Genomic DNA, 140307 nt, shown 5'->3' with positions numbered 1-140307 from the left:
ATCAACTACGAAGAGAGCATGATGGTGCGCTTAAGTGTTAGCAAGCGAGAGAAAGGACTGCGAAGGCGAGCGAGCGCCATGAGCTCACAGCTCCATTCCCTCACACACTTCAGCGACATCAGTGCTTTGACAGGGGGCACCACTCCTCTTGATGAGGTAACTGGGGTGCTGCGGTAGCAGGAGCGGTCATGCTGCTGGTCCTAGAGTGCAGTACTATTGCTTCACTTCTCTTTGTCTCAGGACCAGAATCCTATTAAAAAGCGGAAGAAGATACCTAAGAAAGGTCGGAAGAAGAAAGGTCAGTGAACCGTTAGGCGCAAGGTGCCCATAAAAGTCTGAGTTGACATGCTGCCTCTCAGGAACTTCCCTCTCAGGTCTTGTCTGTCTCTTCCATGATAGTCATTAATTTTTTTTTTTTTTTTTTTTTTTTTTGGTGTGGGTACAAATTTTTTTGTTACAGTTATTAAGAATAGGATTACTATGACAAGGATGCTTATTAAGTGCTGATTTTAGTGATTAGTTTTAAACTGTGCTAACAAAATTTACACAATACAGTTCCTTAAAGTGTACTTCTTTTTCTCTTTATTGGTTATATTTTATTTACATATCAGATGTTATCTCCTCCCTGGTTTTCTCTCCATAAGCTCCTTATCCCATTCCATCTCCCCCTGATCTTTGAGAGTGTTCCCCCTCCCACCTCCCTGCCCTGACATTCTCCTACACTGGGGTATCAAGTCTTGGCAGGTCCAAGGGCTTCTCTTCCCACTGATACCCAACAAGGCCACACTCTGATACATGTGCAGCTGGAGCCATGGGGCCATCCATGTGTACTCTTCAGATAGTGGTTTAGTCCCTGGGAGCTCTGGTTGTTGTTGGTATTGTTGTTCTGATTGGGTGCAAACCCCGTCATTAATCTTTTTAGACTGGCTTTTTTTTTTTTTTTTTTTTTCTTTCTTTTTCTCTTTCTTTCCCAAGCTTGAAATGAGTGTCTCTCAGGGGAGTCTCTGCATTTTACTTCTATGGCCCCACAACTCATGTTTCAAGTGTCTGTGAATAGAACTATAAAAATATCACTTGAAGAGATTGCTCTCTGTGTTCATGCTCCTGTGAGTCCTAGAAGGATAGAGTACCAGCCTCAGAGTGCGCCTTCGGCCTCAGCGAGTCTCCCCAGCCCTTCTCTGGACCCGTCAGTTTTTCCAGCCCTTCTTTCCTCATGCTTGATTTCCTTCCTTTTCAGGTTTTCGGAGGCGCCGGTGATGGGCTTACACATGCACTTTTGGTCATCCTCGGATGCTTCTAACGTCACTGTGTGTAGGTGTTTGCCTTGGAAATGTGGAAGGAGCTTTACTAAATAAAATTGACTTTGTTTATGAATGAAAGACATTGTTGCTATATGTTGTATGATTGGAATTGCTGGGCGTGTGGGCTGTAGTCAGTAAAAGGATAGTGGAACGGGGAAGACGGTGCTTTGGGAGATGTAGAAGTTTGGTTTGTTGTTTTCTTTGGTGTTATATTTTTCCTAGAAATTGGGAATTGATTATTTTACAAAAATAGAGGCAGGATGGAATAATCAGCCTCCCTGGCCCTAGTCCTACCTCCCTTCTGGAGTATAGAATTCCAAAGTCACATTGGTTTTAGCTTTTGTTGATCTGTCCAGCTTGGCCACCAGGTGGCATTAGTGGCTTAGGAAACCTGTGGTTGCTTAATCTAAAAGCCAGGAGGTTGGTTCTGTCTCACTTTTCTGGAGTCACGTCTTCTAATGTTCTGCTCGTAAGAGCTGGTCTGTGGTCAGTCCTGGGAAGAACTTGTGAAGAGCAGCTGAAGCGGGAGGCAGAGAGTTGGCGTGGGCTTGGGGCATGGCTGAGACCTCAGTTTACCTGGGTCAGTGAGTCCAGCCCTTTTAAAAACTGTAGAAGAGTGTCAGCAAGTAGGACACAGAACCCCTAGTGTAACATCTAGGGAAGTGTGAACCCTACAGGGACTGGGAGACCCAAGCTGGGACCCACATCTGAGCTCTCGCTCTGTGCACACAGCACCCTCTGTTGGTGAGAGCCCCCTTAAACCTTGGGCACTGCAAGCGAACAGATTAAGTGAGAAGCTGGGTCTGTGGGTTTAACTCATTGGAGTTTTTAAAAGGACCGGATTGCGGGATAAAATAGAGAGGCGAGTCTACAGGTGTAATTCACTGGAAGTTTTAAAGACAGTCTGGATTCTTTTTTTTTTTTTTCTCCCCCTCACCTCTACTCCTGGACTGAATCTATAGTTCTACTGGTCATTCTGATTGGTGCAACAATCAGTCAACTACAACCTAGTAGAGGCTGAAACACTAGATTTAACTGTGATTATGGTCAAATTAATATCTTCCTCCTTTAGTTTTCCTCAGCTAGACACAAGCGCTTGAATTCCGGGGCTACACCTCAGTGTTAGAGCTCTTAGCTGAAGAGAGGTTGGGGGAGGGAAACTGGAGAGATGGCTTACTGAGTAATACCTGCTGTGTGAGTATGAACCTGAGTTCAGGTCCCCAACCCTCACATGAGAAGTCAGGGAGTAGGGTCTGGCAAGAAGGCTTAGTAGGTAAAGGCGCTTGACAACCTGAGTTTCATCCCTGGGACACAGGAGGGAACTGACTCCTGAAACTGTCCTTTAAATGCCTGTGTCCCCACTCCTCACAAGATGTGACAAGAGGAATAAAAATGAGTTAGGCAGGGCTGTGGCTGCCAGGGACAGTACAGTCGAATGCCCAGACTGTCTGACCTCTGAATGCACACCTGCACACGTGTACATCACCCTGTGCAAACACAGTGAAAACCCAAAAAACATCTCAATCTCTTAAGGTTACTTCTGTATCAAGGAGTCTTCGGCTTTTGTGGATTACCCCAAGATGCGCTTGTTTCTGGGGTAAATCTGAGGAATCCTGTGTGCCCCAGGACCTCATAATATTTGCTTGAGTGAGTCCTAGCAAAGAACCCTAAGGACAGACTTAGAGCATGTGTCTTAACAGCTGAACAGCCTAGACTCCTTAGCTAAGGCGTGCTTTGAAAGCTAGATGAGGTGGCACGTGCCTGATTCTAGCCTCTCAGGAAGGAGGCTGAGGCAGGAGGAGTGCAAACGTGAGGCCTGTCTGCACTGTACAGTGAGTTCAAAGCCAGCCTGCGAAACAACTTCAGTCTGGCTTCATCTCAGTGCTGGGGATGTAGCTTTGCAGTAGAACACTTGCTTGGCATACATACACACATGCATGTATAAATACATGCATGCACACATAAACACACACAGACACACACATATATATGGCCCTGGTTAATGTCTTGGTTAGAACCACCACACTCTTGGGGTTAGAGATGGCTCAGTGGTTAAGAGCACTGACTGCTCTTCCAGAGGTCCTGAGATCAATTCCCAGCAACCACATGGTGGTTCACAACCATCTGTAATGAGATCTCATGCCCTCTTCTGGTCTGTCTCAAGACAGCTACAGTGTACTTACATATAATAAATAAAATTTTTTAAAAAAAGAACCATCACACTCATAGTTAAGACTGTTACATTTATTTCTAGTTTTGCTCCTTTAGATTTATTTATTTATTTATTGTAAGTAGACTGTAGCGGTCTTCAGACACACCAGAAGAGGGCATCAGATCTTATTACAGATGGTTGTGAGCCTCCATGTGGTTGCTGGGATTTGAACTCAGAACCTCTGGAAGAGCAGTCAGTGCTCTTCACCACTGAGCCATCTCTCCAGGTCAGTTTTGCTCCTTTAAAACAGGATCTCAAGATAGTCTAGGTTGGTCTTGAATTTGTTAGGTATTGAGAATGACCTTGAACTCTTGATCCCCTGCCTCCACCTAAATGCCAGGATTATAGGCAATTACCATCATGCTTGAGTGCTGTTCCTAATTTATTAAGATGTGAGGTTATATAATGCCCCATCTTTGCTAGAGGCCTTGCCTTTAGAGACTACAATCTATACTCTGGGTCTTGGTATATCAGAAACCAAAACAAACTCTCTTTGTGAGCCTTATAATGATCTGAGTCTTCAGTTCCAGCCTGTGTTTTTGTCTAGCCTTTTGGCTGTACCAGAAAAAAGACTTCCAACAATGACTAGCATTTTTCTGAGGATATGTATATCAGCATCATTACTAGATTATATTGTCTGACGGAATTTTATGGAGGTTGTTGAAGTGAAACAAGTGTAAATGGGTTTATGTTTATCGTGGTGGGGATGAGGTGCCTTAGAATTCTTTACTGTTAAACTCCCCTAATTCTCTGAGACGCTCCCAGGAACCTTTAGTCCTCAATAGAACAGTTTGAGAGCCACGGTTAGCAGAGCAACAAAATTAAGGATCAGGGGTGAGGTGGGTGGGGGTAGGGCTGGAGAGATGGCTCAGTGGTTAAGAGCACTGAATGCTCTTCCAGAGGTCCTAGTTCAATTCCCAGCAACCACATGGTGGCTCACAAGCATCTGTAGTAGGATCTGATGCCCTCTTCTGGTATGTCTGAAGACAGATACAGTGCACTTATATATAATAAATAAATGTTAAAAAAAAATTAAGGATCAGGATTGCAAGATTTATTGTTTACTTTTGTTCTGTGTTTCTGTTCAGGCTCAATTTTTTTTTTAATCTGACAAGCTTTAGATTCTCCCTCACTGTTTTTATTTTAGGGAGTATGGAAGAGACGCTGACAATCCTGTTGTTTCCCCCAAGTGTTTGTGTTCTTAGGGTTTGAGGAAGGGTTGGGGGAGTATAAGAGCAGTGAGTGACCTGGTTGCAGCTGACCGGGTTTCAGCACCACGGAGAGCTCCATTCCTTCATTGCTCTGCCTCAGGGTATAAAAGGCACAAAGCAAAGGAACCCTTAGAATGGTTGTAGGGCAGATTCACTGTCATCTCCACTTCTGACTGCTATAGACTGAGTGAGAGATGACATCGTCTAGAATGTCCCTGGGGTCTGTTTGCTCCATAAATGTCAGATTCGTGCCAAGGATTTGACCACTGTGATGAGGTTTTAGGGAGATACTAACTACCCTTTGCCCAGTGCGAACCTCATTTATGCTGTCATGCACAAGACCTTTACCACCTCTTGGGAAAAATTCTGTCCCCCACTTTTCTCACAGATCCTCGAGGAGCCTTAGTTGTTTTGTTCCTTGTCCATCTTACTGCCTGTGCATACAGAAAGGCAAGGCGCTGGCTCTCTGCCCAGTCTTGCTTTTGCGTTTCTTTGATCTCATTGTTCAGAGGGTCTCAGAGAAGCCCCAAGAGCCATGCCTTTGCATGTTTAAGCTATTGATGCCCTGTAAGAAGTGTATTAAAGGTCCATCTTGAACAAATTTGGGTCAATAGGTGGCAGTAGTCACTGAGTCCTGAGGCCCCGACACCCCCTAAACACAAGCAAATTTGATAGCTATTATATTTAAGGATGTGATAAAGGAAGTCACATTAAAATAAAAATGAGGGGAAGATCGGTCCCTTTCAGTGGGGTCCAGAAAAGGCTAAAATGTGCTAGATGACTTCTGTGGTTATTGAATGTGGACAGATTGGGTACAGCCAGGGAAGGGCATAGATAGGAAAGGCCTGGGCTTTGGGATTAGGAGATTTAAAATGTGGATATTTGGGTTTCTTCCTGCTGGGATAAGGCCTTGTTAAATGAAGACCAGAGCAGAAAGAAAAGAGCAGTATAGGGAATGAGAGAGAGAGAGAGGAGGGCGAGACGGGGGAGAGCTGTGTGAGGGGACGGTGGAAAGGGTGGGCTGTGGAGGACTGCAGTTGGAGGGGGAGGGGTGGGCTGCTGCAGTATGGAATCTGTCTAATGGGGGAGGGGAGGGGAAGATATTGGTCTCCGCTGCAGCTGCATTGGCTCCCCTCCCCCACCCTTCGCAAGGAACCAGAGCAGTGCTGGCAAATCTGTCTTCATGTATTTATTATTATTAAAAATGTGACGGATCCTTCCTCGCTAGAAGCACAACAAATACTGCTGATCCCATTTCCCTCCCCCTCCCCTGACAAGCTTTTACATCTTTCCTCCCTGTCCTCCACCTTGGTCCTGGGAGGGGGGGTGTGGGGCAGGGTGGGGGGGCTCTTCCTTCCCTCTTCTCAGCTTGGTGGCTCCCTGGGGCTTTCTAATGGTGGTTGAGTTTCAAGGCAAGGCTGTAAGGGGAGGGGCAGCTGAGTGAGGGGCCTCCATTGCCCCAGGGAGGGAACCGTGTTCTTCACTGTCCAGTGAGGAAAGAGAATTACTTGAAAATACATATAAAATACTTTGGCCAGCCAGTAAAAGGAGAATCAGATACCTTCTCTTCATACCTCTTTTATACTACCTAGATTCTGAAGAGATCTCAGAACATGGAAGATGGGGGTAAAATCAGTTCTCCCCTCTCCCTCGGTCACCTCACTAAAGCCTCTCTCTTCCCAGAAGAGGCATATACAATTTGTCCTGGCCTACGTGTTGTGCAAAGGTTTGGAAGGCATAGGCCATACATAGGTTCTCTCTCCCTACCTGCACCCGGACTCCTATGTCCAGGTAAGGGGCCTCTTTGTTGCTATGTGTATCCCTTCACCATACCTATAGGTGGCGCTGCTGTTGCTCCGCAGGCGAGGCCCTCCCCAGCATCCTCCCCTCCACCAGCCGCCCCCTCCCAGCCCTCTACTGCCTGATTGTTATTCTACCAACGTCTCCTTTACTGTTCTCTTCCTTAAATTAATTTTGTGGCCCCCCTGCAGTGCCATCTTCCTCCCCTCCCCCCATTCCAACACTGTCCTCTCTTTCTATTTGACTGCAGTATCCCGTCTCACTAGCCTAATCTACAATCTACACTCCACCTCACCTCTCTTCTTTTCCTTATCTCCTCTACCCATGGCATCCTACAGATGGCTCTCCTATTGTGAGGGGGCTGTAGACGAGAGCGGTTTCAAAGCGAACGGGGTGAGGAAAGCTAAAGGGTCAGCAGCGTTGAAGACTAGGTTTGGAAAATCATTGCTGTACATGAGGAGCGAATACAGATGATGGAAGACCGGTACCCTCCATACATATTCAGTTCCTGGTTTGGGTAATAAAAGTTCAGCTGGCAAAAAAAGTCCTAAGTATACAGAATTAGGTTCTACATGCTGGGGAAACGGGAATAGGGAGATTTATACAGGCCAGCGAGATGGTTTTGCTGGACAGCGCACTCACCGTGCAACCCCGATAGCCTGAGGTTGATCCCAGGAACCCACTTTCAGGTAGAAGGACAGGTAGGTCTGACTTTGTCCTTTGACATTCACGTGTGCGCTGTGGCATGTGTACATCTCCCCACACACATCCTATACATAGTAATAATGAACAGAGCTGGGCAGTGGTGGTGCACACCTTTAGTCCCAGCACTTGAGAGGCAGAGGCAGATGGAGCTCTGAGTTCAAGGCCAGCCTGATCTACAGAATGAGTTCTAGGACAAACAAGGCTATGCATAGAAACTTTGTCTTGAAAACCAATAAGCAAACAAACAAACAAAGTTTTTTTTTTTTTTTTTTTTTTTTTTTTTTTTTTTTTTTTTTTTAAGAATTCAGATATTAAGGGCCCCATTCACTCAGAAAGTTTGAGTTTTAATCATTTCGGAAGGATTTTGGTTTTTGTTATCCATTGTATGAGACAGGAGGAATGGTAGGCTGCAGAAGCTTTGTGGCCTCAGGAACATTCTGTTTCTAAGCTCTGGCGTTCTCGGAGGGCACTTGCTAAGAAAGCTATGACAACCCGAGTAAAGGGTGGGGCTGTTTGATCTCTGACCAGTACAATTCTGGCTGAATAACCTTGGCCTGGTCCTGCACACTATTTTCTGTCCCTTGTCTCTCCTTTGTCTTGAAGGAATTTCTGTGCCTCCTCCTTCAGCCCATGTTCTTTTGTTCTGCCTTTCCAGGGTGTACTCTAAACTCATCAGACCATTAGTTCACATCCACCTCATCTGCTTTTCTGGAGCACTCTCACTGTGTGGTCAGTACCCTAGACCCCTCAGCTCATGAGAGCTAGTGTCGAGTATAAAGTTATCCAGTTTCCAAGATGGCCAGTTTTCTTATCAGATCACCACTGTGAGGGAGTTACTAGCATCCCATGCACTCCCTGGACAGTCTTTGTGTAAGCCCTGGAGACTGTCTACAACACGGATGAACCGTGTGGCCTTCTGTGGTGACAGGAGATCCTTCTTAGTTGGGTGGCAGTTCTGGAGTGACTGGCTTTTTTCCCTCAGATGTGTGAGTCAAAGCTCTCCGCCGCCAAACTAAGGAAGGCAGTTTGCCAGAGCACTGGAGAGAGACTCGGTAGGGAAGCAGGGGCTGGGGCTTTGTTTTCTTAGTTGAGCCTTGGAGGTTCTGGGCTCTTCTTCCTTCCTGCCAAGCCTTCCTCAGCTGCCTGTAGTTTCTGTCCTATCCTGGGCACTCTGGTTAGCATTGTGGTCTCATGTAACAGAGCTCCCTGGTAAGATCTGTCTGCTCTGTTTTTTTGAGACGGCTTCACTTTGTCACCTTTGCAGGCCCACCATGCTAAATAGACCAAGTTGGCCTTGAACTCACAGAGATCTGCCTGCCTCTGCTTCCTGAGTGCTGGGATTAAAGGCGTGCGCCACCATGCCAAGCAAGGGTTTTCTCGTAAAGCAAGGATCAGTAGCATTTTTGTTACGGTGAATGATAGAGACTTGGCAATGTTAGAAAGTTTTGGAAAAGTTATTTCAGTTTCAATGACTTCTCTAGGTGCTTTAGGATTGGTAGCTAAGAGTGAATGAAATTTGTTTTCCTCCGTTCATAATAGACTGTTCCGCTGAGCTGGCATTTGTGCCTAGCCCTTTGATAGCTGCCTTTCCCTTTACTCCTTACAAACAAATATGGCCATTTCATCCTCCCCTGGGTTACTGAAAGCCTTGATTCTAGAACTATAGTCAGGATTTACGTGTATGTGTGTGTGTGTGTGTATGAGTATGTGTGTGTGCATGAGTGTGTGCATGTGTGTGTGCACGCATATGTGTTTGTCCATGTGCTAACCTAACTTTTATAGAAAGCAGCACTGTGACTGACCATGTTAGTAAACATTCAAGCTTTTTATTACTAGCTAAAAATCCAGCATGGAGTATTAGCCTAGAAACCATTCCTGTGCTTCTACTTCAACTGAACCTGGGGCAGCTTGCAGGGGGCTGCTTTGTGTAACCCGGCAGCCTCAGGCTAGCTCACGGGTGGGCTCTGCAGAATGGTAGGCAGAGCTGCATTTCTTCCTCACTTGCTTCCAATTTTGATTCACTCGGCTGGCTCTCATTGGAAACCTTGGGTGGTAAAGAGATCAAATCAGAATTCCTTCTACGAAGACTCGTCTCTTAGGTCCAGCAACCTTCCTCTGCTGCTGCCTTTAGCTGTGTAATAGTTAACAATCGAAAAGCCTTCTTGGTCTCTTTCAGTTGAACCTTAAGCGTACTCTGTCACAGATGGTAGGTGGGTCTTCTCCCTGGCTACTCCCAAGGTTTCAAGGTCCATCTCCTAGATCTCAGAGACACGTTTGCTTTCTTGTCCATCGCACTTTCAAATCAATCCCCTAAAGGATTTATTTAGGTGTCACCTGACACCCCTAGCTATGGTTGCTGCTAAGAGTCCCATTCCTCACCTGTTTCCTGGACGACGATCTTGGAATCGGATCCTGCAAACACTTTTAGCCTTGTCACTTGGAAGCAAGCGTTCCTCCATTGCACTTGACAAATTCCTGGTTTGGTAGAAATCTCCAGTATCTAGTTAGATCCTGTGGGTTGAGTGCTCGGTCTTTTGAAGCTTGGTTGGCTATAGGGTCTGCCTCCTCCCTGTCCCTGCACTGCCGTCCGTCCTCCCCTCTGCCCGGCCTAAGCTGAGGAGGACCCTTTAAACTGAGGAGGACCAGTATATTTAAGTCCCCGAAGCAGACCACAGACATCCCATCCTGCTCTTTACATTGGCAAGAAAAGCATGCCCCAGTCACCTCTTCCTTCTCCATTATTTTTTCTTCGCCTTCCCCTGCCCTCCGTTCTTCTTTCAAATCTCTCTTTCATCTACATACCACTGCCCATCGAGCCCTCTCCCTCTCACGCCCACCCATGTTTCTGCAGGTGCCCTCTGCATTCGCTGAGCATGTTGGGAAAACTGCATGGCAGAGAAAGAACGACAGTGGAATAGCTCCCTGATTGCCAAAATAAGTGATCCCTTTTCCTCCAGTGGCCCATGTTTCCCATCTTGGTCCTTGGGAGCTAGTGATCCCCAAGATGCTGTTCAACTTTTGGGACGAATAGACCTTGCTGTTTACTACTTCCAGTGCTAAAGAAGAGAGACCGGCTTGATTTAAATGCCCTTCCCTTAGTTCTTCCTGCCATGTGGGGCTGACTGCACCCCTCCCGTTCTCTGGCTTTCTTCTTCAGTCTGTCTCCTCTAGCCCAAAGCAGCAGCTGGACCAAATGAGTCCGAGGAGACCCCGCCAGCCACACCCCTCACTTTTGCTCCTCCCTGCCGGCTGTATATGGAGGTGGGGGTGGTAAAGGAGGGCGACGCCACGGTGCCAGCCAACCCAGAGCCACGTGCAGTACCTTCTGCTCCGAAGTAGAATCTCTCTCCTACCCTCCTCCTCTTCCACACTTCCTCTCCCATTTTTAATTAGCTGCTGAATTAATTAAATCCCCAGCGCTGATTAACATTCCTACGGGAAAGAATACAATGGGGAGACCAAAGCAAGACTTCCTGTCCGTTCAGGCAAAGGATTCCAGGAAGACTGGGGTGGTGGGTATAAAGGGCAGACCAGGAAACCAATTTAAAAGTGGAATGAAACCTGAGATGTGTGAAAAGACAGGAGAATTCACGGCCGAGTTAGAAAGGGAAATAATAAGCATTGTTAACAGCGGAGAACTGAGTCTCTGGAGCCTCCCAAGGGTAGGAGGCAGAGCCTCGGCTGAGCACTAACACTCGTGGGCAGCCTGGGGCAACCATACAGAGGATATTAGTTAGCCTTGCTGCTTTGACTTACGTTCTAAAGAAGTGGGTTTAGTTTTCCGAGGACTGCTTTAGGCCAGAAATAAAGGTGTCATTCCTCTGTGCAAGTCAGTGGGATACTACACAGGAAGTAATCGAGCATGGCCTATTCCCCCCAAAAGACCAACCAGTATCTGCGGGACGGGGGTCGGGGAGGGCGCTGACTCCCAGGGGCCAATGAGAACAAGATGGGAAACAACCACTGGTCCCCTAGAGACAAGAGCACACTGACTTCCGCTATTGCGGATCTCTGCTTCCTTCTTTCTCCATCACCTGTTCCTGGGTCTTCTTTTTATCGTCTTTCGGTCAGAGCTGGATGGTTGGCTCCTTGAAGACAGAAATCTGCTTCCTTAGGAAGATACAAATGGCTAGGTGTGGTGGCATATGCCTTTCATCTCAGGTGGGTCTCTGTAAGTTCAAGTCCATTTTGATCTACAAAGAGAGTTCTAGGCCAGCCATATGCATACACAGTGAGACCTCCAACCCCCCCCCAAAAAAACCAAAAAACAAAGCAAGCAAGCAAAATATAAACAACACGATCCTAAAGATTATATATTAGCCACTATTTAGTAAATGTATTGATTAGTATGCCACCATTTATGAAGCTGGGATCATTGCTCTAGAACATGTGGTATTTTTAAGTTGTGATAAATATCCTCTAAAGAGAGTTGTTTGTATGTTTGCCTTGTGCTAGGGATCAAACTCATGACCTTACACACTCAATAGGCAGATGCTACCCCTGAGCTGAACCCTCACCCTTGGCCTCTCCCTCCCTTCATTTTTCAAGACAAGATTTCCCTGTGTAGCCCTGGCTGTCCTGGAACTCACTCTGTAGATTAGGCTGGCCTCAAACTCACAGAGATCTGACTGTCTCTGCCTCCCAAGTGCTGGGATTAAAGGAATGATCAGCTCCCCCCTTTTAAATTACAGAAAAGTATGATGATTTATAAGGTGCAGTTATTGTTGAGTAGATTAGGCATCTACGTGGACAAAGACTCCTAAAGAGGGGCAGGCCTGAGGACAGGAGAAAGTGCTCCTCTGTCTGGGCTCCTTTGGTTTATTTCTGGAGGAGCTCTTTCTGTCTGGTCCAGGCTGGTCCGTTCTCCCATTCCCCTATGGGCTCCAGGAATGCATGCCACACTCTACTTTGCCTCTCTTCCTACGACCTAACATTCTGGATGTGTAATGTGGGTACAGATGGGTCTTCTGCTCATTTAGCACGTTGCACTGTCCTGTGCTATTAAACAATAGTGAGAATGAAAATATACATCATAAGCTGTGCTGTTGGTCTTAGCATTCCCCGAGGCAGAGGCAGTCAGACTTCGGTGAGTTCAAGGCCAGCCTGGTCTACCGAGTGAGTTCCAAGACAGCCAGGGTTGTTAAACAGAGAAACCCTATCTCAACAAAACAAACAACAAACAAAGACATAGTTTATAGGTTGAGATAAGAGGATTGTCAGGTGTTTGAGACTAACTGAGGTCTTATTATGAGGCCTTGTCTCAAAACTAAACAAAACAAAACAAAACAAAAATAAAGAAGCAAAAATAAACTATTTTGAATGAACACGTAATACTTTATCAGGAATAAATGATTTGTAAAAGCTATTTATTTATTAGACTTTAGAATGTTTGTTTGGTTCTTGTTGTTGGTTGGTTGGTTGGTTGGTTTGAGATAGGGTTTTACTACGTAGGCTAGGCTGGACTTGAACTCAAAATCCTGCATTAGTCTCTAGGTAGCTGAGTTATAGTCCATTTCTGGCCTATTTCTAGTTTTGTTAGGATTTCTTTTCCTTCTGTGATAAACATGTGATCTTTATGTTTAAATGTTTCCAGTTTCCTGAAATGGAGTTTCTGATGTGTGGATTGACTGGCCTGGGGGCACTTCCTAGACCTTCACTGTGGATAGGTGAAAATCTCAGACACTACAAAGGGGATGCCTTTAAACTTTTTTCCATGTTTGCCCTCACTGTTATATGTAGAAAATTTCATACATGCATATACATATGTGTTTTTATACAAAAAGAGGTTAATCCTATGTTCCTAAAATTATAGTCCAATCCAAAGTGGAGTTGGGAAATAGTTATGAGGTACCCACCAGACCATCCCTCAGACTTTGGTTCAAGCCAATTGAAAGTCTTTAATACACTGCGTGTTCAGGATCCATTGCAGCTCTGAGCCTTTCTCAGGGGGAACTTTCAAGCACAAAACCACATCCTGCGTTGACACACCATAGTTAACAAGAACATCTGGCCAGAAGCAGGACTGCAGAAGCCAAAAAGCAAGGTTAGTACATCAGAGACTTTCCCAGAACTGCAGACCTTGATGGCTTAGTCTTTGTTCTTATTTGGCAGGTATTAAGGTCTAAATGCTGGTCTCTTGGGTCAGAACGGTGCCTAAGTGCCTGTAATGTGGCATCATTTGTGCTAAGGTCTGGGTGTCTGTCATGATATCTTTCCCCAGATTTGGGAAACATTTGTTTGGATGAGCTCTTAGGATCCTTTCTAGCTCTAATGTTTCATGACTAAAACTTACAGAATTGATAATGTAAGAAAGAATGAATAGCCAGGCAGAGTAGAGCACAGCTTTAATCTCAGCACTTGGGAGGCAGAGGCAGGTGGATCTCTGTGAGTTTGAGGCCAGCCTGGTCTACAGAGCAAATTCCAGGATAGCTGGAGATAGCCAGAGAAACCATGTCTTCAAATCATAACCAAAATAGAACAAAATAAGTAAGACTGATATTAAATTATCATCAATATAACAACCTGGCTTCACAAATTTGAGTTTTTGGAATTGTATGAACGTGTGCACATGTGCCAATGTGTGCTCAAATCTATAATTCCAGTATCAGGAAGCAGAAGAGGAAGACTGCTGTGAGTCTGAAGCAGCTCAGGCAACATGGGAATTCGTATATACTAAGCTATATAGGAGGCCTTGTCTCAGAAATGTAAAAGAAAAGAAACCCAGAAGACTGGAGCCAAAAAAGAGTGTGGAGGGCAATTACACAGGCACAGGCATCAGGTCTGAAGAGCAACTAGACACTCAACCCCATATGTGTTCACACAGTTAGATACATAGAGCGCATGGCAGGCTGTCCTCGAAAGAACTTAGTCCCTTTGTTTGCAGCTGAATATGGCAACCTCATCCTAGGAGGTTAATGAGGAATAGAAATGTGTACAAAGCGCTCCTCTGAGTGGAACACACTGTGTACAGTTACCATAGCAAGAAGCCTCATTTTCATGAGCAGAAAGTAAAGCAGCCAAGCCCAAGGGCACAGAGCTTGTGATACAAGTAGCAGCCAGAGCAGTGTATGGGTTCTTTCTTTCTTTCTTTCTTTCTTTCTTTCTTTCTTTCTTTCTTTCTTTCTTTCTTTTTTGTTTTTTGTTTTTTTGTTTTTGTTTTTGTTTTGTTTTGTTGTTGTTGTTGTTGTTGTTGTTTTTGGGTTTTTTTGGGTTTTTTTTTTTGTGATTTTTCAGTCCAGTTTCCTTTATGCCACTTTATTCAATTGGCTTTAATTTTCTAAAATTATTTTTCATCACATTGGTACGTTTTCTGTGGGTGTGTGTATGTGGGTCAAGTGCTAACAGAAGCCAGAGGTTTGGAGGCTCACAGAGGACCTGGAATTCCTGGTGGTTGTGAACCAGCTGATAAGGGTGCTGGGAATCAAACTCTGGTTCTTTGGAAGAGCAGTGAGCACTCCTAACTATTGAGCCATCTCTCCAGCCTCAGTTGGCTCTGTCCCCTTATTTCTTATTTTATTTTTCATTATTTATTTAAAAAAAAAATAAAACAGTTCAGTGGTGGTGGCCCACGCCTTTAATCCTAGCCCTAGGTTAGCTGGTTGGAGACCAGCCAAAGCTACACAGAGGAACTACCCTGTCTCAAAACCCGTCTCACAATAATGACAACAAAAACAACAAAACAATAACTTGGGAGACAGCTTTTTTTCTGATGCTAAATATATGTGAACATAGTCCGGGAGCACAGGTTTTAGGTAACTCCAAGTCCCATGTTCTGTTCTGGAAGCTAGTATTAGAACAGAGTCATAAATCAAGCCACTTTTCTCAGACATTGGCGGAGACCTGAGAAAGGAAACCTCTGATAAAAAGCCTTAGATGTTATGTGAGGATGGTCTTGGTTTGGGGTTGGTAGAAGATGCTCGTCTCCTAAGCTAAGACCTTCCAAAGAGAAGTCAGGCTCTGTCTGTACCTTCCAGATGATTTACCCAGGGGCATGTCCCCACAGTGCTGTCCCCACAGACCCAGCCAAGACTGAACGCCATCTCCTCAGACCTGCCTGAGACAACAAAGCTGCCTTCCTCCAGATGCCTCATCTGACTGAAGACTCCCGAGACACGTGCTGAGACCCACAGAGGGCAGACTTGGGACCTTCCAGCCACAGATGAACTTTCTTGCCAAAGTCAAATGGCTACCGAAAGTAAGGAAAACATAATGTCTAGGTAGATAAATCAAATGTTTAAAACTGGTGTTAATATCCTCAAACTGTACAACTCACAGAACAATTACTTGGTTCAATGATCCTTCGTCCTCCCAACCCCCACCCTCATCACTTGCTACCCCTCTGGCTTAGCTGTGTCACCCTTCCGGCTTGTTTAGTGTTTTCTTTTGATACTTCAATGCCACCCAAAATTTTTACTACAAATGACACCTCGATTTAAAAAAAGTAAAAGGGGGAGTTGTGAGGCCGTGGGCTGTGAGAGGTATCCTGATTCCTGAATGAGATAAGGTCGAAACCCTGGTGACCTTAAGAGATGGTAGGTACTTCCTGAAACTCCTGGGAGGCCAGGCTCCTCAAGTAGCTACAGGTCCCCCCCCCCAGCCCACTGTAGAGAGGCTTGTGGCCAGCAATCCTCAAACCCCTCCTCCACACGTAAGAACATGACCACAGGTCACATAGGCTCAAGACAGATCTTCATTATAATGAAGTACCTAAAGTATTGTCCCAAGACACTCCTCCCGGTCAAAGGTATTTAATCTCAGGCCCACCCTGAGAAGTGGGGTATTTTAATCAGGGTTTCTATTCCTGCACAAATATCATGACCAAGAAGCAAGTTGGGGAGGAAAGGGTTTATTCAACTCACACTTCCATATTGCTGTTAATTACCAAAGGAATTCATGACTGGAACTCAAGCAGGTCAGGAAGCAGGAGCTGATGCAGAGGCCATGGAGGGATGTCACTTACTGGCTTGCTTCCCCTGGCTTGCTCAGCCTGCTTTCTTATAGAACCCAGGTCTACCAGCCCAGGGATGGCACCACCCACAATGGGCTGGGCCCTCCCCCCTTGATCACTAGTTGAGAAAATGCCTTACAGATCTCATGGAGGCATTTCCTCGACTGAGGCTCCTTTCCCTGTGATAACTCCAGCTTGTGTCAAGTTGACACAAAACCAGCCAGTACATGGGGGTACCATCCACTTTCCGCCATGACAATAAATACCTTAAAGCCATGGACTGTCTCTTTCCATCCAGACCTGCTGTAGAGAAGCCTTTGCCTACAGAGCCACCTAACAATCTCCCCTAGAAGGCCTCAGCCACAGCCACCACCAAACTCAAGCCTGCAGCCAACAACAGCAGACAAGACAAGGACTCCCGCCTCGGGACCAGCCGGAGCTCCCCCCCTTTCCCCCTTGGCCCCAGGCTCCCACTCCAGTCTCAACCCTTCCACAGCACCCAGTGGCTCCAGGGAACCAGATGACTCCGGTTGTCTGCCCCACACCTCGGGCTGTGCTTGCTTCCCTACCCCTGGAGCGGTGATGTACCACGGCTTTCCACAGCCAACACAGCTCGAGTGGTGAAGCAGACGCAGGAACACCCCACCTATTAACCCAACACTTACAGAGGTCCTGGGTTCAATTCCCAGTACCAATATGGCAGTTTACAGAGGTCTGTAATTCCTGTCCTAGGATGTAGGACACCCTTGTCTGGCCTCCGTGGACACTGCATGCATATGGTGCACAGATATACATCCAAACAAAACACATAGATAAATCAAAGATAAATAAACATACATTTTCTCTAAAAGATACCCAAGATGACCTTAAATTCACTTTGTAATTCAGACATGCCTTGAACATGGATGGAATCCTCCTGCTCAACCTCTGTAGTAGCTGGGCTTACAAGTCTAAGCTACCAGACCTGATTTTAGTTTGGTTTGGTTTTTTGAGACAGGTCTTACTATGTAGCCTTGGCTGTCCTGGAACTTTGCCTCTGCCTTCTGTAGTCCTGGGAATTAAAAGCGTATACCACCATGCCCAGTGTACCTGGCTGGGTTTGTTTCTCTGGAACTCAATGTGTAGTCCATGTTGTGACCCTCTGTCCTCAGAGACTTTGAGACCCGAGCCCATCCTTTGTTTTCGGTATCATCTCATTGAGTGGCATCATTTTCTTGCATGGCTTTTTAAGAGTTATTTTTTTTGTGATGGCTTGCATATGCTTGGCCCAGGGAGTGGCACTATTAGAAGGTGTGGCCTCATTGGAGGAAGTGAGTCACTCTGGTGCTGGGCTTGGAGACACTCCTAGCTACCTGAGGATGCCCAGTCTGCTCCTGGCTTCCTTTGGATGAAGATTTAGAACTCTCAGCTCCTCCTGCACCATGCCTGCCTGGATGCTGCCATGTTCTCGCCTTGATGAACCCATAAGCCAGCCCCAGTTAAGTGTTGTAATTTATAAGACTTGCCTTGGTCATGGTGTTTGTTCACAGCAGTAAACCCTAACTAAGGCATTTTTATTCATGTATATGTATTTGTATATTCTTGTGATTGTATGCTATGTGTTGGTGTGAGTGTGTGTGTGTGTGTCAGCAGAAGTCAGAAGGGAATGTTGGATTCCTAGGGGCTAGAGATTGCAGTTCTGAGCCAATAGTTGTGATATTGCAAATTGAATTCCAGTCCTTTGGAAGAACAGTATGTATTCTTAACCACTAAGCCATTTCTCCAGCCCCATTTCTTCACTTTTAAATGCATCAATTTCCAAACAGCTCCTAAGACTCAGCCCAGAATTCTTCTTTAAGAGCCTCCAATCTGTCCTACTTAGTGGTTACTTCTACCTGGGTAATTCAAATATACTTTATCTTCTTTATTTTTAATGTTTATCTTACGTATGTGGGCACACCGTAGCTGTCTTCAGACACACCAGAAGAAGGCATCAGATTCCATTACAGATGGCTGTGAACCACCATGTGGTAGCTGGGAACTGAACCCAGGACCTCTGGAAGAAAAGTTAGTGATCTTATCTGCTGAGTCATCTCTCCAGCCCTATTCTTCATCTTAATGCTTTTAAAGCCAACTCCATCATTTTGGTGTCAAACCTGCTTCTTGTAGTCACCCTCTTGCTCGGTGGTTCTGTTGTCTTCCTAATGCCTCCGAGCAGAGAACATCATGACTTTACCTCTTAGCATACGCAGTGGAGGGAAGCTCCTACCACCGTTCTTTGGTTTTTAAATCATCTGAAACATCAGTAGCTCAACCCTGCAGATAGTTTTGCCTCTGCGTCTGTCTTCCCAGTAGTCGCTGAGTCACCTGATTCACTCCTGCTGACAGTGTGTGGTCTGTGCTCAGTGATCTCAGAGTTACATTTAAGTTTCTTAACCGTCAGCTGCCGTCTCTAGAGACTGGCTTGTTCCCTTTGACAGTAGCAATCAGAAGGGTGACCACCTCTTAGTTAGCATCTCCTATATATCACACGCCACATTAACTCAGTTAGGCAATGCCTCTGTGAAGTAGAGACTGCTCTGCCCATGTTACATATGGAGAAACTGAGGCAAGGAAAGGTTCATAGTGAGACAAACAGCTGGCATTTAGACCAGTCTCTTTGGGCCCCAGAATCCACTGTTTAAATATTGCTGTGCAGGTCAGACCATCCTAAACTCTCAGTCTTCCTGCTGTCGCCTCTGACGTGTTGATGTGTCACCCAAGGCAGAGCATACTCTTATTTTAAAGACTTTTTAAAAAATTTACATTATTTTTATTTTACATGTGTGTTCTGTTTGCAGGTATGGGTATATACCATGTGTGTGCCTGGTGCCCTTGGAGGCCAGAGGTGGGTGACAGGTCCCATGGAACTGGAATTAGAGCAGTTACGAACTACCTTTAAAGGACAAGAACTAAAGCCGAGTCCTGTACAACAGTGGCAAATGTTGCTAACCACTGAACTATCCCTCTAGCCCTGAGCTCTTTTCTTAATGCGCCTCATGCATAGTGTGATCTCTTCTGACCTGTCTCCCATATGTCTTTTCCTTATTCTTTCAGCTGCAAGCAGCAGTTTGCTTTTAGCTCTTGCTGTGGACAGTTGGTCGTTTGTAGGCCTAGCACAATTCCTTGTTCCACACAGGACCTTAGGAACTGTGGGTTGAATGACTATCAGTGATACGTATGTAAGACTAACTAGACGAGAGGTGTTCTAGGTTAGAGCATCTAACGTTGGGCACTAAGATACCACTTTACCTAGGGGCCTAGAGAGCATCCAGCTCATCTTGCTGAGTAGGCATATAAAGTACGTGAGCTTCATAGCACTCCTGCCCTTGGCCCAGTGGTGGGAACTCCAACCTCTGTACTGTAGCTGAACTTAGTTACTTTGTGGTTTCTTCTTTTTCCACTCTTTTCCCACCCTTTCAACCCACGAGCACTAGTAAGAGGAAAAAGGATAGAGAGCAAAGGAAACAGATCCCTGAGTAAAGCCAGGGGTCCGAAAGGGGGTGATATTATTGTTAGAGTACTTCCTGATGATTAGGGATGTCAAAGTCCTTGGGGGCAAGTTTGATCTTCACTGTCAGGATATCTAATTTGTTGTTTCTTCTTTGTGCACGACTAATTAAGAAACCACTACCCACAGTAACCAACAACAAATAAATGCTAACCAACCAACAACCTACCCTGCCGCTCAGGGCCCTAGCATTTATATATCTTCTTAAAAGTCCCCAAAATTCCAAAAGCTAAACAATTGTAGAAACAATTGGCAGCTGGCAAAACCACACTCCTGCTAGAGCATGAGGCACATCTCAGTCAGCTGCTGTGGACAGTCTGAAGCAGCCCCATGCCTCACACCTGAGATTAAAAGGAAACCATATTCTTATAAAAATTTTGTTTTTAAAAGAAACCAATATTTTCAAAATTCTCATGACAGTATACAGTCCTGGAACTGGAGAGATTTAGAGTTAGCCTTGGGTTTGCTACTTTGGGCAACAAAGGTTCTGTTTCTAAATCCAGAGCCAGTAAGCATTGTAGTTAAAAGCGTGAGCTTACATGGTGCTACAGACATGTTCATCCCAGCACGTAGGCTGAGGCAGGGGGATCTTGACTTTGGCCCAACCTGGGAGACACAAAGAGGCAAAACTGGGCTTCAGAGCTCAGACAGCTTGGCCAGTGTCTCAGCTTGTTTCTCTCAGTGGTGAAGCTCTCTTCCTCCACTTCTCCATATGTAATATGGGTAGAAGAATAGCCCCCATTTCACAGAACTGCCGATGAGCTAGTTAATGTGTTCCTGATGTAGACAAATGCAAAATAAAAGGTGCTCACGATTATGGTTTCTAATGTTAAAGGAAATGAAGCTGATTTTTGGCGACTTCAAGTGACGAGCAGTTATGGTCTTACCCTCATTGAGGACGAGGCACCCTGGGCCCCATTTCAACCTCTGGTCCAGGCACCCAGATGGTTGTCCACCTTTGTGTCTAGCCACCTCTTTCTGTGGAATGAACGGGAGCAATGCTTTCTTGTAGGAAGATCTGTAAGAACAGAGGGGCCAAAGCCGTAGAGAACAGACCAGAGGAAAGATACCCTGTTCCTGTCTGTGTCATTCTGTGTAGCTTTACTTGTGGTCTTACAGAGCCCATATGCTGGCCATGGGACATCTTGATAACTCTCTTCCCACACCCCGGCTCCTTTTCCTTCTTCCAGGACTCTGTCTTAGAAAGTTCTGGAGTCTCTCCACTGACTGTGGTCTGTGCTCCTTTGTCCCTTCCAGGGCATCTTATTCCTGGAGAGGAGCAGTTGCCTAGTACATCAGCAAGCTCCATGGTTGTGATATTAGACCCCCTCAACACTGTCTAATAACACCGTCTGGGGGAAAGGCTGTGCCGTGTCTGGCACTTGGAGGGCTTCCGACAGAGGCCAGGCCTAGTGGTTCCCTTCATTTATGCGGGTTTTCCTTACACAAAATGAACAGAAGGAAGTAACTTCCACTATTTCAGGCATACACTTTTATTTTTAAAGATTTATTTATTTATATAAGTACACTGTCGCTGTCTTCAGGCACACCGAAAGGTGGCATCAGATCTCATTACAGGTGGTTGTGAGCCAACATGTGGTTGCTGGGATTTGAACTCAGAACCTCTAGAAGAGCAGTCATTGCTCTTACCCACTGAGCCATCTCTCTAGCTCATATACTTTTATTGTTGTTTTGAGACAGGATTTTCTCTCTGTAGCCCAGGCTGTCCTAGAACTTACTCTCTAGACTAGGCTGGCCTCAAACTCAGAGATCCACTTACCTTTGCCTCCTAAGTGCTGGAATGAAGGGTGTGCTCATCTTTAGCTAACTGCTTTCTAAGACAAGAAAGTTAAGCTCAGCACTAAATTTCTGAAAGATGCTGTCAGAATATTACAAGGCACAGAGTCCTCTGGGGCTGCAGGCGGATCCATGTTGAGTCAGCCCACCCAGCATCTTCTACTCCATCAGCTTTAAGATTTGTTTATTTTGTGTACAAGTGCTGCTGTATCTTGCATGCTCATTTGCATGACAGAAGAGGGTATCATGTATGTACGTGTACCACATGTGTGCCTGGTAACTGGTGTTTTTAAAGACAATTCTCTGTAGCCCCAGCTGTCCTAAAACTCAATCTGTAGACCAGGCTGGCCTCGAACTCAGAGGGAGTCTCTGTCTCCAGAGTGCTGGGTTTAAAGATGTGCACTGTCTCCAGGCATCAGACTCTTCTTAATGCCTCCCTTAGAGCTCCTTGGTTCCGGACTTTGTGTTCTTAGTCTGACACAGAGTCGAAGACTGTGGTGCAGTAAACACCCTCATGGAATGCAAGCTGAGAAGGAGGCTAAGGCTCATCAGAAAACACTCTCTTCATTTTCCAGTGTCTCCCCATGGGCTTAGTTTCAAACCTTTGGTGAAGACAGAGGCGGTTATAGGCCATTTCCTAACAAGCCATCTTTCTGGAAACTGAATCCTAAAGTGATAACTCATCTCTCTCTCCCAACAGCAAAGAATAAGCTAAACAGATTGGTCCATGTGAAGGTGACACAGCACAACCTGGGCTTTGTTCGCATAGTAAAGTCTTGTTGGGCACCTCCTGAGAACTCCTGGTGCTTGGGTTTATGCCGGCAAACAAAGCAGAGATCCTCACCCTTGTAGCACACCACAACCAGTGAAACAGGAGCAGACAGTGCAGAGCTTGTGGGATGAATTTCTCTTTCTCTCTCTCCGTAGGCGTCCAGAGATTACATGGCCCAGATTAAAGGTGTGTCTTCCTACCTCCCACCTCAAAGGTCCGGACAAGAATATATATATATAAAATGTACACTGCAGCTGTCTTCAGACACATGAGAAGAGGGCATCAGATCCCGTTACTGATGGTTGTGAGCCACCATGTGGTTCCTGGGAATTGAACTCAGGTCCTCTAGAAGAGCAGTCAGTGCTCTTAACCGCTGAGCCATCTCTCCAGCCCCATTTCTGGATCGTTGTTCATTTCAAATGGAGTCAATTTGATAACAGCCAACAAAGCGCAGGAAGGCAGGTGGCCAGCTGTGCAGTTATGTGGGCAGTGCTGGAGCTGGTACAAAGCTGGCCCTGTCTGGGTGGAGGGTGAAAGAAGTTCATGTTGGGAGCCTCTAGGAGTAATGGGCACTTACTGCTTTCCATCCCTCTGCTTGGCCCCTGTGCTTCCCTCCCGCGCCATCCCTAGCCAGCCTCTCCTTCCTCACCAATGATGGCAGGAAGCTTAGGGAATACTGGTTAGGTAGAACACTGGTTCCGGAAGACAATGTCCAGTTTATCAACATTGAGTTCTGGAGCTGACTGCCACTCTTGTGGAGAGCTGGCCAGGCTCTGCAGGGTTTGATAATTCAATGGTCATCATTTTAACCATAGCTCCAAGTGCCTCTGCTGCCGACAGTGGCTCGGTTGCTGGGGTGTCTGAGAGAGAAAATAGGCTCTGAAAGGGGAAGGGAACCAGGTTGGAATCCATGGTTCTGGCAAGGTGGACTTTGCCCTCAGTCACAGGGAAAGCAATAATTTAGCAGATAGCTTTCTTTAAAACTACATCCTGAGGTTTGGGTTGTGTTAGGGGTAGAGCTCCCCATTGTGGTGTGAGTGTTCTATGTGTGAACTCTGGGGAGTGAGAAAGCATTTTCAGGGTGAATGAAATCCTTGGCTGGAACTTAAAGTACTGTGAATGCATGTTCTTGTGGAACGGCATTCAGGGATCCCAGATAGGTGCTGGGAGGGTTCTTACTGGGAAAGAGGAAGTTGAACTTGTAGATTTGCCAAGGACCACGTGACCTTCTTCCTCAGATAGAACATTAGGGGTCAGATCAGGCAAAGAAGAGAAAGCCCCACTAAGAAAAGGGAGTCCCCTGTTTTGCACCAAGCTCTGAGGAGCTATCCAGACACAGTAGACAGTGACCTTAAGTAGTTAGATGCACCCCCCCTTTTTTTTCTTGTGTGAGTGTGTAGACCAGAGGAGGACACTTGGTAGCTATGTACTCTGTTATTTTCTACCTTATTCTGTAAACACAGGTTGTTCACTGAACTAGCAACTAGCGAACCTAGGAATTCTCCTGCCTCTGAAAGGCATGTGTGGTCATGCCTAGCTTTTTATGTGTGCAAGAAGAGATTTGAAGGCCACCCTCATGATTGTGCAGCAAGTACACTTACCTAATGAGTGTCTCACTGGCCCTCCCGTTTGTTGGTGGTGGGGAATGGGATTAATAAGAGTTTTAATGGGCCAGAGAGATGGCTCAGTGGTTAAGAGCACTGACTGCTCTTCCAGAGGTCCTGAGTTCAAATCCCAGCAACTGCATGGTGGCTCACAACCATCAGTAATGGGGTCTGATGCCCTCTTCTGGTGTGTCTGAAGACAGCTACAGTGTACTCGTATGCATAAAATAAATAAGCAAATCTTTTTATAAAATAAGGGTTTTAATATTTTAAAGTATGACTGTTACTTTTAAAAAAAGAAAAAGAAAGGAAATGGGCTGGAGAGATGGCTCAGTGGTGAAGAGTATTATTGTCTGCTCTTGCAAAAGACCTAAGTTCGATTTCCAGTACCCATGTGGAAGGTCACAACTATCTATAACTCCAGTTCCAGGAGATCTGACACCCTCACACAGACATACATGAAGGTAAAACATTGATGCACATAAAATAAAAATAAATTATTTTAAAAAAAGAAGAAAGAAAGTAATATATACCTTAGGTATATAGGTGTGGGCTCCTCAAAGAAGTGTTGCAGAAGGGAGGATGCACTATGAGTCTGGGGGTGGAATTCTCAAGAGAGAGTGGCTGTGTTTCTTAATGTTGTTCTTGCTAGCATGCTTGGGGCTTTTTATTTGAGCCCTAGCATTGAGATGTAGAAGGAAAAAATGAAAATTTCTCTCTCTCTCTCTCTCTCTCTCTCTCTCTCTCTCTCTCTCTCTCTCTCTGTGTGTGTGTGTGTGTGTGTGTCTGTCTGTCTGTCTGTCTCTCTCTCTCTCTCTGTGTGTGTGTGTGTATGTATGTGTAGAACAAACAGTATTCTGTGAGAATTTTTAATTTCTTTTCTCTCACTTTCTCTGATTGAGAACGGGACTTTACTTTGTCCCCTTTTATCCATGAATGGGCCAAGAAAAGATGAGCCGTACGCATCATCATAAGGTTGATGTTCAAGAGCTAATACAGGCCTGGCTTAACGTCTCTTCATGCCAGTGGTTCACATGTCCCAGCTGGCATAAGATATTTTCTGGCTGGAGTGATGGCTCTGAGGGTCAGAGCATTTACTGCTTTTGCAGTGGACCCAGGTTTGAGCCCCAGCGCTGTAGCTTGTAATTGTAACTCCAGTCCCAGAGGATCCAGTGCCATTTTCTGGAATGTGTCTGGAGGTGCTTGAAGTCTTGGATACTGTGTGGGCTTGAGATTGAGACAGAGGTAAAATCTTTGGGTTCCTAGCATAGCAGTGCTCTATAGCATGAGGGCATCCAAAGAGACAGAAGGGAACTAGAACAAAGTTCTGGACCATGGTGTCCAGAATAGTTGGGGGAATTGTGTGACACACAAGCTGCTATTACACCTTACCACCCTCATGGAGTGTGGGAGTAGTCTCCTGAAGCCCCCAGATGCCACAGGGACCAAAAGCAAGTGAAGGCAAGGGCAGGGCAGGAAAGAGAGGGGCTGCCAAGCCTCTCAGGAGCTGTGTGTAATTGATAAACTCTTTCCTGGCCTTGTCTCCTCAGGCTGAGGTCACTGACATGCAATACCTACCCAGATTCCCAGCAGACTCTCAGTTAGACCTGATGGTTGGTAAGGTCTCTGTCCTCTGAGAGTATTGGTCTATCTGTGCTGGCTAATTCTCATGTTGACACAAGCTAGAGTCAACAGAGAGGAAGGGACCTCAATTGAGAAAATGTCTCTACAAGATCTGGCTGAAGGGAGACGTGTAGCAATTGATGTAGGAGGGCCTGGTCCACTGTGGGTGGTACCACACCTGGGCTCCTGGTGATCCTGGGTTCTATAAGAAACAGGCTGAGCAAAGCCAGTGAACAGCATCCCTCCGTGACTTCTGCATCAGCTTCTGTCTCTAGGTTTCTGCTCCTGTTTGAGTTCCTGCCCTTCTGTCTTGATGATAAACTGTGATGTGGAAGTATAAGCCAAAAATACCCATTTCTCCCCAAGTTTCTTCAGCTAAGGTTTTTTGTCACAGCAGATGTATCCCTAAGTCACTGTGATTCTAGAGAGTGACAGGCTCCTCCACGGGTAGCTTCCACTTTACATCTGAACAACAGAGCCCTGTGCTGTTCCTTTATAGAGTCTTAGAATTCTCTTCACCAGGCCAGAGGTAGTTTGAGACCAGCCTGGTCTACAAGTTAATTCCAGGATAATCAGGGCTACATGCACAGACCCTGACTCAAAAAACAAAAGACAAAACAAACAAACAAAAAACAAAACAAAACAAAAACAAAAGCAAAACTAAAAAAAAAAAAAAAAAAAAAAAAAAAACCCAAAACCAAAATCAATCCTTCCAGCTGAAGGGTGGGGGGCATGAAGGAGCTGAAGGGGGTTGCGGCCTCATGGGAAGAACAACATTGTCGACCAACCAAATCCTCCACAGCTCCCATGGACTAAAACACCAACCATTGAGCATGCATTGAAAGGCCCATGGCTCCAGTTGCATATGCAGCAGAAAATAGCAGTGTCTGGCATCAATGTGAGAAGAGGCCTTTGGTCCAGGGAGGGCATGTTTTCCCAGTGTAGGGGAAGCCATGACACTGAGGTGGAGAGGGTGATTGGGAGCTAATGTACCTTCATCAAGACAAGTAGAAGGGGAGGGGGGATGGGAGCGGGGTGGGCAAAGGGGATAATAACATTTTAAATGTAAATACAGAGAGTATCTAATAAAAACTGTAAAAAAGAAAAAGAATCCTTTTCACCTTGAGACAGTGGATCTATCTGCCAACTTCTTCTGCAAGCTTCTCCTGACCATTTGTTGGTACTTTTCCACAGAGTGGGAAGTAAGGAAAATGAAGGGCTGCTCATGGCAGAGCATTCATATAACATACATGAGATCATGGGTTCAATCCTTAGAGCTAGTCAAAACAAAAAGAAGAAGAAAAGATGAAACTGACCTGGAGAGATGGCTCAGTGGTTAAGAGCACCGACTGCTCTTCCACAGGTCCTGAGTTCAAATCCCAGCAACCACATGGTGGCTCACAACCATCTGTAATTGTATCTGATGCCTTTTTGGTGTATCTGAAGACAGCTACAGTGTATTACTACTATTACTAATGAGATTAACGATTTATTGATTTTTATGTTTATGAGTTCTTTCTTGTCTGTATGTGTGTATGTGTGTACGCGTGGGCCTGGTGCCTATGGCAGCCAGAAGAGGGTGACATGGACCTGTGGAGCCCAGAATTTTCTGCTGATCCAGGTCTGAGGATCAGTGTCAGGCAGACACATTGTAGCTCTTGACACTGTTTTGGACCTTCCTTCCTTCTTTCCTTCCTTCCTTCCTTCCTTCCTTCCTCTCTCTCTTTTTCTTCTTCTTCTCTTCCTTAATTTTTCTTTCTTTTCTCCTTTTTTTCCTTTGCTTAATTTTTTTGTTTTTCAAGACAAGGTTTCCCTGTGTAGCCCTGGCTGTCTTGAAACTCCCTCTGTAGACCAGGCTGGCCTCAAACTCAGAGATCCACCTGCTTCTGCCTCCCAAGCGCTGGGTGGCATGTGCCACCACCGCCCAGCCTTTTCTTTCCCTTTTTTAAGAGGAAATCTTTATTTGTGTGTTTTATCACATTTATTTGTGTATCCGTGGGCACATGCACGTGGGCGCATATGCTGTGGTGTATATGTGACAGTCAGAGGGCACTGGCTGCTGTCAGTTCCCTCCTTCCACCCTGTGGCTCTCAGTGACTGAACTCTGGCTGTCCTGTTTGGCAGCAAGCACCTTTATCCACTGAGCCACGTTACTGTCAGACGTCCCCATCCTAGGCTCTGTGCTGGCCATTTGGGACAGAGGTTAGTGTGTTGACAAGGAGTGTCGACTCATTTGGGTGGGAAGGAGTGTTATTCACTTACCTCTCAGTGTCTAACACCCCATCTCTACCTGTCCCTCTACCTGCAGCCCTGCCCTGCCTTCACCACCCTGCCTTCTTTCTCCTTCACCCCTCCTCTGGGTTCCTCCTATCTCCTCTGTGTTCCAAACAGACAGGCTCTCCACTTGCCTTCTCATTCCCTCTGCCCCCCCAGCCTGGCAGCCTGCCCTGTAGGAATGTTAATTAGCATCCACGATTTAATTAATTCAGTAGCTAATTAATGATTGGGGACTGGAGGTGGGGAGCTTGGATGCTGGGGGGGGGGTGGGAGCTGAAGGTGGCAGAGAGAAGTAGCCGAGGCTGCAGAAGGCATCGCAGATGGCAGTGTGGTGGCTGGCACGGTGCCCACAGCCATGGATGCAAGCACACTTGCACGCACGCACACGTACACACACAAAACCGGAAAGGGTGATCGAGGAATAAAATCGAAAGCAAGGAGAGAAGAGGATGCAGGGGCCCTGGGAACCAGAGCTGGGGGGCTGGGTTGGGGACCAGAGCTGGGGGGGGCTGGGGAGCTGGGGGTGGGGAGGACTCTAGATCCATTTGAATCTACTCCGGAAGTGGAAGAGTACGAAAAAAAAAAAAAAGAAACAACCACAGGCGCAGAAAGAAGAGAGCTCTCCCGGTACCCCACCCCACCCCCGCCCCACCCCAGCCACCCCTCCTTCCTGGCATGGGATTCATGGGCACCAGCTGAGGACAGGGTCCCCTCCCTCTGCCTGCCACATAAATATTGGCACGGAGGACCCAGACTCCGAAGAACAGGGCATTCCAAAGAAAATAGTTTTCACTTTAAGTTGCCTTTTTAATGTATATGTGTATGTGTATGTATATGTATATATATATATATGTATATACACACACATATATACATATGATATATATTATATATTTAAATTGCACCTGTTCTGGCATGAGGGCGAAGGCGAGTCAAAGAAGGTGACCAAGCCAGGAGGACAGCACAGACGGCTTGGTGGTAGGATGGTGTGGTGAGTCGTGGGGAGGAAGATGGGGGTGGTACAGTGGTTGGGATGGTGGAAAGAGGACTCTGTCTTCCTCTTTTCATTTCACTATGGTTGAAGGAGAAAGAGAGAAAAAGAGAAAGGAAGAGAAAGGAAGGGGGTGGGGAGGGAAGGGAGACAGATGGCAGAGTGGAGAGGCGCAGCCAGTGCCGGCACTGCCCAGCTTGGGCGGACCCAGCTTCCCCCGCCTGCCAGCTCTCCAAATGCCACCCTTCCCCCATCTTCCCCTCTCCCCATCCCCCCAGCTTGGCACTGATCTCAGGGAGAGAGAGGGAGGGAGGCTGGGCAAAGAGCATCTGTTCCCTCCATTCTCCTAGCTCCATCGGCTGCCAACCTAAGGCCATCGCCTGCCTCCATCACCCCTTCGCCTGCCTACCACCCAATCCCAAATGGGTGCTGGATCAGGTGCCGAATCTGGCTGCCTCCTCGGGTACCAGTCACTGCATTGCTGTGTGTCTGCCACCGCTGCCTGGCACTCATGGGGCCGTGTGTGTATGTGTGTGTGCGCGCGCATGTACATGTACGCATACGCATGTGTTGTATGTGAGCCTCCTGGGCATGGGTGGGGGGTTGGCATTGTGTTTGCCACTGTAGCATCCAACCAGGACAGAAGGATGGAGTGGAAGAAAGAGGGAGAGGCGTGGGGCCTTGGAGGGGAGAAGAGTGCATGAGTTGTTTCATGCTGTCTGATTGCAGGCATTGGCACTGCAGCTGCCACCCTGGTGCCCATGGAGATGGGAGGGGACAAGTGGAGGGGGCAGCGAAAGGAGTCCTTGTGCTCTGGGAGGAAGGTGCGGCACACAAGAGCCGTTGGCATCACAACCGTAGGCTTATGCCGGGTCTGGGGTTAGGGGAACTGAAGGGACGAGGAGGTAGAGAGGAAGGCAGGGTGTGCTGCTGCTGCCGCTGCCCCTCTAGGAAGTGTGTGGACGGTGAGGGAGTTATCTCTGTGCCAGTCTGAGAATGAAGGGAGTAGATGGGGAAGGGCCAGGGAGGAGTGGACGGGGTAGGAGGAGGGACTGTACCACTACTGCCCAGGGAGACCTAGTCTGCGCTGGCCATGGGGCCTCTTGTGAGAGAACACTGAAGATACAACAGGGAAACTAGTGTTACCCATGGAGCCTGGCGTGGCTGTGGTGTTGTGTGGTGTTACCCATGGAGCCTGGCGTGGCTGTGGTGTTGTGTGGAATGGGGAGGGTGACAGTGTCCCTCTCAATGTGGTTGAGGAGGCCGCTGTGCCAGGAGTTAGGTGATGAGATGAAGGCTCTTTCTTTTGGGAGAATAGACTTTTTTTCTGCCAGCTCCTCCTTCCCATCCCCTCTTAGGCACGGAGATATGAGCGGCAGACGCAGTACCGCATGAGGACACAATGGAGGGGCGCAGGCCATTGCTAAGACCCCAAGGATGAAGAGTGGCAAGCCCTGACAGTCCTCCTGGCCTCCAGTCATTCCCCCGTTGAAGATGGCCATCCCCTCTAGCCTGGTCTGTATGTGTCCAGCACTGCAGGTGTTGTGGGGAGGGAAGGGGCTGCATGTGACTCTGACCCATGAAACGGGAAGACCGCCCTTTAGTGGATCCTGTGTGTAGTGTCCACTCTTACAACTGTGGCTGATTTTCCTCCCTGGTGCCTCCTTCTCCTCCTCCCCATCCCCTTCTTCTGCCTCCCCCTCTCCCATCAGCACCATCTGGGTCCTCCTGCTTGGCACCCAACCAAGTAGATACCGCCACACTTGGCAGTGTTGCATTGGCATGTGACCAGTGACTCAGACTCTGGCACTGCGGCAAACCCAAAGCCTCGAAACTTGCTCATGATACCGCTTGGCGGCAAAGAGGGAGAGGGGTCATGGAGCTCCACGTTAAGAAGTGGCCAGTGAGTCTGCCTTTCACAGATGGACGGAAGCCAGTACTCACTAGAGCATCTTCCCCTCCACTCTTCTCCACACTGGAGCCTCAACTCCTCCCTTCGCTGATTCCAATAAGGGGGTTTAGATGGCACTACACCATTTTTGAGCAGCTATGCCAAGGGATCTAGAGCAAGGAGGGATGAAGACACCATTTCCAGCCACAGCTGAAGCCAGTGGGTGTGTGCTTCTCTGGGCAGTTAGGACAGAGAGAAATTGGAGTGTGAAAAGGCCTGGAGAGGCGCTTGGCAGTTATGCCCCCCCCCAGGCAGTACCAAAGAGAGTGAAGGAGAGACCCTCAGGCTTTTATGGGTCTTACATATATATTTCCTGCTCTCTTGTGGTTGAGATGAATTGGTTCCTTGTCCTTTTGTTTAAAAACAACAAGATCCTAGAAGGATAAGAGGCTCTCTAGAAGTGGAGAGGAGGTGGCGGGAAGACAAAGGCACCTGGGGCTTCTACAAAGATGCTAAGAGTTTATGTTTATAGATTTCTCAATGGCACCTCAAATGGGACTGGATTAATTTCCTGTCTTTGAAATCTACTCTTGGAAGGGAGGACCAAGGCCCAACAATGCCAGCGAGCAAGCGAGGAGATGACGCTGTGGAGGACAGTCTCCATTATCCATGACGACACACACCAGCCCCTGAAAAATTTAACCTTAAGCTGCCCCTCTGCAAGACTCTTCGGTAGCACTGGATTTCCCTCGTCCCTGGTAGGCAGAGGCTGTCAGCCATTAATCTGGAAGATCTGAAGGAAAATTTGGCTTTAGGTAAAGTCAAAGGGGATGGCCCTCAGAGATAAAGCCAGTTCGTGGGAAGTAAGCAGGGGTTTGTTGCTTGTGCTGGGCAGAGCTGCCCGGGGCTGGGAGAGTTCGATGTCAACATCTCAGGAAGCGGATGGCAGCTTCAGAAGAAGCAAAGTTTCCACAGGAGAAAAGAAAGCAGGAGGTCTTCAGTCAACATGGTAAGTGGATAGTGTTTAAGAATTGTTTTCTTCAGTTAGAGAAAAGTCACTGTCAACACATGGTACCATCAGATTCTAGTAGATTGAAAGTTTAAAAGTGTGTCAGGGTGACGCAGATGCTACATCTAAGGAGGAAACAAAAAAAATCCCCAAACCCCCAAACCCCAAAACATTTGGTTTGGCAATATCTTAGTGGCAGGCAGAGCACTTGCCTAGCATGTGTGAAGTCTTGGGTTCAAACCGCAGCACTAAAGGGTTAAAAGAGCCTGAAGTGACACCAGCTGCTATGTGGGAGAGTCTGCTGTAGCAGAGTCCCAGGGACCGGAGAGTTGGGACAGGTCACAGAAAGATCTTGGGGGGCTGAGTTCTTTAGGACAGTGGTTGTTAGTCAATAGCATAGATGGTTTCAGTGGGAGTTTCTGACTCACTTGGTGTAAAGTGTGGTGCAGAAACGTATATTTAACTAATTGCTATGTGTGGTACTAGGAATAGATCCCAGGACTTCTGCATAACAGGCAAAAACTCTGAGTTACGTCCCTTCTTTTGCTTTTATTTTTGAGATAGGATCTTGCTAAATTCAAGGCTGGCCTTGAACTAACTCTGTAGCCCGGGCTATCTTGAGTATGTGAACCTCTTATCTCTAGAATCTGGAATTATGGGTTTGGACCACTAGGTGTAACTTAAGATACATTTTGAACACTCGTGTTTAAACCATGATCCAGGTGGGCAAACTTTGAGACAGACTGCTCTACAGGACGGTATTCATCTTGTAGGACAGTCAGTCTCGCCGGAATTTTCCTTATCTTTGTATCTCTGTTGTCTCTTGAGCACCTTAATGTCACAGTGGTGATATTATGCTGTGGGATATACGCATACACGTGTTGAGTGAGGGCAGTTGGTAAAAGGCAGGGAGTTGTGAGGTCCAGTTAGGCACACGTAACTTGCTAGAACGGTGATTTCAATGGACAGTAGTTACCCCAGATGGCCTTCCTTGACAACACCTTCAAAGTCCCCCTTCCTTCTCTTCTCAGTTCCAACTGTTGGCTACCATGTGTTTCTGAACCTTCCTGTGGAGAACCATGAGATTAAAAGTGTTGCTCTCTTAGTGTCCTCCATGCTCCTTCGAGATCTGCATGGGTTTTTGTGGTCATAGAGAGATCTTATTCATCTGTCTTTTTGGGGACCTGGGTTGTGAAGCAGGAGTCAGCACTATGGGGGGGGGGCGTGGCAGGATTAGCAAACACTCCAGAATCTGCAGATAGATTCACTGCTGAGGCTTGAACGGTTTGGTGGGATGTGTCCAGTATTCTTCAAGGTCAGTGAAGATGTTGGGCAGGATTTGCTATTATGAGAAAAGGGCCATTGAGTTACAGATGTGGGGCAACATCTGTGAGACCCTGCTGACCACTCATTTCTGTATGTTAGCCATGTGGTTGAAGAAGGCTGTATTGCTGCCCCGTGCTCCCCACTCTTAGAGAGGTTCATCTTTTCTGCCCTACTTATAATCACCCAGACTGTGTGTCTACTAACTTCTAGCTAGACACCTATCTGTTGCTGGGGAATTGCAGGGGGCAACCCATCTCAGACTGGCAGGGAATAATGCCATCTGCTCCATTTCTGTTTTGGTTAGAGGATTTGCTGGGTTCTTCTATATCAAGAAAGGTCACAGGGTAGTCACACAATTGAGTCCTAACTGTGTCACTCAATGTTATGCTTTTAGGAAGTGTAGTGCCCTTGGGCCTAGTGGCACAAGTCCTGTAACCTCAGGTGCTCGGGAGGCAGAGGCAGGAAGATGTTGAGCTTTAGAGTTGCTTGAGCTATAGACAAGTCCAGAGCCTGTCTCAAAGAATGAACCGAGCTGGCCAGTGATGGCGAAAGCCTTTAATCCTAGCACTCAGTGAGAGCACTGCAGAGGCGGGCAGTCTACAGTTTGAAGTCAGCTTGGTGTATAGAGCTACTTCCAGGATAGACAAGGCTACACAGAGAAACACTGTCTTGAAAAACAAAACAAAACAAATCAACCAACCAAAGAAAAATATTATGCTTGTAATTCTAGCAATGAGGACACAGAGGCCAGAGACCTAGAGTTCAAGGTCATCCTGAGTTATACAGACAGTTCAAGTCTAGCTTTGTCTACATGATTTTATATGTCTATCTATGTCTATATATCAGGGGTGGTAGTGTGTGGAACTGGGGCTGTCACTTTGAGGCAGAGATCATGTTTAATGTTTCTGGGACCCTGGATTTGATCCCTAGTTCTGTAAGAGTTGTAGACACCCCAAAGAGGATCACACACTCTTTTGGCATTGTTCTTTCCTCCTTCAAACTTGACAGACCTTGTTCTAGCTTTCTTTAAACATCCAATCTCAGCATTTCTTTCATTTCATCTTTTTGTATTTGTCCTTGTTTGGTAATAATGGCTGCTTTTCTTCCTAATTCAGTCTCCTAGAATGGGTCACCTTATAGCTATAGGTTTCTGATTGGCTTCTGAGACATGTCTCCCACCTTCCCAATACCAGGCCGTCCTGTAGAGTTCTAGCATGGTCTACCCAGCTTCAGGGTGATGTCGTTTCTTGACTTCTCTTCTTCAGATGACAATCATTTATGGCCTTTCCCTCATGAGTTAATAATGTTCAACACTGACAGTGGTTACACTTTTCTGAGGTTTGCTGCATTTCAGCTTTTTCTGTCTCCATTCACATGGAGAAAATTAGCATGCATGAGGTGTTTACGGGCAAGTGCCCTTCTGCTAACCTACAATCTCAGTTCCTAGAAAATATTGCTCCTTAAGGGCGTGAAGGCTATTATCTCAGGACACATTCTTGTACAACTGTAAGCCTGTGTGTGTGTGTGTATGTGTATTGTATATATTCATGTACCTGCAGATGTCTTAGGTAGGGTCTGCTTCTTTTGAGGATGAACTTGTTTTGTTGGTGGGGTGTTATACACGGAACTCTGCTTCTGCTCATATGCAAATTATTATTACTACTATTATTATTAAAGACAGTCTCACTATATGGACCTGGTTGGCCTGGATGTTGTACACCAGGCTGGCCTTGAGCTCATAGAGATCTGTCTGCCTCTACTTCCTGAGTGCTGGGACTAAGGGTGTCACATCCTGCCTTCTGTGATATTTTTTTAGAAAATAGATATGAATGGCTAGATGAGCAAATGTCTTGAAATAGGTGAGGAAAACTTTATATATCCTGATGTTAAGAAACAGAGAGAATGAACCATCTGGAGCTATTATTGCCTAAAATCATTGGCTTTCTTGGTTCTATGTTTTTAAGTTCAACCAAGGGCTAGAGTTTTGGGGCAAGAACCAGTTTGTTCAATGATCCAGCCGCATGTCTGGCTACGAAGGCTTCAGATTTGTCTCCAGTTCTTCCTGGTTGAGGACCGGGTACCTTTCAATCCTCTCACAAGGTTGAAAGCAAAGACAGGCAATGTGGAATGACAAGGGACATGTATCTAGGAGCTTCTTCAGGACTCTGTGTGTTAGAAATCCGAAGCCATGATGGACCTGTCTTATGAGACCCCAGTTCAAGCTGGCTCAATAGACAGAGGCACTTGAAGGTGTCACTGTGCTTGCTTTCCCTGTTATACCTGCTGCCTTGCTGGCCACCTCTAGCATCCTTCAGACACCTGGTCCTCTGGTGCACACTGCTGTCTGAGGGGTTATACCGCTATATGGCCTGAGACACGATGGGATGGTATGCGCTGACCTGTCAGCAGCTCCAGTTTCTGTCCTTTTGAAACTTAATCCAATTCAGTCAGGCTAAAATGCATAACACAACACCTCTAATTACCCCAGGGCAGATGTTTACCAAGATTTTCTTTTAAAGTTGCTTTTCTTTTTTCTTTCTTTTTATCTTTATACATGTCACATTCCCAGAAAGCACTGAAAAAAAAAATCCCCAAAATAAAAAAAAGAGACCCCAACCCTTTTCCTTATACACATGCTGCTAAGAAAATACTTTTATACATAGAATTTCAACAAGTGAGACAAAAGGATGTGGGTATGTGTGGCTGTGAGAGAGGCGCTGAGAGGCAGGGACCAGGCCACCACTGGCTAGCTTTTCTTCCATTGTCGACATGACATTTGTAACTGGCATTTTTGGTATCAACAGGACTGGTTTCATCCTACCTTCAGTTGGATGGAGTTAGGAGTTTCTCAGTTTTCAAAGTGAATGTCCCAGGAGTTTAAGATTCAGAATAAGTGGGAACTAAAGATTAAAGCTGACCCACCCCATCTCCGTTTTTGCACAAGACCATTGCTTTACTGTTGACGTGGCTGGGGGACTCTGCAAAAGCTAAGCTTTGGGTGATGTGTATTAAGTGGGTAACTAAAACTTAGGAAGCCTGGAGGGACTCCTGGGGCAAAGGGGAGAAATGAAATATCTGGAAGGTATAGGAAATTGGGGGGGGCTTTTCTTTGCTAAAATAAAACATCTATTAAATCTATCCTGTGCCACTTGGCTAGATTTGGGGATTGCCAAAACTACCCACTGGAACCTAGACGGGAATGGGGTGGGGCTTCCCCTAGGACACTGTTCTGTCCCCTGGAGAGTATGCTGTGCTTCAGGGATTCCTTCCTACATGTCTCACTAGACCCTTATGCCCTGACAGACCCGGCTCTGGCCTTGGGCAACACTTCCAGGAGATGCTGATTAATGGGGGTTGAGCTGGAGGGGACAAGGGCAAGGGTAGAAATCTAGAAGGAGGAAAAGTAGATGGCGAACAGGGGACTCCTGCAAAGGCAAAGGAGGTTCCAGACAATAAAAAATGTGACAGGAGCCCTGGGCTTGGGGTAGAGTCAAGGAGAAAATGGGGGCAGGCATAAGGGAATGTCAGAAACCGGAAGTGCCGCTGAGCACAAAGCATGCCCTTCTTCCTGAGGCTCCCAGGATGCTAGGTTTTCTGACAGTTAAGAATGAGGGGCTAATCACCTGTCCTGATACATGTCTACCTTAGGGACAGGGGTCATCTCTCCTTTAGTAGTCCTGTCAGAGCCCCGGTGTAGCATGGGAAGGCTGCGCTGCCTCCAGTCCTGTAGCTTACCAGCACCCAGTAAGGACTTCGAGGCATCAGAACGCAGATCGCAAGAAACTCTCAAAAGGGGGAGGGCCACAAACAGTAAAACAAAACAAAAAGGACTTGTTTGATGAGAGTTTTCTTTTTTCTCTCTATGTATATTCAAAGTTTGTTTTTCCTTACTTCATTCCTCTGGTCTCTCCATCTCTCTTTCGTGTCTGCACACACTCTCTCTTGCTCTTGTTTATTTGGTGTGTTTTTTTTTTTTTTAAAGAACTTTGGATTTGCCATTGGTGGGCAATGCTGATCCCCGGAGGCTGGACTGCCCTTGGCAGGGCTGGGGCTAGGGCAAGGGGCAGGCCCACAGCTGCTGAGAGGACCTCTGTGTTTAAAGCCTTTGAGAAAAAGTTACTGCAGTCTCCAGGGTAGGGGTGAGGGTTGGTAGAGGGCTTCCTGGCAGCGGCTTCCCCAGGAGTCCAGGCTGCAAGGGTCCCACCAGGTGAGAGGGATAGGAGAGAGGGGATCAGGGAGGGTGAGCAGGGATGCTTCTCCCTGCCAGCCTCCAGTTTGGTTAGTTTTATGGGCTCCTTGCCCATCCCAGGCTCCAACCTTGGGAACCAACTGGGTTTTTGGAGTTTGTGAGCCATCTGTGCTCTGGACAAGGGACAGGAAGAAGGGGGGTAGCAAAGTTGATTTTCCAACCCCCCTTTTTTTGCCTTGGGTTTTCTTTTCTTTTGGCGTTTTTCTCAGTCGCTATATTAGTATGGAAAAGGTATGTGTTTACAAGGAAAGAGGGCCGGGAATTCAATGGTGGGGGAAAAGGGATGAAGCAGAATGGGGGTGCATCTGCAAGGGGCTGAGAATGAGGGTCAGAGTGTTTGTGGGATGGGGAAGCAGGACTCTGCTGGAGGTGGGGCGTGTGAAGCCCACTGAGGGTGGGAACTGACAGACTCCCATGAGGTGGGCAGAGCTGAAGGTTGGGGTGAGGGAACCCTTAGGTCCTCTCTAGTCCCCATCTTGGTTTAACTGTTTATAAAGCTAGAAGTGTAGAGGTAGTAGTAGTTTTGGGGTTGGGGTCCGTGTGAGGTAATCTTGCTTCCTCTTTGGCAAAAGCCACAGCAGCCGGGACAGCAGTGGCGCTGTTGGAAACGGTGATGGGAGGGCCTCCTGGGGGCGGGGCTGCCTTGCGCCTGTGGGCTGAGGAGCGCAGATGGGAGGCTAGGGCTTCACGCCCACTCAGCAGCACCTCACAGGCCAGGCAGTGATAGGTGCAGATAGGTACCCGCAATGGGGCGGGCATGGAGCCCCCAGAACCCCGCCCAAAGAAGCAGAAGGATCTCTGGTGGGCAGTAGCTGGAGCCTCGCCGTCAAATGCCATCTTGCACTGGCGGCACAAGTAGCGGTGAGTCACATCCACGGTGGAGATACCAGCGCTGCCTATCAGCAGCTCGTCAGCCTCACAGCTTTCCCCTTCCCCCGGGGCCGGGGCCGCCAGCTCAGGAGGCTTTGGGGGGGCTGTGGCTGTAGGCTCGGGGGCTTGGGGTGGTTGCTGGAGGAGGGCATTGGGGAGCAGCCCAATGAGGGTCTGAGGTATCACCGGGTTCATGGGAAATAGCCCCTTCTTCATGCCGTAAAGCTGCTGGAAGTACGCCCCCTGTAACTGAGGACCAAAGACAGCTGGTGGTGCGGCCCCACCTGCAGGGGGCAACGGGAAGGGCAGGAATTGGCCCCCTAACAGAGCTGGGACAGTGGCCTTCAATGCTTTCAGGTTCTTGAGGGCATCAGTGGAGGAGTTGGTAAGGGTTGCAACTGGCTTTCTCTCACCAGAGACTTTGTCTCCTGAGGGCTCAGTAGCTGGGCCAGGGGTAGGGTCAGTAGAGCTGTTGGTTTGGTTAGACACAGGTCTCTGAGGTAAGGGGCGGCCTGGACCAGCAGTCTGGACCACTGTGGTAGCAGGCAGGACCGAAGTGGCAAGGCCAAGAAGGCCTGAGGACGCGGCAGGGCCTAGAAGATGAAAGCAGTAACAAAGGGTTAACGGTCTCCAACCTTTCTGCTACTATGGCATTCACCGTGTCCCCGCCCAGGGGCCATACCCTCAAATCTCCTTTTCCCTAGAGCCTGCTACAACAATAACAGCTTGAGGGAGAGCCTTGAAGGAAAAGAAGGGTTTGCAGTTAGAGGAGATGCTTTCTCAGGTCCAGCTCCTCCCAGCCTCCCCAACTCACCTGAATTGAAAGAAGCTATGCTTCCAAGTGGCGGCTGGGTGAGCGTTGGGCCAGGCAAGAGGACTGGAGCCAGGCGAGGCAAGGTCGGGGAAGCCCCCAAGGGCACGGAGGCAGACGTCGTCGTGGTGGGCGGCCCTTTGGGGGCCAGTGGGGTCTCAGGTGCAGGAGCTAAGTCGTAGCATTTGCTTTCGCTCTTCAGCTGGGCTCGGACTGCATCCTTGAGCTTGGCCAGGTGCTGTCGAGAGAAGAGGTGTCCTCGGCAGGAGACATAGAAGTCATACTTGACATCGCAGTAGGGACAGTCGGTTCGCTGGGCTGCGGAGGGACCCTCACTGCCTCCCCCACTCCCTGTTGGCACCGTTCCCTGCAGTTTGGCTTTTTTTTCCTTGGCACGAGCATTTTGGAACCAGACCTGAATGACTCTCTTGGGCAGCCCAATTTCCTCCCCCAGAACCTCACACTCCTGCATAGTAGGGGTGCGGTAGGCTTCATAGCAGGCTTTCATGATCTTCAACTGCAGGCTGCTCATTTGGGTCCTATATCGCCGCTGCCCCATGCCATCTGGAACTCCGGTCCCACTGCCTGGTCCCTCACTGGTCCCCCCAGCCCCGGGGGACTCTGGTTCAGCCAGGCTGGAAGCAGACGAATCACTTAGGTCTCCTGCCGATGGACTGCAAGCCTCGCTTTCCGGAGACACTTTAGACGGTTCTTCCGGACCCTCATCCTCTCCGAGTGCGGGAGGTGGGAGGGGTGGAGGGGCCTCGGGTGCTGGTGCAGTGGCCTCCTTCCCGGGTGCTAGGAATGGCAGAGGCCCGGCAGTGGGGGTGACTGTGGGGTAGGGAAAAGCAGGTGCTTCTCTCTTTGGGGCTTCCTTCCCAGTCTCGTCTTCAATCTTGCTCAACAGGAGGTTGAATTTGGGGAAAGGTGCTGGGGAGGGTGTAGCAATGGGCTTGACTGCTGGACCCGCTACTCCCCCAGGGGTGCTCCGGAACTGACCTTTCCTCTCCCGGGCTCTGGTATTCTGGAACCAGACCTGTACTACTCGTTTTTTGAGCCCCACTTCCTCAGAGATGCAGTCGAGCATCTTCCGGGTGGGGTTGGAGTCCTGCATGTACCAGCGGTACAGGATCTCCAGCTGCTCAGGCAGGATGGTAGTGCGTAGGCGTTTGTCTTTCGGGGGTTCGCCCTCTCCTCCACCCCCTGCTTCACTGCCTGTGGGAGACAGGCTGCCATCATCATGCTTCCGCTTGAGGGGTGTCCCTGCCACTGATGAGGTGCCCGATACTACTGGGCTTCGTTCCCCAAACACCAGCAGAGGCAGATCTAGGAGCTGTGACGGAGCACTGGGTGGCACAGATGGTAGGAAATGTAGTCGGTGGTGAGTGGTCAGGAGGTCCTGGCTGGGGAAGGAAATGGCACACTGGTCACAGGTGTGGACTGGGGGTGAGGGAGGTGCCTTCCCTTCAGACTCTTTGCTTTCCAGCCTTGCTGGCTCTGACTGGCTCAGCTCTTCCGCGTCTGCACGTTCTGGTGATGGGTCACCCTGTCTGGCTGCAGGTTCCAGGTTCCGTTCCTCCACCTCCTCTTCCTCTCCCTCCTCTTCCTCTCTCTCTGCTTCCTCCTCCTCTTCAGGAGGCTGATCATCATAGCACTTCTTGAGGTGCCGTACTAACTCAAAAACACAGGCAAAGGTGGCGTGGCAGCGCCTGCAGCCCGAGGACCCTCCGGTGGGCACAGGCCCACCCTCACAGGCATTCTTACGGGCTTTCTGACGGGCATTCTGGAACCACACTACAACCACACGGCTAGCCAGACCCAAGAGACTTGCGAGTCGCTCCACCTCTCCGTCCTTGGGGTAGGCACTGGTCTCAAAGAAAGACTGCAGAGCCTGGGTCTGAAACTCCGTAAACTTGGTTCTAGAGAACCGGCGGCCTACAGGTACTGTGGGAGGGAGACTTCCTCTAGAGCCTTCTTCTTCCTCTGAGGGCCAGGGTCCTCCTGCCAAGCTTCTCTCCTCAGAAGTGAGGATCCCCCCTACTTCGCGCTCTGGAACCGCGAAAGGTGGGCCTAGCTGGGGAGGTGACTCGGGGGACCCATTTGAAGGTTTGGGGGGCCCATCTGGAGGTTTGGGGGGCTCTACTGGGGGTGGGTATAAGCTATCATAGCTCTTTCGAAACTGAGCAGCGTAACGGCTCAGAGCCTCGAAGGGCAGAAAGCGGCGGTGAACATGTTCTTCATGAGTCTTAAGGATAAGCATATTGGAGAAGAGTTTCCCACAGGCGCCACAGGCCAGCTTGTCTCCGCCCCCCAGAGACTCTGGGGGAGGAGGGGTTGGGGGAGGGGGCACTGCCTGCTTCCCTTCATTGTACTGAATTACTAACTCAAAGCCAAAATTTTCTAGAAGGGCTTTGGCTGCTGTGCGGGCAGCTTCATTGGGTGACGCGTGGGGCGGTGAAGAAGGCCCTGCCTCGGTCCCCTCTTCAGCTATGAGGGGCCGTTCCCATTCCTGCTCAGCCAGCTCGGCCTTGGGGGGTGCAGGGAGAGGAGGCGGGTTGGCAGCTGGCAGGGTCAGCATGGGCGTAGGGCTAGCCAGTGCCAGCTTGGGTCCCACCTTAAGGTCATGGAGGTAGAAGGGAAGAAGCAGCTGCTGTTGCTGGAGTTTGAGTAGTGATTCTGGAACCAGAGGGAAGGGGGGCAGGACTGGTGGGGTGAAGAGAGGGGCGGGGAATCGGTGCAGGTCCAAGGGAGGAGGTGGTGGGGACAGGAAAGGCAGTCCAGACACGAAGCCACTGGGGTCAGGGCCTTTCTTCTCTGTGCCCACCTCGCCCTCAGTCTCGCCTTCCTTGAGTTCTTCTTGGCTTCGCTCTGGTCCTTCGGCCCTGGTATCGGTCTTGGCTCCCCTCGAGCGAGTCTGGTGCAGAACCGATCGCATGTGAATTTCCAAAGTGGAGCTCTGGTTGTAGGACACTCGGCAGACTGTGCACTTAAAGGGCTTGTCTGACGCGGTGGTGGTGGGTGGTGGGATGCCAGCCTCTCCTCGGGCAGGGCACGATGGGTCGATGGCGGCCTTCTTCATCTTATGAAGGTGGGAGACGGAATTATAATGAACCAGGAGGATGTTCTTCTGGGTGAAGGACTCCTTACACACAGTGCACTTATAGGGCCGAGCAGGATCAAGAAACTTGTCCAGGGCAAAGTTGGTGGTCTTCCGATACGTGAGAGGGTGTCGAGAGTCAGCAGGGGCTGGCTCTGCAGAGCGGGGCTCCCCCATGGCTCCCTCTTCCTCTTCAGACATGGGGGGTAGAGGAGCCAATTCTTCAACTTGGGCGTCAAGCCGAGGGACTGGAGATGGGGCTGGAGAAAGGGGCTGGTCAGGGCTTTCTGAGGGCTCCCCAGGGCCCTCTACTGGTGCCAGTGGAGGCTCGGGAGGGGGCTCTGGACTGGCTTCTGGGGCCAGGTTAGAGCTTTCTATAGGAGACAGAGGAACAGAGAACTGTGTTCAAGCTGAGCTCTAACCATTCAACATCCAAAGCCACTCACTGACTTAGTATCAGCCATCTTCAGACAGACCTCTTTGATCCCCCTTCCTGCCACTTTGGGAGGTTAGCTGCGCCCTTCCTTACCTGCTACCTGGTCTCTGTTGGGAGTGGGCTCTGGTCCAGGGGCTGGGTGTTCTAGGCCATCCTCCACAGGGTTTAATGTGGGTCCAGGCAGAGTTTTGGTTGCAAAGGTCATCTCTACAGTTGTGGCCTATAACGTAGAAAGCATGCTAGGGTCTTCATCACTCCCCGCTGCCTCCTACTGCTAGCTCCGACCCGTTTACTCTGCACCCACGTCCATCCAAGCTCTCTTCATCTGGGTCCAGCCTCCAATCTGGACAAACCTCCCAATGAACGGATGCTTTTCTTTGGATGAGGGACGGGGTAACTAGCTGCCTGCTGCCCTGTCCCTCCTTCCTCAGGCTGAAAGTATCTCACCTCAAGGCTACCTGATTCTGCTGTTAACAACCCTTGTCAGGGTGAATGGAAGGGAGAGGACTGTAGAGTTATCTCGTCCAGAGTAAAGGGAACTAGGCAAGCTCAGTGCTGAGAGCCATCCCACCAACTTTCAAGTTAACTTCAGCTCTCTAGAATGTTATTTCCTTCACACACCTACCCACACACACTGGCCCTCTCCTCCTGCATTGCTATGACAAGACGTGAAGGCCATTTTTTCCCTCAGCCTCTACTCACCACGAGCAGCAGCTTCTCAACACATTCGGGCACCACATTGTGGAGGTGGCTGAGGTGGAAATGCAGGGCAGGCCGGCCCACCAGCTGCTCCTGGCAGAGTGGGCACCTGTACTTGGGCTGCACGGCATGCTGGGAGAGTGCGTGAACTCTCACCTGGTCACACTCTGGGCTCAGGAAGCTGCAGTAGGGACAGCAAAATACCTGGGAGGAGGAGTCAGCAGAGAGGGTGGGGCGTCAGGAGAGAGGTGCAGGACCCACTGTTTCTGTCCAGATTTACGAGATGAGATCAGACAGGAAGGCCCCTTAACCCACTCAGCCCCAAACCAGCATTCGAGGCCGGCAACCCTCTTGGACTCGGACAAAGGCCTAGCCTAAGTTGCTACTTTGACTTCCTTCTTTGTCAGTGTCCCCCACCCTGCTGTCCCTTCGCCCTGGCTTTGGCCTCTCTTTTTTCAGTGTGTCTTTCCCTGTGTCTGATACCCTTGGTCAATTTTCCAGCTTTCCAGCTGGTCCTACACCAGCCTCTGCCCCATATCTAGCCTTCTTACCCACAGCCCACTGCCTTACTTTCCTGTGAAATACCTCCTTCAGTGCATTTTCTGGGCTGAGGTACCTGTGTTGTCTCTTCGGGTCCCTTGGCATTTCCTACTTGTCTGCCCTGGAAGCTGACTCATCCTTTCAGACTCAGCTGCGTTACCATACTCTCCCTCCCCACTTCTTGTCCTGGAACTCCTTCTCTAGACCAGGCTGGCCTTGAACTCTAGAGATCCGCCTGTGTCTGCCTCCTGGGTGTTGGGATTAAACGTCTGTGCCTTAGGGGATTAAAGTAAGCACTATCCTGTTTCTTATTGCTTCTTAGTTATTATTATTATTTTTTAATATAAGCAAATGCTACCCCTCAAGTAACTCTGGTAAACCTAGTCTATCTCTTAGCACATCATGGCCTAGACTTCCAGATAGGCAGGAGACAAAAGAGGCCTGCTACCACATGCCTGATCTGACTAGTGGGCATTTTCTCTGCTGCCTCAGACCAAGCTTCTCTCTCGGGCCTGTCTCCTATTCTTTCTCAGGCCTGCATATTGGAGCAAGGGATGCAGACATTCCCATGAATGCACCTAACCCTCAGGACAGACGCCTGTAACAGACAGCCTGTGGGGAACAGGAGCTGGGAGGAAGAGAAACTGAGGACAGAGGTATCTCTGCATGCTGCCTTGGAGTCTGGGAAGCCCAGGATAGCAGGCATCTCCAGACCAGAGATGTGGGATCTCCTCAGAAGCAACACTTTAGAGACCATAAGGCTAAGCTGCTCCTGAGTCTCCTCAAGTTCCAGTCCTAGGCTTTAGAGGCCGGTGGGACTTGTCAGTGAGTCACTTGCTTGGTGCCTCTATTCTAAAGAAGGGGTGCCAGGACAGTGCTCCCCAGACTTGTGGCTCCTCTGAGGAAGGAGCAGCCTCCTAGCAGCCCAGGAAGCTGCTCTGACTTTTCTTTGCTTTTCTCATCCTTCCACTCTTCCCTCCCTCCTCTCCTGGCACCCACCACCTGTCTTTCCTACTTTTAATACGGTTTCTCTCTTGACTTTTCCTACTGTCCCTTCCTGTCACCCCAGTGTTCAGGCAGCTCTCTCCCACACGTGAACACATAGAACTGTCCCTGAACGGAATACCTTGTGTGGTATTCTGAACTAAACGAGCCACAAGTGTGACAAAAGCCCCGACAGCAGTGTTGTCCTCACCCTTTCCAATGCCATGACCTCTAATGCAGCTCCTCATGTTGTGGTGACCCCAACTGTAAAATTATTTTTGTTGCTACTTCGTAACTGTTATGGTGGTACCATTATGCACTGTGACATGAATACCTGTGTTTTCTGGTCTTATGCAACCCCTGTGAAAGGGTTGTTCAGCCCCCAAAAGGGTTGTGACCCACAGATTGAGAACCACTGCTCTAGAGTAAGAGATTTCAGTAAAGCTAGCCCCCACCTTCACCACCCCAGTCACCCCAGTTCTGACCGTGATCTGGTTGGCATTGTCTCTGGGAAGGCCAGTTCTGTCCTCTGTCACCTCGGGAGCTGAGGATGAGAGGAAGAAGATTAAGGACTCCTAAACCCTACCCCCTTCCTGCACAGCCCAAAGGCTAGCAGGCAGCTTTCAGGGTAGAAGGGGGGCTTCTGAGAATGGAAAATGGGAAAGAAATTCCGAAGTCAGATGAAGCCTGGCAGGGGTCCTTGCTTCGTTAAACAGGGCTAGGTTTTCTTTTAAAAATTTATTTATGTATTAATATATGAGTACAATGTAGCTGTCTTCAGACACACCAGAAGAGGACATCAGATCCCATTACAGATGGTTGTGAGCCACCATGTGGGTGCTGGAATTTGAACTCAGGACCTCTGGAAGAGCAGTCAGTGCTCTTAACCACTGAGCCATCTCTCCAGCCCAGGGCTGGGTTTTCAAAGTGGGTAGAGATACCTGGGCAGATGCAACTTGTTCTCCCTTCCCCATGCTTTGGTCAGTTTTGCTCCTTCTGGGAAGGAGGCCTTTTGGGGTGCTTGGGTTTCTGAAAGGCCCCATCAGCATGCCAGTATGCACAGTGAGTCGGGTAGGGGAAACAGGTTGGAGGAGCAGCTCACCCCGTTGTTCCATCTTGTTCTGGGCATCTTTCTCAGAGGTGGGTGGCTGAGCTACAGGGGTGTCAGGAGCCTTCCCTGTGTGGGAATGGAGAGTCAGTGAAACATGGTGAAAGATGGGAGAAGGAGGGGGGGAGAGAGCAGAGGAAGCAGGACAAGTAGCCACGTGGTGGAGGAATGGATGAGTGAATCAGGAGATGAAAAAAGATGGAAAGCCACCAGATGAAACAGGGTAGAAGTGCAAAGTAGGACAAGCCTAGCACCCCATCCCTAGGAGCAAGCCCCACAATAGGACTGGTCTAAGCTTGGCCTCCTGGCTTGACTGACCCTGGGAAAGGGAGGCCCCACAGGTAGTGGGAGAAACTGTAAGCGAGGCGGCAGCCGTGGTGAACAGGAGGCGGTGGGCAAGGAGATTACCACTCAAGTAAGAATTGACAGATGTGTAGGAATTTATTTTCGGTGGCAGCCTAATTAAAGTGTTAAAAGTTCCTTAACTCCATTCAGCCTTGCGCCAGGATCGTTAGCTATTGATCTGGGCCCCTCCAGCACTTAACTCCAGCCAGCGTATTGGCAATTCAATTAGCACCAGTCAATGCTTACTGTTCCTGGTTCCTGCTGCCCTGCCCTCGCCCTCACCCACCGCTGGCCTCTCCAAAACCCAGATGCCCATGCCCACCTCTGACAGCCCCTTCCAGGCTCTTCTCCACCCTCTGGATCAATGGCGCCTGGCTGGCTGTTCCTGGCCTCTGCTGCCTAAGGGGGTCTCTAAGCCCAGCCTTGGGGCTGAAGACCTCCTGGGAGACAGGAAGAGGCTGGGAAACTTGTCGGGGCCTCTTCCCATCCCCGTTACCTTTGGACCTAGCCCACAGCTCCTACTGCCTCCTGGCAAGTCTGGCCTATTGTAGATTATATCTTCTTTCTTGCCTGTCACTGTGCACAGCTAATAGAGCTGGGGCACTAGTTGCTACTCAGAACCTCCTGTCCTTTACCCAGCAGAATCTCTACGGCCTCCAGTCCTCCTGCCTGCCTCCTTCCTGGGAAACCTCCCTATCCCTACGGCCCCATCCCACCTGCTCATTCTCCCACACCTTCCTACTTGCTGTTGATGGCTCGCACGTCCGTTTCTACCTCCTTGGTTACTTTGCTGTTATCCCCTTGCATCGGCTACCCCCACCCCCCCTCCAGCCCTTGTTCTCCCGTTTCCTCTTCCTCACCAGGAGTTTGAAGCCGCCCATGGCTGAAGCTCAGAATACTCTGGAGAGCTGAGAGTCCTTCTTCGGCTGCTGGGCTGTTCTGTAGCAGCTGCAGACGCCTCTGGGCCTGGGCATCTCGGTGGGCAGCGGTGCGCAGATGTTGCAGCACAGCTAGGCGGGAGGGCGTGTCCCAGGCACACAACAGGCAGTGGTAAAGCCCAGGCTCTGGCCCTGCCTCTGCTCCTTCCATCTCCAGCAGAAACTAGAACCATGGAAGAGGCCAGCTCAGATGTAGAAGGTACATGTTCAGATCTCCGGGGACTGTCCCTCCTCGCCTGAACTCTTTCATTCCTGGGTGACCTCCCTCGAGCCTTCTACGCCACCACCCCCATGCACCACAGCTTTATTCTCTCAATTTTCTTTTTCTCCCATCCATCCTGGGTTCCCCAGTGTGTGACTGGAATCTGCCTCTGTCCTGGATACGGTGATGGGCTGGACTGAGATGGGCTCATCCTATGGCATATGTGCTAGAACAGCCGAATAAAGTCTGTTTTTCCTCCTCAGAGCCCTCTGTCCTTCGGTCTTACTGCACGTCTGCCCAACACTGTTACCCTGGTACACACACTGCTCTATTCTTCATGTCCACCACCACAGGTTCCTCTAACTCTACCCTGTACCTTCCACCCCACCCTGTTCTTCCTCCCTCTCCCGCCCCCTCCTGCCTGAACGTCACCTTATAGATCTGGCTGTTTTCTTCATGGGCTGAACCCCGGGCATGCAGCTGCATCTTCTCCTTGCTGTTGGACTCAAAGTCACAGATGTTGCAGCGCAGGTGAAGTGGGGAGAGAGAACCGTAAGAAGCCCCATCCCCCAGGGACAGTGGGGAAGGGGTGCCCATGGCTCCGCCCCCCTCCCGGAGGTGGGCTGCTAGCTGGTATTTCTGCGTATGTTTGTCAGTCTTGAGGTGGAGCTGGAAGTTGGCCTTGAGCTGGGTGCCATAGCAGCAGAGCTTACACCGGTGGGTGTCACCAGCTACCTCCTTCCATTCGGCTTCGGGGAGGCTCCGGCCAATGCTGCAATGGTATAGCAGCAGCTCCAGGCTGTCTGTGCTGAAAGCTTGGCATACCAGGCAGCGGAACACCTTCAGGGCTGGGCTGTCGTCTGGGGAGGGTGAAGTGGGCAGGCCATCAGATGAGGAGCCCAGGAGCTGACTTGGTGGCAGATGGGTCTCAGGGGAGAGGCTGCCAGGGGCTAGGGGACAGAGACAGATTAGGAAGAAATGAACGGGGCACTTAATTAGAATAAGCTATGTTTACCTAAATGGGGAGCTGACCTTTGGAAGAAGGCAGGGAACACAATTTGACTTGGGTAGGGAGCAGCTGGAGCGGAGTAAGGGGCTTACTTACCAGCTGTGGGGAACTTGCGGGCAGGCGCTCCGAGGTGGTGGAAACCATTGAGAAGTAGCTGGGCTTCAAGGGGCTTGTCTGGCCTCAGCCCAGGCCCAGGTATGGATGTCTGAGGCTGTCCTAGGGCCTGGGGCCCAAAGAACTGGAAGAGTTCAGGAGGGTTGGTGGGGGCAGCCCCTGGTGGGGGAGGAGGTCCTGGTCCCACCAGCCCTGGTGGCAGGCCAAGTGGCAGCCCCTGGTGCAACATTAGAACGTTCTGCATGTGTTTCTCAGAAGTCATGTGGATGCGCAGGTTTCGGGAGATGTTGGTTTCATAGCTGCACACTTTGCATTGCCAGGATGATTTGGTCTTGGGCTCTTTATCCCCTACAGAGGGGGGTGGGAGGGATGCCTCCGGGGGACTTGCCTGCCCACCAGGCCCTGCCTGGAAGCCCTGCAGGTTGGCCAGGTGCTTGTCGGACTGCATGTGGATGCTGAGGTTGCCTTTGGTGGTAGTGGAGTAGTTGCAGACGTCGCAGCGGTAGGGCTTGTAGCCACAGTTGTAGCTCTCTCCACGAGCGAGGCGGGGGTGGGCACCCCCGGCGCTACAGTAGCTGCAGTGGCTGTTGCTCTCCGGGTGCTTCTCCCGCATGTGCACGTCCAGCGTCTGCTGGTACTTGTAGTGCCAGTTGCACTTGGGACACTTGAGAGTCTTGCAGGAGTTGCGTGAGTGCAGCAGGGACATGTGGCTGGACAGGCTGAGGCCCTGGAAGGCTGCAGGGGCTGGAGTGTAGTCATCAGCCAGGCGACAGGACGGAGGTGGGTCACTGGTGTCTTCAGGAGAGCCTGCTGGAGCTGGGAGCACGGCCACCTCCTTAGAGGTGGGTGAGCTTTGGTTGAGCGGGAGGCAGAGCCCTCCGTCCTCTTCCTGCCCCTCAGGGAACCAGTCTGGCCCTGCCTCGCCTCTTGATACTGGCGATTCTTTGGCTTGGGTTGGGCTGGGGTCCCAGGTGGCTAGGGCTGTGGGTGGGGATGGTGGGCTGAGGGCCATAACCTCTTCAGCGGGGAGAACAAGGGCCTGAACGTCTGCTTCTGGGGGGCCGTCCTCAGCCTGGGCTCCATTTGTCTTCACAGTCACTGTGCTGGTGTCAGGTACTTCAGGAGAAGGGCAAGTAAGAAGTTTTGGTTCCAGAAAGCTTAGGAAGGCCATGCCGCCATCATGACCCTCCTGAAGTACGGCTGCACTGCCCAGCAGGCCTTGGTGGTGGGCAGGGGTCAGCTTCACTCCATGAGAAAGTGTGTGACCTATAAAGGCCTGGAGCCTGCCGAAACCCAGGCGGCATAGAAGGCAGATCCAGAACACTGCCCTGTGGTCTCCCCGTCGGCTCCCCATGGGGCCGTCTTTGGGATCTTCGGTTGGGTTTGGAACCAGCTGGTAGCTCCAGAAGGATCCATCCCTTCCCTCACAGGCAGCCAGAGATGGCGCTGAGGTATCATGGGACAAAATTTGGTCAGAAGAGCTAAAGCCTTGGACTGGGTCAAAGCCATGTTGGACGTGAAGGGTGGTAAGGTACGAGGAGGGGAAGTGGGCAAGGAGGGGCAGGCTGGGCTCTTCCTTGACGCTTGCCTCATCCCAGGGGAAGCCCTTTGGTAACAAGAGTTCACTGCCTCCTGGCAGGGGCAGGTTGGCCAGTAGGTATGCCTGACCTCCAGCCGCAAAGAATAAATGGTTGCTTAGGTCTAAAGGAAGGATTCCTTCCTCGTCCTCTGGTGGGATGTGACCACAGCCAGGCTCTTGGTGGGGCTCTCCGATCTCCTTTGGTAGAGCAAGGTCACTGCCTGACTCCAGACGCTCTCCCCCTGGCTCTGAGGACCTTATGCTTTCAGAGGTGGAGGGGGCATCAGGGGGATCTTTGGTGACAGGATCAGAGGTGCTGGAGGAGGAGGCCTCTGGAGGTGGTGATGGAACATTGTGCCCAGGGGAAGGAACTGTACCAGAGGAAGAGGCTGAGTTAAGGGTAGCCATGGTAGACGGAGGGCTGCTGAGGTTTCATTTCAGCGTGACAACCAGGACCCTGCGGGGAAGCATGGAGAGAGAGAGCAGAGCCATAAGACCTCAGGGTCTCCAGCAAGGCTGAATGTACGGACTCTTTAGCCCTACTATGCTCTCTGAGCACCAGACTCAGGTGCCCTCGTGCCAACTTGAGGCTTTACTTAGTGTGTCTAAAATCAGAATTCGCTCTCTGTTGCTTTCCGAACTAGCTCTTCTCCATCTTGCAATCTCTTGGTACCACCATCCCTCTGCTGTGTCTGCGTTGCTCCGTGGCACTCCAGAGCAAGCTCCAGGATGCACCAGACCCTACACTCACATCTTCCTCACAGGCAGTACCTTGGCCCAAGCCGCTGCTATCTTGCTGAGCTAATGCACCAGATGTTTTTCTCGGTCCCACCTCTGCCTTCTCCAGTCCAGTGTCTCCATCTAACAGCCAAAGCGACCACTTCGTTTTTAACTACGAGAGGTGTCGAACACTTGTAAGGAGACCCTCTGTCTGCGCATGGGCAGCCTCGTCTTCATTTGCATCCTCACCAACTGCTTTACTTTTCAGTGCTTTAACTTTAGGTTAGAATTAAATATACATTTAAGGCTATACTTTTCTTTTTTAAGACATGCTCTCATGTAACCCAGCCTGACCTTGAACTTCGGAGTCTCTCACTTCCTCATCTGCTGGGATTACAGGTGTGCTCCCCCGCAACTCCCAGTTCATGAAGTTCTGGAGATTGGACCCAAGGCTTTGGGCCTCCCAAAGCTATCTCTCTACCTCTCCCTCATGGTTGTCAGAAAAAACAAAAACAAAAAAACCTTACTTGTGTGTATGTACATGTGTATGTGCCATGGGGTCAGTCCTCTCCTACTATGTGCGTGCCTGGGATGGAGCTTATGCTGTCATTGCTTGGCGGCATGTACCTTTACCACTGCCATTTGTCAACCCTCATAATTGTCTTTAAAGCGTGCAAACCATATTACATTCTACTTAAAAGCCCATCAGTGGTTTCTCACAGCACACGATGAAATCGAGGCTCCTTTCCCTGGTTTGCACAGGCCTGCCTGCCTGCCAGAGAGTCCACCTTTTGTCTCTGAGCGGTCTTGTTTTAGCCTGCTGGTCAGCTCTCCAGACTTCCTGTCTCTGTCTTTCTCCCGGCATTACCCTTTCCCTCTTTTTCTTGGTCCTTCCTGTCTCTCCAGCAAGCCGACTTCATTCCTTGGTCCTTGCCTCAGAGCTTAGTCATCTGGTGCGTCCTTGACATTCACACCATCCTCCAGACCACTGCCCAGACTTTCCACCGTCTAGTGAAAAGTTTTTTCCTAACTCGTTTTTCCCTTCTGGAGGGTTAGTTTCATGAGAGCCTGCCTGCTTTCTATCTCTCTATGAGCACACAGCATAAGGTTAGCCCTAAGTTCAACTGGTTAAGAATGATCTCAGATCCTCTTGCCTCTACTGTCCAAGGGCTGGCATTACAGGCACATGCCGTTGTGCTAAATGAATAGCTTTCAAATGGATGGATTCCGAGAAAGATCCCCAGGTCCAGCCCCGAGTCAGCCCTTTTGCTTTTTTTGGCACAGATCTTTCCCAGTGTCTTCTAGATCCAGACTGTTTGGGACATGGAAGTTCCAGGAATTTCCTTGGTTAGTTGGAAGACAGTAGCTCCTTTGTAGCCCTCTCTACTCTCCAAATTGAAGACACAAATATTAGCAGTTAAATCCTAGTAATAATGGTACTAGCAGCTGTTAAAGTATTTATAGCAGGGCCTTGGCACCAGCTAAAACCGTATCAGGCCCTCACTAGGCCGAATAGCATTCTCAAGGGCTAAATGAGCTACTGATAGTAACTGGGCTCTAAAATGGGGGAACAGCTTAGAGCACAGAATGCCCACATCGTCCTGGGCTCAGTTCCCAAATCTGCACCAGTTGGGGGTGGGGAGTAGGTTGATGCTTGGAATTCCAGTACTCTGGTAGTAGAGGCAGGAGGATCAGAAGTCCTGCCAATATAGCAAGTTCAAGACCAGCCTAGGGTATGTGAGACCCTGGAGAGACTAAGGGGGCTGGAGGCAGGGGCTGGGGTGGGGAGGAGGAAGGAGGTTGTGTGTGTGTGAGGAACTGTCAAGCCTTCCTTAAAATTATCAGTTCACTAAGCATCCATCTAACTTCTTTCTCACTCTCTGAATCAACAGATTTCGAATGGTAAAATGTCTAATGTTCAGGCCACACTGCTTCTGAGAAAGGGCGCCATCTTTAACCCTCATCTCCAGATTCCCACATTTGATACGGTTCTTGGTCCATGTGCCTATTCCCACTTCCGGTCCCCAGGAATCCACCTAGGCCGGCGTTGGAACCTTTAAGGAATTCTGGAGGGGCGGAATTAGCAATGCTAATGAGATGCAAATAAGTATCTGGTAAAAGGGTTGGAGAAATCTAAGGGAAATGAAGAAATAGGATGAGGCTCGGGGTGGAGTGCAGACTCCCAGTTAGGTAGCTAGTAGGAGCCCTGGCATTGTTGGAGAAAGGCGGTCCTTCTGAGGGCCCTCGGCGGGAAAGAGGATGGTTAAGTTTGTTGGTTTGTGAGGGTTCAGTCATTTCCACAGGCTGGGGGCCCCACTTGATAGGAAGAGCTGAGGGTTGACATGGCGGGCTCTTTAACTCACCTGCCTAGGCAGAAGAGCCCCGCTTACAAGTGTTCAGCTCCCTTTTGGCTCACAACGCTACACCACAGCTCAGGCTGAACAGGCTCCGACCCTGGAGTAGCTCCCAGATCCCTTCTCTCTCTAAAGCTTAATTCTCCCAACTAGAAAAGGGCCACTGATTGCTAAGTAGAAACCAAAGGGGCTCAGCTTTTGGCCAGCTCGTGGGCGAGACCCGCAAAACCGCCGGGTAGGTCAGCTGGTGGCTGTTTAAAATTGCAAATCTCTTCCCTACCTCCCAGCCGACCTCTCCACTTCAGGAAAGAATTTCAATTGCAAATTTATCTCTGCCTCGTGCACACCCCTATTTCCCTCATCCCTCTCTCCACCGTGTTTCTCCCACCACCACCACTCAACTACCAAGACTTCTGTGGTCAGGGTGCTCCCCACTTTTAATCCTTCCCTCCTTCCCTTCTGACTCCTCTCTCTGAATCTCCAGGTCCCTTTTTGGTTTGCTTTGCCCTTCTTGCGTTGGTCTGTCAATGGCACAGAAGCCTCTAAAAGTCAGGACCTACCTATCTGCTAACCCTAGCCAAGATTCTCAGTCACCTGTCCCATGGCCATTTCTTCCTGGGGTCCCCAGCATTTCTTAAGAATAGCTTAAGTGGGCCTGGTCTCAGGTAGAAGGCAAGAGCCACGGACTCTGACATTACAGCTCAGAAGGAATGGGAGAGAAGGCGGCTGGTGTTCAGGAGGTGGGGGACAGCAGAGGAAAGGGCTGGGCCTTCCCAGAGCAGAGGGGTTGCTGAGCCTGCAGAGGCAGTGTGTGATTAGAGCGGAGATTGATGTGAAGGGGCGCCACAGACGGCAGAGAGAGTCAATAAAACGAGAGGATCGCATTAGAGGCGACAGGGAGAGCTTTAAATTACAAGGCTGCTGCCACCACGGGGGATGGAAGGAGGGAGCCCAGGAGCCCAGGGAGGGTGGAGAGTTCTGAAGGTGTAGTCGCTCTAAAGATGGATCGACAGCTGTAAAGCGGCCCCCAGTCTTGGGAACTCCCTTGTGGCCCTTCCCTTCTCCCGTTCCAGCTCCTCGCCGTGGTGAGGAAGAGATAAGGCAAGGCTGTGGAGAAACATGCTTTCGTTCCAGCGGTCTCCTCTCCCCTTCTGCCTGTTACTCAGAAAAAGCAGCATGGGAGTGCTTTCAAGGCACAACGGAAATTGCTGTCCTAAAAATACAAGGTGGTCATGACTACTGACCCGAAGAGGAAGGCATATATATGTATACACACATACACACACATGTATATATCTGGAGCAGAAACAGAAAGGCTTGGACTGGAGGTTCGGCATACAAGTGGGATATCTTTAAGGCAAGCTTTGAGGGTCTGCAGGACGGAAAACTGACAGACAACCAGAGAAGTACTAGAGCCCGGGGTGGGGGGGTTGTCGGGAGGGCAGAACACAGAAATGGAGTTAGTGGCTCCACAGAATTTGAGGGCAACCCAGGGTGTTTCCCTCCAAGCCCTACCTGGGTTGGATTAGGAGGAAAAGAAACACCACTGCTCCCTGCTGGTCATAGAGGGAACGTCACTGAGTTCCAGTTCTCTGAAGAGTCAAAACCTCCTCCTCTCCGCTTCAGGCCCAGCGAAGGGTGAAAGGTTCTATAGCAACAGTTCTGGCACCAAGACACTCCCAGCCCTGAGCTTTACATCTTCAAGAGTAAGAGCATGGGTTCAGATCCACGCAGACCAAGGCCATGCTGGCCCCAGCACTCATGGGCCGTCCACATTGGCAAGTTGCTTATCCAGACTTATTTCCTCACGTGGAAACCTGGGAGCACTGGTGGGAGGACCATGAAGGCCACACACGGACTGCATAGCCTGGGTGTCAGTGAAGGCTGTGCTGTACCCTCTGCCTTGGCCATCTTCTCCCTTGGGGCAGAGCACGGTCCAAAAGGAGGCTGGCATTCCTCCGCTCTCAACGGAGGCAGAATAGATTCACAGCCAGTCCTCCCACAGTTCACACCCAGTCCTCCCACAGTTCACACCCAGTCCTCCCACAGTTCACACCCAGTCCTCCCACAGTTCACTTGTTTGCTTGTCCCCCCCCCTTTCCTCTCTGACATAGCATCTTGCTCTGAAGCCCAGGCTGACAATAGACTACCCATGATTCTCCTGCCTCAGCTTCCCAAAGGGGATGATAGGCATGGGTTAGTTACACTAGGAGGTTGGCAGAGTTCAAGTATTACTCAGGCCTTTGTTTATTTTTATGGTGCTGGGGATTAAACTTGGGGCCTTGCATATGCTAAGTGAGGGCTTTACCTCTGATCCACATCTGCCCTTGGCTGCTGGGTTTGGAGACAACCATAATCTCAGAGCAAAGAGAGATGCCTCCCTAGCTCACACTCAGGCTAGGTGAAGCCGCTAACACTGAGCCCAAGCTATTATGACCTCTCCCTGCATTTACTTTCTAATGGATTCCTTTATTTTTGTGGTTGAAGGGACTGAATCTAGGAACTCCAGAGACAGCTGCTCTCCCACTTAACTTTTATTTTAAAGATTTGTTTTTATTACTTTAATTGTGTGTGTGCATGTGCAGGTACTGATGAAGGTCAAAGGTGTCTGATTCCCTTTGTGCTGGGAACCGAGTCCTTTATTAGAGCAGTGAGTGATTTCAATGGCTGAACCATCTCCCCCTGCCCCCCTTTTCCCTGAGACTCCGTCTCATCATGTAGCCCTGGTTAGTCTAAAACTCTCTCTGAAGACCATGTTGTCCTTGAACTCACAGTGATCCTCCTGCCTCTACTGCCCAAGTACTGGAATTAAAGGTGTGTGTTACCATATCTAAACAGTCCTTTGATTTTATTATTTTTTTAAAAGAAAATATCAATCTTCTAAAAATATTTTTTATTTACTCTGTGTGTGTGTGCGCGCAGCACACAGGCACCCAATGTGGGTCAACAGGTTCGGTGATATGTGCCTCTATGCATTGAACCATACTACTTGCTAGCCCCTCTTCTGTTTTGAGACGGCATCTGACTAAGCTGCTTCGGATGGCCTTGAACTCTGTAGCCCAAGCAAGCCAAAGCTTGTGTGACTCCTACCTTAGCCTCCCAAGTACGGATGATGACGGGCAGGCCTGTGCCATTAGGCCCAGATTCCTCTACATTTAAAATAATAATTTCTCTCAAACTGTAATGCAGTATCTCAGAGTCGTTTTGATTCTACCTTTCCTACTGATCTCTCCATCTTCATGAATATTTAGAAAGTGCTTACTTTGTGTAAGATTAATTTTGTTCTACAAGAGAGGGAAAAGTGAGCACAGAGGCTGGTGAAATAAACAAGCAGAAGAAAAGCCACAGACAAAGAGACAGTTAAGGCTGAGACAAGAGGCCTAGGAGTGAGGTGTCTTGTAATTTGCATATGTAAATATTGCAGTCTTCCGGACTGGGTGGTGCGGTGTCCCTAGAGAGTAGAAGGCTACCAGGAGGCAATTTTATACCGTGCAAGACACTTGAGGGGACCCAGTAGGTTGTGAGGAGAAAAGGGAAGACACAGAGGAAGATGAGGGTGGGTGGTAAGGAAACGGGTGAAAGGGAAGTTGTGGGCTGAAGCCACACACATTAGCATGGGCATTGGTTTCTAGGCATGTTCACTGCTAAGAGGTGGGTTCATGATGCCTAGACATTAGATGTCTTAGGGTGATAGCATCAGGCTGCTCTGATGCACAGGGCTGTCTAAGAATTTTTTAAAAACTATTTATTATGTATATGTCTGTGTGAGGTTGCTCAAGAGAGCCAGAAGAAGAAATATCAGACTTCCCCCAGGAGCTGCAGGTACTAGGAACTGAACTCTGCAAGAACAGCAACACTGCTACATCTCTTGAGTCCCTGTGAGACTCAGCTCAGAGCAGCATATGTTCCACATGCCTCAGGCTTGGATGTTTACCTGAAGCCAGCTCAGAACTGTTCTTTTGTAGCAGCATTTGGAAGTGAGGGGCAGAGGCTGGTGCCCACCATTTTATTTGATCCAGGCACAGGCTATCTCTGGAAGACAGGGTTTGGAAGAATACCATAGTCAGGTCTGTTAAGTGTTTCTGGTTTTCACTTTGATTCAAGCTTCTGTGCCAGGATGATGTCACTTTAATGCTATTGTAGCATCCTTGGGAGACTGAGGCAGAGAGATTATCAGCTTGAGAATGTCTGGGCTACAGACTGTGGGACCCTGTCTCAAAGTGACAAGTGCCAAGCTTGGTGGTATAAGTATGTCATCCCAGCACTCAGGACTTGGAAGCAAAAGGACCAGGAAAAGCCCAGGGTGGTTATACAGAGTAACATAGGGGCCTGGCTTAAAACACAAAAATAATACACAAATGTCAAAGATGTAAAAAAAAAGACAGTCAAAGATGTAAAAAAAAAAGACAGTTATATAGGATATAGCTCAGCAGTAGAATATTTTCTTAGCATGTGTGAAGCCCTGGTTCAATCCCAAATACTACTAAATAAACAAACAGAGGAATAAACAAATCCTATTACAACAGTCACTACATTTTGAATATCTCTATTCTAAAGATCCAAAGTATGGGCTGGGTGTATACTGGGAATATACTCACATTCTCGAGGTCTTGGGTGAGTATTCAGCACTCAAAGACATAAGCAAACTAAACCCTCCCAAGCTTGGTGGCCCATGCTTATAGCCCTAACATTCAGGAGAAGGATTGCTGTGAGCTCAGGACGGCCTGCATTAGTGAGTTTAGATTAGCCTGGGCTACAGACGTCTTAAACAAAGAAATGTTTTAGAATTGATTTTGAGCAGCAATAGGATCTTAGTTTGTTATATACCCTTCCTATGTGTAAGACATAGTCACAACACAGGAACGAATACTGTGGGAAACTTCCCTTTTCCTTTGGGGACTGTGGAGGTGGCAAAATGGTTAAGGATACTTGCTGTCCTTCCAGAGGACATCTAGAGGACATCCGCATGGCTGCTACAGTCCTCTGTAACTAGCTCAAGGGAATCCAACACAAGCATCCCACACATGTCCACAGAGGCAGACGGATCTCTGTGGGCTCAAGGATAGCCTGGTTTAGGCAAGCCAGGGTTAAGTGTGTGAGGCCTGTCCTGAAAAACAAAGCAAACTTCCAAAACAAACAAACAAACAGAAAACCAAAAAGCAGAACAAAACCCTGGCTAATGTTAGGCAACTAGATAGGCATAAGCAGGTGGGCAGGCTTGGAGGTTTTTGAAGATGGACCCCATCTCCCATTACCTTAAGAAAGGGCGGAGGTATCACTTTGTTAAGGGCCATGGAGAGAAAAGCTAATCCTTCCTGTTCAGAGGAAACGAAATTTGAGTTCTTCCTCTGGCCCTGGGTGGAGAGGAAATATTCTGATTTGCCTTAAATATTAGGACAATGCATACAACTGCCCTCCCCCTCTTTACCGTTAATCCAGCTTAGCCTGACAGTCTGGCCAGGGGACCACCCCTTAGGAAAGGTGATTCACCAGAGGAAGAGTGAAGGAAATGGGAGAGACAACTATCCCCTCAATGAGACCGCATACTCAGCAGGTAAATCCCTCTTACTGTCTCTTACAGAGAGAGGTTCATGGCTAATCCGGACTGTGTTCCTGAGCTCTGGCTCAGAAGTCTAACTTTTTTTTTCTCCTGACCCTTCCTTGGACACTTGCCTGGAGGCTACGGACGCTTGCTCCAGTTCTCCAGGCGCCCACCACTAAATTTTCTGAAGCCCTCTAACATCTGGGGCTTCTTACAGGCCTATGGCTTCCATGTAACTCAAAATGCACAATTTTCTCTTTCTCTTCAGTCTTTCTCTTAAAGCTACCTGGAATTTCAATTTGCCTGGCCTGTCATTTTCTCATGAAACGGCCCTCGAGCTTCCTTTTAAGGCCATTAAAAAAAAATTTGTTTTTTCCCAAAGACAGATTCTCACTTTATAGCTCTGGTTGACCTGGAACTCCAAATGTAGACCAGGCTGGCCTTGAACTCATGGAGATCCAGTCTGCCTCTGCCTCCAGAGGGTTAGGATTAAAAAGCACGTGACATCACACCCAGCTATGTTTTTAAATCCTTCTATCAATGCCACTAAGAACCCATAAAAAGGGAACCAATTCCCCAGGAACAGGTTTAAAGGATATATATGAAACATGATTTTCACGTTAGATGGTTGGTCTCTAAGATATCTCCCGTGTGCTTTGTCTGTCCTGGTCTCTCTTGCACTGGGGACAGAAGATACTCAGCCTGTCGCTGTAGCAATTACAATGGCTGATAGCTGTAACACAGGACCTGGTATATACTAGACAAATACACAACCATGAGATGGGTTACTAGTCACAACAGCGGACATCTTTAAATGTTTGCAGCATGGCAGGTCCTATGTGGAGCCCTGGCAACTGCTACAACACTGACCCTCCGCTGCTTCTGACAGCAACAGACAGTTCTTCATCCCATCGTACACACGGAAACAGAGATGAGTTCAGTGATTTTTTTTTTTTCTTTTTTTTAAGAAAAGCTGAATCAATGGCTGGCAAGATGGCTCAGCCTGATGTTTGAGTTTGATCCTTGGGCCCCATGTGGTAAACAGAGAGAACAGACTATTTCTGTGTGTGATTGCATGTATGTGTGTATGCACCCCCTTGTGTGCTCATATACACAAATGTAATGTATACCCACATATATAAATTATAAACATATATATTTTATACATATCTATGTATATATATTAATCCTAGCACTAGGAGGCAGAGGCGGGGGTATCACTGTGAGTTTGAAGCCAGCCAGAGTTACATAGTGAGGCCCTGTCTCAATGACAATAATGTTAGTAATAATAATCAGTAGCAGGTAGGATGGGCGGAAGTTCGGTGCTCCCACAGGGCCCCTGCTCTTGTGAGCACACAGTCTGAAGAGGCCTTTTCAAGGGTTCTGCTGCCTGTGTGTGTGTGTGTGTGCTGCTGAGCTGTGTGTATGCTGCTGTGTGTGTGTGTATGTGCCGTGTGTGCTGCTGAGCTCCTCTTTGAGATTTAAGGTGCAGAGGAGTTGGAGGCTGGGTTATTTGAATGATAATGTGTGTGTCTGTATCTCTTAATTTCAGAGTTGGAGAGATGGTTCAGCAGGTAAAGATGGTTGCACTACAAGCTGGATGGTCTAGGTTCAATCCTAAGAACCTTCAGAAAGATAGGAGGAGAGAACTAATGCCACAACGTTGACCTCTGACCTCCATACACACATAATAAAAGATAATGTTTTAAAAGCTAACAGTCTGCGTGTGTATCTACATTAGCGTATGGACTCAGTCAAAGCAGTCTGATGTCTACAAAACAAAACGAAAGAGAAAACAGACTTGGGGCTGGATGTATAGAAGTAGCAATACCTACTCAGCACCAAAAGAAAACCAAAACCTCAGCTTCTGTAGTCAGACAGGCCCAGTGTCAGGCTCTGGTTTTGTTCTGTAGAGGAGCCGCTCTGCTCAGGTGTTACAAAGAACATGTCATGGAGTTTTGTCCCTTCCCCCTTTCTAGCCTAATACTCTGGATATGATCAATCAATAAAATAAGAACTATTTCCTATTCACATGCCGTATTTCCTGAACGGGGGTGGGGGGGGATACTTGAAATGTATTGCTCGTTGGGAGCTAGTGAATTTGCTCACCTCAGGAGGGCATGCGCTGGAGTCCTGAGCTCACACCTATGTTGGCCCTTACTTTCCATTCTGCATCATGTGGCACGCTGCAGTGTGCCTGCAAGTGCTTGGTGGCCTGGCTGGCGGCTGGCTCAGAGTGTTTGGGGTGATGGTAATTACTAGGATGGCCCATCCCTAATGAGTGTGATCTCGTTACACTCTTGCTGCTTCTAATGGAGCTAACCTCATTTCACAGCCATTAGCGAAGGAGAGGAGGCCCCGCCCACATTTCACAGCCATTAGCGAAGGCGAGGAGGCCCCGCCCACAGGCCCAGCAGCTGTAGCTCTCACAGCTTTGGCCATGTTCTTCCCCACTGCTCACCATTACAGTTCACCTCTGGGGCTCCCTCCTTTTTTCCTTGTCTTTCTCTGGGCTCCTTTCTCCTGGTCCCCATTGTTCTTCTCTATGTTCACCTCTCTCCTGGCCTCCATCTCTGGGTCGCCTTACATCCATCACCCTCTACACGGCGTTTGTCCTCCCGAATTTCCTTCTCACTGTCTTCTTTGGCACCCTTCCCCTGCCCTTCACCTCTGCTGTCCTTCCCCTCCCCCACACTGCCCCGCCTGGCCAGAGGACAGATCTCCCGGGGAAACCAGCAAAGGCAAACAAAATGCAGTGACTTCATTATATTGGTTAATTTGCCACTTCAGTTCCTCCCATAAGGGTCATAACCAGCAAGGCTTGAACTCAGGACTGACCTGGTGCTGAGTTAAGACCTTGCAGTTTTCACGAAGGGCCACTCCCTCTTCCTGGGCTGCCTTGTCTGGACTAGAGGGGTCTCTGGGGTCTTTTTCTCTGTCCATACCACCTTCCCTCCCTTTCCATGAGCCACCACTTCTCACTCTGTCTGCCCTGTCTTCACCCTCCAGTGCCTCATATCCCTAAAGCACCAGGCTGTATCTCTGGGGTTTCAGAAACAACAGAATTTGAAGAAGCCAGAGGTGGAAGAAGGGTTCGGTGGCCTGCACAGGATAGTTTTCTAGACATAGGATAGAGGTAGGTAGCAGAGAGGGAAGAGGCCTGCGGTGGGGAGGAGACTGAAGTGCGGGGCAGAGGGCCTTTGGCTGGAAGGGTAACAAAGCAAGGAGTGAAAACTTAGAGTATGGAAACAAATTTTCTGTTTTTTTTTCCTCTCTCTCTCTAAAAAAAAAAAAAACAGTTCAATCGTCGTCTGCCTTTCTTCATTAAGAAGCCAAATGGCTGGCAACTGACTCTTGACCTTTTGCTTAAACCAAATCCCAAAGGGAGAGGGTGAGGGGAGTTAGTTGTGACTGGAAGGTGCACAGGGGAAATGTCTACACTTAGCGTAAACATACAAGGCCCACACCCATCGCCCCATCAACCTGGCACCTCAGTGTGCTACAAGCCCTATATGCATATATCCTGTCCTACTCGGGTCTCACACACCCTGGGGAATTATGGTCTCCTAATTGTATACTGCACACAAATTCTGGCGACCTGACCCTTAGTTCTGGGATAACCCTGTACTCTGGCTCTGACACAGGAGGAATATCCAGTCTTCTCACTGGACTTTTGGAGGGGGAGAGATACTGAGTGCTGAGCTGCCTTGGTAGGAAACAGAAAAGAAACCAGACCTAAAGCTACATGCCTGCAACCCTGGATTGGGGAGGGAGAGGCACGAAAGGATAAGGAGTTAAAGACCAGCCTTTGATGTGTAGTGAGTTTGAGGCCCTCCCCTTACACCCCCCCCAAATACAGAGAAACTAAAAAGAATGTCTTCTCAGCAATTCAGGAGGCAGACATAGAAGTATCACTGTCAGTAAAGGCCAGCCTGGTCTTAGTAGCAAGTTCCAGGCTAGCCTCTATATAGTAAAATCTTGTCTCAAAAAAAAAAAAAAAAAAAAAAAAAAAAAAGAAAAGAAAAGAAAAGAAAGAAAGAAAGACTATCTTATACCACTAGTCTCTAACCACCATTTAAACTTAGCACAGGAGCAGGTTCACCATCTGGACATTGTCTCCAAATCTTTTACCCCCTGCCTCCCCAGCCAAGGATGGGTGGGACAGGGCTAGGCAGTGCAATTAGTTCACTGAGCTTTCCCAGGGAGCAAAGGGGCCCCGGGAAAGCGGGTGGTAGGATGCCTGAAGCTTAGTGTGAGGAGCCTGAGAAGAAAGATGGAAAAATCAATGAAATGAGTTTCTAACAGTGAGGTAAAGGACCGCCGTGTCGACAGCTTGTCACCTGCTGCAAAATATGAGCTGCCCAAGTCAGTGGCGGCTGCTGACACAGTCACCACTGTCCTCCCCCTTCACCCCCTTCTGCGGCCAGGACCTTACTATAAGCCAGACTGACCCCCAGAGCTTCCTGCATCTCTCTCCCTTGTCTTCTCAGCTAGATTTCATAATTCATTAGTCTTTTGGATCTTTATTGCAAGAACAGGCCAGGCCATAAGCCCTGGTTGGCACACCTTTCTCTGAGATTTATTTCTGCAGATTTGCTCTGAGACTCATAGTGAGCTCATCTCACACACACACACACACACACACACACACAGTGGGCAGCTAATGTGAAGGTCATTTCTTACAGGCTTGTTTATACCACAGTTTGGACAGCAGCTAACTCCTATCTCTTGTCCTGTGACCCAGTCAGCCAAGGTTCACATCATAGTGATCACTTCAAGACAGGTGTTTAGGATAGGTCTCGTGATCATTCGTGAACTTCCGTGGTTATTGTGGACGCACATATCTGCACACCTGTGTGTGGCTGACTCAGCTTTAGCTTCATGATAGGGAATGAGGTTTGCCTGCTGTTTGAAAACTCTGAACCTTTTCTGGAATCTGCCTCTTCATCCTCCTCTGTATCTTTCCTAGACTCCTTAGGATTTAACCTCATATTATTCCAGGTCCACCCTCAGAGTCAGCCCCCAGGCCCGGTGGTCTTTCTGCCCTGTTTCTGATGTCCTTACATGACTATGTATGCAGACAGGTCTGGGACATAGGATGAAAGCTGGAATAACTCAGACTCTGGGCATCTGCTCAACAGGTATGTATGTATAAAGCCTGTTTTGTCTGACAGACACTCTGAGGTGTTACAAAACAATTAGAAACTAGAGGCAGATATGGTGGCTCACACCTAAAATTCTAGTACTCAAGAGACTAAAGCAGGAGGAGCTCAAAATCTGGGCCAGCCTGGGCTACAGAGACTGTCTCAACTCCCAACTCACTCTCCTGGAAAAAATAAACTGGATGGAAGCATCCCAGGCTCAGAAGATAACTGACCAGCCCTGTATCTCCCACATACATATGCCTTGGTCTCTTAAAATAAAGGGACCCCTTTCCCTTCCTTCATTTCAGTCAAGTATCACTGTGCCCTCCAGCATTTCAAAGCTCCCCTTCACATTCTGTTCAGGCGTTTGTTTATACTCTGCCACTTCTCCTAAAACCAAAACCAACCCTCCTGAGCTGCTTTCAACAGCTCTCTTCCCAGCTCACGAAGCCTTCTCCTTTCCTGTTCCACGCTGTCTGTCTGTCTGTCTGTCTCGAAAGCCTTTCTGTCCTGTCATCCTAACTTCAGTGCCTACTGTCTCTTGAGGTCACTTCCTCTTGCTTTTGTTAGGATTTAACAAGCCTAAGACACAGAGTAGTTTGTGACAATTGTCCGGAGCTAAGAATAGCTCCAGAGAAGCAAAGTCACTAGAGACAGGAGTCCTACAGATATGATTCTCTCCAGAACCCTGTCCCACACGTGATGCAGAGGGGCAAGTTGTTCCTGGATGGGTCTCAATATGGTAATGCCAGCTGCCTCTGACATCATGGAGGAGGGACCCTGTCAGGTTTCCAAGGCAACCAAGCAATTTATGACATCAGAGGCTTGAAGTGTTTGGTTCTCTCAGGGGGCTGGGAAGATTCAAGTTCCTGTCAGTTGCAGTAAATGGGAATTATACTTTTTCATCTCTTTTCTCTGTTCTCCTGGCTTGGCAGTAAAATAGGAAGAGGCTGATGGAATAAACACCGGCGAGAGTCTCTTCCCTCTCTCTCCATCTTTTGTGCCGTGTCCCCTCACACTGGAGGCGTCAGCTTCCTTTGATGCCCCACTCTTTCCTCTTCTCCCTTTCCAGGGCTCTCTGCGGCTCTGATCTGCTCCAGCTCTTCCTTCCTTTGCCATCCATACCTTCTTTGTACCATACCCTCTCCCCACCTCCTCTCCTTAGCTCGTCCCTTCCCCCACTGTATTAATTTCATATTGCTTTTGTTGACCCCTCCTCAGGAATACTCTCTCATCTCTCTCCTCCTGTACAGCTATTAACTCATATTTATTTAATTATTTCATTTGCTCAATTTTTCATTAATCGCTTCTTGGTTCCTCCCCTCCCCGTTCTTCGTTCTGCATAGATTTTCATCGTTTCCTTTGGCCATGCATTTCTTTAACTCGCGTGTTTACTGAACCTGGTTTCTACTTTCATCATCTGCCTCATCTTATCCTCCTAAGCTCCTGCAGTCTGGAAAAACAGTGATGGGTTTAAGCCCACGATAAACTCTCCAACCCATTACCCACCCTTACCATTCTTTAGACTGAATGAACACGGCCCCTGCACAAGATAGGTTTTCTGAGAATAATAAAACTCCTCTCATAAAAAAAAATGTTGCTGAATCCAAAGAGAAGAATACTGGGATCCCATGAGGGAAATGAGCTAAAAAGCCACAGGGTGACCAGGTAGGGTGGAGCGCAGTGTCCCACATCACCTTCCACAATCAAAGTTGGCAGCTATGGCACTGGTGGGTAACAGAGTTGTATGCCCCTGGAAGACCATTAAATTGATTTCTTGGCCTGTTTATGTGCCTTCACAAACATAACCCCTACCTCTCACCCAGTTCTTTGCCTGTGACATCTTCTCCTAGGGTTAAAATGCTGAGTGACAGGATAAGGGATAAACAAACAAACAAAAACAAACAACAACAACAACAAAAAACCAAAACAAACCCCAACAACTTTGCTAGACCACGGAGGAAAAGGAACAAAGATGGAGAATATGCAAGGGAGCTCATCAGATAAAAGGATATGGAAACAGGGTGAAATAAACTGGCGAGATAAGAGACGTATATACAATGGTAGAGTGGGGGAAGGGAGGAAAATTAAGTCAGCATGGATGAGGTTTGTGGTGGGAAGGTCCTGAAAAAGCGGAGGACACACTGGAGACCCAAAGGCACATGACAAACGAGGTTATCAACAATGTCAGAAGTTCCAAGGCTTCCCTGCTGAAGGTGAATAGTAGGCTGTTGTGCCCATGTTGAAAGGGCACTGGGGTCTTCAGAGGCAGACACATCAGCTCCATGCCCCCTACTTCTCAGGCCCCTGGCCGCAGACTACTACAATCATGGCTGATAAGCAAACTCCAAAGTATCTGCAAAAGGCCACAGTTGTATAGACAGACCCTGAAGGAGTAGTGGATGGCCAGTCAGGCAGTCTAGGCGTGACACACAGGGACGGGGTACGCGGAAAGGATCACTCGGGAGAGAAGTGTCACTGTCACAGAACTGGATATAGATGGGGTGGGGAGCCAAGTGAAAAATGGCACAACCACAGATCAGTGGGGGCGCAGGCACAGTGAGAAGCGTGGTCCAGGGCTCAGAAAATGATGAGGGGCATACGAAAGCGGATGGAGAGTTGGGTGGCAGGAGAAGCAGGGCAGGCATGCTTCACTGCCAATGGGGCTCCCCTCACCTACTTCAGGCAAAAATGAACATTAAAGGTATCCACTCCCCCTCCCACACGGCACCCCGGCGCGCTAGCCCATCCATCAGCCCTTCCGCCCCTGGTTTCTCGCCCATCTCTCAGCCAGCTGGGATCCTATGCGCGCTACAGGCCCCTCCAGGCTGATAGCTCAGAGCCCTCACACTCACCCGGCCTCCCTTCCCCTCCAGGAACCCCGCTCCCGGTAGAGCTCGGCGCGGTACGTCTAGGCTTTCGCTGCCCTCTGTCCGGCTGGCCCTATCTTCCCCTTCTCCGTTTCTCCCCCTTTGCCTCTCTTCCCCATCCCCACTCGCGCGCCCTTTCTCCCCAATACTCCTGTCTCCTTCTCCCCGGCTGTCTGTCCGTCCGAGTCCCCTCCCCCAGCCTCTTCCCGTCCCCCTCCGTCCCCTCCAGTAGCAGTCTCCCAGCGCCTCTTCTCTCCTCGATCTCGAGATTCGGAAGAGCATGGAAGGGAAGGAGAGTGAGAGGCAAAGAAAAGGGGGGGAAAAAGGAAGAAAAAAAAAAAAAAAAAAAAAACAACCCAGCAGCATCGGAAATCGATGCACTTACACCTCAGCTGGAAGCAGGGACGGGAGTCGAACCGCGGCCGCCAAGCAGCGCGAGGCGGGGAGGGGAGGGGGCGATCTTGGAAGGGACTTCTCCGATGTGTTGATTCCTTTTTTGCCCCTCCTCCTCCCTCCCTTCAGCGCTCGCTCCGGGGCGTCGGGGACGGAGATGGAAAAATAAATAAATTCACGGCGGTGAGGGAAGTGAAAGAAAATAATCAATGCTATTTGGCTGCGGCTGAAGTGTTTTCCCCGCTTCGTGAGTGGGTTTCCATTGATTCACCCTGGGCACTGGCTTGCTCCCTGTCTCCTCCTCCTCCTCCTCGCCCTCCTCCTTCAAGCCCTCACTCCTCCGCCTCATTCACTGGCTGGAGCCGAGGCGTCCCACACAATGGAATAATCAATACCCAGGCGCCCGGGGCAGCCCCACTGAGCAGGTGCAGCGACCCGCCCGCCGCAGTGCATGCTGGGAATTGTAGTCTGTAGGTCTCCGCCCTCTATAGACAGCTAGCGGAGTCTACTGGTGTCCCAGGACGCAAGGGATCTGGGTGGGGGCCAGGATCTTAGGGCGGGGCAGACCGACCAGGTCCTCAGGCTTCTTCCTTGACTTAGGCAGTAGGTCTACCCTATGCCTGCATAAAGGCAGGTCCTTTAAAACTCTTGTTCTCTTCTCTTTATCCTGTTTACAGATGTGTGTTTTAGTTTTATTTTTTTGGTTTTCGAGACAGGGTTTCTATGGGTAGCTTTGGATGTCCTAGAACTCGTTCTGTAGACTAGGCTTCTGCCTCTACCTCCGAAGTACTAGGTGTTTTTATTTTAAATCATTATTGCTACTTAGAGCTTTCGGGAGGTCCATCTTCTTCTAGCCTTATTTCCCTTCTTCTAGCCTTAACGTTCCCACCCCCTCTTGATTAGTAGAATGTTCTGTATCATAGCAATTACTCTCAAGTTTCTCAGCGCCGTATTCTTAACCCAGTCACACTCCCCCCGAGTTGGGTAGGGAGCTGGGAGGTTTTGGTTCCTTCTCCTTGTCAGCCCATCAATGTTTTATATTCTAATTTTTAAGATTCTACAGCGGAGCTGGGTGTAGTGGTGGACGCCTTTAATCCGGCACTTGGGAGGCAAAGGCAGGTGGATCTCTGAGTTTGAGGCCAACCTGGTCTGCAGATAGAGTTCTAGGACAGCCAGAGGTATACAGTGAAACCCTGTCTTGGGGGTTGGGGGGGGATTCTAAAGCAGAGTATACAGGACTTCATTTTGTAGTGGAGGGAAACATGCCAGCTCAAGATCGCATGACCTATAAATAATAGTACAATGATGCAAATCTCAGTAGTCTGTCTCAAGAGCCCAAGCTTGCTGCTGTGACATGTTTTATGGGACAGCAGCAACAAAAGCTACTGAAACCAATATTTTGAGTTTCTAACATGTAACAGTAAAGTTTGTAACTGATTCTTCGGTCCTCATATAACTGTGAGGCAGGTGGAGTAGCCTGCCCAAAAGCAAGGGTCTACTAAAAAGAACAGATGGGGGTTGGGCTAATGAGAAAAGCTGGGGTGGGGGGACTTGTTTCCTCTTAACTCAGATATTTGGCTTTACTTTTCAGTTTTTTGGACCCAGAAAACACTGGTATTTTCTGTGTTCTGTAAGATCATAGATCATAAGCAGGAGTTTGTTTAATGCCATCCCAAGTTCAAAAATGCCATGCCTGTAAACACCAAGTTCCCATAATGCTCCCTGCCTGTCTCACTCCTGGCCCTGGACGGGCTGGAAGTCAGTCTCTAGCTCAGACTCTCCTCAGGCTGTGATCTCTGCCCCAGCTGTCCCGGTGGTGGGAAAGCAGGTGTCCAGCACGCTGCCTGAGTACTGCTCATACTGACAAAGCCACCGCAAGGACTGCTGGGCTGAGTCTGCCAGTCACTCATGGCTTTTCAACCTGCCACTTAAAAAAAATATGCATATACTAGTGTTCTGTCTGGAGGGTGCAAGAAGAGGGCGTAAGAACCCCTGTACTGGAGTTAAAGAGGTTTCGATCTGCCACGCCAGTGCTGGGAAGGTAGTCCCAGAGCTCCGTAAGCACAGCAAGCGTACTTAAGTGCCGAGTATCCATCACTCCAGTGCTCCCATCACATCTCTAATTCACATTCAAACCGTCACTTCCTCCACGGACACCAAGTTTCCCACTCTTCTTTATTCTAAACCTTGGTACCAGTCTGTATTAGATCCCCTCTAAAATCCCAGTAAAGGGCATGGTGGCTCACACATGTAACCCAGCAATCACTCGAAGGGGAAGCAGGCTAAATTGGGTTACATGAGATCCTTGTTTCAAAACAACAACATGCAACAACAAAAAAACCTCCACAAAACTATAAAAATATTCCAAATGGCTAAACTGAATAACTCCACTCATGTCCCAGACCATTACCACTGGAGAGCCATAGCTTGTGTTTTATCAGGCCCACCCACTGTCTACACTCGGAGGGGTTGGGAACTACCCTTCCCGTTCGCCACCCCCCAAAGCCTTCCCGTAGAGCTTTAGGTAGAGTCCCGCTGGCTGACACTAATTGCATGTTTCTGAGCACCATGAAAGGTGAGGTGGCCCTTTGGAACTACATCTCCCATCATGCATCAGGCCCAGAGTGCCAGGCTCACGCTAAGACTCGAGATCTTGGCCGATGCCCGGGTTCCAGAAAAGATCCAGGATGAACAGCGGGCAAGAGGATGGTCTCGCTCCTCTTGCCCACCGGGTTGGGTCGCACGTAACCCAACAGACCTCTTAGGTCTAGCTTGCCATCGGCACCGCCACACCGGTCTAATATGGCCGCTGGTGCTGGGACCGGACTCGCACGGAAAGAGCCTGGACTAAGGTCCGGAGTCGGAGACCGCTCCCGGCATTCCTCGCGGGTGTAGCGTGGGTACCCTTCCCCCACTTCCGGGTCCCTGGAGAAGGAGACCCTGGAGTCTTGAAGAGTGTCCCGAGGTTCCGCAGTTTCTTGCTAGGCGAACCTGGCAGTGAATACTGGCCTTGAGTTGGCAAGCTGTAGCGAGAAGATAGGTCATCGGCATCCTGGCCTGTTTTCTAGGGAGCCTTTTGGTTTATCAGTAGTAGGATTTAACTGTAGTCTTGTCACCATTGTTGCAGGCCGCTGAGACCTTGAAGTAGAGCCTTGTGTCACTGAAGCAGAACTGTGAGACAGTGTATATGCATCTTAAATTCATCCAGGACTAGTGGGTCTTTGCTGACTAGTCTTACTATCGCAAACGTGTGTTTAACATGGCCCAGGGCTTGATTGAAGTGGAGCGAAAGTTTGCTCCAGGGCCTGACACAGAGGAAAGGCTGCAGGAGTTGGGGGCCACCCAGGAGCACCGGGTTTCCTTCCGAGACACATACTATGATACCTCTGAGTTAAGACTTATGCTGTCTGACCACTGGCTGCGACAACGAGAAGGAAGTGGATGGGAGCTCAAATGTCCTGGAGTAACAGGTGTCTCAGGACCTCACAACGAGTATGTGGAGGTTACATCGGAATCTGCAATTGTGGCCCAGCTCTTTGAACTGCTGGGGTCTGCGGAGCAGGAGACTGCAGGAGTGGCTGCTGTCCTGGGCCCTCTGAAGCTTCAGGAAGTAGCTAGTTTTATAACTACACGAAGTTCCTGGAAGTTGGCCTTACCTGGAGCCCATGAATGGGAACCACTGCTCACAGTGGACTTGGATTCAACGGATTTTGGCTATGCTGTGGGTGAAGTAGAGGCCATGGTGCACGAGAAGGCTCAAGTACCAGCTGCTCTAGAGAAGATCATCAGCCTCAGTAGCATGCTCGGTGAGGGAGACAGGCCTTTGTGTGCTCAGCAGCGTGCTGGGTGAGGGAAGTCAGGCCCTTTGGACTGTCCTTGCCTGTCAATTAACCTCACTGGAGGTACTCACTGAGGCACAGAGGAGTGGAGAGTGAAAGTTATATTTTTTGTAAGGGAAAAACTTTTTGTAGTAATTTTCTCGAAAAGCCAATTTGTGTACACTTCTATAAAAAACATCTCCTATTCTTTAGTAGCTAATCTGGATTTCATTCTTCCCGATCCTCAAATCTTCATTCTGGTTATCACTTAATTCTCCTAGTTCTATTTATCAGGTTTCTACTTTGATCCTTTCCATGAACCCGTTTTCTCTTTTCAACTTCCTACGTGGTTATTATCCCCTTGGCTCTTTCTGTAGCTCAGGAAAGGCCTTAAGTTTGTCATCCACCCCAGTGCTGGTATTACAGGTGTAGGTGGCCACAGCCCCTTGACCACGCTTCATGGCATTGGTATGGTGTGCTCTTTGGTGGATATTTCTGTTTCCATGGCCTAGCTTTGAAATAGGTCATCTGCACACTCAGGAGATTGTGCACCCCACAGGGCCCGACGGCCCTGGAGACTTGAGCCTCCTTGGAAACCACCCCTGGAGTTTCCTGCTCTGGGTCAGCACGCTGCTGTCCGTTATCCACACTGGCGTCAGGTAGAGACGAGGTTCTGTGAACGACAGTCGCCGCTCCACCGTTCTTGCTTCCCTCCGTTTCCACAGCACTGGGATGTTGTCTGTACTCCGCTGTATGTGCTCCATTACTAAGCTAATGAGCTTTGGCTTGCCTAGATGGGCCTGAATCTTGATTGGGAGAAAGCGGTAATAGATGAAGTGAGCTGGCTCCTCTGTCTCTGTGGCACAGGATGCTGCCTCGCCATTTCTCACAGCTGGAGGAGGGGCGCTGGCTTGGCTTTCCAGTCACACAACCCAAACCTCCTCTTTGCGGGGAGGGTCTCACCTTTGCAGTCCAGTAAGCGAGTGGGTGGGTTGGAGAAGCTGCTCCGTGGCGACTGGATTCTTAGTGCTGCTTTGCAAATGTTGCCCTGGCTGGGTGGACAGGGACCCACAGAACGGAAGCATGTACAAAGGCTCCACTTTCTCCCCTCATTCTCCTCTTGCCCGCAGGAGTGCCAGCACAGGAGAAGGCACCTGCCAAGCTCATGGTATACCTACAGCGCTTCAGGCCTCTGGACTATCAGCGCCTGCTAGAAGCAGACAGTTCCGGTGAGGCCACAGGGGACTCAGCATCCTGACAACTGTACGGGAGTAGGGTTCACTTTCTAAAAGGGAAGGTAACTCTGAAGCTGCCATCCACACCCGGACCCACCGTGCCTCTTCCCTTACAACAGAACCACTGTTCTCTCCAGCTCTGCCTGGTCTTTCACCCACTCTGAACTCTCCTTCCCAGAGCCCTCCCTCACAGCTTCCCTCATCCGTCAGATGCAATCTGTGGGCCGCCCCTCTCCCCTGGCCGCTAAGCAGCCTCCATTGATTTCCGCTCGTGTTTATAGGATTTCCACTTAGCCGTGATCAGTAGTTAAGCACAGGAAAATCCCTTGCCACCCCCCCTCCCTTGGTCGATGCCATTGATTCTGCCAGAGGCTCTGAAGCCGCCTTACAGCTGAGTTAGAGATGAGGGGAAGCAGCGGGGATTTCCCTGCCTTGGGGTGTAGGGAAGAGTGAGAAGGTGGGGAAATGGTTGGGAACCCCTTAAGGGATCTAGAAATTCTGTGCCTGCCACTGTGCTGGGAGAGTGGAGTGCCCTATGTGGCAGTTTAGAGATACATTTGCTCTCCAACCCAGACTGGGGTAGAAAGAAAAAGGTCATTGCTGAGACCAGTTCTTAGGGTTCCAGGAAGTCATACTTCCCGTGGAGAAGGCTCCACCCTTGGCTCCTACACATTTTTTTTTTTCTCTCAACTAGGTCAAAACAGGCCTTTCTGTCCTCCTCAGGCTTCATAGACTTTATTTGTTGGGGAGGAGACAGACTATCCCTATTGTGGTGACAAATATAGGGTCCGAGTGCCACCTGCTGGTGGCCCTCAGGCCTGTGTCCCAAGCTGAGGGCGCAGAAAGGTTTCTGATGAGCTGAGGCAGTTATGAGGCAGGCAAGCTTAGCAGCCTGGAACTCTACTTGGTTTGCACCATACATGCCTCTCATTTAACTGCCTCTTGGCATCCTAGGGTCCTCAGCTGCATGCACCATGCACACACATTCTTTTAACAGGGCACCCAGGACCCCACTCACATCCCACTTCAAACAACAGAATACATCTCTCCTTCGCCACCAGCCATCAAAAACTCCCCGCTTGAGGACATTCAGACATTTTTAGAACATACCCCAAAGTAGGGAGCTGATTAGGCCCAGACTGGTTTTTGGGTGCAAGCACGGTAAGGTAAACTGAGTTCTTTGGGTGAACTTTTAAAGAGAGCTCCCTATTGAACCATCCTATGCCTACGAAGAATGCGTAAGCATATGATTAAAGTCAGTTGCATCATGGGAAGGGTCATGCACCGTGAGGAAAGACTTAGAGACTCCAAGCCTGTCAGTGAAAATAGAGAATCACTCAAATTATGCTACTTGGCAACTAACACCTTCTTTCCCTGAGACTTTGTTAAAGGAACACCAGCGCTTACCCTGGGCCCTCAAGTGCTGTGGTCAGCACCCATTTGCAGCGAGTTTCTAATTTGTATGGTCACTTTGCTTTTAAATAAAGTCTCCTTGCTACTTTGCAATTTACGTGCACCTTTATTTCTGTTCCTCAAATGAGGCACCGAGGTCCAGAGACACCAACCACAGTTAAGTTACTGCCACGTCTCCACGGGTAAGTTATCCACCTCAAAGATCTCCTGTACTGGATGACCAAAGTGGTTGTAGGTGAGACGTAGCTTTAGTCTCAGAGGTGCCTAAAATCAGGAAAGCAGGGTCAGGTCTCGTCTCGCTTCCGTCCCTCTTAACCTCTTAACCCCTAACAACTCACCTTGTTAGGATTGAGGATTCTGAAGACCTGGGTGAGGGGAAGACCACCTTGAGCTGGAATTGTGTTCCCACTGGGGGCCTGTAACTGCAGCTGGAAGCTCTGAACATGGGAGATTTGGGCAGAGCGCGGTAAGGCTTCTGACTGGGCTCAGGCGGTCAGTCCTCCACATCCTGTGGCTCCCAAACATTTTTGGATAACACCCCAATAGCTCCATCACTCCTTTTCCATTACACTTTGCTTCCCACCATCCTTCACTACTTTCTGGCCTTTTCTCCTTCAGGGCCTGGGCCACCTCTGAATGCCACCCCCCCTTATTGAAACAATGTAGCTTGAATTGGTTTCAAAGTCACTATGTTACCCCAGGTTGGCCTCAAACAGTGAGTTCCCCTGCCTCAGCTTTCTAAGTTCTAGGATTACAGGCGGGAGCTATCACACCTGGCTGAACCCCACTTTTTTCAAACCTTGGGCACCGCTGCCTGGCAAACGAAGTGGGTAATATCCTCCTTTGAGAAGTTGGTGGTGGTGGCAGTGGCCAAGAGCAAAGCAGGGGTTTCTGAGGGCCGAGTGAAAGAGAGATCCAGCTGTAGGCCCTCACGCTCAAACACTCTGACACTGGGGATTGGAGCTGGAGAAGGGAGAGAGGCAGCTCAGTGCCTGGGCTCAAGGTGGAGCACTGATCCACTCACCCGGTGGAAACAGAGTGAGCCAGTCTTGACCCCGAAACTGCCCCAGATCTAATGACAAACTAGACGAGCTAAGGTTGGAGCAGCTGAGCATCTAGTTGGGGGGAGAAACATAGAAATGCAAGATAATCATGAACCAAGTTAAACGGGAGGGTAGGACAGATGGCATTTGGCGGAAGAGTGAGTAGTATCCTCCAGCCCTTTTGGTGTTGGATAAAGAACGTGACATGTTAAGGGTTTGAGGTGGAAGAATTTGGGGAGCTGAAGGGGCCAAAAGAGGGGGTAGTGGGAAGCGATATGGAACAGACTGGAGTGGAACAGGCCTGCAGACTGAGGAGAGAAATACAAGGGACGATTATTAAAGAGTACCATGATGGGACCTCCATGGACCGAAACCGTCACCTACCGAGATGGGTATCCCCATCCTTGGCTCAGAAAGAGAAATGACCCATTTCCACCCCTCTTCTATAAAGTTTCTCCCTTTGCCGAGGCCTACCTGGGGGTGGAGGTGCACAGGGAAGGTCCAGGAGATGAATCAAGGGTTCCCCCGGGGAAGGATCCAGAGGAGGAAGATGCTGAGCATGCGCAGAAGCGTCACCCAGGAGATCAAGCAGATCTAAGAGTTTGGTGGCCTGGGGGAAAGGGCAGGAGGGTCACCACAGGGTGTGAACACCCACATAAGTCTTCTTTACCCAGGTCCTCCCACCTCCTCACCTGATGAGGTTCTGTGAGGACAGGGGCCGTCGTCGCTTCCAAGAGCTGGGCCCCTGTTTGCTTTTCCTTCCCTTCCTTCCCTTCCTCATTAACTTGAGGGTCACTGCGCTCGACAAGAGGCATCTTTTCGAGGATGGCAGCTCTGGAGGAATGGAACGCAAGGGTCTCGTGTGACTAAGGACATAGAGGGCTGTGCCATGCAGGGTCACAAGCGCCGTTCTGGCTTTCTAAGACAGGGCACCATTGTTGGTCTTCCGACAACGGATAAGGATGGGAAATCAGCTCGGCATCAACTAAGGATGGGAGGTGAGCCCCACAAACAGTAAGGCTATCAAGAGAGCACCGGGAAAGGCAAGTCTGAAGTCCTACCTCATGTGGTCATACTTCTGGAAGAGTATGCTATACTCCACAGCCCGCTGTTGAAGCTCCACGTCCACACAGCTCCCGTAGATGGACACCACCTGGCGGATACGACTGAGCCACCATGTGGCAGGTGAGAGGATGAGAGGGAAGAGAGGGGCCTCACAGAGTAAGGAGACACTTGATATATATGGCAGGGCCAGGACCCCCTTCTTACTTGTTGTCTCCCCGGAGCCGTGTGCTGAGCTTCATGAGAGCTGTGATAGCGTATCCTCGTGTGACGGGCAGGGACATGTGGGACTGGAGCACCTTTTCCAGTAGTGCTAGCACGGCCTCCTCTTCCACCTTCAGGTGTGAACACCACGTCAGGTCTGTCCTGATGAGTCCTCCCCAGGGTATAGCGCTTTCCTCAGGTCTCACCTGAAAAGGCTCAGTCTCCTCACAGTTTCCTTCCAGCAGGAGGTCCCCGTACTCGCCGATGCACCAGGCCGCCACCTGAACCAGTGGCTGCTGTATGGGAGATGAGACACTGAGGGGGCGATTGGGGTTAGGGTGGAGTCCTCTCCTCTAGACCCTACGACGCCCCTTTACTGCAGTGCAAAGAAGGTTGGGTTGGCAGGGTAGGGAGGGAAATTTAAGTTTGTTAGCGGGCTCCAGCTTAGCATTTTTGGCTACTACTGCCCTCTGGTGGGCAAGCACCAAAACTACATGGCTTGATCACATGATGAAGCCCTTCGAGGCTCTCTCATAGGTAAACAGGGACGGTTTCTACCTACTCAAGTTGACAAAGGGTGTTATCTTAGGCTGGCACCTGTTAATCCACTCAGCACTGAAAGAAATAACAAAAATGACTCTACGTGGCAAACTTTTGACCTCGAAGACAGCCTGGGAGGTGGGCATTCTAGAATGTTGAGGACGTGGAGCTTAAAGGGATCAAAATTATTTATCTGGAGACTCAGCCAGGAGTCACCAGGAGGCAGGACAGAAGCTTAAGTAAAAGGTAGGCTTGGTCCTCCGCCATTTCTTATGCTTGTAGGGAAAAGCATTCAAATTCTAGAGTTGAGAAGGCTGGTCAGCTGGACCTGGGGAGACAGGAGTGATACCTGGGAGATATCCTCTGCTAAAGCTCTGTAGAGGCGGCGCACGGAGTAGGTATGCAGCTCCTCAGCCTCCCCAATGAGCTGGGTCAAGTTGGCCACTGCGTCATCCCTCACATGGGCGCCTGCCTGGAGAGAGGTGGGTGCAGGTAAGTCGGAGCTCTGCCAACTCCTGCCCAGCTCCCTGACTAACCCCTCTTACCGTGGTCAGCACGTGCAGAATGGTGTCTATGTGCCACCGCTTACTGGGAGCAAACCTAGGGGACACATTAGTGCTGTCACTGTCCCTCCCCAGGCCACACCCTCCGACTCCCAGCCATCTGTCACTTACCTCTCCGCAGCCAACAGAATGCCTGAGGCACAGTCAGCCCGAAGATCAGGGGGACAGGACCCCAGAAAGGCCTGCAGCTCCTGCATCATGGCTCGGACATTGGAGCTATTCACCAGAGCCAGGCTCAGCTCCAGGGCCCGCCTAGCAAGAGAAAGGCATCCGTGCAGATGGCCGAGGTTACTCTGTGCTGGCTTCCCTGTTCCCAGGCACTTTTTTTCCTTTAGTTCTTACTCCAGGTGCTCTGAGCTCGTTTGAGTTTCAGCCCCCGGGCGCTGTGCCCTCTGCCCTGTCCCCTTCTCCCATCTCTCTCTGCTTACCTGCTAAGGGACGAGTCTGTTTCCTGTAGACACTCCACCACAGTGGACCGGTGACGTTGTACAGCACTGTGGTCAGACTGCACTAGCTGCAACAGCGATGTCAGAGCCACATACCTGGTCCAGGTAAGAGAGGCCATATCACTCAGGGTCATCTGCCTTACGACCCTGGGTTGCCTCCACTATACCCGAGAGTTAGTCGGATCAGAAGGGAGGGATACAGAGGGCCATGTGTACAATCTAGCCAGATACTGGCTGTTACCTAATATTCTTGTCATTGTTGAGCAAGAAACGACCAAGAATGTTAACAGCTAGAACCTATGGGAAGAAGAAGGTAGAGACGATCAGGGAAGAAGCCACTTGTTCAGCAGGAGCTCCTCTATGACAGGGGTTAGGGAAAAGCCAGGGACCAGGAGCAGCTGAGTAGGTGGGGCCACAGATGAGGACATGCACAAGTAAAGCTACCCGGAGGCCGGCTGCAGAGTGGATAGCCATGATGGTGAGCGCCGTCTCCAACAGCACCGCGTTGCCTGCGTTTCGGCTGGTGTCTGTGTTGGTGGCCACCTGTGCGGATGGGGAAGAGGTTCATCTGCACAGGCTCTAGTGATTGCCGGAAGCGACTGCTGCGGTGGCTAACCAGTGAATCCCAGGGTGGGGGACAGAAAGGCAATTGTATGGCCTCTGCGTGGGTAAGTGGTCCTGTGAGGAGTGTCCGGGGCTGATGGACCCTGAGAAACCACAAGGCCTAAGGCATGCTTCCCACCTGGGCCAGCAAGTCGTTCATGGTCTCGCTACTTTCTTCATGGTTTCGTCCTAGGATCCGAAGTAGGCGGAGTATCTGGACCTGAGATTGGTTCACAGGGTAGGGTTATGGGCCTGAGGCAAAAAGACCTGACATCATAGATAACACAGCAAGGGGTCTGACTCCTTTTCACCCCCACAGCTCCCTTGGATGGGAGGAGATCAAAGTTACATAGGGTCAGGGGAGTTTAAAACAGGAGGGGTTTTTCCTCTCTGTAACCCTGGCTGTCCTGGAACTCACTCTGTAGACCAGGCCTCTGCCTCATATAATCCACCTGCCTCTGCCACCACGCTGGGCCTTGGAGTAGGCCTTTTATATGGTTACCAAAGTGTACTTTCTGGTTAGCCAACTTTCATTTGCCCAGTCTTAGGATGGCTAGAGCCACCCTGAGTTCGCTATCTTCTTATTCAAGACATGGACTGTGCCAAACTGGGAAGTGACCCCTGGCCACGGTCCTCCTGAGAAGCCTTCTTCGTTCTGGGACTCTAACAGGTAAAGTTCAGCCCACCTGCAAGAAGGGGTCGCTGACTCCAGAGATGCTGTGCTCTGTGGAGAATCCTGTTGTCAACAGAGTCCGGAGTATCTGTACCAGCTGGGGCACTACCTGGAAGAGCAGGTCCACCTTGTCTGGGCTCTCCCCGTCCCAACTGTGCAGCCACCAACCACCTCTGCCTTCCCCACAGCCTGCCCTTTCACTAGCCCACCTTTCGAAAGTGCCTGAGGGCTGCAGGGTTTCTTTCACAGAGCTCCGTGATCAGCGTGATGGTGCCCAGCAGGATGCCTGGGGTCAGGGTGGGGGCAGTGAACGGTGGGCCAGGCCACGGGACAGTCTACTACACGTGTGTTTGTTTGTGTGCCCCGCCCTCATCCGACAAACTGGTTTTCCTGATTTGCTTTTCACTTCATCTATCCACAGCCAGACCTGAAGTGGCGGTGGAGATCCCTGGGCCCTTACCATGATGGCGCTCACGAAGCAGTTTGGTACAAGGTGGGAGGAAGATGTTGGAGAGCTCAGGGTCCTTCCGGACCATGTGCACCGCGGTCAAAATAGCCTGTGGAAGTCAAGGGGCTCAGAAAGGACCGCCAAGTTAGAGTCCACTCCTCTTCCATGCGGTAGACCCGGAACAAGTTCTGGAGAGACTAACGCCTACATCTCACCTTCTTACGCACATAGGGGCTAGGCTGCAGGAGCAGCTTTTCCACCTCAGTAGCTAGGTCCCGGCACATCTCAGCAGAGCCCATGGTACTTAGAGTACACAGGGCCAGGCCTTGAACTGGCTGAATCCCTTGGCTCAGGTCACTGTAAGGTTGAAAGGATGCTCAGTCAAGTCTGAGAAAACCAATCACGGTAGGGACAGCAGGCAGCTCTCTGAGATTTTGCAGTTCCCACTCTCCCAGCACCCCGATTTCAAGTGCCCCAGGACCCTCTCACTTCTTGATGCTGTTGGTAATCAGCAAATGGGCATCGTGCCTCTCATCCAATAGAAGCATGGCCCCAAGGTAGCCCACTCGCTTGTCTGTGAATCTGGGGGAGGCGATCAGTTTCAGGCACTCCATCTACAGGGAAGGAGGCAGACCAGGAGGGGCAGTGTGAAACCACAGGCACTAGTTTCCAGGCTGCAACCTCCTTTCGGCCAGATTAACTTGTGAGGAATCATATTTCATCACTCTCTGTAAGCAGAGGCTTAAGTGTTGATCCAGATGACAGCGGGCTGGTTTTCAGGGACCCGCGTGGGAGTGGAAGCTGTAAGAGGACAGGGAAGTGCTGAACGGGGCTGGTTAAGGAGTAGGAAGATGGGTAAAAGGCTCGGGAGACTGAGGATTTAGCTGGGCAGGGTGGGGCATGCCTGAAAATCCCCACACTGAAACAGAGGTAGGGCTTTCTCGAGTTCTAGGCCAGTTTGGGCTATAGAGAACCTGTTTCAAAACAAACAAACAAACAAACCTGGAGAAAACACACACACACACACACACACACACACACACACACACACACACACACACACAGGTGAGGTACAAATAGAAAGGGGGCGCACTGGCCATCTTCCTCAAAATTTGGAGCCATCCCAGGCCAGTACCTGTCCAAAGTGGGCGGGGTAGCCCAACATATGGACGTAGAGCAGTTTAGCCAGCTGGCGATGCCTCTGCAGGGGATCCCCGTCGCGGAAGGAGGCCCGAATTTGGGCACACTCCTTCTGGATCACCTCCCGTTCCTGGGCCTGCGTCTTGGCCCCGCGAATCTCTTCGATTAGGTCCTGAAGTTTCAACGAAGGCACCACCATCCTGGGGACAGAGCCCGGGAGTTGGAAAGGCTTTATTTAACACGTTCTAGCCGGTTGGACAGAATTGCCCTGTGCCAAGAACTCTAAGGGATCGCGTTTCACAGCCGCCCTAAAACCGTGCCTACTTTTACCTCCCACCTGGATCTGAGAGCCACCCTCCCTCCTCGCAAGGACATCCCCATTACGCATGCGTCCTTGCTCCACCCTGTGCCTGTTTCTACTGAGACTGCGCCCAGATCAGCCTATTTCTCGCTTTCCTTCCCGGGCCAGTTTCTCCTCTCTAGTTTCCCCCTGGTTCTTTAAGCTATTGCCTTCGCAAGATTTCTTGCCCCCATTCCCAACTCAGAAGGCACTAGTTTCCCAGTCCCGAGCTCACCTGGCTTCGGTGTCAATTTTGCTCCTCTACCCCCCACCCAGTACTTCCTGGTATGGGACTGCTGGGGTTGGTGATCGGTTCCGGCCCTTCCCTCTTCCCCGCCTCTACCACGGGACCCCGCCCCTCCAGGGCCTCCCTGGGGAGCCTTCTTGAGATTTCTGACCTCTGGCCTGTCTTTGGCACTTTGGCAAAGGAGCCTAGAATTGTTACAGAATTGTGGCTTCCCTAGGGGCCTCATTTTTCATCCACCCTAATCGGTGACACTCGAGTCAGAAGCCATCGCACCCCAAAGGAGATGACAGTCCCCTCCTTTTTGGAACTTTTTTATTAATATACTTTTTTTTTTTGTTAAATTTCTTTGTAATTTTTTTTTCCTGCAAGACTTGATGTTGGCGGCACTGTTGTATAACTTCAATCCCAAATTCCATGAAATAGAAATCAGAAGTAAAGATTGAGAAGTTAGGAAGGAAGGAGGAAGGCAGGCTAGGGGGTAAACAGAGGTTGACTAGAAAAATAACAGGAGTGTGTGGTGGGCATTTCTGGGCAAGGCCATTCCTTGAGGAAGGGGATTGGCAGGCAGCTTGCCTCTGCCTCATGCAGGGAAGGAAAGTCCCCCCCGGGGTTCTACAGTTCCCTCTTATAGAGCTTTCTGTCCCCAGAGGAAAAGCTAGTAACAGGGATCAGCCATATCTCAGACAGGATCTTCACCCACCTCTCATCTGGGGCTGACACCCACCTCTGCCCTGCCCAGAAGTGTGGGAGACAGTGGCTTCCTCTTTAGTTTTCCGTCTTACAGGATTCTAGGTGCGGGCTTGGGACCTAGACTCTTGGCAGCATCTGCTGGCCTTCAGCTCTCACAACTGCCAGAGCTGAGGAGGTGGGGCCCCTGCCTGCTGCAGTGCCTCTAACCCTCTGCGGAAATGTCTTCTTCAGGCCCCTTAGGAGTTTAATCAAAGGCCACAAGTGAGTCCAGACCAACCAAATAAATTTTCAGGGGGTGGAGAAGGGTAGAGAGGTGAGTGGTAGAGTCTGAGAGGGTGGCCTTGGTGCACCAAAAGGTTTCTCGTTGCTTTTCACATTGCTCTTGGCTTGGCATGCCATCCTGGGGGGTTGGGGGAGGGATTGACTGAGGAGGACGGGAGAGGGAGCACGGGGAATTTCCAGTTGTTCGCTCCCCCTTTCTCCTTCAGGGAAGGATCAAATCAGGCAAGAACTTAGGTAGGTTCTGGGGGGTAAGAGTGGAGGGTACTCTTCCTGCAGCTTTCTATTGAGGGCAGTGAGCCCCAAGTGGCTCAGCCAGTGCCTTGGCTGGTCAATCAGTCACTCCTTAAGCATTTTCTTTCTCCCCTCCGCTCAGATTCCAGGAGATTCCTCAGGACACCAAACTCCCACCCTGGGTGAAGTTTTGATTCAAATAAAAGGTTGGGGAGGACATGGGGGCAATGGTCTGACTGAAATTTGTGTATCTCAGAGGAGAGAGCAACTCTGAGAGAGAACAGCCCTTCATATGTAAACAATCTAGAGAGGGGGGAGGGATTGAGGTGGAAAGAAAACCAGGAAGACCAGAGACAGGTCCAGAATAAATGAGACCATCTCAAAGAATAGTGGGAAAGGAGAAGCAAGAGACAAAAAGAAAGGGGCCTAGGAGAAAGGAAAGAGGGGGAAACACAAGTAGGTGGAGGAGGAGAGAAGAGAAGGCAGGTCAAAGGTCAGAGTGGGTGCAAGAGGCAGGCAACCAAAGCCCGCAGGAAGCCAGGATGTTGCCTCAGGTGAGGAGCTGGGAGAACAGGAACGCCAGGCTGAGGTCCAGCAAGGCCACGGCTCCCACCACCAGAGGGTTGGCAGCTCCCTAAAGAGATGGAGGGTAACATGGATTCAGTCCTGGAAGGCAAGTGTAGGTCCCACCTCCCTGCTCTGGCTTTACTGGCAAAGCCAAAGGGTCCCAGACACCTCCCCACACAGTAAGGGGAAGAGCACACCCTCATTTCAGACTGTGAAGGACCTCACTTCTATGCAGGGCCCTGCCCTCATACTCTGAAGATAGAAGGCACTGCCTCCACCCACCCACCACCACCACCACCGCTCTCTCCATCCCTCAGCATATCATGTGGGCAAGGCAGAAGGTGCCTGGCCTTAGCAGCAGACATTGGCAGCAGCAGCCAGTACTGCAGTAAGGCAGAGGGAGGAAGGGGTGAGGGAGGATGTGGTTGCTAGGAGATGGGAGAAGGTCTGAAATCCAATCAGAGCAGAGAGTTCTGGAGAAACTCTCCACCTCTCTCAATTTTCTGTCTGCACCCCCCCCCCAGGAGAGGGAGGGAGAGGGAGGGCTGGGAGGAACAATTTTTTTTTCCCTATTTCTGGGCACCAAAGAGAGAAAGTATGGAGGTGGGGGTGGGGGTGGAGCAGGAAACTGGGGTTGGAAATGATATGGAAGGAGAGCAGGAAAAAGTGCTCTGATTCTACCATTAATTATTAGTTTGTAACTAGGGACAGGTTACTTAAGTGCTCGAGGTCTATTTCCTCTGTCCTCTGGGAGGACTGGACTCCAAGGTTCATTTGAACTGGAAAGTTGTCTTTTTTTTTTTTTTTTTTTTTTTTTTTTAATCAAGTGGGATATGGTCCAACACTTTCTGCCTGGTACAGGCAGAAAGGAATCTGGGTAGAAATGGAAGCCCCTCGGGGGATTGTACTCAAGTCTGGAGGTATGGGAGGCAGGGCTTTGAAAAGAAGAGGGCACAGGGGTGGGGTGGGGGTGGGACTCACCGGCTGGGCAGGCCTCTCAGTGGCAGCAGGCTCTTCAAACTCTTCTGTCAGGCACCCAGCATCAGGGCCCCTTGAAGACAGGCCCCTCAAAACTGGAGTGGTGACAGGCTCAGACTCTGAGCCTCCTGGGGCCCTCATCTGGGGCAAGGACTCTTCATCTTCCCCTTCCTCCTCTCGAAGACTTCCTGAGCTGTCACTGCAGCCTCCAAGAAGTGGGGAACCATCTCTTGGTCCTGGACCCTGCATCCCAGCCTCATCCTCAGCCTCATAGCCAGCTAGTTCCTCTGCCTGCTCACCAGGACCCCCCCACTCCTCGGGCCAAGCTTTAGGGCTGGAGAAGGGGCCCCAGTTCCCTCCAGGAGGCAGTGGGCTCCGGCAGGCAGGGGCTCGCCAAGGTTGGTGGGAAGAGGCTGGGCTGCTGGGCAGTTCCGGAGAGCCCTCTGAGGGGGTCAGTCCATTCTCGTAAACCCCAGGGCTGTCCTCATCCAAAGGCTCTGTGTCAGAACCTCCTGAATCCTGTCTGGGTCTGCGGCCTGGGCAGGAACAGCTAGAAATCAGTGGGAGCAAGGAGCCAGAGGCTGCAGCTCTAAGATTAGCACTGTCCAGGGTTCTGGATACCTGCAGGCTCATAGCTTGTCATTATCAGACCTCAAACCTTCCATGATCCTTGCCTCACATCCCTTGGTCCCACCTCCAAGACACCCTTCCACGCCCTTGTTTTTTTTTTCCCCACTCTCCAGATCTCCATGCCCCCAACCCCACCCCATGAGCCTCTCCAGTTCCCCAGGAACTCTCCCTTCCCACAGGATGCCCACACCTCACCTGGGGCCTCTAACATGGGTTGTAGATCTTGGGCTATCAGCTTGGCCATCCGCGCCGCCTCCACAGCCTTCTCTGCGATGCTGCTGGCTGCCACTGCTTTTAGGAGGGCGTCTGCTGCCCTGTTGGGTCCCAGGAACAGGGACTTGGCCGACCTTCCCCCACGTGAATTTATTCATGCTCTGATGTGCCAGCCCCTTACCCAGTCCCCGGTACCTCACATGTGACTGGTTTGAGCTACCTCTGCAGTCCTCATCCTGATGCACAAAGCCAGCTGTTGTCATCCTTCAGTGGGCCAGGGCTGGTTTCTTCACTTAGTTCAGGGCTGTAGTCTGTCACCACCCCCCCCCCTGCTCTCACACTGTTCTACTCTCCTGTCCTGTAGTAACACTTCTTCCAGCTGCAGGGCCAGCTCCCCTCACAGCTCTGCATTCCATTGCTGACCTGCTTCTGTTTATCGAGCCTTTGTTTTCTTGGCAACTCCCTGGCAGACCTGTAGCTGCTTTAGCACTCCGACCAACCCCTCCTGCCCACTGGGGGATGTAAGGCACTGTCCAGTACGTTATCCTGCTCCAACAGCACCCCCACCACCATCTCCTTCAACCACCCCTTCCTCTTTGTCTCCCATTCTCCACTGCAAGCTCTCTTTATTTAATTCCACTTAGACCAGTCTAGATTCCCTGACAGTTAACGTTTTCATCTGGCTTTTGTTTGGCTTCTTCTGTTATCACGTTCTTCTCCTCTGTTCCTGTCACTGCCTCCCAACTCCAGCAGGTCTCTGAGATCTACAAGTGTAGACCAGATCAGCTTCAAACTCGCTATGCAGCCAAGACTCCTTTCGCCTCCATTTCTCAAGTGTTGGGACTAATGGCATGAGCCCATGTCTGGCTTAGAGTTGGAATAATAAAGAGGCTCCCCTCTCTCCATTTGAATCCCTTCCCTACCACTGTACACCTTGACACCCAGTGCACACATAACTTCTCACGTGTTACACCTGTGTAAGGGCTCAGCCTGTCTCCTGTGCCCCGCTTGTTCACCTAGCCTGCTCCACATGCTCAGCTCACTTTAAAGGATGCTCAGTCCTTGCTTTGTTACTGTCTCTCAGGTCTCTTTTTCAGATGCTTGCTCAACCCTCCCTCCCAGGTGGTTTAGAATCATCCTGTTGCTTTTATAATCCTGACTGAAACCAGGCACACAGGAGCAGAAAGGATCAGATGCATTTGCTCTGGGTCTGACTGGATTAAGACTCATGACTCCTTTTGGTCCATTTAAGAAAGGCATTTTGTATCTGGTGGTTGGTGAGATCCACTACAATTTTTGGTGAACTTCCTATTGTGTACCTTGGGCAGCCTCCTTCTTTCATAGCTGATGGGTTAAGTGCTTTAGAGCTTACTTGAAGGTACATCAAATAACCAGGTCGTATTCGGGGGTTTTATAATGTTTATGACTAACCCGCACCTGGAACTGAGCCGGGTTCTGAACAGATCTGAGCTTCACTCTTGGGTTGCACCGAGTTCTGTTGATGGCCACAAAACTCCATGGCTTTAAACATGGAGGGTGTGGACTATTAAGTCAAAGCAGTCTGTGCTCAGGCATCAGGCCACACTCAAGCTACCTGGTGGATGCACCTGCTGCTGAGGCTGTTGTTTCCATGGTAACCAGCAGCCAATCAGGGTTGCCAGGCCTGTTGCTGGGGAGACCAGCTAGCCTCTTCTTACTGCCTGATCTTCTAGTTAGTGAGATCAGTTTTTTCCTGCACATACCTCCACCCTATCTAGCCCAAAACGTCCCATGATGCTCTGACTTCCCTCTGGCCTGGCTTAAGGCCTAGATTTTAGGATCCACACAGCCAGACACAACTGCAGATGGACATTCTCTGGCCTAGTCATCTACTCAGGATTTGGCATGGCCATACATAATCATATTCCCACATATGCACATATACAACAATTTGCCCATTATGCAAGTTCTTTGATTCATATCTGGGCCTATCCTGATGTACTCTCAACCCTCATTACCTCATTAAAAAAACAATACATAAAAATTCAAACGTATGTGAACTCCATAAAGCAAGGGTCTTTGACTCTCATTCCAAATGAATTTTGGTTATTTTTAGATCCAGGCTACCTCATTCATAGAACTATTAAGCACCGAAAACAAGGTTGCTCTCACCCAGAAACGATATACTGTAAGTGAAAGCTACACACATCATTTTAAAGACTCCAGAAGAAGTGTAAATAACATTGTTGGTTGTAAGTATACAATTTTAGAAATATGGCTTAAATAAAAATATAATATTAAAATTCATTTTACTTGTTTCTTAAAAAATATTTTACCCCTGATATGGAGTTTCTTTGTGTAGCCCTGGCTGCCCTGAAACTCTTCCTGTAGACCAGGTTGGCCTCGAACTCAAGAGATCTGCTTGCTTATATTTTTACTGCTTTAGCTAACACGGCAGTGGTGCATGGAAATGTAATCTTATTTTACCACAAGACAAGGCTTCTTTAGAGGCAAGACTCCTCCCTTCAGATCTCAGTGAAAGGAGCCAGAGCAGGCAAAGTGGGTAGAGAATAGATTTTAACGGAAAAAAACTAGATCCTCAAAAACTAGAAATAGATTTCAGCCAAGGCTGAGATAAAGTCAAGCAGGAAACTAGCGAGGAAAGGTCTATAGTGTTTTGTCCAGGATGGATGCTCCCAGCCTGCGGCCTGAGGGCTGGATGAATTGAGCAAGAAGACCAGGGAAACCACGAGGTGTCCGGGCTTGTACAAACCAGCGTTCCCTGTGCCAGCTACGTGCCATCGATTCTATGGACCCACACCACACAACAGACTGCGGCACATTCTTACTACTCCCCACCCAACACTTAGCCACCCACAGTTACACCCCCATCCACCTATATAGCTCAATTCTAAACACCCCAAATCTTAGAGCTACAACTGCCTGGACACAGGCCTGCTCAAGTTTCCCCAGCAGGCTGTAGAGCTTGGGTCTTGGTTCTCTCTTAAGTGTGGTACCCAGAGGAGCCTCTCCTCTCAACCCAAGTTGGATCTGTGCACCAGATGCCCACCTGGCAGCAGCAACTTCCTGGCTCTGGCGGGCAGCACTCACAGCTCGACGGGCACCTTCGACAGCCCTGTCCACTTTCTCCTTGACTTTGCCCCGTCTAAGGGCCAGAGGCAGGAGGCTGCGGACACGTCCCCCGTGTACCAGCCGGTTGCGCTTGTACTTGCCCTCCTCACGGGAGCCGTCGGGCCGGGTGGTGCGCCCGTATCCGTGCCGTCGGTTGCCCAGCCACTCGCCTTCATAGCGCAGCCCATTGGATCTCTGGCTCACTCCATAGCCACTGCGCCGGTCCGCACACCACTCACCGGCGTACACCTCGGTGGCCGAGCCCTCGATGAGGGCAGGTGGCGCTGGGATAGGGGGCCCGCTGGCCTCGGAGCCTAGGGGTCCTGTACTGCCCACTTCGCTGCTCACCTCGCTGCGTAGAGATCCCCTCTTGCTGCCCAGGGAGCTGCGGCGCCCACCAACCCGGAGCCCGCTGAGTAGCAGTGAACGGCGGAAGAATCCACCGGCTGCTGGGGCGCGCTTACGGGAAGACGCCCCGTCCGCGTCCCCTGGCCCCGCCAGCACGAAGCCGCCTCTGGAGCCGGAGGCGGGACTGCCTCCTTCATCTCCTGGTAGGGGTAGGGGTGGAGGCGGCGTCGGGGGGTCGCTGTGGCCGGAGTCCAGGGAGGTGCGGCGGGGTGAGCGCAGAAGCGCTGCCTGGTGGTAGGGGACACTCTGGCGCACCCCGTAGCCGTGGCGTTTTCCCGCTTGCCACTGGCCTTGGTAAGTGCCTGTGGGTATACAGGAGTGAGAGTCAGAACATTTCAGTGGGCTCCCAAACCCACTAACTCGTAGCCCCAAAGCCCTTGGAAGCTCCAGTATTCCCGTGCCTCACACCGTTCCCCAGCCAGGGACCCCAGCAGTGGTAAGCAGTGAGTGTGGCGGTCTGGGAGGGAACAGGCCAGGCTTTGTTGGAAGGTGTGGAAGAACAGACGAAGACAGGTAGAGCCGCATAAAACACGTGGATTTTGGCAATGTCAGCGGACTGGGGAAAGGCAGAGAAGCGGGCAGGCTGGAGTATATGAAGGACAGGTGGCTCAGAGGCTGTGATGCTCAAGCTGACAGGTGGCAGTGTGTAAAAAAGGCACGTGACAGGCGAGCAGGCCTGCAGGCTACAAGCTGGCTTGAAGATTATAGGTTAAGTGGAGAGGGGTCAGGCAGGTGGAAAGGGCAGGTGGGAGGGGCAGCAGGGTTGGAATGAAGGAGAAACAGGTAGAAAAACTGTCAAATGAGTTTGTTATGGAGTATGGTGGGGGTGGGAGAGGCAGGAAGATGGAGGCTGGGGTCCTGGGCTGGGGGGATGGTGTGAGGGACGGACGGGAATACTGGAAACAGAAGGCTGGTGCATCGCACGCATATGGCTGGGGAAGGAGGATGGAGGATGGGAATAGCAGGGCGTGGAAGGCGGAAGGCTGGGGAAGCACACGCGCCCCAGGCCGGCGGGAGGCGCACGCGGACGGGCAGGCAGTAGTGGGCCGGGCCCCGCACCTCCATCGGAGTAGGTCTCGGTGCCATAGCCGTCCTGGAAGCCGTCCTTCCAGAGCCCGGCGTAGCGCAGGCCGGACACGCTCTCCCACACGCCGCTGCGCCCCTTCAACCCGCCCAGCCACTCGCCGCGGTAGGTCCAGCGGCTCTTGCGCTCCACGCCCAGCCCTTCGCGCTTGCCCTGCTGCCAGTGGCCCTGGTAACTGTGTCCGCCGGGCCCGGAGAAGACACCCAGTGACTCGAAGCCGTGAGCCCAGCAGCCGCTGTACTCTCCCTGGGCGCCGGGCCCGGTGCACACGCCGTAGCCATGTGCCCGCCCCGCCTCCCAGCCCCCCACGTAGCAGCCCCCGTCGTCAAAGTCGAACTTGCCCCCGGGGGACATGCATGTAGTTGGCGCGGCCTCAGCCCCCCGGCAGCTCAGCGCATCCTGGGGCTGGAGAGCCGGCTGGGGGCCTGGGGGCCGGGCGAGGCCTGGGGGCGGGGGCAGTTAGACCGGGGCTGGGCGGTGGCGCCCCAGCGCGGGCAGGCAGGGCCGGACCCTCATCCTGAGTGGCTGCGGAGAAAGAAGGGTGCAAGTGGCGAGCGAGGCAAGTGGAAAGCGAGGTTCCCTTCTTTGCCTGCCGCTCCCCTGCCGGTAGCTTTAGGGCATCAGCACCGCCCTCCAGCCCTCCTCCCATCCCCCCTAGGCAGCATCCTTTAGCAGCTCCTAAGCGGTGAGGGCAAGGGGGCTTTCCCATCCCTCCCAACTTGTAGAGGGCGCCTCTCGGGACTTGGGGTCCCAGCCCTGATCCCGAGTCCTACTTCTCCAACCCAGAACCCCAGAATGTGGAGTGTGGATGGCAGTTAGAGGTGGGGGACCTGGGAGGGGCCAGGGTAGGGTCTTCCGACACCTGCTTTCCTGGCGATTTGGACCCCTCTGCCTTGATTCTTTGGCATCGCTAGCAAACCGGGGTGCGGGGGAGGCAGGGGGCAAAAATGTAGCTGGAAAACCGGTCCCAGGTGGGCCGATGGTAGAATGGGGATGTTGGGGGTGGGGTGGGGGATGAGGGTAGGGATGGGCAGACTGGCGAAAGGGAGGGGACAGGTTACTCACCATGTGAGCTGGGGCTCAGGCTGCCTCCCGGGCGCAGTTTCCATGGCAGGGTCCTTCCACTCACACCTCACCCGGACGAGCCAAGCCCCCTTCCCTTCCGGAAAGACTGCTACAACCCAGAGAAGGAAGTGGGGGAGCTATGGGAGAGTCCCCTCTCCTCTGTTGAAAGTGCAGGCTAGTGTGGGGGGTGAGGCAGTGGCTGGGTGGAGGAAAATAAGTGTAGGGGGGAAAATCTGCCTTGAACGGAGGCAGCAAAGAGAAGCTGGGAGCTGGATGGGGAAGAGGAGGGGGCTATCAAGAGGGGGTGTTTTTATTTTTTTTTTCTTCTTATGGTTGGGAGAGGGGAAAAAAAATCAAAATTCCAATTCCATCCCAGCATAAATCAATGTTTGCTCCAAACCCAGCATCAAGGGGGAGGCTGGGCCAGGCAGATTTAAAGGGGCAGAGAGGAGCGGAGAGGAGAGGGTGGGGAGAAAGTCAGTGGCAGTGGGGGTGGCGAGAGGATGCTCAGGCGGAAAAAATGGGGGCTCGCTACCCTTGAGGTGAGGGAGAAGGCAGGCGGAGAGGAGAATGGGAGGCTCAGAGACCCCCACGGTGGAAAGAAACCTGGTATGCAGGCAGGGAGTGGAGTGAGGCGGAGGGGAGGGGAGATGAGCTAGGGGGAGGAGTCTTAAGATGGGGAGGTAGGGGGAGGCCAGAGCCAGGCGGGGGAGGAGAGATGCTGGGGAGACCGGGAGTGCGAGAGGAATACAAAGAATGAGGTGCAAGGGTGAGAGCTAAGGCAGGGGGAGATACACCCGGCATGGGAGATGGCAAGGGAGACCCATTCCAGGGCTCATGAAAGACAGCTAGGAAGAGAAGCCAAGGGAGGACAAAAGGATGGGAACAGAAACAGATAGGGAGCCCAAGAGAGCGAAATAAGGGTTGCGACGAGAGGGAGACAGCTCTGCAGAGAAAGGGCAGGCATTAGAATAGAAATCCAGGCAGGAAGAGCCCACGTTGAGACAGGAGGTCCGGAAGTGGTGTTTATGGGGACCCTGGGGAGAGGGATGAACCTGCCGGCTGCTTGGCCTGAAGCCAGGAAGCTTTTGAGCTTGGGTACCCTCTGCGCATTCAGTTCAAACTGTACCACTAGACAGCGCCCACCCTCTTACGGTGTTAGAGGTAGCTTGAAATGGGGCCCTGTCTGGAGGCCCCACTAAGCTAATGCACACTATATACTGCTGCTGTCAGTAAGTGTTTTTCTATGATGGGCCCTCTGAAGGGAGTGTTGGTATGTCCATAAAGGGACTCAAGTTTGAGGAGGCCACCAAGATCTTAGTGCTCTGGAGTCTCCTCTTTTGCAACAGAAAAGCAAATTACACAAGTTTGCTTGAGCAGGCTTTTGCTGTGACCCCTTAAGCCCATCACCCTCTTTCCCTGTCCACTCACCAGAGAGACAGCACAAGTGGACACGGGTATTGACCTGCTGCATTCCCTCCTGTCTCAGCTTCCTCAGGCCTGTCCCTAAGCATTCAAGGGAAAGAGTATGCTCAATTGCTGTTATTTTCCCACGGAACCTAGTCCCTGCTGCCCATGGCTCGGCCCCATACCCAATTTAAAGAGATACAAAGCCAGGAAGGGGAAGTCATTCCCCAAGGGCACACAGCAGAGTCGGCAGATCTAGAAGTGGAACACTAGACTTCAGGTTTCTATTTTTCTTGGTGTTGGGAATTAAATTGTGGCTCTTGGATAAAGCATGAACTCTATCACTGGACTCTTGGTATCTTTTGAGCCCTTCAATTCCTCCCCAGATGTCTGTGCTTGGGAGCATCCCCTAAAGTCAGGGTTACATTGGGTACTTTGATAAAATAGAGTATGAAGGTTGAAATAAACAGGGATTTCTCTTACACACATATACACACAGGCATGCACACTACACACTATATATGCATATATATGTATGTATATATATAGTGGTGAGAGAGAGTTGAGACAGCTTTTGTCTCCGCTGTGTACTCCAAGCTTATTGGCCAGTTCCTCCAGTGGTCTCTCCTGCCTCGACCTCCCATCTTCCCTTAGGAGTGCCAGGCTGAGATGTGAACTGCTGTTTTTGGTTTTCTACCTGGGATCTGTGGATTGAACTCAAGCTGTTGGCTTGTGTGGCAAGCTGCCGAGCCGTATCCCTAAAACACATCGTGTTTTTCTAGAAGTTTCTCCAGGCCAGAGACAACTCTTTATTTATTTATTTTTGGAACAGGGTGTCATTGTGTTCCCAGGCTCCTCCTTCATCCTCTTGAGTGCTGGGCTTACAGGAAATGCCACCATAAAACCTCACCGAGCAGGGAACCACATATTTAAAGCTCTTTTGAGTACAGAACAAGGTACAGTCAGGTACTGGGGATGTGTGGCTTAGTGCTTAGCGGTAGAGCATGTGTCTAGGATGTGCAAGGCCCTGAGTTCAAACTCCTGCACCAAAACCAGCCACCACTACCAAAAAATCCCAGAGTCCATTCGGGGGCCATCTGACACATGATAGTTGGTTCATTCGTTCATTCATTTCTCATTAAAAATCTACTTCTTTACTGGTGAAGTTCTGAGAAAATCTTGTAATGTACAGGACACAAAGTCCCAATGTACAGGACAGCTAGCCTTTTGGCCTGTCCCTAATGGTTGCTACAGTCATCTCAATAGGGATACTTGCTCTATCTATCTATCTATCTATCTATCTATCTATCTATCTGTTTTTTTTTTTTAAGAGTGAACCGGTTTGTTTTGTCATAATTTACAAATGTAAAAAGTGTCACGGAGACAGGAGCTGGTGTTAACTGGAGCCAGGTTCTGTGCTTGGCACTCCATCTGCATTAGCTCATCCAGTCTCCACACCAACTGTAACTGAGCAGCCTAGGCTGGGAGCCAGAACTGGCCTTCCTGAGCAGATAAAGCTGAGCACAGTACCTGATGTTTCTGACGGTAGCTGGCCTGTCTCTACGATGGGAACGTGGCGGCTTAGCAAGGGCTGAAGTGACCATGTGAACAGCATATGTGATAATGTATGAAGACAAACCATTTAGTATAGTGTTCTCCAGGCACATTTAAAATGTCCAGCAAATGGTGTTCAGTTTCATCATCTGGATCTAGAAGTTATTTAACATGCTAATATGTAACAACCCTTAGAAATTCATAGATGTCAGACTCCCAAGTTAGTACGTGTGTTTCTCATTGTTAAGATAAAAGTACCCAACACAAGGAGCTTAGTGGAAGAAGGGTCTCCTTTGCTTCACAGTCTTGAGGGTCAAATCCATCCCAGTGGGGAAGTTGTGCCAGCAGGAGCATCAGGAGAATGATGACCACTCTCTGGATTAGCTGGGGACCAGAGGACAGAGTGCTCAGGTTGTTTTCACTATTGTCCCTCTAAGATGCATGCCTGTGGCAGGGGTGCCACCCATATCTCCAGAAAGAGCCTCATAGACACACCCTGAGGGGTGTTTCCATAGAGATTCTAAATCCTGTCAAGTTGATAAAAATTCCCCAGGCTTTAACAAATGCATTTGGAGAAAGTAAGACAGCTGTTGTAGACTTCTAAAAGTCAAGCACAATATCAAGAAGGAAATAAAGAATCCCTGTAGTCTCCTGTGTAATAAACACCTTAGTAGATTTTCTTTTTCAATTCCATTTATTTTTATTTTATGAGTGCTGAATTGAGTCTACGCACCAGGTACATGTAGTGCCCAAGATAGCCAGAAGAGGGCAAGGTATGCTTAGGAACTGGAGTTATGGCTGGGTGCTGGGAATTGAACCCAGATCTTGTGGAAGAGCAGCCAGGGCCCTTAACTGCTGAGCTATCTCTCCAGCCCCCTTTAGTGCATTTTCATATAATTCTTCTCTATCGCCTTTATTTAACAGCTTGTTAACTTATACTTAACTTTTACTTAAGCTCGTATCATATTTGTTTTCTTGACTTTATATAATAAACATTTTTCCTATCATTAACATATTATTGAATCTTGAATGGCTGCACAATATTTAATTGTCTGGGTTCACTAAAGCTTGCTGAGCTGATCTAGCACAGCATTTTTTAATCCTATTTGCTTCTTTCTTTTTTTTGTGTTTTTTTTCTTTCTTTTCAAATGAAGATCTAGGCACTTAATGAATGCCTTCAGCTTTTTCCCCCTTTCCTTTCCTTATCTTTTTTTAAAGAAAGATTTCTTTCTTTATTTTATTTATATGAGTACATTGTTATGGTCTTCAAACAGACCAGAAGAGGGCATCAGATCCCATTACATATGGTTGTGAGCCACCATGGGGTTTCTGGGAATTGAACTCAGGACCTCTGGAAGAGCAGTCAGTGCTCTTGACTGCTGAGCCATCTCTCCAGCCTTTTTTATGGTCTTTCAAGAATGGGTCTCATTATGTAACCCCTGGTTGGCCTGGAGCTCACTATGTAGCCCAGGCTGTCCTGGAACTGACTATATAGACCAGGCTAGCCTCAAACTCATAGAGATCTGCCTGCTTCTGCCTCCTGAGTGCTAGGATCAAAGTTCTTCGCCACCATATCTGGCTCCTTATTAATTTTTAATAGCAGAAATGTAGAAACATGAGCTAGATGGGGTGGCGCACATCTTCAGTCCCATTGTTCTGAGGCAGAGGCAGGTGGATCTCTGTGAGTTCAAAGCCAGCCTGGTCTACAAGGTAAGTTCCAGGACAGCCAGGGCTACATAGAGTAAACAACTAACATCAGCAAAATCTGAAAGACCCACCGCCACCAAAACAGGCACCAAAACAGGTGCCAAAACAGGTGCCAAAACAGGCACCAAAACAGGCACCAAAACAGGTGCCAAAACAGACACACACACCCGAAGCTAATGTCTGTGGAGAAATCTTTCCATTGCTGACATTGAAAAAAAAAAAAACATTTCCATGAAAATTTCAAAAGTAAACGCATTAATTATTGTATGTATGTAAATGCATCTGCCACAAACTCATGTGAAGGTTAGAGGATGACTTTGTGGGGCTGGTTTTGTCTTTCCACAGTAGATTTGGGGCTCATATGGAAATCTTTAGGGCTTGTAAGGTGAACATTTTTACCCGCTGAGGCTCCTTACAGGCCCTGCCACAAAAATTTCGAACACAAGCCAGGAACAAAATGAGTGAATTTCCATGTACCCCTTACTGTGTACCTCCTTACCCAAGAGGATTAACACCTACTCTAGTAAGCGGTGCCTCTTGTGTAATTTTGTTTTCTCCTCTCTGATGTCGAGTTTTGGAATACTTTGCACTAGTCTATTTTTTGTTATTTTGAGGCAAGTTTTCCACCTGTGTGGCTCCTGCTGCCCTTGGCTAGTGTTCCACCTGCCTCAGCTTCCTGAACAATGAGGTGCATGTGAACCACCAGGCCCTACTTCGAAATAGAATGTTTTTTCCCTTGTAACTGGAGACCCAAGCCCAAAGCATGTACAAGCCAGCTCCGGCCTGAAGACACATTCTTAACTGTATAATTACTGGATTTTGCGTTAGAAATGCCTTTTTAAAAAAGATGTTGGCTTTATTTTGCCGGGGACATTGCTAGAAAGGGTGTGTGAATTTTTGCTCTCAGCAATTGTGCAAGAGAAAGCTGGTTCATTCGTATTGCACTCTGGCTTTTATTGGCCATTCTTCATAACATGTGTGCATGTACATTTATTTACCTGCTTGGGACCCCTTCTCCTTCCCCTATTCCTCTCCCCCCCTTTTTTTTTGATTGCCAGGCTTCTACTGAGAAGGCATCTGATAGTCACAGCAGAGCAGATCCTCCTGAAGAGGTCACAGGAAACACATCAGTTTTAGGAACCCAAGCTGGGGTTAGGGCCATTTTTTCCCAGCTGTTCTAGAAGCAGGTAGCTATGGCTCCTGGCTCAGGGAGGAGCTTGGAAGTCTCCTGCCTCATCTAAAGGGTAGCCACCAGGGGTCAGGATGGGGCTAGAGATCCTGATGCTGGGAGAGGGTAGGAATGGCTGACAGCCAGACACTGCATTTCCTCCGTTTGGCCACTGCTGGCTGGTGGTACAGCTAAAGCCCCAGAGCATGGTTCCAGAACACTCTCCAAAGTGTCCTTCTCTGCTTGGTTGCACCAGCGTTTGTCAGATTAACGAAAAGGGAGCTAGACGTGCTGGACTCCGAGAAGCCCACGTGCATGCTCTGGTGTGTGTCCGTCTTCTTCTAACCCTCACATTAAAAATCTGTCTTAAGGTATCTTTAATAAAACCCGGCTCTCTTTAACGGGCTGGCAGAAACCACACGGACAGCCAAGAGAACCGAATTTACTTCGTTTCTTTCCAGCCTTGAGCTGAGGGAGTTCAGGATGGGTCCTGTGAACTGTGAGCCTTTTCAATCTCTGTGAACTGTGCTGTGGGTGCATAGAAATATATGGGGGGGGGGAATAATAGCTTTTATGAGATTCATGCCTCAGGCAGCCCAGGATTTTCTCCTATGTTCCTCGTTCCTAAGCCTCTTCATTTCCTTTTTGTAATTGTAAAGAGAATAAGGGGGTTGGCAATTGGTGTGTGTGTGGGGGGGGGCAAGCTAAGGGGCTGGACTTTTCACAGGGGAGCTAAGAAAGAGCCTGGATTTTCCCTGGGATGTGGTGCAGAAAGGGAGGAACATTCAGTGAGGGGCTAGGATGGATTTGGAGACTTATCCATGTGAGAACCAGGGCAAATTAAGTGGCTGGTGTGGGTACTGGAGGATTAGGGAAAGGCAGATCCCAGGCTAAGTTGGCCCCTGTGCCTTTGACTCCCGAGTGCTGGGCAAAATGCCAGAGGTAGCAACCAGCAAGACCACTTACTGCCAGAGTAGTATTTTATTTTATTTATTTTTTAGATTTATTTATTTATTTATTATATGTAAGTACACTGCTGCTGTCTTCAGACACACCAGAAGAGGGCATCAGATCCCATTACAGATGGTTGTGAGCCACTATGTGGTTGCTGGGAATTGAAGTCAGGAACCTTTGGAAGAGCAGTCTTAACATCTCTCCAGCCCCAGGGTAGTGCTTTAAATCTTGCTCCACTGTAACTCTATCTAAGCCTTTCACCCTGGGCAAGTATGGCTGGGAGGTGGCCTTGGTTGGCAGAATACAAGTTGCTCTGTAGCAGAAAGAGGATCTGGGGCCCTTGAGAGTCTGAAGGGTAAGTTAGGGTTCAGCATACGAGAAACAAAGAGAAAATTTCCAAACATGCCAAATCCCAGTAGGAGGGTTTAATTTCATTTCATGATAGTGGTTTGTATTTGAACATGAAGGTAAGCAAAAGAAGATTCAGTAAAATTTGATCATTACTCAAGTCTGCTTAGCAGCTGGAAGGGGAGAAGGGGGCAGCCAGGAGAGGAACTGGAGTTAAAAACAGTTATACTGCTTGTTTTACCAGTCACACCAGTGAGATGACTGAGCTAGGAAACATGCTTACCATGTGAGCTTGTGTGCCCAGAACCAATAGAAAGGCTGAAGGACTGAATTGCTGTTACAAACGTGTCCTGTGATCTCCACACATACACCACCACATACACACCCCACCCATATCATGTACACACGATTAAAAAAAAAAACAAGTTAAAAAACCTAGAAACTTCATTTATGCAGGTGTAAATATAGGAACCAGCTTCAGACCTTGGATTCTGGTTTCCGGCATTTCCTACGGCTGCACGGTTTCTCTATCGGCTTTCCCTGGGGGAAATTTTACCTTTTGCAGCAGTGACTGCTGCTCCTTGCAGAATTTTCTTGTTAAATAGAAAACAAGCAGGTGTTAAGACCGATTACCATCTTGTTGACTTGCAGATGAAAATATAAACCCCATGGTGGTGGTGGGGTGACATCTTCGAAGAAAAATGAGAACAACCGTTTGATGTGGTAGGCCAAGAATAAATGTAATACGGGGCGTGGTGATACATGCCTGTGATCTCAGCACTTAGGAAGTGGAGGCAGGAGGATCAGGAGGTCAAGGCCAGCCTCTACTACACAAGAGTTTAAGGACAGGGAGCTACAGAAGACCCTGTATCAAACCAACCCACCCACCCACCAACCAATCAACCCACCCACCAACCAATCAACCAACCAACCCACCCACCCACCAACCAAACCACCAACCCTAAACCAGGAGAGTTTATTTCTAGATGAGAAAACCTTTCCTTCTGTCCTAGGGGACAATAGAGACCTATTCTCCCTTTGCCTTGGTGTGATTCCTTTTTCCAGAGACAGCAATCACAGACTGTTCCCACTGTTTCCACACCAAGTCCTGTGCAAGGCTGCCCTTGGCCTGGATTTGTCTTTGAACAAAAGTAAGAATATTCACACTACAAGGTCAACTCTGTCCTCCCACTTTCGGGAGGAAATCTTTGCATGAGCACGTCAAGCTTCCACCCAGGTTTCCATCACCCATTGCTTGCCATCGGCGTTGGTGCTGGATACAAGTGGCAAACAAGAAAGCCGAGGTCAGTTTCACTCTTCACCGAGGACCGGGAAGCCAGAATCCTCTACTGTTCCATTTCAGGGGAGATACAAGAAGGCTTCACATTTGGCAGCTCTTGCTTCACACAGCTGCCAGCTCCGTGGGTGAGACGGGGCTTCTGGTAGGGCATAGATGTCTACTGCCAAGAGAAGGTTTACCTGGTGTCTTCACATCAATACTGTGTGTGCCAAAGATTCATGATCCCTGACAAGTTCCTATGAGGCTGCTGTTGCTAGAACAGTGACCAAGCGCTGAGTCATGTCCACAGAGGAGTGTCTTTGTCATTATGGCCTGTGATTAAACCACCACACACACAGCCATATTGTGGATTTGCCTATGGAGATTTCCTAACACCTTGCGTTTGGTGGCAGCCAGTTTATCTATTGGCTGTAATCCCACCCTTAGCTTTCTTGTTGCCAACACAGACATGGGTTATTTGTAACCAGCTAGTCTTAGTACTTGGCTGTAGCAGCTTTACAGGAAAGATGCTCTTTCACCCAGTCAGAGAGGTCTTCCTGAGGACATTGCTGTATTTTCTCCGCAGCTTTGGATTCTGGGAGCTACCCTGGTCCTAAGCACCAGCTATGAAGAAACCACAAAGGTACTTCATGAGTGTGATTCATGGGACTGCTGGCCTTTCTGGGATCTAATACAGTCTAATAGAGTCTGTGTCACATACTACTCGGATACATCTCCAGGTCCCACCTTCATGTTCTACCCCAGTGGTTCCCAACCTTCCTTTTATTTTTTATTATTTATTTTTTTTAAGATTTATCTTTACACATAAGTACACTGTAGCTGTCTTCAGACACACCAGAAGAGGGCATCAGATCTCATTACAGATGGTTGTGAGCCACCTGTGGTTGTTGGAAATTGAACTCAAGACCTCTGGAAGAGCAGTCAGTGCTCTTAACCACTGAGCCATCTCTCCAGCCCCGGTTACCAACCTTCCTAATGCTGCGACCCTTTGATGCAGTTCTTCATGTTGTGGTGACCCCAGCCATAATGTTTTTTTTTGTTGTTATGTCATAACTGTAATTGTGTTACTGTTATACAGTGTAGTATAAAGATCTGGTCTTAGGTCACCCTATAAAATGGTTGTATGACCCTAAGGGGTCGCGACCCACTGGTTGAGAACCACCTGTCTAGCCCACGTATTGACTGAGACGCTGATGCTCAGCCCGTCCTCTCATTGGCCAGACTTCTGTTTCACTGACCTCCTGCACACTCTGGCGTTTTGCCAGCTCTCTTTCTGCATGGGTAATATCCTGCCTATGCTGAACCGGAGCTCTTCTGATTATGTACAGAATGACCTTGGATATTTATCCCTTTGGGGTTACGTATCTAAAATCTCCATCCTAATCTTGGGGATGAGCTTCTTTTCAACTGCCATGGAATCGATCTCCTTGCTGGCAAACTTGAGGAAAAAGAGAACGCGGTAACTTACACTGCATTAATGTTTTGTGATGCCAGTACCCTCAGACCAAAAATCTCAGGACTAGGTCGAGGAGATTGTGTGGCCCTGTTTTCTAGTGGGCAGCAAACATGGCAATCGTGTGAAGGCTGTGATCTTTGCTCCGAATGCGGCAGTGTTGTGCTGAGTGGGGCCCTCACGGTGAAAGGGCACCGTTTCATCTTTAATAAATTCAGCATTAGATTAAGCACATTCGAAGGCCAAGTGACTCAATTCTATTTCTGGCTTTTAGGCATCGATGACAGTGGTGACCTCAGACTGTGGACAGGCAGGATTGTTTGGGAGTTGGAGACAGTGAAAGGATCCTTATCATGTCCCTGGAAGACTACTGGGTGACTCTGTTAATTACCATTATTGGCACTTTTACGATGAAAACTTTTCCTTTATTTCTGTTTTATGTGTATGGATGTTTTGCCTGCATGTATATCTGTATACCATCTGTTTGTGGAGCCCAGAAGAAGGTAATGGGGTCCCTGGCACTGACAGTTGTCAGCTGTGAGATGCCATGTGAGTGCTGGGAACCAAACCTTGGTCCTCTGGAAAAGCAGCTAGTGCTCTTCAGTTGAGCCAGTTTCCCAGCCTCATTGTTAGCAATTTTGAGATAGGATTTTGTGAAGCCAAAGTTGCCTTCATACTCAATCTATTGCTAAGGGTGACTTAGAATTTCTGAGCTTCCTGCCCTCCCTGCCCAAGTGCTGGGAGTACATTGCTATCATATATGGTGCCAGGGATTGAACCTATGGTTTTGTGTTGCAGCTGTAGTCTGCCAATGGAGCCACTCACTCAGTCCTTACCCCACCTCTCCCGACTACTTTAGAAGAACTTCTGGGGCTCTTAGCCCCATCTACTTACTGTGGGAATGAACACCATTCCCAGCAATCAGACGGTCGACATTCCAGATAATGTCGAAATCACTCTGAAGGGTGCACAGTCATTGTGAAGGGCCCCAGGGGAACTCTGCGGAGGGACTTCAATCACATCAATGTAGAGCTGAGTCTTTTTGGGAAGAAAAAGAAGAGGCTCCGTGTTGACAAATGGTGGGGTAACAGAAAGGAGCTGGCCACTGTCAGAACCATCTGCAATCATGTTCAGAACACGATCAAGGGTGTTACACTGGGCTTCCGTTACAAGGTGAGGTCTGTGTATGCTCACTTCCCTATCAACACAGTTATTCAGGAGAATGGGTCTTTGGTTGAAATCCGAAATTTCTTGGTTGAAAAATACATCCACAGGGTTCAGATGAGGACAGGTGTTGCTTGTTCGGTCTCTCAAGCCCAGAAGGATGAGTTAATTCTTGAAGGAAATGATATTGAACTTGTTTCCAACTCAGCAGCTCTGATTCAGCAAGCCATGGCAGTTAAAAACAAGGACATCAGAAAGTTTTTGGATGGCATCTATGTGTCTGAGAAGGGAACCGTGCAGCAGGCTGAAGAGGGAGACCTCAGTTTCCTAGCTCCAGAAACAAGACCCTGATCACAAGTATAATTTGGGGATAATAAAAAATCTAGATATTTAAAAAAAAAAAAAAAGAAAAAAAAAAAAAAAGAACTTCTGGCAGAGTTCACCTTGATGCCAACATACACACCCTCTGGTCCTTGTCCTCAGTGCATTTCGACTCCTGGGATTTTTTTAAAAAAAGATTTGTTTGTTTGTTTATTTAATGTGAGTACACCATAGCTATTTTCAGACACACCAGAAAAGGGAATCAGGTCCCATTACAGATGGTTGTGAGTCACCATGTGGTTGCTGGGAATCGAACTCTGGAAGAGCACTCAGTGCTCTTAACCGCTGAGCCATCTCTCAAGCCTGACTCCTGGCCTTTTGTCACTGTGAGCTTACACTTGAGCCCTCCAGTTTTGTTACATCTTCTTCAGTTTCTGCATCTCCCAGGTGGATGCGTGGTCCAGCTGCTGCTGGGGAGTTGCCTGGATACAATGTTTCCTGTGTCTATGTGCTTCAGCCCCACCCTTCACCACCGAAAAATGGGACCCAAACAAATGCTACCAATGATGGATAAAATCTTAAAGGCTGTAGCGTGAGCCCTCAGGCTGTGGCCTCCTTCCCAGGCCCCGCTGAAAGGCCAGAGTCTAGGTGCTAGCTGCCTACACAGGCAGGGAGAAGGGATCTGAGGAATAGTTTCTTAAACTGGACTCCAACACGAGGAATGTGAAGGGAAAGAAATATTGGCGGGAGCTGGAAAAAGAGACTCAGATATATCCAGGTAGAGACATGTCTCTCACAGTAGAATACTTAGACCCTGGAAGCCAATCTGGACCAGAATCTACCTCTCCTGTGACATCACTCATGCTAACTACATTCTAATATCATGTGGCAGTTAGGAGGTGGCTACCAATGAAGACCTGGGGCACCTGAAACACAGGAAGCAAGAAAGACCTTGTACGTTGTTAGCCAGCAATCAGCTTCATGTTCTAGCTGTCCTCTATAAACACAGCTTTGGTATTAGGCCTGATTGTAACTACAGGTTCCTCACAAGCCTCTAGGCCCCCTCACAAGTTATAGGGCATTCTTTCCAGGATGTGGGAGAAAGCTTTCTGTACACACACACACACACACACACACACACACACACACACACACACCCCAAAATTTCCACTGTGTGAGGAAACTCAAAAGCTTGGTAATCTTGCAACTTTGTACTGTAGGTATCTGACACAAACTGGGATACTGACTTGGTGCCATCAGGTTCCTGACTATGTGTTGGGCAGCTGGAGGAAGTTGAGGCAGCTGGTCCATTGCATCCAGCACCAGGAAGCAGAGGGAGATGATGTTAGCACTCTTTCTCATGTGGTCCAAGATTCAGGGCATGAACCAGTGGTGGATTCTCTTACTTCAGTGAACCTAATCGAGGCAATTTCTTACAGACATGCCCAGAGGCTGGCCTTATCTAAATAACCCCTCACAGGTGTGTGTGTGTATGTGTGTGTGTGTGTGTGTGTGTGTGTGTGTGAAGGCATGTCTCCTAAGTCCAGAGCCTCCTGACCTGATGTTGGTGCTGGGAATTGAACTTATATTTTGTAGAGGAATAATGGACTCCCTTAACTGTTGAAGTCATCTTTGGACTCACATTTTTTTTAAAGATTTATTTATTATATATAAGTATACTGTAGCTGTCTTCAGACATACCAGAAGAGGGCATTAGATCCCATTACAAATGGCTGTGAACCACTGAACTATCTCTCCAGCCCTGGACTCGTATCTTAGCCAACCAATCAATACACTGTTAGCAACTCTGCTGTCCTTTTTATTTTTATTCTTTGAGAATTTCAAGCATGTAAATAATAAAATGTGATCACATCCAGGCTATCCCCTCATAACCACCAAACGCCCCTTCAAATCTAATGCCCCCTTTCCCCTCCTCATCTTTCACTTTGTTTCCTCAACAGCTTTTTCTACAATCCAGTAGCTCTATTAGAGCTGCACATGTGTGCATGGGTGTGGGGCCATCTGCCGAACATAGGAGACCTGCCAGTGGGAAGAATACCGATCCTCCTACCTCTGCAGCCTCCGCAGAACCACCAGTAGTTGTCCACTGCCAATCACCCCTCAGTAAGGGATGGAACCTAGAATTTTGGCTGGTTTGATCTTGTGCAAGTAACCAGAGCTTCTGTGTGATCATCAGGGCAAGAATGAGTCCAGAAGACAGCATCTGATGGCACCCCTTCCCAGCTTCTAGACCTTACGATTTCTGTCTCTTCCATATTCTTTCTGTTTCTTTCCCAAGTCTTAGGGAGGGGGTGATTGAAAAAGATGTCCCAGTGAGGATAAAGCACTTACACTATTATTCTTAGCACTTTGAACAGTTTTCAGAATCTGCATTGCTGTCCACTGGGAGGGAAAACGCTTCTCTGACCAAAGTTGACAGCAGTCCAGATCTGAGTAGGAGCACACATATTTAACAGGCAAGTCAACAATATAATCACTTAACAGAATAACAATGGCAAGTTTACCCTAGAGCCCGTGGCTTCTTCAGCCATGGGCTTTTGACCAGAATAACAGTATTAGGCACAGAACTTTCACCTATGAAGAATCCATAGACAATGCAGAGCTAATTACTGTGGGCAAGGGTAGAGAGGACAATCCTGGGGGAGGGGCTGTATCTACCTCTAAAGGAAAGAAGATGACTTCTCAGGCAAAATCAACCTCCAGCCTCCTCAGGGGCATCCCACACACCTGCATCTCAAGGCACAAGATCAGAACCCTTTTCCAATTGTCTTTCTCTTTAATTTCCTGTCCTCTGAGGCAGGGATTTAAGCTTGTGTTGTATGTCAACCAATCACATAATGAGAATTTGTGTTTGGTTTTGGGCAACTTAAACCCTAAGGCTGCTGGAGAGAAGATTCTCTCTCAGGATACACTTAGAAGTCTTTACATAGGCTGTGCATATCTGGAGCTGGGGAATCTCATCTTTGAGACTTTTTTTTTTTCTTTGCTACTTTAAAGATGCTAGAATTAATTAGCAAGTATCATTATCTACTTACTCTTCTAGAGATGTTGAAAAGTTTTCTATAGAGAGTCATAGATTCCTTGAATCTAACAAGAAATGAATATCAAATGCACTCATCTCGTATAATTTGTTTTTTTAAAATACAGATTTATTTTATGTGTATATGTGAGTGTCTTCTTGCATGTATACACACCACTTATATGTCTGCTGCCTGAGTTGACCAGGAGAGGGCAATAGACCCCCTGGAGCTAGAGTTACAGGAAGTTATGAACTGCCATGCTGGTGTTGGAAACTGAGCCTGGGTCTTTAGTAAGAGCAGTGATCACTCTTAACCACTGAGCCATTTCTTCAGCCCATCTTGCATGATCATTTAAACAGGTCACGGTATCCACTAGAGGAGTCTTTAGCTTAGTCAAATTGGTACCACAATCTAAATTGGTAGGAATATCTAGAAGGGTTGAATCAATGTAATGAATATATATTGTAAAAGATGATCTTTAAAAGTTTGACCTACAGACATGTTCAACCTCTGTGGCCTATAGACGACAGGGGCCCCAGGATAGCTATATAGCTTTGAATGCAGACTAAGAAAGTATTGTAACCTTGGGACATTGTGAGATTCTTCTCCCACTTCTTCCCCCTCCTCTTACTTTTCTTCTCTGTCTCCCTTTTCTTCTCCTCCTCCTTCTTCCTCCTTCTGGCTTTTTGAGACAGTGTTCCACCATGTAACCTTGGATGTCCTGAAACTCAGTCTGTACATCAAGTTGGCCTCAAACTCAGTGATCCCCCTGCCTCTGCCTTCCAAGTGCTGGTACTAAAGGTGTGCACCACTATTGCCTTGCCCTGCTCTTTTTTTGTGGGGTTAAAAAAGCCTCAATTATGCAGTTTTTTTAATGTGAACTTTGTATTTGACAGTTTTGTACAATAATGTCAATAGGTTAGACATGTGTAGACTTGGAAGGGTAACCCCAAAATGTTCATCTTCATGCTGAGGAGGCCGAGAAGTTCAGTCTATGAGACTGTATGGCCTTAGAAGTTTCAACATGACATCTGAGAGATTTACTACGAAAACTTGAGAGATTCCCAGAAGAACCACCCAAAGGCTAGAGAAGTGGAGTTCTGATGTCAGAGACGGTGGCATCAACATCCTGACAACTAACACATTCCTCAGCAGGAAGTATAAGGAGGCAGTACTGTCTTTGCCTTGGACCTCTTTCTATTTGAGATGCTAGAAGATGCTGCCTACTCTGACAGATGATCTGTCCTCACAGACCCTCTCAGATCCATTTCTTTCAAAACCGTGCATGCTTACAACCAAGATTAACCATTACAATCACCATCCTCCCCATGACACAGGCTAGAAACCAGCCTTGGGCTAGCACCTGATTCATTTTCTCTCTTCGGTATCAAAGCAACTGTCACTTATCGACACTGTAGGTGCAGCCTGATCATGGGTGCTAGCGCATACATGTTTCTTTCCCTTTTATCCCATGTGAGGCTGCCAGATTCATCCCCTAAGCCACTGCTCAGTGCTCCTCTGGGCTCCTATTGCTTACGATTAGCTAGGTATCGAATGATATCCATATAGTCCTAGGGACTACAATTTGCCTTTCCAACCATTCTTCTTTTCCCCCCTGTACTCTTCTAGTTTCCACCCACTTTATTGTTCTTGCAGGTTTGTGTATATTGTTTGTGCTCCCTCTGTCAGGAGCGCCTATAGTACTTACAGGGTAAGATTTGGGTTGGTTCTCCCTATTTCCTTATTGATTTCTCCTGGGAGCATCTGTCCCATTAAGCACTGTGCCAGCTAGTTATATGACAACTTGACACAAGCTAGAGTTATCTGAAAGGAGGGAGCCTCAATTGAAAAAATGCCTTCCTAAGATTGGGCTATAAGAATGTCCAGAGGGAATTTTCTAAATTAGCAGTTGACAGAGGAGGGTCCAGTCCATTGTGGATAGTCCTGGGTTCTATACAAAAGCAGGCTAAGCAAACTATGAGGAGCAAGCCAGTAGGCAGCACTCCTCCATGACCTCTGCATCAGCTCCTGACTCCAGGTTCCTGCTTCTTTGGAGTTCCTGTTATGGCTTCCTTCAAGGATGGACTGTACTGTGGAAGTGTGAGCCAAATAAAACCTTTCCTCCCCAGATTGGCTTTGGTTGTGGAGTTTCATCACAGCAATAGATACCCTAAGACAATCACTTGTACATGAAATTTTGTCTAAGCTTCCTATAACCCAACTCAAGATACAGATGGAACAGAGACCTGAATGGAACAGTGGGAGTGTTGTGGTAAATGTTTTAAAAAACGGAAATCCTTTATCCAGCTCTAGGGTCGGCACCCATGTGGCCACATGGTACTACTGTGTGGTTTCTCTAACTTAGCAGTTCCATACAGCCTCTAAGAACTCTGGAGCGGTTCACTTCACCACCCCTGCATGTTGTTTTCACTCATTTTCTTTTACTGCCCAGTATAAACATGACTCGACAATCATTAGCTTATCAAACAGGTTTATATGTTAAATTCTCAACCCACAAACCCTCTACACAATAACCTTACAAAGATTGTAAATTGCCCATCTAGATAAGATAAATAGACCCATAGAAACCCTTACAAATAATCATAACAACCTTATCAATCTAGAGATTCTCAGAAACATCCATGTCTGCTTCCATCTTGCTTCTTCTGTGAATCTCCTGCCTACTCTCCTGTTTTCCTCGACTTTTTCCTCGCCTACCTCTCTACTGTCCAATCATGCATCGCCTTGACATCAACCTACATGGAAGGCCTCTTGTGATGATGCTTTCATTATTCTAAATGCAGAATGTCGGATTATAGTTCTCCATCCTCAGTATGTGCTGCCCTCTTCAGGTCAGAGAGGAAGCACCACACACATTCCAGCCAGCTCAAGGAAGATAAAGAAAGGACAGGCCGGTCTGCACATGATATGCATGTCTTTCAAAAATTATTTTATTTACATTCCAAATGTTGTCCCCTCTCAGTACCCCCTCCTGGTCACTCCCCTCAGACTTGTTTATCTCATCGCCCCCTTTGCCTCTGAGAGGGTGCCCTCTCCCAAATCACACCCAGAGCATTCCTCTTCCCAGGGGCACCAGATCTCTACTTAAGTAGGTGCATCCTCTCCCACTGAGGCCAGACCAGGCAGTCCTCTGCTACATATGTGCCAGGGGCCTCGGATTAACCCATGTATGCTCTTGGCTGTTGGCTCAGTCTCTGGGAGCTCCCAGGGGTCCAGGTTAGTTGACACTGTTAGTCTTCCTATAGGGTTGCCATTCCCTTCAGCTCCTTCAATTCTTCTCCTAACTCTCCCATAGAAATTCCCAACCTCAGTCCAATGGTTGGCTGTAAGTATCTGCATCTGTCTCAGACAGCTGCTGGTAGAGCCTCTCAGAGGACAGCCATGCTAGGCTCCTGTCTGCAAGCACAACATAGCATCAGTAACAGTGTCAGAGTTCAGTGCCTGCCCATGGGATGGATACCAAATTGGTCCAGTCTCTGGATGGCTTTTTTTCTTCAGTCTCTGTTCCATGCCTTTAATCCCAGCATTGGAGAAGAGAAGCAGGTGGATCTCTGTGAGTTCGAGGTCATCTTGGTCTACAGATCCAGTTTTAGGAAAGTCAGAGTTATATAGTGAAAGCCTGTTTCAAAACAAAACAAAACAAAACAAAATAAAATAAAAACAAAGGGTATGTTTTTCCTATTTAAAAACACTCCTTGATTCTCCATATTTTATCCAGAAATTGGCTATATGGCCATTCCTAGTTGCAAGGAAGGCTGGGAAATAAAAGTTTAATTTTGGTTGGTGAACTACAAAGCTAAAATTAGAAGAAAAGGAGAAGATGGAGCAGATATTAGGGGACACCTATAAGTCTTGGCTATATCCTCCTCCTTCTTAGCTCTGCCCAGATCTTTAAAACTCAGTGCAAATGGTGCTTTCTGCTCAGACTCTTCCTAGACCTCACAGCTAAAAGTCACCAGGTCCTGGGAGAGGAGCCCATAGCTCCCCAGGCAATGAAGGTTTTTCTGTTTCATCTTAATCATCTTTGTAGTGACAATTTTGGCATTATAGCTTCTTATAAAACACTGCAATGTTATAAGAATATGTTTTCCTTTTAATCTCAGGTGTGGGATGTGGGGTTGCTTCAGATTATTCAAAGCAGCTGACTATGATTTGCTTCATGCTCTAGCAGGGGCATGATTTTTCCTGTGGCAGATAGTTTCTGCAGTTGTGTGACATTTGTAATGCTGGGGCCTTTTCAGAGGATATATAAATGCTAGGTCCTGGAGAGATGGGGTGGGTTGTTGGATAGTGGTTGGTTGGTGTTGGTCAAAGCTTGTTAAATAGTCATATGCAAAGAAGAAACAACAAGAAGAAATTAGATATCCTGGTGGTAAAGATCACACTTGCCCTAAGGAACTCAACACTTCCAATCAGCAGAAAGAGTTTAACGATAATGCTGCCCCCTTTCCTTTCTATCATTTTTTTCTTTTCTATCTGCCATTAGGGGGGTTGACAAGGGGAGAATGGGGGAAAAAGAAGAGCCCACGACGTATCAAATGCCAGCTACACATCTTCATATGTCTTTCTCCTAGTTGTGGGCTTTTTCAGAGGCTGGGCCCCAAGGACTTTCTGATTTGAAACTTGAGCTCTGCCAACCCCCATTATCTGGGAATGTTGGGTCAGAGTCTGATCAACCTGGCTCAAAGCCAGGCTTTCTCTGTAAGCCAGTTATGTGGCATTTTAGAACACTTATCAGTGTTCCCTGTTACCCAACCGCCAGAAAACACGACAGAGGACAATTTGAGGACCACTCTCATAACGACTGTAAAACAACTGTAAAACAAGCAGACTGGAAGCGTGGACAATAAGCTGGGGACGGAGTTCAGTGTCAGATTAAGTTACTTTTAAAAGATTTGATATATATGAGTGCTTTTGCCTGCATGTGCCCAGAAGCCAGAGAGGACATCGGACCCTTTCAAAGTGGAGTTACAGTTAATTGTGAGCTTGGAACCAGACCTAGGTCCTCCTTCAGAGCAGCAAGTGCTCTTAAAGTGCTGAGCTATCTTTCCAGTCTGTTCCTCTGGCCTTGAATGCAGCATTTTCAGGACTGTGGTGACAACTGCATGCATTTACACAAGTGCAAGGTACTTAGAACAGTAACTGCCTCAAAATAGGAGCTAAATCAGTGTTAGTTATTATTATTAGCTACGGAGTTTTCGTTCTTGTGGGAGAGAGACCAGCAGGTGTGTGGATGGGGGAATGACAGTGATAAGTGCTGTGAAGAAAAGGACAGAGAAAGGGAGACTGACTTAGAACTGAAGGTGGACTGGGGGCATTAGAATGACATTGTAGTAGTGAAGAACATGGCATTAAAGACAGGAAGACAGATTTCCTGACAGTCCCCGTTCATTTTATTTTTTTGAGGCAAAGTCACAGGCTGGCTGTGAACTCACTCTGAACTTCTGGTTCTCCCCCCTTCCCCCTCCACAGAGTGTTGGAGTAAAGGGATCTGTCACCACACGCAATTTAATGTGGTGCCAGGGACTAAACCCCTAGGCTTCATGCATGCTAAGCAAGCGCTCTATCAACTGAGCCACATCTCAGTCCTAAGAGGCAGAAAGTCCAGTGTGTGTGTTTCAGAGGTAAAACAGTCAGTGGGACTGTGGATGTGTTAGGATTCAGAAGGTGAAGCAAAGAGAAAACTCATGGGTGGCTCTCAAGCCGTGATTCCCTGAGATAGGGACAGAGAGCAAGGGTTAGGCGTGGATTGGGAATCCCACTGCTTCTGCTCATTTGAGCAGATCACATGGACTCTCCAATGTGTGGTTTCCTCATCTAACACATTAAACAAAGATGGTCATAAATAGAGGAACATTGTGGGGAAGAAATCAGATTCCTGGGCTCTGTCAGCTTTGCCATTCTAGCTGTGTGGTCCACACGATAGGTACTTTATTTCTTTCTCTATGCCTTTTTTTTTTTCTTTTCTATTTTTTTTCAGGGGGGAGAGGAGGAGGTTTTTAAGACAGAATTTCTCTGTGTAGCCCTGGGTATCCTGGAACTCACTCTGTAGACCAGGCTGGACTCGAATTCAGAGAGATTCTCCTGCTTCTGCCTTGAGTGTTGAGTTAGAAGCGTGAGCCCCCACCACCTAGTTGCTGTTCTTATTTGTAAAACAAGAAGGATTGCAGAGCCTGTCTTTGAGAGGCATTTCCTTATTGCTATTGTTATCTGTGTGCTTGTGTGTGTGTCTGTGTGTGTCTGTGTGTGTTGTGTCTTCACAGGTATTTCAAGAACTTACGAAGTTCTTAAAATGATTTCTAGCACATACAGAAAGCTATAGCGTTGTCTCAGTCATGTGTAAATCATTAAGGTAGAATTGCAGTGAGCCTTATGCAAGCAAAGTGTTTTGCTGCCTCAGTGACTATTGTGAGTTAATAAGGAAATTTCAATGGGGAGAGAAGAAAATGAAAGGGAAGGAAGCGGGAGGAAAGAGATGGAAAGGGAGGAAAGAAGGAAGGAAGCAATCAAGGAAGGGAGACTTGTCCCCTCGGGGACGCTCGGTAGACTTGCTTCCCTTTACCTAGTCTTTTGCAGGGACTGGAAGAAGAGAGAGCATGGCCTAACTCATTCCTAAGTTATTTTGTAAGACTAGTTTTCCTCTGATATCAAAATCAAGCATAAAGTCAGAAAAAAAATTCAAGAAAAAACAAGATTACACTCAAGATTTCACATGATTACAAACAGAAAATCCTAAGGTGTTGGCAATTAGGATTCAGCAGTATGTAAGACCCATCAGGAGGCGTGACCACCTGAGGACACAATGCTTGGATCCATGTCTGGCATGCACCAGGTACACTGCAGAGTGCGTCGCCACACCTCACTGGGTACTACTGCCACACTCATCTGACAGGAGAGCAATACGAGTCCTGAGAGTCCCAGCGTTCTCACTGTGTGCCAACAGTCTGGTTCTGTGGGCCTTGTTACAGTAGGTCTGGTTCTGCTTTTCTGATCGGGCTATGACAGCTAACCCAGGCACTGCCTGATAGATCCTCCAGCCAAGGTCAGCCAAAGGCAGCTATTCCTCTGCTCTCCCCATTGTACCCACAAATCACAGCTGTATGATCGCCACTTATTACGCCCTGTGCATAAAGATTTTCCTTAATTACAAGATTATTTTTGAGGTTGGGCTGTGGCTCAGAGGCATAGTGCTCACTTAGTATGGCTGAAACCCTGGGTTTGATCTCTAGCACTGAGAGAGTATTTTTCTCTTATATTTTAGTCAAAAGATACATAATATAAGAGCATTTCCTGCATATGTGTGTGTGTGTGTGTGTGCAACTCAGTGTTGATTGTTACTAGTTGGTAGTATCTTCTCCAACGGCTTTCCACCTCATACACTGAGATAAGGTCTCTCTCACTTGAACTCAGCTTGCCAATTTGGTTAGTTCAGTTAGCCAACTTACTCCAGGCATCTCTCCTGAGCATAGGTGGGCCACTACAGCAGCCTGGCATTTACATAGGTGCCGGGGATCTGAAACTCTCATCTATTCATCTATTTGTCTATCTATCTGTCTATCTATCTGTCTATCTATCTATCTATCTATCTATCTATCTATCTATCTATTATCTACAAATCTATCTATTATCTATTTATCATCTAATCTATTATCTACCTTTTTATTATCTAATCTATCTATTATCTATGATCTATCTATTATCTAATCTATCATCTATTATCTAATCTGTCTATTATCAATTTATCTATTTATTATCTATCTACCTATAGGTAGATACCTATCATCTGTCTATATCTATTTACCTAAAATATTAAAAAGAGTCCATTTAGGGACTACAGAGATGGCTCAGAGGGTAAGAACACTTCTCTGCTCTTCTAGAGAACCCAACTTTGGTTCCTAGCAGCCATGTCAGGGAGCTCACAATCTCCCATAATTTCATTTCCAGGGGAATCAAATGTTTCTCTTCTGTCCCCTGTAGGTATCTTCAAAATGGTATATACATGGACACACACACACACACACACACACACACACACACACACACACATACACAAAGTAAGTCTTTAAAAAAGAGAAACTATATCCAAATGTGCATTAGTAGAGACATAGTCAAATACACCAGGGTAGGATTCTTAACATTTTTTGGTCTCAGGGTCCATATGTATTCTTTTTGCAAATTTAGTTTTATTTTTAATTATGAGTAGGATTGCATGGTTTGAATGTGGATATGTCACATGAGAACAGGTGCCTATGGAAGGTCAGAGGCATTGAGTCCCCTGGAGCTAGAGCTTTAAATGGTTGTGAGCCACCTTACATGGGTGCTGGAAACCAAACATTCTGACAAACAGCAAGTGCTTTTAACCTTTCTTCAGCCCCATGTATGTTCTTAAAAATTATCAGCCATTCCAGGGCACTTTTGTTCATTTTGATTGTATCCATCAACATTTCCTGAAATAGGACTTAAAAGCTGAGGAATTTAAAAGGTTGTTCAATAAAAACAATACACTTACTGCATGCTCACATAAATAAAATTTTAAATGAAAAAGTAGTTACATATTCAAAGAACAGAAGGTCCTTACGAATCCCTCTCTCCTCCATGACAAGGTGTGGATGGGCTCACAGCTGGACAACATACCGCCTTACCCGCTGACTCTTACAGCCGCTCTGTCCTCTCTCCAGTGACTATCCAGTGATATCAGCCTTGGAGGAGGTGATGTAGGAGTCCCACTTATGGCTGAGAATAAGTGACTGTTGGACCAGTTCCGAGTCTGCAGTTACTGTTGCTCACTGCAAAAAAAGAAGCTTCATTATCAACATTATTTACAAGGCAATTTGATGAGCACATCATATCCATTAGCAAAACAATAGCTGTAGTTTCCCCATCGGGGCCTATGACCTCCTCAATTGTGGGATTTTGATAAGGTTTACAGTATCAGACCTGAATTTTCTCTTGTAAAGTAAGCTTCAGTTTAAAGCAGAGAGTGGTAAAGTTGTTAGCCCCATAACAGATTTGCCAAGATTGTTCCCGGGGGCACATTTTGCGTGGCAGGTCAGTATTATTGGACATAAGGTCCGTAGCTAAGCAAACTGTCCAGCCTTCTAAGGAAAGCCATCAAGGAAAGAGTTCCCAATATATTTATTTTCCCCATGTCCTGTGTCCAGAGGGTGTGATGGCCTTATTAATAGGATCTTACCATCTAGGTCCGATGGGCAGCAAATGAATATTTTTTGATGTCAAAACGTGGCCATTGGTAGCTTTAAGAAGGTTAGTTGTGATGTGGATCCTGAAAAAAAGTATTAATGAATATGTTTCAATCCCATTATCTTAAAATGCTTTTGGCCTGTCATAATTTTGAGTGAATTTGTATTTCATAAACGCATGATTCTGTAGCATTATGTATTGGTCATCTGGAAGTTTGTTTCACTGAGGTCTACAGGTCTACATGTTGATGTGTTTCATTGTGCAATGTCCAAATTAAAAAAAAAATCATATTCATTTCATATCAATCTCATTTGCAAACTCAGTATCATAAAGTTGTAAAATTTTTCACATCTTATATTTTTTTGCTGGAAAGTTCAGATATTACCACTGACAGGCACTGTTGAAACTATTTTGCTTGGAGTGACATGCTTTGCATTTCTGAGGGAATGTCTGCCAAATACCCAAATCTGAGTAATCATAGTTTGCCATTCTTTGCAATGAAACTAGTATTATGTGAACAAACATGGCAGTTCAGCCCACATTACGAGTAATTGCAAATAATTTTTTGAGATAACCATTGCTCTTCAGTATGCAGTAGACTCATGTGTAATTCCGGTTTCTTCACAAAGGATGTTAAAAAGATGTGCTGTCAAGAATCACAGGTACAGAAATAATCTGTAAGGCTTCTTCTTGACTCTAAGCATGTGGTAAGAAGAAAGGACTAACTGTGGGGACAGCGTGTTGTCCCTGCCTTGTGTAAGTACTGGCAGCTTTATCCATGATGGCTTTTGTGTCACCACTGGGAATATCAAAACAACTGCTCACGGATACAAAACAAAACAAAACAAACAACCCCCACTGTCAAAATACGTGCTCGTGTGTGTGTGTGTGTGTGTGTGTGTGTGTGTGTGTGTGTAAGAGAGAGAGAGAGAGAGAGAGAGAGAGAGCCCAAAAACATGTGTCCACACAAATTCATCACCACTTGTGTTTGTTACTAAGCAACCTAAACAAGACCTGCATGATGACAAGGTGCTGTCATGACGTGGAAGGGGGTAATGTCACAAGGATCTACCCCTAGTGAAGAGCTATAGGCAAGGAGCGACTTTGGAGAATCAGCCCAAGGATGAGCATCCTGATAGGTTATCCAATTCCAAAAGACCAGCCCTTAGCACACACATATATGAGCAACACTAAATGGACTGATCTCTCTCTCTCTCTCTCTCTCTCTCTCTCTCTCTCTCTATCTATCTATCTATCTATATGGGGGAAGTATAGAAATATAGTACTCTGTATGAAAATCTCAAAATACTTCAATAAAAAGTACTCAGAAGAGAGATGTTATGAGCAGTCCGTGCTGATATTGAGAGGCTATGAGAAAACACGCGATCCCTGTGCATGAAGCAGGAGAGAGTGCAATGTAGGTTTCTTGCAGCTGTGCCCTTAATTTGATAAGTGACTGCATCATTGCAGAATGGCATTGCACTGCTCCAGATTTCATTCACAGACTGCATTCAGCACCATCAGGGATGAGGGAGTCCAAGCTTTGTCATCTTCGAGTTGCCATGGGCTTCTCCAGCTGAGGCAGGAGATAACTTATCCCGGGATACGTTCCAGTGACTATTGCACTCTTAGCTTGAAAAACTGACAATTTTTAGCTTTCAAAGAGTGTATCATATCTACATTTGCAATAGCCAATTCAATTTTCTCTAACATCTCAATGACTGTCTCAAAATGATGCTGTTGCTTGTCCAGACCTATTCAATGTGCTGTGCTGTATAAGGCCAGATAGCACCCACTGCTAACACCCACATCACCGAGGCAAGCAGAGCTCATAGCTTTGCTTTTTATTTATTTAGTTTTGCAGTTTTGGAGGATATCCCTTCATTCTTCTAGCCAGAGAACTCTCTGGAATGTCAATTTCATCTTTTCTCAGTTTGTTCAGGCATAGTGATTCAGCTGTGGACCAGAAACAACAGCCGGACATCTTTCTTGAGCTGCTCACAGGTCCTTACATTCAAGGATTCATAATGATAATGAATTGTTTTTTACAGGTTAGTGTAAGACATCACACTGTAAAATAATCTTACATGAAATTATAAAGTTTTTAAGTGTTCACTTCCCAGAAAATACGAGACGATGGTTCTAAATGGAATGCCTGTGTCACCCCCACCCCCCAAGGGTCATCCTGGAACAGAGGGTGGAAAGATCTTCTAAGAGCCAGAGGGAGTTAATATTCATGGTGAAACAGCATTTGCTGGACATGACGTTGTGTTTGAACACACCAATCACAGCCCAAGACCTGTTTGGTTAGGATCAGGTCAGCTCAGATCTCAGAATGGGGGGGAGGGGAGGTTGCTCATGAGGTCCCACCCTCATCTAAAGAGTTATTGGCAACTGGTGGGAAAAGAGGGTAGATTTGATCAAAACACATTCTATGCATCTATGAAATTCTCAGGCAATGAAAAAAATAACTTAAAAAATAGCAGAAATAGAGAAAGTTTGCTTTTTCCCCCCAGTACTAGGGTTGAACACAGATTACAGTACACTTAGGCAAGTGCTGAGCTACACCCCACCCTCCTTCTTTAAGTTTTACCGGGGCACTAAATTTCTCTAGTTTTCCCAGGTTGGCCTTGAACTCACTATGTAGACTAGGCAGATGTTGAACTTAGGATCACCCTAACTCAGACTCCCAAGTAGCTAGGATTACAGGCATTTGTTATGTCTAAATTTTAAGGTGCTGAATTTTCTTTGAGATCCCAGTCCACCCAAACCCAGTTTTTCTCTAAGTTTGTATGTCCATCTTTTCTTTGTCCCCCTCACTGCCCCAGTCAGGTTTGTGGCCCCAGAGGAGCTGTACATGAACTCGGCACAGTAACATGCTAGCCTATAATCCTAGCACTCAGGAGGTTGAGACAGGAAGTTTGTGAGTTCAAGGCCAGCTTGGGCTATAGCAAAAAAAAAAAAAAAAAAAAAAAAAAAAAAAAAAAAAAACAACAACAACAACAAAAAAACCCTTCCTCAAAAAATTTTTTCTTTACTTTTCTTCTGAATAGAGTCCATAGTTTATAAGCTAGATTTTTTTTTTAAAAATTGGTGAATAAGCTTCCCCACTGTTTCCCTAGAAAACCATTGGCAGCATGTAAGAGGTGATGGTTGCTATGTAAAATACAGAATGGATGCTGACAAGATGGCTTAGTGGAAATATATGGACCTACTAAGTGGTGTGGGGGGGGGGAATCGATCTTACCCTGTAGCTCGAGTTTACCTCCAAAGGTGTTTGGGTCTATTTTTGAAATTTTGCTTTTATGACTTCGGTTGTTCATGCATCAATGCAAACAATGTTTTAATTATGGCTGCTCTATTCAAAACATGTGTATTTTCGGGTTTTTCTGTTATCTCTTCAATGGCTTTATTATTCTCAAGGCTCCTGTTTTAGTTGTCCATTGCTCCACAACAAAAGAGCCTGCAACCCTCAAGCTTAGAGAACACACTGGCTTTGATCCGGTGGTTCTGGCTCAGCGCTCTCGGGACGTGGTGCTCAAGTTTCCATCTGGGCTGCGATTGTCTTCACTAGACTGGGGCTGAGAGATTAGCTGCCGAGCTGGCTTGCTGGATAGATGGCTAAAAATTCAGCTCTTTGCTTCCTGGACCTTGTCGTGGGTGACTTTCAATATGCTAGCTAGGAGTGAGCCAATACAGAGAGAGTGGGGCAGGGAGGGCCCAAGACAGGCACTGAGCCTTTTGTCCTAATCGCTCAGAGGCAAGACCATTCGTTTGCCAGTTGGTCTAAAAGTCGGCAGAGAACACACAGGGCAAGATGCTGGGCAGCTGCAGTCCTGGGGCCATCTAAGAAACGCCCAATTTACAGTCCTGGAGTCTCATACCGTCTTGAAAGCCATCGATCCCCAAATTGTTCTCATCACTAAGTGGTCCTCCTGAGCTCACCCTAAGGCACAGTGCCTTCTCCGTTGACCTCGCCACGTGGCTTTCCCCGTTGCTCTTAGACGGCCTCCGCCCCGTGCTCACAACCACTCTGCGTGTCTTTTATCACAATCCTCCATTAGATGGCAAACCTAATTGTACCTGTTTTGAAGCTTAGTGAGGGAAAGCTCACCTGGGTTCTGCCTTCCTCATTTTGGTGTCTTCTGTACCCGGCATAGTTCTGGGCTTGACGTGCGTTCTCCCTGATTCACCGGCACCAGGCAGCTCCAGCTATAGACTTGGTTAGTTCCAGCGGTTTGACCTAGGGGAGAGGAGCTGATTTAGTGGCTTTGCAGCTGCGGCCTGTGACCTCTTTCTGGTGTCGGTGGACATGACTCTGTGCTCTTGTCGCCAGCCAGATGAGCCTGTAGCTGTCTTCCTGACGATCTTGGCTTCCCCTGTTTGAGGCCTGGAGCCTGGCTGAGTTCTGAGTGTGTTTTCTATAGCAGCTTATCAGTGGGAAGAGTCCTTGGCAGGGAGGTGTGCGGGCTTCTTCTACTTGTTGACAGGTCTGCCCTTCCTGCGGCTTCTGCCCTCCCCAGCTTGGGGGAGACCCTTCCCCACATTCCTGAAATATGGGACTATAAATCCCCCCCTTACTGAAGTTTATTCAGGTATAATCAGCAGTCCCAGAAAATCACCCCCAGGACAGCCTGAGACCAGGCAGGCATTTTCCCAGCCCAAGGCCGGAATGATGTGGTCTGGACCAAGGCCACATGGCTGCACTGAGCAAATGACTCTTGGAGCTGAGTCTTTATGCCCTTTTATTTTGTGTCTCACCGAGTTATCTCTGGATTTGACTACAGCTGTCTGTTTTCTGTTGGTCGATCACATAAGCCCTCAGGATCGCCTAAGTCACCTAAGCTTTCCGGGGAGCAGATGGGCTGAGAGGAGATTACAGAAACCCTTGAGTAGTTTTTCTTTTTCTCCCTTCCTGCCCGCCTTCCTTATTTCTGTCCCTACTTTTCTCTCTTTTCTTCTTCCTTGCTTTTTCAGGACTAAACATTGAGCCCAGGACCTCACATATGTTTGGCAAATGTTCTACCACTAATTTATAATCCAAGCCTCTTTATAAAAATTTTTATTTGGTGACATGATCTCCAGAAGTTGCTCAGGCTGGCCTTGGGTTTACAATCCTCTACCTCAGCCTCCTGAGCAGCTAAGACTAGAGACCTGCACCATCAGGACTGTTTTTTCCCTTAATCTTTCTTTTCTTTTTCTTCGCTTTCTCTTTTTTCTTTGGACCCAGCGTTGAAGGTCATTTGCCTCTGATTTGGGGCTGGTTTGAAAGTATGCCCATTTGGCTTCTGCACTCTCAAACCTATGCATCCGAATGAATCGACTTGGATGGATTTAGAGGCCACTGGAAGGTGTATGGATCTGAGGGCCAGTGAGGGCCCTCTTCTCTCTCTCTGGACGAAAGGCACACGGCATGTAAGGAGAACCAAACATAGACAAGGCTCACCTCATCTCTGCAGGCTGTTCCATTGCCACAGGCCAGAGCTGCTTCTCCTATTCAGTGGGTTAGCTTCTCTGTAACACCATCAGGCAAGCTCAGACCAGCAGGCCGGAAATTTGTTGAAGCTGGGCGGCTTCTCAGACGTGTTATAACTCAGGCATTCCAGCAGGGGGTGCTCTAACACACAAAGTGTAAATCCTCTTTTTCTTGGGTCTAGTGGAGAAGACGGGATCCTCTGCTCCCTTACCCTCCCCGTGTGGGGTTAATCTGTGTTTGCGGTTTGGGGAGAAGAATCCTCCAGACGGATATTAGAATGCTTAGAGCCCCATGTTTAGGAAATGTAGACCAACCAACATCTGAGACCCTCCCCCCCAGCCCCTGGAAATATAAGACTTTAAATGTATTTATAGGAAGGAGGAAAGGAAAGTGCAGCAGAGGGAGGGGGGAGGAAGAATGAGAGGAGCAGGGGACAAGGTAGGTCTAGTACTTATAAAGACCGGTTTTGGAAATAAAATTTCAAAAGAAGCATAATTTGGAGGCCAAGGCCGAGCCTGCCAACATGGAGAGTTTGGCCTGCCTTCATGAGAACGCTAGGTACAGACCTGGGTTTAATATAATATTTCTCTCCATTGCCTGAGCAGCACCCATCTACTTATAATTTATAGATATCAACTCTGAACTCAAGGGAATTGGGTTATGCAAGGGTTGCTAAGGAACAAGAGCAGACGTAGTAGGTAAGGCAGGGGTTGCTTAGTAACCAGGAGTCCCTGGGTGATGGAGTGGCCAGAGTAGGTTTGGAACTGACAAGAATCATTCACATGGCAATCTCCTGCAAGCTCCTTCAGTCTCTTGGCCTGGCATGGCTGGAGTTAACCTATCTTTTGGTTGCCAGTCCCCAGGGGCCCTGGCTTAATTCTGTTCCCTACCACTCTCTCCTTATCTCAGAAGGAAGCTAATCTTAGATGGGGAAGATGGGACCCTCATACTGAGAGGCACAGTTGGATTTGGGTGAAAAAAAAGATCTTGCAGACAAACTGCTCATAGTTTTCCAACTCATGGAGACTAAGACTCCAACTCATTGTGCCTGAGAGTCCAAGGCCAGATCCTCACCCTGCCTCCACATCTGCACATCCCTCTCGAGAGACCTCCTGGGGCCATGGGTCTCTGTATTGCATCACCTGGCTTGGCTCCATGTGATGGACGTGCTTCAGAGAGTTTCCTAGCCTGCTTTTTAAAGTCACAGGCCCCATCTCTGCCCTCCAGGCACACAGGGGTCTTTACTGTTTCCACAACTCTTCTGGATGCTCACATTACCCGATCCTTTTTACCATCTCTCTCCTCAGACAAGGGCGTCTGTCCTGGCTTCCCTTGGGTTTTCCAAGTCCTGTTCTTCTGCAGCCTTCTAAGCTTGACTTTCCCCTCAGCACAGGCCTGAACCCAGGAGTGGTGAGCCTCTTTGTGACTCAGACCCTTGCCAGGGCTCAGGACTAGGGAGTGAGCTGTGAGCTTCCGGCCCCATTCACACTCTGTTTCCTAGTTAGGTCCCTTGCAGGAAAGCCCTTGCAGTCTGGCAAACCAAATCCCTGTTTAACTGTTTGATTATTGTTCAAACCAAAGTCCTGGGGCTTTGATCAACTTCATAGTACTGGATATTTATTTATTCCTGCCAGTCGGGCAGCTCTCAAGTGTAACCAGAGAGAGTGCTTGGTTACTCCTGTAAAATGCATGATGTTCTCTTTCCAGGGGAACATTTTGCCTGGCAGGTTGGCATTGTCCCTTATGAGGCTCATTGCTGGCTAAGACCACTGGTGTCCCATCTCCCCCAGCAGCCTACAGTCTTTGGACACTGTGAAAGCCAGCACGCACGGAGGAAGCTTCCAGTTCAGTTCCAGCTGCATTTCTTTATATCTTGCAGCAAAGATGTGGATGTGCTATCAATGGTCGGGTGTTTTAAAATTAAACACAGGGTCTTACTAGGAGGCAAGCTTACTCATACCAGCTGGCATGGAACTCACTCAGTAGACCAGACCAGCCTCAAATTCAGAAATCTGTCTGCCTCTGCCTCTCAAGCACTGGGTTTAAAGGCGTGTGCCACCAGGCTCAGGCAACAGTAAGGTCCTATCATCTAGTTCATAATGACAATCAAGAGTCTGTAGTGCTTTGGGGGCTTTTGGGGGTCTCTCTGACTAATGACTCATAAGGAGATATCTTTGTCACTGAGATGTAACCTTTAATTAAAAAAGAAAAAAAAAACTAAAAAACTCTAAACAAAACAAGTCTATAGATCCTTGAGAATGGTCTGAGTTAGGGTTTTATTGTTGTGAAGAGACACCATGACCAAGCCAACTCTTATAAAGGAAAGTGTTTAGTTGGGCTGGCTCACAGTTTCAGAGGTTCAGTCCATTATCATCATGGCAGGAAGCATGGCAGCATCCAGATAGACATGGCTTAGGAGAAGGAGATGAGGGTTCTATATCTTGAAGAGTTAAAAAAAACCCTATCTATATATGTGTGTGTGTGTGTGTGTGTGTGTGTGTGTGTGTGTGTGTGTGTGTGTGTGTGTATACATATATATATTATGTATCACTACACTGTTGCTGTCTTCAGACACACCAGAAGAGGGCATCAGATCTACATTATAGATGGTTGTGAGCCACCATGGGGTTGCTGGAATTTGAACTCAGGACCTCTGGAAGAGCAGACAGTGCTCTTAACCACTGAGCCATCTCTCCAGCCCATAGTGCCACTTTTTATGGGCCAAGTATATTCAAACCACCACTGGGACAAATCAGTCAGTCAATAAGTAGGAAAAAGACTGCAAAGACTGAAATGAAGCCCTGCTGGGTGTGGCCAGACATGGCTTTAATCTAAGTCAGATGGATCTCTGTGGGTTCAAGACCACCCTGGTCTACACAATGAGTTCCGGGCCAGCCAGGACAGGGCCACATTTTTTTTAAATAGGACCTTGTTAAAAAAACAAACAAGCAAACAACAATAATAACAAAATTCCTCCAACCCCCAAAACCCTTTTATATTTTTGTGAAAGCTCTTGGAATAGTAGCAAGTGGTTTTATCTTTTAATTGAGACAAAGTCATGCTGGTCTTGAACTTGAGAGAATATGCCTTTCTCGGCCTCTCAAGTGCAAGGATCTTGACATGAACCCAAATGCTTGGCTACAGATTTGTCTCTGGGAAAGGAGGTAGGAAGTTTAGTTTTTGAAGTCATCTTGATCTGCTTGAGTTTTAAGGTTTATCGTGAACGCTGAAAACTTTGTTCCTACAGGTTTCATCCTCCTTACTCTGCCTCTCATTTACCCCAGAAGCACCCCCGACCTTTGGAGTGGCCATGGTCACATGTTTCCTGAGTTCTAACATGTGTTTGCATCATTACAAGACAGAATTGCCTTGTCTGTTCGGCAAACGTGTACAATTGCATTTGCATTTTGAGTCAGATTTTCTTCACTGGATGCCTTTCCAAGAGGTAGTCTTGTGCAGTGTATTTTTCTGAGCATTTGGTTTGTTCACCATTGTGAGATATCTCACTGTACAACAGTAACAAAACTGACTTATTTTACCACATGAGCACATACATCTGTCTTCACTTCAGGGCTCTGACAGAGTGTGGCTATGAAGGCACAGGGGTTTGTCACACAAGCACTGCTGCTTTTTGCTGGACATGAAATCCCTGTGCATCCAGAGATCTCCATATAGTGGCAAACCCTCTGTCTGGAACTCAATGAGGCTTTCTGTTGTTTTTACATTTTGATTAGACACAGTTAATTATGATCATTAATGAGTAAGGTGTGGTGGCACATACCTCTAATCCTAGCCCTCCGGGGAGGCAGGGGGACCGAGTTGGAAGTGGGGAATCTCAGTGTTGCACAAAGAAACCCAGGAGCAAATCAAAGAAAAGGGTGCTTCACGCTTCTCAACCCAGCCAGCAAGTAGCAGCACTCTGCCAAGATGGCCCCTGTGTGACTCATTCTCATCTCATCGGTGGGACCTTGATCTCCCAATCTGAGTGCTTGGTTAATCATCAAAAAGGGGAAGGTAAGTTCAGGAAATAAGGGCCTTTGTTAGACTGAGTACCTTTGGTAGAAAACAAAACAAAACAAAACACTCAATAACATTTCTCACAACCATAAGTTTGAGGTGAAATGTACTTTGTGCCAAGCTCCTTGTTAGCCATGGTTACACAGCCCCGCCCCCTGAGAGTCCCCGCCCCTTCTGAGAGTCCCCGCCCCCTCTGAGAGTCCCTGCCCCCTCTGAGAGCCCCCGCCCCCCTAAGAGCCCCCCCCCGCCCCCTCTGAGCGCCCCTGCCCCCACTGAGAGCCCCCCTCTGAGAATCCCCGCCCCCTCTGAGAGCTCCCGCCCTCCTGAGAGCCCCCGCCCCCTCTGAGCGCCCCTGCCCCAACTGAGAACCCCCCCACCCGCCCCCTCTGAGAGCCTCCGCCCCCTCCACAATCCCCTTCCCCCTTGCACACCTTGCTACGTGGGAAAAAAAACACTAGTGCAATTGTTTTTGTTGCTGTTCAGCACCCTCACTTGCTTTGTGCTGCTCCGTGGGGTTGGGGTAACATCAGAGTAGTCCTGGTACCCAGGGAAGTAAGTGTCTTGATATCTGCTGCCCAGTCTGGGAGGCAGAGGCAGGTTGATTTCGGTGAGTTCTAAGGTAGCCAGAGCTACATAGATCCTGCCACAAAAATCAATAAGGTTGGGAGGATGGCTCACCCAGCTGGCTGCTCTTAAAGTGGAATTAGGCAGAAAAGACCAGTCATTAGACACTGACTCATTGATTTATTTTGTCACTCACTTAAAGCACTGTTTGCACTGCCTATGGCCAAGATGACTTCACTCACTACCTGGAACAGAATGACCTGGGGAAATGGCTGAAGTCATGGGTCGTTGCCCTTAGCAACCTGCTGACTGCCACATGAGCATCCTTAAAGTCTCACTGGCTTGCCTGGCCTCACCTTGTAGTTTTAAAGCTATAAAAACAAGAGAATGCAAACAAACCCATGAACTAGGCCTTCCAGGAATTATCCTGTCTTTGGCCTACCCATGACATCTCTTTTTTTCCCTACCTTCATAAATGTTGAATGCTTGCTTCAGAAAGACCCCCAGAACACTCTGCTGGAGAACCCTGGCTTGTGTCCCAGCACCCAGGTGGCAGCTCAAAAACATGTGTCTCCAGTTCTATGGGATCCGGTGCCTTTTCTGGTCTCCACAGGCACTGGACACACAAGTGGTACACAAACATACATGTGGGCAGAGCACCCCACACATAAAAATAAACAAGTGCTATCCAGTGTCTGGCACCATGTAAGAGCTCAGGGATTGCTGTGGGAAGAATTTCCTTAGGCTGCTGAGTGTCAGGTCTTATTACTGGAGTAGAAACTCTAACAAGCCTGGGGCTCTAACAAGCCAGGCAGGCCCACCCACCTTCTGTAAGCCAATTAAACGAACCAGATTAATAGCGAAAGGCAGAAAAGTGGCTTTATTCAGTGAGATCGCACTAGGGAGAAGAACAAAGAGCTCTAGTTAGCAAGCCCCCACCAGCCCTCTTCATGGTCCTATAAGAGAGTAAGGTTCAGGCAGCAGAACTAGGGGGCCACCAATCCTGGTCCATCCCAGCCATCACCCTTGTCTCAGTCCAACCTCTCTTGAAAGGATGTGTGATAAATCTTTCCTGGGGACCGGCTCCTCTTCCAATTGCCCTGAGGCCTTGGCCCTCGCTCCCCAGCCTGGGCTGATGGGCCATTCCAGTTTCGTGGAGTGTATAGTTTCAACAGTCTGAACTGTGAGGAAGAGAGCAGATGTCTCTCAGAGTACAGTCCTGATGCTGTCCAGCAGGCTGGACTCAGTCTCATACTGTTTCCTTTTTTGTTCATCATGGTTCTTAGGTATTCTACCACTGAGTTGTAGCCCCAGGTTTCCTGTCTTCAGAGCCCACCTCTCAATTTTGAGACTGTGCCTTACTAAATTACCTATGCCAGATGTGAACCCATGGTCCTCCTGCCTTGGCCTCCCCAGTAGCTGAGGCTGCACATCTGCACTGCCTGACCCATTGGATCACAGACTGTTTATTGGTGTGTTCACAGTTCACAGTACTGGCTTTTGCAAAGATATTTTCATACAAATGTTACACATATTCATTCTGACCATGTTTGCCGATCTGTTGCCTCTTGTCTTTCCTCCCCTCTCCTCTCCACATTCTGCTGCTCCATTTACTCCTGGGCTCTTCTGTTCTATTCCATGTTATGTATACACATGCCATTTAATGTATCTGTATAAAATCCAGGGTCTACAAATGAAAGAAAGTATGATAGAGCTGGGTGTGGTGGCTCCTGTTCATCCCAGCACTTGGGAAGCAGAGGCAGGGGGAAATCTGAATTTGAGACCAGCCTCAACTCAAAATCGAGTTCGGGGATAGTCAGCAGTACGCAGAGACCTGTCTTGAGAAACTGAAAAGAGAAAAAGGAAAAGAAAAGAAAAACAGAAAACATGATGTTTGTTTTTCTGAGATTGGTTTAATTCACTTAAACAGTAACTCAGCTACATCCCCTTTCCTACAAATAGCATCATTTCATTCTTCGAGACGGAGCATGATTCCACAGTGGACACACGGCATCTTCTTTAACCACCCTTTGGCTGATGGTGGTAACTTGGCTATAGTGATGTAGCAGACAGGTGTGTTTATTGTCTCTGTGATCTATTGATGCCGAGTCCTCGGGCTGAACACTCAGATATGGCTGGTCTAACTACCATCTGTACTGTAGGGTCCTCTTCTTAGTTTAAGGAAACTTCACCTACTGATTTTCATTGTGGGAGGGGTTGGGGGCTGGTAACTGGGTTTGTGTGTCAGAAGGATATTGTCCACATGTTTTAAGGGTTTGTTGAATTCTGGAAGAAATGAACTGTTGATGTTTACCAAGAAGAACAGATGGAGACAGAGACAGCGTGGAGTCAAAGAACAGGTTTCGTCATAAGAAGGGTTGCTCTTAAGATCCACAGTCTAAATTTATTTGGCCCTTAAGGAACTTTTAAAGATTTATTTACCTTTATTTTGTTTGTGTTGTTTTTTGTTTTGTCTGCATGTATGTCCGTGTAAGAGTGTCAAATCTTGTAGTTATGATCATGAGCTACCATGTGGATGCTGGGATTTGAACCTGGGAACCTCTGCAAGAGCAATCAGTGCCCTTAACTACTGAGTCACCCTCTAGCCCGGTGCAGGATATTTTTAATAACTCAGTGATTATAAGCTAGGATAGAGGAGGCTGTGAGGAGACATCAGAGAGTGAAGATGTTTTTCCAGTGGGGTTCCTAGAGATGCTCTGTGGTTAATCTCAAATAATTGATGATGTTTCTTCTAAAAGGATGCATTGGCTAGGGCTGGCAGACAGGTGGGTTTGTTTTTCCATCCAGAGCTTCTTTACTACGTGTACAGGAAGGAATATGTAGTTTTACCCAGGTTAAATATTTGCACAGCAATCGGCTAGGGATGAGCACGGTCCCACTTGTGGCCAGTTTGTGACAGGATCACAAGTCACAAGTTCACTGCTATTCTAGGTCTCCTGGGCCAATAATCATCGTCTGGCAGAAGACTGGAAAAACTGGGTCTATTCGTTTTCCTAAATGCTGGATGTATGTAGCTTCTGCATCTAGTTGGAGGCACATAGCTAGCAAAGGTGGGTGATATTTAAGAGGGAAATAGCTTAATTGGCTAGATCATGAGCAGTGGGGCATTGAAACAGTTACAATTCAGGAGGGAATGGAAGAACCAAAAGGAAAATGTTTCGGGCATCCTTGATGGTCAAAGGCATAGGGAGGCTCTGCTAAAGTGAACCCAGAATGGGAAAGAATGATTTCACCGGGAGAGAGTAAACAGGCTCCCAGGAATAATCTAGCATAAGATACACCTGCCCCGGATGAACTGCTGCCCAGAGCAGGGGTGTCTCGGAGCATCGGGTAAACTCCCCCTATCTGATTGGTTGAGGAGTCATTGGGAGAGAAGTTTCAGATATCTTATTGTTTTTCAGTCATCCGAGGCAAACTGCAGGACTTTCTGGCACAGAGTTCCTGTCACAGGGCCTTACATCACACAATGGCACGGACAATGATCAACTATTTTAAGTAGCTGAGAGGTTTGGCTGTGGACCTGCAATGCTCTCGGCAGTTGCTGACATCCATCACCCAAGTTCTAAGAACACAGGTAGCTTTTATTCTGGGAACTTTATAGTTCCCCTGCTGGTCAAACATCACAGTTTGTTTTGCATCTTTGTATGGCAAAGAGTATCTCGTGTTCTCTTCTGCCAGGAAAAGCTCATTCCCAGGGTCTCAGACAGATGAGGCCGAAGAGGCCGGAAATCAGTCATTAGCAGAGAGAACTGGTTGGTGTTTCACTAAGGAAGGAATCCATGGATCAAGCCAAATCTGAGTCATCATGATTGGGTCTGGTTTTTATCTTGTGTGCTCTGTATATGAAATAACATTTGCCTGTCACATGTAATAGAAAAATTATACTTAAAATAATCAAGAACCCAGTATGGCCTAAATAAATCAAGGTAGCAGATGAAGGAAAAGGCAATTTTGTTCTTTTAAGTTTATTTTATATATGTGAGTACCCCATCATTGTCTTCAGACACACAGGCATCAGATCCCATTACAGATGGTCATGAGCCACCACGTGGTTGCTGGGACTTGAACTCAGGACTTCCAGAACAGCAGCCAGTGCTCGTAACCCTTGAGTTATCTCTTCAGCCCTTAAACTTAGTTTTCTAGAACATTCTGTACTTATTATTTAAGGAGATAATGAATATTTTCCTGAAGGGGTGGATCACAGATTTAGAAGAACTTATGGGAATATTTTAGGCTAAGAATATATTAAAAAATCTTGAGTTAATTCAGATAATTATTATGGCATTGTTATACCAGCAGTATAAAAGACTAAAGCTCACAGACACAAGGAAATTTCCAGACAATAAGCCACATTTGAAATAGATTTAAAACGTTTGTCCAATAAGGTTTTATGATAATTTTGTAACTTGAAAGGAATGCCCTAGGTAGGAATACTTTTGAAAAAAACTTTCTATTATTTCTTTGAGAATTTCCCATCGTGCACCTCAGTCCCACTCATTTCCCTCCCCCTTTGTACCCCCTCCAGCCCTGCAACTTCTGTCCTACAGAAGGAAAAAAAAATTCTCATTGTGGAAGCTTCACTGTGTTACAGTGTATCCCACAATATTCCCTTTTGTCCACACTTCTTTGCTTGCAGATGTTCCTTGCAATGACTCATTGGTCTGGTAGGAGGCCTCTGGCTTCTGCTACAGTATCAATACTGGGACCTGGGTGGAACTCCTCTCAGATGTCCTGTTGTTGCCTTGCATCATGAAGATCCTGCAGCTCTGGATCTGTAGGACTGGTGCCTTCAAGCACTCCAGCAGTTTATCCATGGGGTAGGTGTTGGGGTGGGCCAATTCAAAGTCCTGGATCTGGGCCTGAGAGGTATTTGATCTAGCTAGCCTGTCAGCTCACCTGCACCCAAACTACCAGGGCAAGCTCTCCTGCCCTGCTCTGACTGGCCTATTCAATACTGCAGTCTGCAAGGGGCAGAGCAGCTCCCCTGAGGTCCTCAAGGCCTGCTGGCCCGCAATCCCCACATCCAGGGTCAGCTCTACTGTACTGTTCAGGCAAGGTTCAGGGCCTGCTCCCCCGGGTGGGGCACTGTTAGCACTCCCGCTCTCATGCCCCCAGGGCCAGCTCTCCCACAATGCCTAAGTGAGGGGTGGGGTCACTTCTGCACTGCCCTCAGACATAAGTCCCTGAGTGACAGCCCAGACCAGAGCTGTTTCTTTAGCTCCAATAACTACCCAGAGAAAAGGAGCAAGGGTCATATGCCATGCACTAAGACACTTGTTATGAGAGACACATTTTTTTTGGGGGGGGTTCAAACTCCATCTTAGAGAACCCGGCCCAAGTGTGAACTCAGGTAAACTAACAGGCCCAACGAAACCCGAGCTTAGCTCCAGATTCTAGGCTAACCCCAACAAGACTTGAGTCTCTTGGTTAATCTCTCCCAACAAATCCAGCGTTTCCAGGTTAATCCAGCAAGCCCACCCCCTGCCTAACAACCACCAACACAGAGGGAAGCAGATCGTGAAGTTTATGGTTTGACTCCCAGCACCAGCCAGTTCTGCTAAAGGCCACAGCAGCACTCCAACTAGATGCTTGCCAGGCTAGAAACACTAACCCCTTGCTTGCTGTTTCTATAAAACCTTGCCCAGATAGATGTTCGGGGCTCCTCTCCATCCAAACCATCCTGTGTCCTGCGTGTTGGTAGTGGGATGAGCCCAAGCTAGCTCAAATAAAGGCCCCAATGTGATTGCATCAGACTGGCTCCTGTCTGGTCTTTTGGGGTTCACGAACACGTCCTTGGCACTACAGTTACCGAGGTTAGGATGGATATATATTAATATTGAATCAGCTGAGAAAAAAAATCAAATTGAGGAAAGTAGATGGAAGAAGCAAGTGGAAATACTGTTAGAATCCAGAGTTCAAGGATTATTATTATTAAAGCGTTTGGAAGCCATGATTAAGTCAAAGGAAGAGGGGCTGGTAAAGCAGGGAGGGTAGAGGTCGGAGAAGCAGAAATCATGTTATGAACCGTGCACAGCAGAGCATACACTTAGAACAGGTCAGGAAAGCACTGCACAGCCATGAAGCCTAAGCAGCGGATGAACCAAACAACATCATCTTAATCTCTCTTAAGAGATCCAAGCAAGGGTAAAGATTAAGAAGAAAAAGAAAAAGGAAAACGAAAGTACAAAAGACAAGAACTCTGACAGGCTCCCTGTTTCTTCCTCCAGGATTGCTTTGATACCTGTCAGTTACATGTAGCAAACTGTGCTGGTGGAGGAGGGGCAGGTTGTAATCCAGGCCAGACCTACCAAACCTAATTTCTGGGTATCTGGTATCTTGGTAGAGTTTTAACAAACTGTCTTTTGATCAAGTTCCTGTCCCTGAACTGGGTTTAGTAGTTTCTCCCTCGGTCTCTGTTTTGTATACTAGACTACTCAGTGATACTCCCCTCCTGGTTACCTTGGGGAGTCAGCGGCAACTTTACGCGCATCTGCCTGTACTGATCCAGCGTCTCCCCGCTTACGGTGCCTCCAGCGCTTGGTCATGCCATCATAGCTGGTCCCTCTCCAGCTAGCTTTTCATGAGGCATCTGTAAGAATTAAAGTGGGCAGAGGAGACAGAGAGAATGGAAGCTCAGATTGACTTCAATGGCAAGAGCAGAGTTCCAGGGTTTGGAGAGGGATGTCTCATGTGTGGAGAGGGACAGTGTGTGAGGGGCAGGAGAGCAAACGGACTAGAGATTGAGAGATTTTGTTATTGAGTGGGGAAGGGAAGGAACATGGCTTTTCCAGACCCAGAAACTGTTCAACACTGTAGGGTGGAAGATAAGTCAGACTGCCTGCTTTTGCAACCTCTGGATCTAGGGGCTTTTGGTGGGATTAGCTATTTTTCAGAATTCCATCAGTAGCAGATTTCCTAGAACCATGGGCCTGTTTTAGGGCACTGGTTTGGGGAGGATTTTTTTCTTTTATAAAGTAGAGGGAACACCATTTTGGATCTGGTTGCTTCCTGCTGATGGGTGTGTTTTGGGGCATCATTTTTAGTTCTTGAGATGGAAAGACTGAAAGAAACGTCGTCTTTACTTCATCTTGTGTGGTGGATTGGATAGTGTGGGAACACATCAGGAGGAACTTCTGCAGAAAGTTTAAAAGACACACTAAAACAATAAATATGGTAAAGCCATGGATATGAGAATAATCAGGAGAAAAGGGCTGAGCTATGGTGGGAGAGAACTCAGAGCCCATCCAAAAGAGGGGGTTTGTTGCTGAGTTCTCTGTGTCTTTCCCCCAAGTCTTTGTTTCCCATCTCAACCAATTTTGGACTGTTAGAATAGAAGTAGCATTGTCCATGGAGGACCAGGCAGATCCCTCCAGGGGCAGGAGTGTGGAGGTCTAGCCCTCTGACCGAAAGAGTCGAGTTGAATCTGAATGGGGTGGAGCTGCTCTGAAAAATTTTTAAGGCTTTCTGAGAGCTGTCGAGGTGAGACAGAGACGTTTAACTGATGTGAAGAAGCCCCCAGTCCAGCTCTTCCTGTAAGGATGCCCAGAGAGACACGTTGTATATCCAGCTTCTGGGAGTCTGAGGGAAACAGCAGATGACATAAAGCAGAGGGTACAGGTGCCCGCCCAGTTAGTTATAAGCAAAAGGTATTTGTTCCGAAAACCCAAGATCGACCAGAGTGAGTTATTTGGTATAGGCTCTCATTTCTAGGGCAGTTTTTCCTGTGTGGTGGGGCCAAATGCTGACACCTATAACTTAGTGTTTAAATGAGTGTCTGTGATCCAGCTGCTCATAAGGCAGAGCTTCTGCATTATCCTTATTTGAAGTTGCCCTGGGACGCCATAGAACTAGGTATTGGACTCTCAACATTGGCATTCGGTTTGCTAAGAGGAGAATTGAAGGGTGGGATACAGGGAATGGCCAACTAGACTGTTGTGGAGGTCCCGTGCTAGCTGGGTGGTGGGTGTAGATCCATCTGAAACTAGGGGTGCAGTGCCATGCTGAAGCATTTAGTTTAATCCGTTTTCCATGACCAGGCTTTATTTCTACAGAAGGCTGTATTGTGAGATAAACTGGCCTCTTTCTCCAATCTTGTCTCTATAAGTAAATAACATATTTGACATGACTATAGACATAATTCTAGGCATATCAAAGACATTTAGTCACTTGTAAGGTGAATGATCATTAACTTTTATATCTTTTTAGAAAAAGATTTATTTTATGTGTATGAGTACTACATTGTTGTTATCTTCAGACACACCAGAAGAGGGCACCAGATCCCATTACAGATGGTTGTGAGCCACCATGTGGTTGCAGAGATTTGAATTAAGGACCCCTGGAAGAGCAGTCAGTGCTCTTAACCACTGAGCTATCTCTCCAGCCCTAACCTTTGTATCTTAATTGTCAATGATTTTAACAGTTATAATAGATTAGAAGCTCTCATAGGATCAGGATTTTATCTAAGGCAACTTAACTTTGCTAAGATTTTCAGTTTTAAGAGACAAAGGTTTTTTAAATTCAAGCTCTTTTTTTTTTTAAACTACCAAAATAAACATTAACCATAAATACAACCCATAAAGAAACTGGGAACCTCATATCTAAAGTGTGTGTGCTGGGAATTGAACCAAATTCTTTTCATTTTTAATCATTTGAGCCTTCAAGGGCTGAGTTATCTCTCCAGGCCCCAAGATTTGATAAAGAAGAATTAGTGAACATCATTTATTCTGGCATTCCGGAGGCAGAGGCAGGAGGATCTCTGAGTTTGAGACCAGCTAGGTAAGGGTTGATTTGGCTTGCACTTGCTCATTGCTGTTCATCACTGAAGGAAGTCAGGACAGGAACTCAAGCAGGGCAGGAACCTGGAGACAGGAGCTAATGCAGGAGCCATAGAAGGGTGCTGCTTATTGGCTTGCTCCTCATGGCTTGCTCAGCCTGCTTTATTATAAATCCCAGGAGGGCACTACCCACAGTGGGCTGGGTCCTCCACACCCATCGCTAATTAAAAAAAATATTCTATAGGTCTGAGAACAGCCTCATGTTCTGTTGGCATTTTCTTTCTTTTTTCTAACTGATAACTTACTATTTGCTAAGCAAATTTATTAGTAAACCCATTTTAGCATCGGTTTTACTTCTACAAGTCCCTCTTGCTTCAAAAGAACATTTGACTTTGAAGGGTCATCATCCTCTGATATCTGCGAGTTAATAAAACATGGCACTCTTCATTTTAAAATCAAGCAAAATCACGCTGGCCAGAGTAGGCATCTGGATTTACCAATGTCTAGATTTCCCCTGTCTCAGTTTGGGAGCTGAACGGCACAAAAGCTTATACCCACATTCAATTTATGTGTATCTGCAGATGAGAACAGACAACTTCAAAAACTTAATAAGTATTTTTACCTTTACATGTCCCCTTTGGCCTCCCTTCTAAATGTGTAAGTACTTATAGCCTAGGGAGCGTTCAACAGAAAAACTGATAAAGCAGACATTTAAAGGCATCAGAAAGTGGGAAACGTGAGTCTGAGGGGACCCACCCCCAGGACCCGCTTTCCTGAATTTCACCAGCAGCAGATTCCCGGAACTCTGGGCCTGTTTTGGGAGCCTGGCTGTGGGGGTGGGGAGAACAGATTTTCCTTTCGTATTGCTCTCTCTGTGTGAACAGGAAGCCTTTTTCCTGAAAGCTTCGGAATCAGCTTGAGGCCAGCGTGCAGGGCATCTCTATTTGGGGCTGCACTTGAGCCTACAGTTTCGCAGTCCGTTCTCTCTACCCATGGTCTCTGCCACCCTCAGCGCGTTCCCCCTTCCCGCTCCCAGCTCATTTGTCTCCACACAGAGATTTTCTGCTTTAGGCTTCTGTGTGTCGCGCACACAGCCCGTGTGGTCCTGTCTCTCTCTCTCGCCCTTGTTTGTCCAGCCCTTGGTCTCACCCCTCTCCAGTTAGCTGTTCGGTGGCGTCGCTGCTGTGGGGGAGGGCACACTTTGCTGCGTCTCCTGCTGATTTTGGCCCTAACACCCATGTGCTGCGGACATGTCCACGGGCTCTCTTGCCTGCTTCTTGGTGGGGTTCTCACCTGGACTATTAACTTCATTGTTCAGTTATTACCTCTTTTAGGAATAGAGACTGCGTATTATCCTGACCTTCTTCTTTTACTCACTTGAACCAGAAGGGCTTCTAATTCATGGCCTTATATGGATCCTCGTTTTATTCTTATGAGTTAATATTTTTCTCTTCTCTCCTCTTCTTCCTCCACCCTTCCTTCTCATCCTCTTCCCTTCCTCCTTCCCCTTTCCTTTCTTGGGTGCTAGGGATGAAGTTCCGGGCTCACACTGACACCGAGATCTAGCTCTTACGTGTCAAATTTATAACTCTGAGATTTTCATGAACCCATTTCCCTGACCTGAGACTTAGGTATTAGGAATTCATTCTGTCTAGCTGGGCTTCCTGTCACCCTCTGTTGGAAGTCTTGGCTGCCTAAGAGGTGTGTGTGTGTGTGTGTGTGTGTGTGTGTGTGTGTGTGTGTGTGATGGGGTGAATTTGGGGTAGGGAACTGTGTCACTAATGTTACCACTGTGAAGTGGACATGGGCTCTTCTCCAGGGCAGTAGGATCCTCAGTGCCAGGCCTGTCCACCATGCTCGGAGTAATGTGTGAGCCCAAGAGTACCTGTCACTCATTCTGTGAGGATGCTGAGCCATGGAGAGCCGAGTCCTGGCTAAGTGCAAGGCTGTGCTTACAGGGTCCACTGGCAGGTGAGCATTCTCATCCCCTGGAGTCTTAACCTCTTACACAGAGGGAACTTGGCTCCATGGAAAGACTCAGAATTGTAGAGCAGGCTATCCACATCTTCGTAGATTTCCAGGCAGGTGCTGGAGAAGGGTGAGACTGGTATTCCTTCTGCCTGCAGGACTGGCTTGACCAGTACCCGAGGTCTGGCCAAGGATGGGGCACACCTGGTCATCAGCAGCTGCAAATAGCAGGACATGAATCATGCGGTGGCTGTGCTGTAGGGGGAGGGGCGGAGTGTGACTGGCACTGTGTGCCATGTGGGAAAGGCTGAGGAGTGCAAGGGCTAGTGGCCAAGGTGAGAGGTGAGGGAGCAGAAGGACAAGGAGGAGGAAGCCCAGAACCTTTGCTTCTCAGGGCAGACCTGGGAGAGGAAGGTTGGGAGCGGAAGTCCAGGTCTTCTGTAAAGTGAGAAAAATCCACAGTTGAAGAGTGTGTAACAGAATGGGGGATGCCCCAGGGGATTCCAGGAGAATTAGTTAAGCCCAAGGACCGCTGGGTCTCGCCAGATTGCTTGACCTTCCATTCCTGTGTGAGGTAGCTGTGTCTCGGGTTCTGCACGCCTAGACCGCTTTAAGAGTTCTCCCCAGGTCATCTCCATACTCTCCCACACACTGTCTCACAGGCCTTGGAGTACCTTCAATGTATGGATTTCCTGGTGTGCAACACTGTAGTTGACCCTCTGGCCGGGAGCATTCTGGGTGTAGGACAAGGCAAGGGACCAACCAAGAGGGCTGGGGGCTGATACTAGCTCTGGACGGTAAGGGTAGGGCCTGCATGGTGGGACGTTTTCCCCTTTCCTTACCCGAGCTATGAAATATTGTGGTTTATGTTAAAATCTAGCTCCTAAACTCTTCCTGCTTTGTCTTTCCATCCCTTACGCACTTACTTGCTCAGTGACTGTCACGATAGTCTGATAAAACACAGGGAGGAAGAATTGGTTCTTAGCTTGGAGTTTCAGAGCATGGGTAGCTTTGCTTATTTATGGGCTGTAATGACATCATGGGTGGGAACCTGGAGGACAAGCATTTCTCACTGTATGGTGGCCAGGCAGAAGAGAAGGGAGCAGATGACTGCAGTATTACCATCTTCTCTTTTTGTCTTAGTCAATGTTCTATGGTTGTAAGGAGACACAGTGACCTTGGTAGCTCTTATGTAGAAGGCATTTAACTGGGGCTAGCTCATGGTTTAAGCTCATTTTCATCATGGCAGGAAGAACGGCAGCACATAGGCAGACATGATGCTGGAGAAATAGCTGAGATTTCCCATCCAGATTCCCATACGGGAAGAGAAAGGGAAACACTGGGCCTGGCTTGAGCTTTTGAAATCCCAAAGCTCACCCCCAGTGGCACATTTTCTCCAACAAGGCTACACCTCCCAATCCTTCTCAAGTAGTGCCAACTTTCTGATTACTAAGCACTCAAATATATGCATCTATAGGGGGCATTTTTACTCAAAACCTCACACCTTTTACTCCATTTGGGTACTCAGCTTACATTGGGTGGTGCTGACCCCATTCATGACAGATCTTCTCTCAAGAATCTCTCTGGACTACACTCACAGACATATACAGGAACCAGGTATCTGTCAGTCGGTTAAGGTGACAGCCAAGATTAACCAGCACATCTTTTGAGTACTTGCTATGTGCTAGACACTGTTCCAGTGAGCATTTGGCTATGGGCATATTAGGAAGAATCTTATTAGGCTGCACATGGCTCACCGTGTTTCTATTTAGGGACTTGATCAGCCAGGACCGGGTCTATAGACTCAGACCTTCCGGGCACCATAAATTCACTCCTTAGCCTTAAGGAACAGGGAGAGATTGTAAAACGAACTTAAGTCATCTTAGGGTCTGATATCCTCCCACTTCCTGTTCCATTAGGTCTTATGGTTTGTTCCCAATTCTCTCCGATTAGGTAGATGTAGACTGAGTCTCATTAAACCTGCCAGTATTTCTTGCTGTGTTCCAGGCACTGAGTCAAAACTCTTTCTGCCTGCTGACCTTGGTGTGTTCTGCCCTCCCAGCTTCTATTTTGATGATACCATCTTCATCCCCCTCCTTTCTCTCTGCCCTTGGTTGAGTGTCCTTCACTCCATCCTCAGAGATGACCTGAAATTTGACCTGCCGGCAGCCACTGCTGCGCGGTCTCCCGGGCTCTTTAGCTTCACTCCTGGTGTCTCTGAAAGATCATTCGTGACTAGGTAGGTGGCATTTCATTCCAAACAGTCTCTCATTCCTTCTGAGTTACTCTTTTTGGTGTCTTAATTCAGGAGGTCATGACTTTTTCTCAGACTGTTAAAGACCATCCCTCTTGATGTGGCTAGAACATTCCGACAACTGGCCTGACATTCTCTGATGTAGTCCTATTATTCAAGCCTTTTTGCTCACTGGACAGACATTTTTGATGGAGTAATTGTTCCAGCATCATATCTACTAACATCTTGGAAGCATTGTCATAAAATGAGTTTGAAATTTACGCTAATATAATCATTATGAAAATATCTCTTACACTCCAAGTGCCTGGAATTTTTGCTCGACCTCACAGCTAGCATTAATAATACACCTTGAGGTCACTTAAGATCTAAGACTGCCATCTTACTGTGTGCTCAAACTGCTTGTTTAACCTGCCTTTAAGAGAATAATATAACAGCTGACCTCACTTGCCTTGGGTTTCTCGTGTGGATGACATTTAGAACCTAAACTAGTACATCATCTAAAATTATGTTCTCTTTCACACCCCTATTCTAGAGGGCAATGTATGTGTTTGTATGTCTGCTATGATAATCTGATAATTATTTGGTTTAAAAAAGCCATCATATAAAACAACTATTCACCATAAATGCTAGAAGCAGAATATGGATATTGCTTGATAATCTTTGCATGTTTGTTATCTGGGTCTGTTGGAGCCAGTGACTTCATCCCTTGTGAAATGATGTTAAAGATTTCTTGAAAAGTATCCCATTCCTTCCCCATGGGATGATTTCTGTGCTGCTCAATAAAAAAAAGAATGATGCCCTCTATTCGGGACAGACTCATAATACAGACTTCAGATAGTCATGGGGCATAGATTCAGAGGCATACAACAGACAGATTCTAGACAGCTAGGGTGACAGGGCAGAGAAGTGGAGAATTCAAATCTAGGCCAGCTCTCAGTCAGACTACTCCAAAACGACGTCTTTAGTTTTTTCCTTAATGTGGCAGGGACTTGCTAACTCTGAGTCTATCCCTAATGCGCTTGACCAATGAAAGATTTACCAGACACAAATGTGTGCTGGTGGCACATGACTTTAGTCCCAGCGTTTGGGAGGCAGAGGCAGAGGCAGAGGCAGAGGCAGAGGCAGAGGCAGAGGCAGAGGCAGAGGCAGAGGCAGAGGCAGAGGCAGAGGCAGAGGCAGAGGCAGAGGCAGAGGCAGAGGCAGAGGCAGAGGCAGAGGCAGAGGCAGGTGGCATTTTATCAGGGGCTCTTTTAACTGACTGAAACTGGCAGCAGGTGAGAGGCATTCCGTAACGAAGATTGCCCATCCCTGGGCCGCTGTAGAGGAATCTTCCTAGTCTAGACTTCCTGGAAACTGACCAACCACGACAGTTACAATCCTCCGTCCCTGTCAGTGCCCAGCTACTCTCTAGCATGTACCCTCCTGAAGGGTCACCAACTTCTTACTTAGGATGGAGATGGTCAGTCTTCTGTATCCGTCTTTTCTGTTTGCCATGTCCTAACAGGACCCCCTTTGATTTGCTTTTTTTATTTTCACTGACAGCAAGTCTTACATTCTATCAGGACAAAGCACAAAACAACGACAATAAGAACTGTAATAACAACGTCAACAACAACAACACTGTGCTGGAGACACAAAGATGGTCTAGAGATGTTCTCTGTTCTAGACATATATCTGGTGCTTATACCTGCTTCCCCCAATCTGTGTCCACCTCAACCCATCCACTTTTCAGTGGCCTGTTCTCTTTTTGAGACAGGGTTTGTTTGTGGAGCCTTGGATGTCCTGGAACTCACTCGGTGGACCAGGCTAGTCTTGACCTAAGAGTGATCTGCTTGCCTCTGCCTCCTGAATGCTAGAATTAAAGGCACGTGCCACCATCTCTCGCCCAGAGGCCTATTCTTAAAGCTTTTGTCTTCACAGCCAGAACAGTCTAGTTTCCAGTTTTTGTTGTTGCTGCCCTGCCCTCTCCTGGCCCTCCTCTTTTTTGTGCTTTTTTGTCTCTTTTTGTGAAAGGGTCTCATGTAGCCCAGACTACAATCAAATTTGTGGTGTACCTGAGGCTGGCCTTGAACTCCTAACCTGCTTTCTTCCTGCAAGTGCTTGGGATTACAATCATGCACCACATTCCTGGTTCAGTGTAGTCACTTAAAAAGTCATGTTCTTCCTTAAAACTACTCTAAATATTCTGAGGCTGTGCTCATGGGCCTTTCTATCTCTTAGCCAGGCTACCTGGAACACACGAGCAAGTTGGAAACACTTCTTGACCCACTCAGAAGGGGAACTGGTCTCTAATGTCTGCAAATATTATATCAGCTGAACAAACAATGACTCCAAGTGTCACATGGCCAGGGGCAGGCCTTTGCTTCCTCTGCCCTGCCCCTTACTTTGCTCTGGTTTCAGATCCTGAGTGTTAATGTGAAGGCCCTGGCCCTGCTGCTGAGTCAGCTTCTGTTTCACGTGGAGAAGAGAGTCAGGCCACAGAGTGGGAGTAACTTCCGGGGCTGAGGAGGATGGAAGTGCAGGATCAGCAGAGTCTGGAGAATGCTTGGGCACTGCCAGGAGGGGCTAGGGACAGAAGAGGGCTCTCTGGGATCTTCACACACTACCTCTCCCTGCCTCACTTTACCCTCTGTGTGACTTTTACACACCAGAAGCGGGCATCAGATCCCATTACAGATGGTTGTGAGCCACCATGTGGTTGCTGGAAATTGAACTCAGGACCTCGGGAAGAGCAGCTAGTGTCCTTAAACACTGAGCTGTCTCTCCAGCTCACCCTATGTCATTTCTTACTCCCTGCTTTCTCTCTCCAACACCTGCATCTGTGTGTAGACCCAAACTGTTCCCACTAACACATTACCTACTGGCAGAAGGTTGTCTCTGGTAGAAGAAAAAAATTCTAACCATTTTTTTCTTTAAAAAATAGTATTATTTTATGTATAAGAGTGTTATGTATGAATGAATGCTTATGCACCATATGTGTGTAGTGCCCATGGAGGCCAGAAGGGGGCACCCCATCCTTTGAAACTGGATTACAGAGCCTTTTGAGTTGTGGAAATTCAACCCTGGACTTCAGGAAGAGCAACCAGTGCTCTTAACCATTGACCCGTCTCTCTCTAATCCCTGACCATCATTTGCTTACGTGTGTATATGAGTGTGCACATCAGTGTGAGGCCAGAGGTCAAAACCCAATGTCTTCCTTGATCTCTGCTGAAAGTGGAAACTTAAGGGTTCTTTGGAAAGTCAGTCGGACGGTGGTTTGTTGGGGCAAACATTGTGAAGGAATGTTTTGTTAAAGTGGACACAGGTGAAACGCTAAGGCAGCCTCGTGAAAGAATGTTTCCCTGAATCCCACACAGGAGAGAGGATGCTCTGCTAAAGCAAACACGTGGAAGTTTCTTTGCTAACAACGTGCATTCATTGGTCTGCCTTACATTGCAGAATTGAGCTGCCTTTGTTGGGACTCCATAGAGAAAAACACACCAAAAGGCTTCTGGTGGTGTGCTGTGGCTTCTTGCTGTTTCTATGGACTTGGGCTGATTGGGTGCATGTGCTGAGGCAAAA

At 48.3% G+C, this 140307-nt stretch overlaps 5 protein-coding genes and 1 pseudogene across 10 annotated transcripts in view; 3 read left to right on the top strand and 3 right to left on the bottom strand.

The window, feature by feature from the left end:
* The window catches only part of NGDN (neuroguidin), a 7882-nt gene extending 6520 nt beyond the window's left edge, over positions 1 to 1362 (top strand). For both annotated transcript variants that reach the window (XM_080926228.1, XM_080926227.1), the window contains exons 9-11: positions 1 to 156; positions 241 to 298; positions 1238 to 1362. The exon at positions 1 to 156 is cut by the window's left edge and continues 1 nt beyond it. In XM_080926228.1, the coding sequence (XP_080782354.1) occupies positions 1 to 156; positions 241 to 298; positions 1238 to 1257 (234 nt within the window). In that variant the 3' untranslated portion in view covers positions 1258 to 1362. The remainder of the gene's footprint in view (positions 157 to 240; positions 299 to 1237) is intronic.
* A 35524-nt stretch (positions 1363 to 36886) lies between these two features.
* Positions 36887 to 67078, bottom strand: ZFHX2 (zinc finger homeobox 2). Of its 2 annotated transcripts, none has more exons than XM_080926110.1 (10): positions 66992 to 67078; positions 48380 to 50433; positions 47707 to 48224; positions 46995 to 47235; positions 45784 to 45858; positions 45167 to 45225; positions 43161 to 43361; positions 42552 to 42678; positions 38929 to 42396; positions 36887 to 38707 (listed from the first exon to the last, which is right to left on the bottom strand). In XM_080926110.1, the coding sequence occupies exons 2-10, from the start codon at positions 50382 to 50384 to the stop codon at positions 37734 to 37736; spliced, it is 7668 nt and encodes a 2555-aa protein (XP_080782236.1). In that variant the 5' UTR covers positions 50385 to 50433; positions 66992 to 67078; the 3' UTR covers positions 36887 to 37733. The 2 variants fall into 2 exon arrangements, with proteins under 2 accessions (XP_080782236.1, XP_080782237.1); XM_080926111.1 differs by lacking the exon at positions 66992 to 67078 and adding an exon at positions 51051 to 51131.
* Positions 67079 to 69678: 2600 nt separating this feature from the next.
* THTPA (thiamine triphosphatase) lies at positions 69679 to 73538 on the top strand. 2 transcript variants are annotated; one of them, XR_013975288.1, is made up of 2 exons: positions 69679 to 71568; positions 71948 to 72087. XR_013975288.1 is itself a non-coding variant. In XM_080926959.1 (2 exons), exons 1-2 carry the CDS (start codon positions 70259 to 70261, stop codon positions 72073 to 72075), a joined length of 675 nt encoding a protein of 224 aa, XP_080783085.1. In that variant the 5' UTR covers positions 69679 to 70258; the 3' UTR covers positions 72076 to 73538. The 2 variants fall into 2 exon arrangements, 1 of the variants encoding a protein (XP_080783085.1); XM_080926959.1 differs by having other exon boundaries at positions 69679 to 70805; positions 71948 to 73538.
* A 64-nt stretch (positions 73539 to 73602) lies between these two features.
* Positions 73603 to 80819, bottom strand: AP1G2 (adaptor related protein complex 1 subunit gamma 2). Of its 2 annotated transcripts, XM_080925838.1 has the most exons (21): positions 80763 to 80819; positions 80183 to 80387; positions 79537 to 79661; positions 79263 to 79404; positions 79060 to 79156; positions 78809 to 78885; positions 78613 to 78708; positions 78066 to 78146; positions 77768 to 77866; positions 77565 to 77620; positions 77306 to 77419; positions 76989 to 77129; positions 76860 to 76914; positions 76664 to 76786; positions 75778 to 76070; positions 75570 to 75674; positions 75201 to 75342; positions 74983 to 75118; positions 74265 to 74428; positions 73804 to 73902; positions 73603 to 73729 (listed from the first exon to the last, which is right to left on the bottom strand). In XM_080925838.1, exons 2-21 carry the CDS (start codon positions 80384 to 80386, stop codon positions 73628 to 73630), a joined length of 2451 nt encoding a protein of 816 aa, XP_080781964.1. In that variant the 5' UTR covers position 80387; positions 80763 to 80819; the 3' UTR covers positions 73603 to 73627. The 2 variants fall into 2 exon arrangements, with proteins under 2 accessions (XP_080781964.1, XP_080781965.1); XM_080925839.1 differs by lacking the exons at positions 78809 to 78885; positions 79263 to 79404; positions 79537 to 79661; positions 80183 to 80387; positions 80763 to 80819.
* Positions 80820 to 82527: 1708 nt separating this feature from the next.
* Positions 82528 to 89488, bottom strand: JPH4 (junctophilin 4; the record flags this gene model as incomplete). Its single annotated transcript, XM_080926623.1, has 5 exons — positions 88944 to 89488; positions 87415 to 88186; positions 84348 to 84466; positions 83526 to 84058; positions 82528 to 82611 (listed from the first exon to the last, which is right to left on the bottom strand). The coding sequence occupies exons 1-5, from the start codon at positions 89320 to 89322 to the stop codon at positions 82528 to 82530; spliced, it is 1887 nt and encodes a 628-aa protein (XP_080782749.1). The 5' UTR covers positions 89323 to 89488.
* An 11337-nt stretch (positions 89489 to 100825) lies between these two features.
* Positions 100826 to 101439, top strand: LOC308428040 (large ribosomal subunit protein uL6-like; annotated as a pseudogene). The gene has a single exon. The product of its transcript is annotated as a large ribosomal subunit protein uL6-like (transcript).
* Positions 101440 to 140307: the final 38868 nt, after the last annotated feature.

This window comes from Micromys minutus (genome assembly GCF_963924665.1).
Source record: "Micromys minutus genome assembly, chromosome: 12".
Classification (NCBI taxonomy): Eukaryota; Metazoa; Chordata; class Mammalia; order Rodentia; family Muridae; genus Micromys; species Micromys minutus.
Note: the sequence above shows the minus strand (reverse complement) of the source record. Positions and strands in the feature narration are given on the sequence as shown.

Bases quoted from the DNA above. Each gene is read 5' to 3' on its own strand.
- ZFHX2 (XM_080926110.1), bottom strand. From the start codon at position 50,384: ATGGCTACCCTTAACTCAGCCTCTTCCTCTGGTACAGTTCCTTCCCCT. The intron at 48,225-48,379 runs GTAAGTAAGCCC...TCTGTCCCCTAG, and splicing joins CCGCAAGTTCCCCACAGCTG to CCCCTGGCAGCCTCTCCCCT. The intron at 45,226-45,783 runs GTGAGCTGCTCC...TCTCATCCTCAG, and splicing joins GAACAAGATGGAACAACGGG to CTCCCGAGGTGACAGAGGAC.
- THTPA (XM_080926959.1), top strand. From the start codon at position 70,259: ATGGCCCAGGGCTTGATTGAAGTGGAGCGAAAGTTTGCTCCAGGGCCT. The intron at 70,806-71,947 runs GTGAGGGAGACA...TCTTGCCCGCAG, and splicing joins CAGCCTCAGTAGCATGCTCG to GAGTGCCAGCACAGGAGAAG.
- AP1G2 (XM_080925838.1), bottom strand. From the start codon at position 80,386: ATGGTGGTGCCTTCGTTGAAACTTCAGGACCTAATCGAAGAGATTCGC. The intron at 76,787-76,859 runs GTAAGAGGGGTT...ACCTCTCTCCAG, and splicing joins TTCTGCACGTGCTGACCACG to GCAGGCGCCCATGTGAGGGA. The intron at 75,675-75,777 runs GTAAGAAGGGGG...ATGGTGGCTCAG, and splicing joins CGGCTCCGGGGAGACAACAA to TCGTATCCGCCAGGTGGTGT.